Here is a 138,994-nt window from a genome sequence, read left to right on the forward strand (position 1 = left end):
CAGTACCGGTCGTCGCCGATGTGGCGCCCTAGGCGAGTATCACCGACGGCGCCCCCTTCTGAGGCAAAGTGAAATTGGTTGGTAAGTCGGTGCCCCCACAGACATTGGTGTCCTGGGCATCTATTGACTAGCCCTGTTTGAATGTTCTACCCATGTTGTGCAATGCATCGATGGCCTGCTTCATGGATGAGAAATATTTACCTTCATGCTCTATGCACTAGGTCTCTAAATATTCAACAGCCATGCGGTCTGTCCAATTATATCGTGTTCGTTCCGCTGTGCTGAGCTGTGATTGGTGCAAAGGTGGGCACTATTAAAGGGGCGGGACTCACCAACCACAGCTCTGGTCTGTGGTTTATTGTCCGTGCGATGGGTAGTACTATTGTGCAGCAATAAGCGATGGGAGAATAAATAATACTGGGCAGTATATTATGAAACAACAGCACCAATATTGAGAAAACGAAAAAATACGCAGGATAATAATCTGTCATTAAAATAAAATAAATGGTACAAAAAAGTAGTATGTCTAGGACGCCTTCAACCTCAACCCAAGAAATCCAGATGGACATTTTTGATAATTCTGGTTCACAGGTAAGGAAACCCGCGTACAAATTGTAGTTGCAACAAACCTAACGATTCGGTGAAGTGGTGGTCGTGTAATGCATAAAAAGATAACTCGTGAAAAGTGCTATTTAGGAAGACGTTTGCTTTCTATATATCAACATAAAATCATTTGCAGCGACTGTGATAGATCAAGTTTAAATGAATTTTCAGCGGTTATTTAACATTTTACCAGATCGCCACCTAATATAATACAAAATATCAGTAAATGTTTTCTTTTTAATCCATGTGGTTATTAATGAATTCACCACCATTGCGTCGCAGGTTGTCTTTCCGGCAGAAATGGGAACTAAAACTGCGTCCCTTTTAATTTACCATATTTTCCCCAAACCCTGTTAAACTGTTGCTTTGGTCTGAATTTTAACGTATGATGGCGTAGGCAGTGCGGAGCCGTAACAGTGAGTGATGCTCTTTTTATGTTTCAGGTTATCACCAATTAAGTACACACTGTTACTGTATAGGAGTGGCCAGGCAGTGTTCTATAGTTAGGACCTCAGATCTCCACCGAGGAAAGCTTTTTAGTGCAACCCTTGTCCCCCTGCGAGGAAAGACTTATTTAACCTTATATGTATACGCAGCTGTTGTATTTTACTTTGCAAGTGGGATTTTGATTGTGGAAAAACGGTTATGAATTAGAAGGCCATTATAGTAGTCAGCAGTAACGTCCTTAAACGTGGATTTAACGTGGATATACCGGGCTACCATTCTTTAAGGAAATTAATTATGCCATAATCTAAGACAGAATTACAAAGTATCTGTTCTGGAGTGGTGTCTGTTTTCACAAACATTGTTAGGTTTGCAAATACAAAATTGGCCTAAAAATAAGAAACCTCAGTTTACTTTTTATTTCCTATTTACATCACTGCCTACTGTTTTATGTTGCTTTCCATATACTTATGTGGGAACATTTTGGCGCAGTAGTTTTGGGTCGTTTGTTTTTATCCATTTATGCATATGTATATTCGATATATTAGTCTAGGTCGTATATCCACTTTACATCGTATTCCTCTCTAACCAGTCACATTTATGTTAGCCATACAACTATCTCATGTTCTTTATTAATATGTCTTTTGGGAAGTTATTTTTTAAAAGATTCCACCCTATACAAAGTGTGCGCTCATTTTAAAAGGAATCAAATGTAACCAGCTGTTTTGTGTTGTGTGATACTGACCATGACAGACTTGTTCTGTTAATTGTGAAATCTCCATGAATCATACATGAGCCCCCCCCGGGTGTTTGAACATAAGCTCCTGCGAACCGCCCCACTATTACTGTGGAATTGCTAGTGTCATATGCAGCATCGATCGAAAAAAGGCCTATGTAGTTCACAAGGCATGCTGTGGTGATTCATTGCCATGCTGGTTACTGGTCAAAGCGACTGCTATGATCATATGCCCACACGGTCTACTGACTGCTGGACTGACAGAATGAACCCACAGTCTGGAGACGCATACAGCATACCTTGCTCCACTCCCAGGCACAGTGAGGAAAGACTCGCCCAAATGTTAATTCCCCTAAATAACTGTAGTGTAGTTGTTACACTTTTCACTGTATTTTAAATATCCTGGGATCCATACATCATATTGTTTAAATGACATACCACTTTAAGTGCGTAAGTTGTCACACCCGATAATGCAATAAAAACACAATCAATTTATGTTTGATGCTTTTTACTGCAAAAAATGCCCAACTTTACTCAACTGAAAACTCAAAACACGCAAAAATAAAGACCTACTGAAACTTGTATGGATTGAGACATGTCTCCGATGGGCTGAAACAAAGGCAAACAGACCTACTGGGATGCTGATCCCTATGAATCACTCTCAGTCTTGCGGGTCCTCCCCACCCAGTTTGCCGTGTGAAAGCTGTGTTCCTGTGTTTGATGTGATTTTTTTTGTGCTGTATCTACAGTACATTTAGTAAATGTCGTAATCATGACCCCTAAGAAAGTAAGCTGTGATAGCAGCAAACCAAAGAGGAAAGTAATGAGAGGAACTGTAGAAACTATGAAATTATAGCAAGCAAGACTTGAAGGTGGTGCACTTTCGCTTCAGAGTATGGAATTGTCATTTATTTCACCTTTATTGCTTTTGTATGTGCGCTTTTTTATGTGTGTATTAGTTTTATGTTGATTGTTAATACGTTTTGTCATTAGGTAAGTAGATAAATTTAAATAGGCATCATGGGTGGTCTGGAATGGACGGAATTCATTTTCATTATTTCTTTTGGGGAAATATGACTTGGAGCTAAACCAAATCACAACTTGACCAGCCTTCTGGAATGAATTAAGTTTGTGTTCCAAGGTACCACTGTACTGCATTTGAAAACTTTTAAGCTTTACGGTTTCAGGACAGAGCAGCCACTCAGTTAGAAGCATTACGGCTTTTTTGTTGAGAGTGTTAGATTCGCTGTTGTTATTAACACTAATGGCACATCAGCCCAAACAAAGGGCTGCATAAGCTGAAGTACATCTTGTGGGTGTCTGTAACCAGGTTATTTTGTTTCATATGTATAATTACACAAAATCTGTTTATTTTGAATTTTTTTATTTGCTATCGTGATGCCCTGTCAGAGTGTGTAAGAGAAAAATCAACGAGAATAACATATTGTCACGGGACGGCTCGCGATCGCCTGGTGAGCGGGCAGAGAGGCGAGCGAGCGGAAGCAGGCACACAGGCAAGATTCGGGAAAACAGGATTTACTAGGACCAGGCACGGACAAACACTGGGTAACATCAATGACAGACACTGGATTAGTACACAACAGGAACTTAAATACAAGAAACAAGGCAGCAGGAAACAAGACATGACTGGGCACAATCAGGGAATCACATGTGGGTAATTAGAGGGCGTGGCACACACGAGGAACGGACGGAGCGGGCGTCACAGAACCCCCCCCCCCAAAGGCGCGCTGCACCGGGCGCGCCCCGGAGGAGGCGATGGACGGGACGAGACCAGGGAAGCAAGACCGGAAAGAAAGACAAGAGCAAAAAAATCAACAGGGAACAGGGAACAAGACAGACAGGCAAAACCGACAAAGGGGCAGGAGCCAAGACAGGACACCACAGAGGACAGGAAAAGCGGACAGACAGACCAGAAACGGGGATGCGGAGGGAACAGGCGGGACAAAAGTGACGGGAGGGAACACCGGGAAACCAGGAGCGGAGCGGGGCAGAACAAAGGGACCGGGAACAGAGGACAGCGGGACAAAAACGGGAGGAGGAGCGAAGGGACGAGGGACGGAGAAAGGAGGAGGAAAGGAAGAAGGAACAGAGGCAGGGAAGAAGGGAGAGAAGGAGGGGGAATAGAGGGGAGCCCGAGGGAGACCCAGCGGGCGACGGGAGGCAGCCGGAGGGGCTGCAGGCGGCCGGAGCCGGAGGGGACCCCGGAGGGGCCGAGGAGACCGGGCGAGGGACCGAGGCAGGGGCCGAGGAGGGAGCAGGAGGGGCCACCGGGGAAGGGGACGAGGAAGCAGGAGGGGCTCTCGGCGACGGTCCCAAGGAGGGGGGAGCCACCGCAGGCGGCGACGTCCGGGGAAGGGCCAGAGGTAGAGGCCCCGCAGGGGACCGAGGAGCCGCAGTCGGGGGACCCGCAGGGGCCCGACGAGACGCCGGACGAGGGACAGAGGCAGGGGGACGAGGCGTCGAAGGGGGACCGGCAGGCGACTGCCGACCCGGTGGGCCAGGACCCGCAGGCGCCAAGCGAGCCACACCGCCGGCGAAGGAGGGCGAGCCAGGGGGCCGGGCGGGAGGGACCCCCGTCCTGCGTCTATGCCCTCTCCCCCTACGGGACACAGACACCAGGCCCCTTGGTCGGGGTCGGGCACGTCGGGGCAAGGGTGAAAAAGTCAAAAGTAGGGTCCCCGAGGGGTCCCACTCAAGCTCCTCCACCTCCGAAGAGGGAGGAGCTTCGGTGGAGTCCTCTGGGACCACCTTGGGACCTTGGGTCGAAGGGGGTTCGGGAGCAGGAGTCTCAGGGGCCAAAGTCAGGGGAGACTCGGGGCGCACCACTGGGGCTGCAGCAGGCGGAGGGAGCGCCTCTGGGGCTGCAGCAGGCGGAGGGAGCGCCTCTGGGGCTGCAGCAGGCGGAGGGAGCGCCTCTGGGACTGGAACGCGGTCAGGGACTGGAACGCGGTCAGGGACGCAGTCAGGGACTGGAACACGGTCAGGGACTGGAACGCGGTCAGGGACTGGAGCTGCAGGCTGTGGGGGCGCCGGCCCGGGAGCTGCAAGCTGCTGCAGTGGGGGCGCCGGCCCGGGAGCTGCAGGCTGCTGCAGTGGGGGCGCCGGCCCGGGAGCTGCAGGCTGCTGCAGTGGTGGCAGCGCAGGCGAAGGTGGCCGTGCGGGCTGCACAGGCGGTAGCGGCGGCTGCACGGGCGCAGGGTCCGTGGGCGGTGGCGGCCGCACGGGAGCGGGGTCCGCGGGCAGCGGCGGCCGCACGGGAGCGGGGTCCGCGGGCAGCGGCGACAGCTCCGACGGCGTAGTCGGGACCGGTGCTCTCCGGACAGGAGAGGCTGCCTGGGGAGGCAGCTTAGCAGAGCTGGGGGCCATCCGGGTGATCGGGGAGCTCTCCCGATCCTCCTCCGGGAGGGCTGGCGGGATGAGGGCACATGCCCTCAAGGCAATCGTCGGGGCGATCGTTGGTCCCCTCCTTCTTCTCCTCTGGCTCTTGGCAGTGGCGGGAGGTGGAGCTAGAAGACGGGTCCCCGCTCGCTGGGAGCGGCAGAGCACTCGGTCCGGAGCTGAGCAATTTGACGGAGACCCTCGTGCAGCTCCTCGGCCAAGCGGACGTCCAGGTCGAGGGCTAGCTCTTCGAGGGTCTCCGTACACCGGCGGACGAGGCTCCACGCGGAAAGATCCTCCGTGATCCAGGGTTGGGATCTCCAATAAACCACTCGATCTCCGAGGCGGAAGTACTCCTCCTCGGAGATGTAAGCCGCTTTGTTTTGGTCTGTCATTCTTTCACGGGACGGCTCGCGATCGCCTGGTGAGCGGGCAGAGAGGCGAGCGAGCGGAAGCAGGCACACAGGCAAGATTCGGGAAAACAGGATTTACTAGGACCAGGCACGGACAAACACTGGGTAACATCAATGACAGACACTGGATTAGTACACAACTTAAATACAAGAAACAAGGTAGCAGGAAACAAGACATGACTGGGCACAATCAGGGAATCACACGTGGGTAATTAGAGGGCGTGGCACACACGAGGAACGGACGGAGCGGGCGTCACACATATATACTAACTGGTTACATATGTTATATAAGGACAAGTACTTAGGTTACAACTGAAGCTTTGAAGAAAATAAAATGCTTTATTTTTATTAATAGGCTGTTGTATAATTAGACTTTAGACTTCTGGTGTTTTATATAGTGCAAATCTATTTCATGGCACACAATCACACTGGTAATGACTATGACACCGATGTACTGTCCACCACTAACTGAAACATCAGGAAACACTAAAAACACAGGAAAAGCAACAGGACGGCCAGTGACATCTGCTGGCCAAATAGGGAAATGACAGGCAGGACAAGATAAGGCAGGGAGTATCCTGGCAAAAAAAGTTGATATAGACACCACATTCTTTCAAGCACAAATATATAACTCAGTGCATGCTTTACTAGAAGAAGAAAACTGCGTACAATTTAATGTTCAGGTTTTCGACTTTAGAGTGCAAAAAATAATAAATCTGTGCTCACCTCAGCTCACAGTATTGCTGGCCTGTCTCAGACAGAACATTACATCAGACTAAGTAGAAACACAAACCTTGTATTCAGCTTTTAAGCAGCACCCTCTGGTTTTGTAAATAAGACCAGTATGACAACTCACCTGTGTGACAACTAGCCCTATGCTCCCTCTGTTCCCTGCATGGGGAATGGTTGATCTTTTGGGACTGGTCTGCCACTGCTGTAGAGAGATCTCGTTGAAAAAGTATTTGACTTTGCAGAGTCATTATATGGTGAACTTTCTTGAGTTTTTGAGACAAATTGACCCAAAATTGAGTTAGTGCCACATAATGATAAAGCAAAGGGCAGTTTTTACAGTGGATCTTGGTAGAACGATAACTGAAAAAAGTATTTCAAGGTTTTTCCTCAAACTTTGTTGACACCTTGTAGAGGTGAGGAACTGGAAATGACTGAATTCTGAGACCAGTCGCCTTCAATTCCAGTATTGGCTTATGCAAGCTGGAATAGTGGGTGTATCGAAAGGAAAGTGGGAATACTGAAACATTTGTGGGCATGTTGAAAGGTTAATGGGTGTATCAAAAGGTGGGCATGTCAAGCAGAACAGAAGCCGTGGCCTCTCTGGCCTACTGATAATTTCCTATTTGCGTCACCAGCTGTTCCTGCCCTTACCCTTGAGTCCCGAAGCATCACTCCTATCACCTAGTCAGGACACACCATCTTTATCTCTGCACGATGAATCTTGGGATATATTGGGTTGCAATGCATCCACTGGGTGCATGCTTTGCGGAGTGGGAAAAGGAGGAGACTGCATTTGAAGGAGCCTTCAAAATGGGATGTCTTTGTCCACCTCTGTGGTGCATTACATCATCAAATTGAGGCAGTGGTAGCCTAATGGTTAGGGAAGTGCACTTGTGATTGAAAAATTGCTGGTTTGAATCCCTGACCAGCAAGGTACTACTTCCCAGGTACTGAATTAGCTGTCCCCTACTACACTGTAAAAAATTTTGCCATATATTTTACAGTAAATTACTGGCAGCACAGACGCCAGTACAGTACTGTAAATTTTACAGTAGGCCACTGTATATTTATTTTACAGTTCATTGCTGCGTTGTTTTTATTGTAATTTATTGTAATATCTTTAATCACAGTATAATACAGTATACCTAAACTACTGTAAATTACTGTAAAACTACAGAAACTTCTGTAATGTTTTCATGTACATTTAATTTACGGTTCATTACTGTATTCATTTTAATGTAATTTGCTGTAATATCTCAATATAACAATACAGTATATACAGTATGTGAATTAATGTAATACTAGAGTACACTTGATCCTTTTATTGTGAAAGTTTGCATGCCTTTATGTGCAGTTTATATTTACTATAGTTTTCTTATGTTAAGGCATATTAATGAAACAATGCATGCATGCATGCTATCTAACCTACAGTATATCTTGTGCCTTCCAGCTTAGTAGACAATGAGTGATTTAAATGACTTGTTATACGCTATAATTAAGCTTTTGATACACACACAGAAAATACACTGAAACCATAATTATGTTCTGTTATGTCTTTACTGTAAGTTTTTAGAAAAAACATATTTCATTTAGTTTACAAAAACATTAATTTTATATAAAGATGTTAATGGAAAATGTTCAACAATTCTTACATTTCCAATGTTTCACCATCATCCATCCATTTTCGAAACCGCTTATCCTACTGGGTCGGGGGTCCAGAGACTATCCCAATGGGCACGAGGCAGGGAACAACCCAGGATGGGGGGGCCAGCCCATCGTAGGGCACACTCACACACCATTCACTCACACATGCACACCAAAGGGCAATTTAGCAACTCCAATTTAGCCTCAGCATGTCTTTGGACTGTAGGGGGAAACCAGAGTACCTGGAGGAAACCCCATGACGACATGGGGAGAACATGCAAACTCCACACACATGTGACCCAGGCAGTGACTCGAACCCGGGTCCCAGAGGTGCGAGTCAACAGTGTTAACCACTGCACCACCATGCCGCCCCGTTTCACCAGCGTGTAATTTTAAAATCTTTTAAATTGTGATTTTCAAAAATGCAAAACTAATTGTCGAAATAAGGAATAAACAAACTACCATAAAGTTCACAGGAGCAATAGTATGTGAAGGGAACAGAAGCAGGTTGAAGTCTTAAAAAAAAAAAAAAAAAACTTCCTCATATTCCATCATTCCAGGTGGTCACGTTCGGCAGAATCCCTACAAACAGTGAAGTACACAAGCAATAAATAAACCCTGCTATCTACAGTATCATTACCATTTTAGTTTCACAGGTAAATTTCACATCACTTCTGACTCTAAGATTTCAACAAGTTATTGAAATCAGTTCAGACAGACACAAAACTATAAATGAATATAATACCCTAAAATAGTGCTTTATGTGCATGAATAAAATGCTTCAGGTACCTTATATGAAGTCCCATTCAAACTCAGTGAGCTTTCTAATTAGTGAGCAGACGTGTGGGTTGATGGCAACAGACTTCTTCTGGACTAACTTTCCTGTCTTCTTGCTCTTCATTTTTCCTTTGCTTACCTTTGACCCTCTCTCTGGGCTGATTTTGAAGAAATTTCTGAAAGAAAAAAAACATGCACAATCAATCTGTCTGTACAAGGAAAATTGTTTACCTTTGTGTTTATCTGAATGTATGTCCTGGTGTGTCTGTCTGTGGGTGTGAAGTGTTGTTCTATCTCTATATGCTATGATTGTGTCTGTATGTGGTATATTTGTGTCGGTCTGTGAATGTATTTCTTAGTATGTCTGTGTGTGTTAGTGTTTTTCTGTTTGTGAATGTGTGTGGTATATTTGTGTCGGTCTGGAAACGTGTGTGGTATATTTATGAAGGCCTTTGAATGTGTGTCTGTGTGTGTTGTTTTGTCTGAGTTTAGTGTGTCTGTGAGTATGAACATAGTGTTGTTGCTAATAAGGTTTATAACTAAGGATTTTCTAATGTAATTCACTTTTGAAAAGTCAATGTCACAAAATTTTACCTTTGTATAAATTCAAGAGTGCAAGCAGGTATTCAAGAGTGCATCTTGGTATTGGAGGTTGAAGTTGTAGTAACACACAAAGAGTGTTGCTAATCCAGACATGAAGGTTGGCTGCACCCCTTGGCGAATCACCTGGCCTTCAATTCCAATCATCCATTTCTGTGTACTAGAGCCGTCACCCTACAACCATCAAAATTTATTCAAACATGTTAACAAGTATTACCGAACAAGAAATTGAGCTGATGAAAAGTAAGATTAAACCAAGAATTATCAGCCTTGGACTCTCTGGCAGGCACCAGGTCCTCTCAATATCAGCTGCAGTGATTGTCTCCTGTAAAATAACAACACAGTGGACAAAAATTAGTCAGACACAAAAATCCATCCATCCATCCATTTTCTTAACCGCTTATCCTACTGGGTCGCGGGGGGTCCGGAGCCTATCCCGGAAGCAATGGGCACGAGGCAGGGAACAACCCAGGATGGGGCGCCAGCCCATCGCAGGGCACACTCACACACCATTCACCCACACATGCACACCTACGGGCAATTCAGTAACTCCAAATAGCCGCAGCATGTCTTTGGACTGTGGGGGGAAACCGGAGTACCCGGAGGAAACCCCACGACGACATGGGGAGAACATGCAAACTCCACACACATGTGACCCAGGCGGAGATTCGAACCCGGGTCCCAGAGGTGCTAACCACTGCACCACCATGCCGCCCCCAGACACAAAAATATTTTTTATTATTTTAAGTCTTTAAGTACAAAACAGAAAAATAAAACTCAATAAAGTAGAGGGTAACTACGTCCAGTTGTAAATGAATACATTTGCAATGTAATATACCATTAAAGAAAATACATATCTTTAAAACTGAAATGCTTACCTCTGTCTGGAATATGAGGTCCCGTTTTTCTTCTTTAAAATGTGCCATTAGCAACTCAACTACTATACTATATACTTAAAGGTAGTAATGCGACAATTTAACTGCTGGTATGAAAAATTCTCTGAAACTAACCGGTTCATGTATAAAGAAAGGTCAGAAGACACAATGCCCTCAAACAAATCATGCCTTATGCAAGGCGGTAACCCATGGCAGACATGAAAATGAATGAGATTATTAAAAACTGAATCAAACTTCACACTACAATCTGAATTCCCCTGAAATAATTTCGCATTTTGCTTGTATGCTTATAAGAAATAATGAGGCAAACTGAAACTCTTCGCGTTTTTAGCTGAATGTGTTAAAACAACTGTGAAGACAAAATCTGATGATCTGAAATCTTTTACACAAATATCACACGTTCTTTCTTCTGCGGTCACAGCTAGCTTCACCTAGCTAGCAAAACTAGCACACTAGCAAAAAACTAATTAAGCACCAATACCAAGTTAACGTAATACTGATAACAAGAGGACCAAAATATAATAATGTTAATTATATCATCTAACGATAACTATCAAATAACAATGAAGCTCCAATACCTTAAACCTTAAAATATATAATATCCACTACTTAGTTCTTAAAAATAACTGAGTGCCCACCACTTGAACAGACAAAAAAATAAATAAATCAAGAAACATGGTATACTCACCTTGACATCCAATTGTCGCTTTTCTCTGTGCCAGCAATGGCGAACTAAAGACAGCTCCTTCGCGCCTGTTTCAGTTCAAACAGCACAACGCCTTCTAACCGCCAAAATGACCTTACTTGACGATAATGCATCAAATATAGCTGATCACTAAGAAAATATTTGTATTTTAAAATATGTAAAACTGTTAAAACAGTTGAAATATTACGTTTCAAATATTTGTATTATTTCAAACTAAATAAAATAAGTGATGCAGAATTTAGCAAGAATACGTACGTATTTTGAAAAATACAGGTACTTGTCAATTTTTACAGTATAACTGATTTTACTGTAAGTGGACTCTGAATATCATTTATACCTACAATGCATTGTAAAATACTGTAAAATACCGTAAAACAATATTACAGTACCATACTGTTGAATATTTGCTGTAAATTTACAGTCATTTTTTACAGTGTATGTCACATGTGGGTTTAATTGCAGAGGGCACTTTTTGTTGTGGTGTGTCAACAATGATCACTGATCACCAAGTTACTAATTATCAAAATTTGAATGCAGCCTTAGAAGGTTGCAACCCTTGAACTCGAACACAGTGTGTGACAAGGAGAGTAGAACCATTCCCATAATTTGCTTTGCGCGTTTTGAAAGTATGACAGAAAGTGTAAACATACATAGGAAATGTCTTGCGCTACATGAACTAATATGAAACCGGCATTTAATTATATATATCTGTTAATCATAGTCATTGCTTGATATGCAATGACTTGATATTGATTGACATATGTTTGGTAAATGTCTGGTCTCTCTGAAATAATGTGTATTGACAGAATTGTTGGGCAATACAAATAACCTTTTGACACGCTTGCTTTATTGCACACGTCACCTTTCCCCCTGCCCAATTTTCAATACACTCACTACTCCATTCTGCAGAGACTTATTTCTCCCAAAGTTGAAGTAACACCTCTTAGTGGCAGCAAAGGGAAGGGTGAAAGCAGCCCGCATTTTATGAATCTTTTTACTGCTTCACATTTTATGGATGAAGATCTACACCGGGTTTTATTTCCAGACAAATTGCCCCAAAAGTGGAACTATACGGGAGGACAAACAGAGGGACCACAAGCAAAACCATCGACAAAAATCACATAGAAACACTGGCAGGTATCACATGCACTAAGTAACAAAGAACAGGGCAAAGGCAGGCACATATATACACAGGTAAGAGGACTAAACAAGAATCAGTGGCAGGCCATTGACAATAACCAAACACTGGGGCAAGGACTAACAAGACGCAGGTGGGGGTCATAATCACTAAATACTAAATCCTAGTTCATACTTTACTTTTCCATGTGCACTTTTGTGTGCTCTCTGCGCAGCCACTTGTGTTCATGCTGCATTTGGCTGTAGATGTGGATGGTTACAGTCAATGCATGCAGTAATATTCCACAAGACCAGGAGAGGGCAGATGTATTGCAACAAACTGAAATGCAAGCAGTGACACAGTTAATGTTTTATAAACAGTGTTAAAGTTATTAGCAGAGGTGGAGATTTCAGGTCCACAAAGTACAAATCCAGACCAAGATTTTGTTTCAACCAACCAGTTGAGTACTCTGTGACTGTGACTCTATACTCAACTGGTTGGTTGAAAAAATCCACACTGTTCCATTGGACTAGTGTGGTGCTAAAATATCACACAGCTGCACTCAGGTTCTCATCCCTGAGGTGGTTTGTTGTGTGATGAGTATAGCAACCTGCTGTAATCAGCACATGTTCCTTATCTCACCTCAGTGAGACGAGGCAACGTGGCTCCATTTTATACAGGTTACAATAATAAAGGTTCAGGTGAATAGAATGAAACATGCAAATAATTGTAATAAAAACTCTGTGACCCTGAATAGGACAAATGGCTACAGAAAATGGATGGACTCTAAACAAGAATTAACCAAAATCTATATGTACAATTGAGTACTGAGGATATTTTAACATTCACACGTTGTGTAAATATTGCATCAGCTGCCTCCATCAGCAGAGTGGAGTACAAATATAAGCTTAGTGCAGTGTAATTATGTTTTCATTTTCTGTGAGTACGGTCAGTAGCATTTCAATATAGTATACTGTACCTGTAGCATTGGTTGTAGACGCAGGAAAGGGCATACACACGTTGCAGAGGCGGCATCACCTGAGGTGACTGTGTCGAACAGGTTTCAGGTTCTTCCAGCTTTAGAGCCGGAACGGACTGGGGAGGCAGGTGGGCCCTTGGGCACTGAGGAGCCGCCTCCCCCCAGGAAGAGGGAGGTTGTGGTAGTGGGGGATTCCATTATTAGGGGAGTAGACAGTTATGTGTGCACGCGTGATAGAGGGTCCTGTACGGTGTCTTGCCTGCCTGGTGCCCAGGTAGGAGACCTTCCAGATCGTGTGGACAAGCTTTTGGCCCCAGCTGGGGTGGATCCAGTTGTCGTGGTGCATGTTGGCACCAACGACATAGGCAAGGGTAGAAGAGCTGTTCTGCAGGATAAATTTATAGAAGTCGCCAATAAGCTTAGAAGCAGAACGTCCACGGTGGTATTCTCCGAAATACTCCCCGTGCCACGTGCAAGTCAGGCTAAGTTAGCTGAGATAAAGAAATTAAATGCATGGCTAAAAGGATGGTGTAGGAAAGAGGGGTTTAGGTTTATGGGGCATTGGAGGACCTTCTGGAACAGGTGGGACCTGTTCAAGCCGGATGGGTTGCACCTGAACCAGAGGGGAACCAGTGTATTGGGGAGGCGTATATGTAGAGTAGTTGAGGAATGTTTAAACTAGGGACTGGGGGGGCAGGGAGGTTAGTTAACTATGTCAGTGGGGGGAAACGGAAAGCCCCAAATAATCATATTGTAAGTGGGCACCGTAATAGGCCTACCCTTTGTTGTCTGTATTTAAACGCCAGGAGTATTAGGAATAAAATTCATGATTTAGAGGCTTTTATCTCATCGGACTCTTATGATATTATAGGAATAACTGAAACGTGGTTGAGTGAAAAGGATGGACATGAATATAATATGGATGGTTACACATTGTTCCGTAAGGATCGTATAGGAAAAAAGGGGGGTGGTGTTGCAGTATATGTAAAGGAAAACTTGCAGGCAAGGGAACTTACTGATATAAATAAAACTACGGAAGCAATATGGGTAAAATTAGATGCTAAAAACTCAAATAGCCTAATTGTCAGTGTTTGTTACAGAACACCTAATATAGCTGCTGAGGAAAGCAGATTGTTATACAGTGATATTAGGACTATGAGCAATAAAAATTATGTGGTAGTTATGGGTGATTTTAATCTACCAGGAATGCAGTGGGACTTTGTCACTGGCTCTTCAGAAAATGAACTGGAGATGGTGGAATTAGTACAGGATTGTTTTTTTACTCAGTTTGTTAACACCCCTACCAGGGGAGATGCCATTCTTGATCTTGTTCTCTCTAATAACCAGGACAGGATTGGTAAATTAGACGTTTTAGAACCACTTGACGGTAGCGATCATAACATGGTCAAATTTGAGGTTCAGTTTAGTGTTCGAAGAGCTAAGTCCAAATCAAAAATATATAATGTTAGGAAGGCTGACTTTAAGTGTATGAGACTAAAACTAGAAACTGTGAACTGGATGGAGTTAAATAACAAAACTGTTGAAGAGGCCTGGGAATTTTTTAAAAGCACATTATTGCAATTGCAAGAGGACTTCATACCTGTTTCCAGCAAGAATAAATCTAGGAAATTGCAACCTAGGTGGTTTACTAGGGAAATAAAGTATAAAGTAAGGAGGAAAAGGGCTTTGTTCCAGCAATGGAAAATAACTGATGATGACAGAATTAAGCAGGAATATCTAAGTCTACAGGCTGAGTTAAAAAATTATATTAGACGAGCTAAAAGAAATGTCGAAAGGATGGTTGCATTGGAAGCTAAGGATGACGTTAAAAGTTTCTTCCAGTATTTTAACTCTAAAAGAGCTCTAAAACCTGAAATTACTAATCTGCAGGATAGTAAGGGTCTTATAATTGTAAACGACATTGATATAGTAAATGAATTCAATGATAGTTTTGCACGGGTATTCACTGTTGAGGACCTTAGTAATTTACCAGTTATTACCTATCCAGCATCGTCTATAGCTAATATATTTATAACTGAAGCAGATGTTTTGCAAAGCCTAGCTAAGCTCAAAATAAATAAATCACAGGGCCCTGATGGCATCTTACCTATAGTGTAAAAAGAGATGAGGGATATTATTTGCCGACCCTTAACTTTACTTTTTCAAAAATCCTTATCTGAAGGTGTGGTACCTTCTGATTGGAAGCACACCTTCATAATACCTATTTTCAAAAAAGGGGATAGAAGTAATTTGTCTAACTATAGGCCAATCAGTCTAACTTGTATAACTGGTAAAGTTATGGAGGCTATAATCAAAGAGAAAATGGTAGATTACCTGGACTCCAATAACATTTTGCGGGATAGCCAGCATGGATTTAGGAGAGGTAGATCCTGTTTAACGAATCTGTTGGAGTTTTTTGAGGAAGCTACTCAGGAAGTTGATGATAAGAAGGCCTATGATGTCATCTACTTAGATTTCCAAAAGGCTTTTGATGTTGTCCCCCACAAGAGGCTCCTACTTAAACTCAAAGCGACAGGTATTTTAGGTACCGTAGCGACCTGGATTGATAACTGGTTGACAGATAGGAAACAGCGAGTAGTTATAAGAGGCACAATGTCACAGTGGGCTTGCGTTCATAGTGGGGTACCGCAGGGTTCGATTTTAGGACCACTATTGTTCCTAATTTACATAAATGATATGGATACCAATATATACAGTAAACTGGTGAAATTTGCAGATGACACCAAGGTGGGTGGTTTAGCAGATACTGAATTAGTGGCTCAGCAGCTACAGCGGGATCTTGATTTAATTAGTGACTGGGCCGATACCTGGCAGATGAAATTTAACGTCGATAAATGTAAGGTACTCCATCTAGGGAGCAGAAATATAAAGTACAGGTATTTCATGGGTGTCACTGAAATAAAGGTAGCTGATCATGAGAAAGACCTTGGTGTGTATGTTGATGCTTCCATGTCCCATTCTCGCCAGTGTGGGGAAGCAATAAAAAAGGCCAATAGGATGTTGGGGTATATCTCCAGGTGTGTGGAGTTTAAGTCAAGGGAGGTAATGCTAAGATTATACAATTCCTTGGTGAGACCTCACCTAGAATATTGTGTGCAGGTTTGGTCACCATATCTTAAAAAGGACATTGTGGCCTTAGAAAAGGTGCAGCGTAGGGCCACAAAAATGATTCCTGGTCTTAGAGGAATGTCATACGAGGAACGGTTACTTGAGCTAAATCTGTTCAGTGTCAAGCAAAGGAGACTGAGGGGGGACATGATCCAGGTATATAAGATTCTAACAGGTTTGGATGCTGTTCAACCAAATAGTTACTTCAACATTAGTTTAAATACACGAACTCGTGGCCATAGGTGGAAATTAGCGGGAGAACATTTCAAGCTGGATTTAAGGAAGCACTTCTTTACACAGCACATAGTCAGAGTATGGAATAGCCTTCCTGATAATGTAGTGCAAGCTGAATCCTTGGGTTCCTTTAAATCAGAGCTAGATAAGATTTTAACGACTCTGAGCTATTAGTTTAGTTCTCCCCAAGCGAGCTTGATGGGCCGAATGGCCTCCTCTCGTTTGTATAGTTCTTATGTTCTTATGTTCTTATGGTGTGTTTTGTGCATGTAGCCCTGTAGCAGCATATAGACTCATGTGTAAAGTGCACAAACAAAGTCTATTGACAGTTCAGATGTGTGTGTGTGTGTGGGAGTAGGTGGGAAGGTAGTATGTTCAGGAGTCTGATGGCTTTTGGAAAAAAGCTCTCACAGCTGTTTTGACAATCCTCTGCAGTCTATTTTGGTCTGTAGCACTGGCACTGCTGTACCAAACGGAGATGCAGCTGGTCTGGAGTTGCAGCTGGTCAGATGCAGCTGGTCGGGATGCTCTCTATGGTGCCCCTGTAAGACAAAGTAAGGATGGGAAAAGGGAGGTTTGATCACTTCAGGCATCTTAAGACGCTGTTGTGCCTTGTAAAGATGAATAAATGCATAAGTGTAGTTTCACGGCTAGGACTAGGTAAAAACGGCTAGGTAAAAACACATTTATTGCCTTTCATATTTCCCATTGATGCATCCAGTGATTCTAGAAATTGTACAGGTTGGCAGGTATGGGGGGAGTGAGACTTAGAGGGGGGGCGGGGTGACAGTGCTGTCCAGGGAATACATTGTTGTAGTTCCGATAGCATCTTTTCTAATTTACACTTCACTTCAGTCAGTATCCTAATCCTTAAAATTTCTGTTGTGCTCAAGGAGCCCAAATTAATTCCAGATACATTTCTGTTTGTTATCTTTGAAGAAGTTTCCCTAAATCCAGGGGAACCAGCTCTCTGGCTGTAATTGATTTTTCAGTTGTGCCACTATATAACCGCAATGTAGCCATATCTGTCTTTGAGTTTCCATTTTTTTTCCTGAAGGCCACACCTGGCTGTCATATTTGATTTTGAAGAGCAGGTTTGCCTGCAGCCTCTGTTCGTAATGCTTTATATTTGCTTTTTTGGAATAACCACTTTGGAGATTCAAAATTGTCTCACCCTGAAGAGCACTTTCCTCATTCTTAGGGTTATAAAGTTTTGGATACCTGTTTTTTAAAAAACTTTCAATGCCTTATAAAAGATAACTCTAACCCAATCTGATGTTGTAAGAGGGATACTAAAGAATACCAGTGATGACTCCTGCACAGTCAAGTTATATTCAGTACCTTTCTACAGTATATACAGTGCCCTTTACTATGGTCTTCCCAGAGTCTTCATTGCAGAAGTGTGTTACATGCAGACTTTGAAAATGCAGAAGTTGATGGATGAGAAGAAAACAAGGAAGGAACGAGAGAAAAAAAATCCCTGGAGGTCTGAAATAATAGCAAAAGATCCTAGCCAAAGAATAAAAGATAGTTAATCCTGTTGTTGTTTCTGTTTGTTTCTTCTGCTTGCAAGGCTCACCGCTATTATGGAATGATTAAGACTAAGCTGGATAATGAAGACCTTTGTGCCTTTGCTAAACTTTCATTTTTTTGTGGGTGGGGTGTGGGGGGGTTGCATATTCCTAGATTCCTAGAAGTGATTTATTTTTGTATCAATTTTTTTTAATGAAGTCAACAACATTAGCAGCAATGTCTGCTATGTTACTTCAAAACTTCTAGCTCAGCTTGAACACACACAGAGCTCAGTTAGCAATATACCTACCAAAGTGACGTACTAAAAATCACTGAACTTGAAAATTAAACAAACTCCAAACTCAATGGTAATGACTTTATTTACAATATTTACAAATGCCAGTAGCACAAGATGATATACAAAAAATATCACTCTTTGTTGCAATGAAATCCTTATGTGCCACTTCATGTGACAGAATGAATAAATATTACGAATCAACACCTCTGACAGTCTGTGAAGCTTGTGAGTGTTAATGTTATCAGTAGTTGCGATGTCTCCCAAACACCATGCAGAGAAGCTTGGCTTCCAGGCGAGTCTAAAATATCTGGCTGTAAGTCTATCAGTCCAATCAACTTTGCCTAAGCAGAAACTACGTATGAAGCTGTCATAGACTCCCAGTGAAGTACAGCATCAGTGGGCATCTATGAGCAGTATATGTCATAGTTTTAAAAGGAAAGTTAACACATATGTTGTCAAAGGCCAAATGCAGCGGTTCAGTTAATAATAGATACACTTTTAATTGCAAAATAAAATTAATTTAGATTTACGCATTTGCTAATTCAGTTCTTTCGGCAATTTCATAGGGAAAGTCATGCTGCTTGTTAGTCTTAGAGCAGTGTTTGTCAACCAGATGGTCCATGTTTTTGCTTCCTGCCAAACAGACTGGCAGGGAAAAAATGTAGACTATCTGGGGGTTTCCAAGGATCGGGTTGAGAAACATTGCTTCGCAGCAATAACTTTGGGCTTCAGACCCTTGACCAACGTGCTGAAGAATGTGAGAGAACAGTCTGACTGAGTCTTTCTGAGCAACATGCCAGTTTTGTGTTCGAGTCAGCAATCTAGGCCAGAAATTGTGCACCTATTAGAAGAATATAGTCTTAATTATATGGTTCCAGATTAGCACAGAAAGTAATTAATGGGAAGTGTGTCTCTATGGCAATGTGGCCATAGTCAGGGCTTAATTTAATGGAGGTTCCTGTTTGAATCACAAAGGGAATTTTCCAGGATCTGAACATTTAAATCACACGATCCACAGGGGTTGTGCCCTTGTAATTGTACTTTTTAAGTTACAGAAATGGAGTCTGAGGAACAACCCGAAAGGTACAAACAGTATTAATGTACCATCAATAGTGTTCATTTCTGTGCCTTTAAAGGTACCATTACTAAAGCTAAGTGTTAAATTTGGTAGAACGTAGATGGTACGGCCCCAGGGAGAAGCAAAGGTACAAATTTTTAACTTTTTTTCTGAGAGTGTAGAAACATGCCTTCTGGTCTGCTGAGAGTTTTGGAAGCACCAGAGGTAGCAGTCCAGAAGCTCAACTTTCATTCTTTATATACTTATATTCTAGTTAAAGTTGTGTCATTTTTGGAGTAGAAGACATTTCCGATTTAAGGATTTATTTATTGATTGATGTTGTGTTTTGTGTGTGACTCGCGGGGATGTTAGTGATTAAGCTTTGAGATCATACTTGAAAGGCCCCAGGCCTGTTTTCTGAACCCTGCCCAGGTACCTGTCCTGGGGAACCCAGCATTCTGACCCCTGCCTCTGGGAAGACACCCAAGTGCCTATCCTGGGGAGCCCAGCTTTCTGACCCCTACCTTCTGGGAGATGCATAGGCGCCTGTCCTGAGGAGCCCAGCTTTTTTATCCCTGCCTCCTGGAGGATGCATAGGCACCTGTCCTGGGGAGCCCAGTTTTCTGACCTATGCCTCTTTTTCTTGCCAGGGCAAGTATGGCAAGCGGAAGGGCCGCTTCAAGCGCTCTGATGGCAGCACCTCTTCTGACACCACCTCCAATAGCTTTGTCCGACAGGTAGGCCCCACTCTGCTGACCCGGCTCAGCCCACTTACTCTTCCTACTCTTCATCTAATGTCATTTGGTCTGAGGTAGAGGAGTAACACTGACATGCCTGGTTTCTGAGGCTACAGTTTGATCATTTTGTACTGTTTTACCTTTTAAATACCTCACCCGGTCCGTGGTGTTTTAATAGGGACAATCTTTTAGAAATCATGTCATTCGATGACACAATATAGTTCAAATCATTATTTCTTTGCTTCAGTGCTCAACCTCAGCTTAAAATTATCTTAAACATCTTCAGAACATGAAAAAGATGACAAATTGAATGGACTTTTTCATCATAGAGCACAACACTGACAGGACAGTTTCTGGACTTTTCCTCTGACCGTCTCGCTGCTCATTTTAGGCCACCGGCTTGACAGTGCTGATGTCTGTGACAGTAAGTGCTTGCATTCTGTACAGTATGTCCTGGATTGCAGGACTAAAGGGAGTGAAAGAAGTTTCTAGTATTTCCAGTTTTAGATGGCACAAATTTTCGGCAGTTTACAATGCACAGTCTGCTGACTTTAAATATCCAAAGTACCAACACACCACCAATGTCTTTCTGCCTTGTTTATCCATGACATTTCCTTTTTCAAAAGATGTTGTGGCTGCTGCGTGGTCGTTTTCTTCACTGGCACTTGACGCTTGGCACTTGAGGATGCACTTATCTCTTCCAGGATATTACCAAAACAGTAGTACTTGGGGTGCTTCACTAACTCAGTCATCTTCGCTGTGTGTTTGTTGGATGTAAGTTGTCCATTCTTCTGTCCTGATGTGTGCTGTCAAACCATGTTCCTTATAGACAGTTAATTGAATTTTCTCATTTTCTTATCATTTCAATTTTATATGGTGTCAAGTGTATATATTGTTTATATAGTCCAGCCCTATTCATGGTAAAAATTGTTATTAGTGGTCTTTGCTAACAAGTGGCTTTCGTTGAAGTAAGTCTTTGTTTGTTAAGTGTTGCATTTGGGTTGTTCTGCTCAGCATTGTTTTATAAGTGGTTTCATTCAACGAGACATCACTTACCATAGTCGGAGCATACACTGAGACAACAAAGAAGACACCCAAGGAGTGCCTTAGCCTGAGTCTCATAATACGCTCGTTGAAACGAGTGTCATCAGACACCATTGGAAGGAGCTAATCCACTATAGCAACAGCTACTCCCGAAATATGGAGTTTACAGAGCTCCCCTGACAGCAGTGAAAGATGGACATCTTGCTGGAGAGACAAGACGTTCCATGCACCTACCAGTATGGGCTGCTTCAAACTGGGACCCAAGTACTGCCATGCAGCAGGTGATGGTTGAGCACCACACTAGCCCTGATCCCCAACAGATGTGGCCCTGTTAGCGCTCCAATGGTTTGAGTAGGCTGTAGGATTATTGTTTCACTTCCAGATATGGATTCATTAGGCAGCCAGTGGTGTGCACACCTGCCACAGAGATTTTCTTCTCCATAGCACCGTTTCCTTTTGTTACGGGGCCACGCTCAGCTGTGCGTGAGGTGCAGGGGGGCGGTGCTGGAACTCAGGGTCAGCAGGGAAGTACAGATTTTCAACTCAGCTGACAGAGATCACCAGAAGAACCATAGGGATTTACCTTCATTAGACTGAAGCATGTTGGATCTATGGGCAATATGGGAATGTATGTTAAATATAGTTCTCTCTTTAAAATATGCTATTTAAATGTATATTGGTCATTCGGAAGAGTTGGTAGTCATGATGGTCTGTGCATCCAAATGAATGCATAGGTATTGGCTGCCCGCTCAGCCAGGTGCAGTTTACAAATTACTCTGGATAAAAGCCCACAGCAAAAAATCACCTCAAAGAGAGAAGTAGCGACTATAATGACACTTAGTTTATAGTCATCAGAGAAGGTCATCCTTTGGCTTGGAGACCTCCTGTTGTCCTTTGGGCTAAAAAGCCCTGGTTAATTAAGACAGTACTTTGTTTTCTGAAATATATGTGTTTTTAAAGCAATATATTAAGGCAGATTAAAATGTATAGTCATGTTACAGGGGGAATGACCATGTATCTGTGGAGAAACATGGAGAAAACCATGGAAAAACATGTGAGTTTGCAGTCATATCTGCATAACCAGGACAGAAGAGCTGAGTGCACAGTAGCTACTGCCCTCCAGTTATGCAAATATTACACAACATTAATATGCCTACATTTGAAATGCATCATGCATTTAATTTGCATGAAATCTTTAGTTGTGTTACTGTCATTTAGCAATGGACTTTCCATCCAGTTTCAGCTGTGTCAGCTTCAATAGTAATTTGAGATTATTTGCCTTAAGAGACTCCATTATACTGATGTCCTTTCAAAGCTGTACCTCTGCCTTGTGTCCTATATTCCCAGCCTGCCATGACCGTGGCATGGATGGATGGGTAGATGGATGGATGGGTGGATGGACTCTAAGCTTTTGCTTTCCCTTTAAACTGTGCTGACACATGCAGGGTACTCTCTGGCTTTAAGGGCTTTGGCTTGGGGTCAGGGAAGCCTGCATTACCACCTGGATGCATCTGGTATTACCTGGCTTTGACTGTTCCCCTCTATATCTTTATGCTAATTTGGTTTTGGGGCGTAAATGTGACTCCCATGTGACATTATTGTCAAAAAAGTCCACGAGAGCTGACAGTATAGTGTTTTAGGGCAGTGTTTCTCAGTCCTTGGTGACCTGTAGACAGTCTGTCTGCTCCTTCTCATGTCTGCTCCTTCTCAGCTCCCTGTAGCAGGTATTTGGTGTTCTTGATTGACTAGGAACTCAGAGGAATCAAAATTTTTACCATATGGGGGATTCCGAGGCCTGGGTTGAGAAACACTGGTTCTGGAGCTAATCTGAAGGTTGTTTGGTTTGAATTCTGGAGGTACCACTGTAGTATTGAACTTATTCTTCTTCTTATTAAATGCTTGAACTTTGTTGTAACTGGCAAATGTAAATTAGAGGCCAAGTCTGTCAACTAGGGCTAGGCAATTCATCAAATTTTAATTTGAGTTATGTCTTTGGCTTCCAACAATTATCAAACCAAAATAATCAATATGAAACAATTATTGTGCCTATTTTATTTTGCAATGATGCTTCCATTTTGTCTTGTGTTACAAATCCAGGGCACCCCCTTCCAATCCCTTTTTATTTGCTTCTCATTTGAATTATATTTTGAGTTCAAGGAAAACCACTGTTAAATAGACTTTTTTTATTTCCAGAAATGCATGATGTTTCCAAAGCCAGTGAGTAATTGTGTTAAATAATTGTGATTTCAGTATTGGCCAAACTAGCTGCGTGATTAAGATTTTTGTCATAATCGAGCAGCCCTACTATCAGCCGTCTTTCAACCACTTAAACTAGTCAGGGTTGCAGGAGGCCTGAAGCTTATCCATCACAAAATACAGACATATTCCACTCTTGGCAGCTTAAAGATGCCAGTTAGCTTCACTGCCTGTTTTTGGCCTGTGGAAGAAAATGCAAACTCGAGAAACCCCCAACCCTGGAGGTGTGAGCCAACATCGCTGTCCACTGAGCCACTGTGCAACCCATAGATATTAAGTGATATTCACTCACTGGACTTCTGATCCATTATTCTTTAAATCAAATGATTACCCAAAGGTAACTATTATTCAGACTTGGTCTTTAATTTTTTTTTACATTAGGGCTGTCTGTATGGGTGCTGTATCATTAGCCTATTGACCGCTGTGCTGCATCCACTGCCCTGCTTGCCTTCTTGCATGAAATGGGCCGCATGGTGCACAGTCCCTGGCGGGCTGTGTGATTTGTCAGCCCCATCACCCCCATCCAATAGCTTCTCCAGGTAGCACTCATGGCTGAAGGGTCTTTCAGCCTGATTGAGGCTATGCTGTGTTTGATGAGGGGGGTGATTCCTGTAGCTTCTGTCTGGGCTTCATCCTGCAAGGGCTAAATATAATACACAACTTTGCAAATGTAGCACAACTTCTGCAACCTGACCTGCCTCCCACCACCGCCCACCCTCCCCCATTACCCTCTCTCCCGTTCTCCCTGTGGTTTGGTTTTGGAGATTTGGGATTTGGACTCCTTCGTCTTCTTGGGAGCTCTGTTAGGTGCCTCCTCTCGCACACACAAACGCGACCCTTCCAGGACACCTCATCCACACACACCTTGGCCTGAGCCGGCCGCTCCATCTGCCATCGTGCTGAGGTGTGCTGTGGAGTGTCGAATGCAGGACTTGAGCAATGGAGAAGCATGTGGTCACTGTGGTAAGCCTGGCTGCTGGGCCTTTATGCTGGGGGGTGTGTGTTTCCATCTTACATGCATGCCTGTTTGGGTCCAGTTCATTTGGTGGCAGTGAACACTTATGTTTGGTTTTTCCCCCCTTAGTTTCCTCTGACTGCAGTATCTTCATTTTTAGATGATCCACATTGCTAGTTTGTAAATCCTCTCCAGTTCTTCTTACTACCAGCTTATTGTGTTAGAAGGTTTTGGCCAACTAAGTCACTGGCCCTACCATAAGTGTGGACATGAAGGCCATTATATGTGTATGCTTTATATATTTTATCAATATATCCAAATCCATTTCCTTTTAGTAACCTTTGTCTTTTAATTTCACACAAATTTTTTTATTAAGATTTTTAAATTTCTTCAGAACAGGTATTTTGCACTGAGATTTAAAAGGTTCTTTCCATCTTCAGCTATTAAATGTCATGGAAATGTAATGCAGAAAGTATGCACCAGGTGTGTTTAATGTGACTTACGCTGGTGTATTTATACATATAGACAATGCCTGTACTTTCTGCCCACTGTGTTTGTAATTTTGTGTTTCAGCTTGTACCTATTTTAAATGTAAATTGTGTAGTCCTACACAATAGACTGGCTTGGATGTTCCTGATTCCAATGCTGCAGGTCAGCATGAGGGACCAGCGAACTGTGAAACAGGACTGTGAGACACCAAGGGACATAGTGACATAAATAGACAGAGGGACACCAAGGGACAGATGGGCAGTAATGTAAACAGGAACAGTAATGCAGACAGTAACTGTAGATGGACAGATTGCTTTGAGTCGCATTTGTTACTGATACTTGGCCGTCAATCAAAAGACTGCCCTGCTCTGTTCAGTGTTGTTGCTTTTGTACCTTTGAATAGACAGTTAATCATTTAGACTTTCAGCAGTTCATCAGATCTCTGAATCTCAAAAGGTTTATTGTCACTGGTATCACTACACGTACTAAGTGCAATGAGATGCTTACTTGTCTGTTTCCTGCAGACTGGGTAAATGAGCACAGGGTAACAAAACATAGAATAAACATTTGGGTAGAATTAATATCAGTATGAGTATGTAAAAATAAACATGGATATGGAGACATATATGTATCTGGAAGAACAAATATGGTATAGAGATGTACAATATACATGCATAGCAGCAGATAATAGTGCAAATATTGTGCGACACCAAAAATACAAACTATTCAGGGTTGTAATTCAGTCCAATTCTATTCAGTTTTATTTGTATAGCGTATTTGCACAACATTACATTGTCTCAAAGCGCTTTACAGCATCCCTGCCCAAAGCCTCCATTGAGGAAGCCAGAGACAACAGTGGCAAGGAAAAACTCCCAAGAAAGTAGAAACCTTGGGAGGAACCAGACTCAAAGGGGAAAGCCCATCCTCCAGAAGCTGGCAGAAAAAGTCAATTAAGCAAGATAGCGCAGTCCCAGTTTACACTGTCCCAATTTTAACATTTGAGTCTCAAAGCGGGGGGCAGGCAGGTGATGGTAGGCAGTTCCTGGTGCTGTTTCAGATGGCAGGACAAACAGTAGTACGGCAGCAATGCATACAGGGAAGACATTACAGGCAGAAGGGCAAGCAGGCTGGAAAGATGCCACAAATAGGGAGATGTTGCAGGCAGCACCTCAGGAGGAGTAGACAAAATAACATGCAATTAGCAAAAGTAGGGGAGACTAGAAGCAGTGCAAACCGTTAGGTGAGTGCAATATATAACCTCTGGCAGCGTAAGTTAGAGGGATAAGAAAGTGGCATCGCAGGTATGGGAAGTCCCTAAAATGTTAACACTTCAAGTCCACGATGAAGTGTGAAGCTAGAGTGACAGCACTGACAGTTCCGTTCATTCAAAGCCAATGGCACCGGCCCCACCCAGGTCTAACTGGGAGTGAGCAGTTAACTCACTAGAACTAGAGTCCCTACACACTAGACTACATAGGTGTGCTTTTAGTCTAGACTTGAATATTGAGAGTGAGTCTGAATCTCACACATTCAATGGAAGACTTCCACAGCTGAGGAGCTCTAAAAGGGAATTCTCTGCAGCCTGCTGTAGTTTTTTCTAGCCTAGGTAATAATAGATATCCTGCTCCTCGAGATCAAAGCAAACAAGGAGGGTTGTATGAGACCAGTAGATCTCTAAGGTATTTTGGTGCAAGGCCATTAGTGCTTTATAAGTTAATAGCAGTATTTCATAGTCAATCCCAGGCTTAACTGGAAGCCAGTGAATGGAGCATAGAACAGGGCTAATATGATACATTTTTTTAGTGTTTGTAAGAACTCTTGGCTGCTGCATTTTGTGCTAGCTGGAGTTTATATAAGGATTTGGATGGCCAAGCAGAAAGGAGGGCACCATAGTAGTCCAGTATGGAAGTTATAAAGGCATGTATAAGTTTTTCTGCATCATGAAAGGAGAACATCTTCCGAGGCTTGGCTATGTTCCATAGATAGTGGAACACAGTTTTAGTAATACTACTTATGTGAGCATCGAAACATAAATCTGAATCAACCAGAACACCAAGATCTCTGACCACTGTATTGTAGGAAGATCACTGAAGTTGAGGCTTACCTATTTCGAGTAGCCTTGGGATCAACTAACAGTACTTCCATTTTTTATTTTTTTTTGTTTTGGGGGGGGGGGGGTTAATATAAGGATTTTTTTTGCCATTTAGCACCAGATTTCCAGTACACAGTCTTCTAACAGAGAGAGAGCTGTGATGCATCATCTAGATGCGTCATCTATATATATAACTGTGTATCATCAGCATAACATTGAACCCAACACTGTTTAGGATTGTTTATGTTCTCTTCTATTAGTCTGGAGAGAGACACAGACCTAGCAGTTGCTAGTGCTTGTATATACTTAGAGAAGCTCTCTTTTCAGGCAGATCTGAAAACTTCTAATTTAGTTGAGCCCCATTTGTGCTCTACCTTGTGCAAAGCTGGTTTAAATTCATATGTATGATCAAAGTACTAGGGGGGAGGTTTTATCTTCTTAAGTGGAGCTACAAGATCTGCAAAACAATTTCACTATGTTCACGGTTTACTATTCAAGTTCATTTTCCTACAAGGCTTCAGATGTAAGTTTGAAGGACTGTGGAAGTCGGTTGAGAAACATTGTTGTAGTTAATGAGGCTATGGAACATCTGATACTGTACTTTTGAGATGCGGCCGTAGGGAGGCTATACTGTATTTCAAACATTAATAAGTAATGATCTGAAAGTAAAATATTGTGAGGGATAACAGATACATGTTCCACCAGGATACCATGGCTAAGAATCAGATCCAGGGTATGGTTACAGACATGAGTAGGCCTGGCTACATTTTGACATACACCTACAGAATCAAGAATAGCAGCAAATGTTGTTTAAGGATCACTGTCATTCTCCATGTGAATATTAAGATCACTAACAATCACAGGTTTCCCAGCAGTGACTACCAGGTTTGTTAAAAAAAACCTGCAAACTCCTTAAGAAAATTACTGTATGGATTAGGTGGTCTATACATAATAACAGTGGTGATTGGAGGTGAACTACAAGGAGATGAGCCAGTAAGACTAAGAACAAGAATTTCCAATGTGCTAAAGCTATAATCACTTTTCTCAGACACTCCTAGGTTAGACTGAAATATTGCAGCAACACTAACACCTTTGCGATTTGGTCGAGGGTTATGCTTATAACTGTAATCAGCTGGAGTAGATTCATTTAGTTCCATGAATTCATTTGGTTTACGCCAAGTTTCAGTAAGTAAATGCACCAAGACTAAAATCATTTCATTTATTAGTAGCACCTTAGGAGCCAGTGATCTTACATACAGAAATCCAAGGTTTAGTCTTTCATTACACCTATTATCTAATCATGGATTTGGTTTAATTTTTATCACGTTCCTATGTCATACACTACGGTAGAATAGACCTCCATGATTAAAAGTGCGGGGAACAGGCACAGTCTCAATAACATGAACCCTACGTGACGACTCAAAGCCACTAGCAGGCGGTCAATTATGCCATTTTGCCTACTGCCTGCACTTGGCTCTGGCTATTCAACAATTTGCCTCAAGGCTATGAGCTATGCTTTTGGGGTAAATACCGTCTCTCTTCAAAAGCACAGGCCTACCTCAAAACGTCCGCCAGTTCACGACATAACTGACACCTGTTGTAAGTTGTACCTGGAGCCGCTACCGCTGAATCTATAAAACTCTCACTCTCCTGAATCTCCCATGACAACCGGATATTTCCCTGGGCCATGATGTACTTCACCAAGGTGTGCATGACGTGACGTGCACACAATGCAAGGAGTGTCCTGACTGTCCGTTCATGTATAGTTTACGTCTGTCTGGTGGATTAAAGGTCATGTCAATTTTTTAATACTGCTGCATCCTCAGTAATCTAAAAACTTCTCCACTGCTCGTACTGCCACATACTGTATCACTTTACTACCCCATGTTGAATGTTGCATTGTGTGTTGTTAGATATTTCATAGTAGTTAGTATTTCATGAGTAGGCTGCATGACACTGGAAAATATCAATTTCTTCAAGTATTGCAGTATTTGTAAAGGAATTTGTAAAGGAAAAAAGTTCAAAATAAATAAATTTCCCATAAACATGTCTATTCTTAGGGGCGGCATGGTGGTGCAGTGGTTAGCACTGTCGCCTCACACCTCTGGGACCCGGGTTCGAGTCTCCGCCTGGGTCACATGTGTGCGGAGTTTGCATGTTCTCCCCATGTCGTCGTGGGGTTTCCTCCGGGTACTCCGGTTTCCCCCCACAGTCCAAAAACATGCTGAGGCTAATTGGAGTTGCTGAATTGCCCATAGGTGTGCATGTGTGAGTGAATGGTGTGTGAGTGTGCCCTGCGATGGGCTGGCCCCCCATCCTGGGTTGTTCCCTGCCTCGTGCCCATTGATTCCGGGATAGGCTCCGGACCCCCCGCGACCCAATAGGATCAGCGGTTTGGAAAATGGATGGATGGATGGATGTCTATTCTTGAGTGATTTAAACAGCAAGGATGGAAATGATTAGAAATGGCTTAAAGAGCACATGCAGAGCTCATGCAAAAATAGCAGCAGTAATCTTTAAACTAATGTAAATTTTTTTACATTATTGTATGTTTAAGACACCCATTACATATTTAGTACTTTATTAAGAAATTGTCATGTCCCGCTTGTCTACTCCTCCTGTGTGCCACGCCCCCTCGTTAACCTCGTGTGGAATCAGCTGATTTCAGTTGTTTTTATTAGTTTTGTGTATTTAACCCTCTGTGGTATAAGGGTAGGGAACACACTTTCACTGACTGGGGCATGGTCACTCATTTCATTCAATATCATAAACTTAATTCATGGCAAATAAATTATTTATATATTTGTTTTGCCATTACACTCATCTTTATTTTAATGTACTTTGTAAATATGTCAGATTTATGTGAAGCTTGTAATTTGACATCAAAGTATAGACACTGCAAAATGCAGTTTGGAACACTTGCAGAAACATTATAAAAGTACATAGTAAGTTTGTGGTGGAAGTTTGTTTTGATCTCAGATATCTGATCACCAAAGTCTTGGCTACATGAAGATGACTAAATGGTGTAGTTGACTAAATGGCAACATTCAGTTGGATAAATAAATAAGAAAAAGCTAACTCACTATTTCTGGTCTCCTGTCATTGAATATGTAGCAGCTTTCATGTTTATGCATGAAAGCCATTCACACCTGGCCACATCCCCCCCCCCCCTTTTATGATGCAGATAGGGCTGTATCTGGATCTCGTTTCACCGTTGCGTTGTTCATCAAATTACCATGCAAATGCGATTTGAATACGTGTAAATGCGGCTATTTAGAATGTGAATAGTGATCTTCAAGTGAAGGCGGCACTACATGCCCTCGATGCAGGTAAAACAAAGAAAGGTGACATGCTGTCAACCATCACTCCTCCTCCCTTAGTGGAGATGGAGGAGGAGCTCGAGTGGGACCCCTTGGGGACCACTCTGACTTCCCCAGTGACTTGTCCACCACCACCCCAGCATGTCAGATCCCGGCCAGGCCCACCCTCTCAGTCTCCCGGAAAGGGAGAGGATACCTGTGCCGGGGTCAGGTCCTGTCCACCCTACCCCCTTGCTCAGCTTTGGTCCCCCTGGTTGTGGCTCGGTGGTCACCTGCGGGTCCCCCTGGCTTCGGATCGGGGGTCACCTTCGGTTCTGCCTGCAGCGCCTCGTCAACCAGCTGCAGTCCTGCCTCCGACACCTCGTTGGTTGCCTGCGAGTCCTGCCTGGGGTGGTCGGGGATTACCCTGCCTGGCCGGACCGGCTCCCCGTTTGCCAGAGGGCCTGGGGTTGTTCCGTGCTTGAATGCTAGCTGGGGTCTCATCGGGCGTACTCTGCCATCTACCAGCGGTGGGGTGCCCCTGCCTCAATTTCTCACCGGTTTGTTGCACTTTACTTATATACACAGTCCATGCTACATTAGGGCCTTGGGATGCAGGGAGGGGGTTGGGGGACTCTGCCATCTGCCAGTGGTGGTGCCCTCATACCCGAACTGCACCCACTAATTTTAATGCATTGTAGACATATACACACAACTCTGTCACACATATACAGTACTGTGCAAAAGTCTTAGGCAGGCAAAGAAAATGATGTTTATATTATCCACACGTTGGTGTAAAGCTATGATATTATGCCTTTCAAAGTGTGTCAGCTTAGCCATTTCAGAACCTCTGCTAAAATCATACTAATATTTGCAGCGACCGTCCAGTGCAGCCATGTATTTTTTGACTTGGCCACTAGCACACCTCATACAGCTAGTACATCTTTCACTGACTTATTAAAGCAATATATTTAACAATTTAATTGAGCTGTTGGTGAATTTGAACAAAATCATGGAATGGTTGAGGTGCCCCTGAGGAGAAGTTTGGGAACTGAAGCGTTGTTCATCTAGCCATCCAACTAGATATCAGTAACTTTTTAGAACTTTTTAGGGCGGCCGGGGGGGACCAGGGCCTCCGACATGTGGGGGGCCATCCGCCTGGACCCGCTGTCCTCGGTGCGGGGGTTGCGGGCGGGACTGCGGGGCTCGCTGCCTGTGCTCCTTGTACGGGGGTTGGCACCTCGGTTGCCTGGTTCCCCCTGCCTACGCCTTGGCCCGGGGGTGGGTGGGGCGGGGGGGGCGCTCTCACGTCCCATGACGGCATCAAATGCCAGCACATCCAATGACAAATCAGTTCACACCTACACTTGCACATACAAGAATGTACACATAAGAGGTTGAGCTATCAGTATCATTATTATTTCTTTTTAGCGTATGTTATAGATATAGGAATTGAAATATACATGTATATGTGTAGGATCACGGGTGTGTGTATGCTGCATATATATAATACCTATTTGTAAGAAACAAATTCACATATTTAACAAAAAAAATTATCTAATATGCCAATTCCTACTGAGGAAAGAGTTAGGACACCCTATGCTCTAATACTTAGTATGTCCCCCCTTGGCTGAAATAACCTCAATAAGATGTTTCTGAAACCATCAATCTGTGAAATCGCTGACAGAAAGTTTTCCCCACTCTCGAATGCAGAATTCTTCAAGCTGTGTTTGTGTGCTTTAATTGTTTATGTGGGTGGCTGTTTTATTTCTACTTATTGTTCTAATTTCGGTCGACGTGAGTGCTTGTCTGTCCTGTCTGTTAATTAACAGTGCGATTGTTACGGACAGTGGGCAGCATTTTCTGTTCGCGTTTAACTCCGTAACAAACACCGGCGGGGCGATAACAGCTAATAATATCTAGCGTCGGTAACGTTACCCAGCGCCGGAAAAGGACAGTTGCTCCTGAGCTTTGCTCGGTCGCCAGTCGGGGCCGGGAGGACATTTTCCACTTTTTTCCCCGCTCCGGCAGTAGCCTGCTGTGAGGGGGTTTTTGTGGTTTTTCGACCTCCCAAGAGCAACTTCGATTTCGCTTTGTTTTTAGTTCATACTTGGTTCAGGCAGAAGTTCTTTTGGTAAGTAGTAGTAAATTTATCGGATTTAAAATTTTAATAATAATTAAGTTCCGTTTCAACACAAGTAACTTATTTTAGTGTACTCGGCACTTTATTGCATTTAACGTTAGGCTAATTAATCTTTAAAGTTAAATACACTATATAAATTTACTGGGCTGGGAATACGGGGTCATAGTGAGTTAGTTAATTATGGGACCGGCTCAGTGTTGCGTTTGCAACATGTTTGCCCTTCTGGACGTTAGTGTCCAGTCGGACTTCATCTGCGAGCGATGTGAGCTAGTGGACTCGCTCATGGTCAAGGTTCGCGGCCTTGAGGAGCAACTGGCTCTCATCCAATGCAACTGTGAGTTAGAGGAGCAAGTTAATACGCCTTTTAGGGAGAAGGTGTGTACGCCACTAGCGGGGAGGAGGGAGAATGAAGAGCAGAGAGGTCGAGAGAGCTGGGTGACCGTAGGTCGTAGACGCAGGAAGGGGCGTACACACGTTGCAGAGGCGGCATCACCTGAGGTGACTGTGTCGAACAGGTTTCAGGTTCTTCCAGCTTTAGAGCCGGAAGGGACTGGGGAGGCAGGTGGGCCCTTGGGCACTGAGGAGCCGCCTCCCCCCAGGAAGAGGGAGGTTGTGGTAGTGGGGGATTCCATTATTAGGGGAGTAGACAGTTATGTGTGCACGCGTGATAGAGGGTCCTGTACGGTGTCTTGCCTGCCTGGTGCCCAGGTAGGAGACCTTCCAGATCGTGTGGACAAGCTTTTGGCCCCAGCTGGGGTGGATCCAGTTGTCGTGGTGCATGTTGGCACCAAGGACATAGGCAAGGGTAGAAGGGCTGTTCTGCAGGATGAATTTCTAGATGTCGCAAATAAGCTTAGAAGCAGAACGTCCACGGTGGTATTCTCTGAAATACTCCCCGTGCCACGTGCAAGTCAGGCTAAGTTAGATGAGATAAAGAAATTAAATGCGTGGCTAAAAGGATGGTGTAGGAAAGAGGGGTTTAGGTTTATGGGGCATTGGAGGACCTTCTGGAACAGGTGGGACCTGTTCAAGCCGGATGGGTTGCACCTGAACCAGAGGGGAACCAGTGTATTGGGGAGGCGTATGTGTAGAGTAGTTGAGGAATGTTTAAACTAGGGACTGGGGGGGCAGGGAGGTTAGTTAACTATGTCAGTGGGGGGAAACGGAAAGCCCCAAATAATCATATTGTAAGTGGGCACCGTAATAGGCCTACCCTTTGTTGTCTGTATTTAAACGCCAGGAGTATTAGGAATAAAATTCATGATTTAGAGGCTTTTATCTCATCAGACTCTTATGATATTATTGGAATAACTGAAACGTGGTTGAGTGAAAAGGATGGACATGAATATAATATGGATGGTTACACGTTGTTCCGTAAGGATCGTATAGGAAAAAAGGGGGGTGGTGTTGCAGTATATGTAAAGGAAAACTTGCAGGCAAGGGAACTTACTGATATAAATAAAACTACGGAAGCAATATGGGTAAAATTAGATGCTAAAAACTCAAATAGCCTAATTGTCGGTGTTTGTTACAGAACACCTAATATAGCTGCTGAGGAAAGCAGATTGTTATACAGTGATATTAGGACTATGAGCAATAAAAATTATGTGGTAGTTATGGGTGATTTTAATCTACCAGGAATGCAGTGGGACTTTGTCACTGGCTCTTCAGAAAATGAACTGGAGATGGTGGAATTAGTACAGGATTGTTTTTTTACTCAGTTTGTTAACACCCCTACCAGGGGAGATGCCATTCTTGATCTTGTTCTCTCTAATAACCAGGACAGGATTGGTAAATTAGACGTTTTAGAACCACTTGACGGTAGCGATCATAACATGGTCAAATTTGAGGTTCAGTTTAGTGTTCGAAGAGCTAAGTCCAAATCAAAAATATATAATGTTAGGAAGGCTGACTTTAAGTGTATGAGACTAAAACTAGAAACTGTGAACTGGATGGAGTTAAATAACAAAACTGTTGAAGAGGCCTGGGAATTTTTTAAAAGCACATTATTGCAAGTGCAAGAGGACTTCATACCTGTTTCCAGCAAGAATAAATCTAGGAAATTGCAACCTAGGTGGTTTACTAGGGAAATAAAGTATAAAGTAAGGAGGAAATAAAGTATGAAGTTCTTTGGCTCAGAATCTGTCTTTGGTTGACACCAAACATGTCTTCCGTTGCAGTGTCCAAACAATGACATTTTATATTGATCTGTCCAAAGCACATTGCTCCAAAAGTCTTTGTCTAGGTAGTATCTTGCAGTTTGCTTTTTTTTAAATCTGTATTAGTAATTAGCGTGCTGTCACAGTGTTTACACTTTAACATACATTTACACACATAATCCGGCTCCAGTTCGAATACATTCAAATACAAAGAAATTTCTCCCTACCTGTAAATGTACAACACTCATGAGCTGTGTGTTCTGATTACCTCGCACTCCTAGCTCGCCTAACAAAGACAAAAGATCTCGAGTGGTGATTCTGTCTTCGCCTGCGAGCTAAACCAGCATGCTAGCGGTTAAAACACTAGCATACTTTCCCAAAAATAAAACCACAATTTAATGAGCCTAAACCCCAAAAAGATCAATTAAACCAAATTAAACATTACCCAGAACAAATTCCCAACTTAACTGTACCAAAATCTCATTTACAAACTTATACAAGAAAAACCTTTACCAGCAGAGTACCACAAACGATGAAATCCAAACTATTCGACCTCACCTGTTTACAAAACTGCTTTTTGAAGACACTTTTCCACATTTTCTCTCCACAGCTAGGTGACCATTTGGTTTAGTGCCATGGCTTTCAATTTGCGTCCCTTCTTTAACTGAATTATTTGCTTCTCCACTCGGGTTCCACAAACAAAGGCATCTCTCCAGGAGATGAATTTAAATGCTGTCATATTGTTGTGCTGCACAGATTAGGGAAAAAATAGCTGATGGGGTGGGGGATCTGTTGAAAATTGATGATGCCAACTTGTTCCCTGCCCCAAAATCCACAAGACACACAAACAGAAACACAGACACATTCCCATGCACACACACAACTCTCTTCCCCCCAACATGCACCCACACTCACTGCTGATTCTTTTAATAAGTATGCACCTGGCAGTTTTATGGAGATTTAGTGGCTGTGTGGTTGAAGGTGTGTCTTGTGGATGCTGAGACCAACTTTGGTGGATGTGGGACGGCGTACATGAGCATGTATCAGGACACCCTGAATTTGCGAGAGTTGTCTTTTTCCACTGTGTCATGGCGGCACAGTGCTTTGTAGTCACCCCATGCTGTCCAAGCCCTAGGCTGACCCCTGGCCAGTGTGCTGTTATGGACTGAGCTACTGTGGTGCTGTAGCAGGTGGCACATTCAGAAACAAAGCAATACTGGGATCAAGAACAGGGAAGGGAACAGGGCAACCAACACGCAGGAACATAGCACAAACCGAACTATGGAACATAAGAGAAATGACTACACTAGGAAGGACTAAGAACAAATAGAAGCAAACCCAAAATCAAATGGGACACAAGCAGGGCAAACCTAGCACAGTAAAAGTAATATGGAAAATTTTTATAAAACATTGGGGAACAGAAAACCAAATAAGTAATTGAACAGATGAGGTAGGTCTGGAGGTAGCCTTAAATCCATCACAGGAGGGTTACAGCCCATGTACTACACACTCAACCCATTGAACCACACAACAGCCCAGAAAGCAGCAAAAACACACAAGGGTCCAGCTTGAGGGAAAGTCAGATGCGGGAACAGGATGGCCAGCAACACCTGCTGGCCAAATGGGAAAGAGACATGAAGGGCAGGGAGGGATGGATGCGGACCGTAACACTTGGCTAATTCGTTCAGAATCAGCATTAATTTCTTGTAGTTCCTCTAACATTTTTTTATTTTTACAATACATTGCCATGGCTGCATGATGCAATAAAATCCATTGAATGCAACTTCAGTGGACTTCAATAGCATTTCAGTTTACAGTGCAGTAAAGCTAGACATTTATTGAACAAATGCTTTCAATCATCATTTCCAGGAAACTCAGCTTCCCTTGGAGTAAATGGAACCGCTGCATGACAATTGAAGGAACTGTGAAAATGGCTGCAGCTCTTTTTGATTGACAGAAATTATACTTTGGCATCAGAGAATTTCAAGTTCAATCCCATGTGGAGTTAAGTCTTCTCGTTTTTTCGGTTTTGGTTTAGTGCTGTATTGAATGTTTTCTCAGTCAAACCTTACTTGAAGTAGTAATAGAGGCACACCATCTAACTAGTATTTATGAGGGCCAACAGCATAGAACGACTGCTTTGAATGTCACAGTGGTTAATAACTTGAAGACCAAGCAAAATGAGGAAATACCAGTCTGTAACTGTGTGTAAATAATTTCAGTCTAGTTTAGAGGTGTAAATCCTCTTAGCCATTTTATACTATTTAAATTATATTTATCTTTAAAACCAAAGCTATTTTGACCAAAGAAGTTTATCTATGTTGAAATTGGAAATTTCAATATGTACCATTTTGGGTAAAATTCTGAAAATAATTATTGTGTTTAATCACTATGTTTTCTTAGCAGAGAATCTGAATTTTTCTTTCTGTGGGGTGGAAACAAAACTAAATGACATGAGGATAAAAAGATGGAATGTTGTAGCTAAAGGGCTACAACAGGAATCAGGGTCTGTGTGCATTTACTAGAGTACAGGGGAAGGAATTGTTTTTGGAAGCAGCCATATGTGCTGGTTTACACTTGTTTAATCTTTTGGTGTGTTTATGTACTCCCCTGCAGGACCGAGGTCATGCATAGTTTAAATCCCCGTGTGGACTCTTTTCATTTTATCACGATGGTTACTCGTATTTAATGTCACAGATCATCTTTTGCAGCCTGGGCACATCTGGTCAACCAACGTGACACTAGAACAGACCACCAGCCAGCACTAGGGGTATCTGTGTGCTTGGTCACCATACGTTAATTCTGTGGTTGTGCAGAAGATTACAGATCGCAAGCCACACCACAGAACAGCGTTGTGTGCAGTATTCCTTGAATGAGTTGTCAAGAAAAGCTGTGCGAGAAATATCATGCACACAATTCATGTATTCAGCCAGCCATATTAAGTATAGGTTACGGATAAAGGTTTTTGTTAATGATTTCCATTAACTGTAGCTTGTGGAAGAAATTTCTCGAAGTCAGATGTTTAAGTGTTTGACAAACTTTATTATCCGATGAGCTCAAATAGAACAGACACTCAGCAATCATGCGTCTTGTGTTCTGCTCCTTGAACAACAAGTGCATAACGTTAGTTCCTTCATAGAAAATAGAAATCCCTTACTTAAGCAAGTTTGCATTAGTACATTGTGCTCGATACATCAGACTGATTCGAGTGAGGTTATATTGTTTCAATCATTATAGGTAAATAAACAGCACCATTATAAGTTCCATTATTAATTACTGATTAGATATGTATATATATTTGCATAATCATGAATTTTCTATCACACTCAATTTTCTATCACAACCTTCAAAATGCCTTTTTAATATATTCATAGATCATTCATAAGCAGTGTGTAAGTATACCACAACATCCTAACATTATCACATAGAATTTCTGATTATACCGTAATAAAAAATATTAGATGGTAATAAATGATAATCACATAATACACACAAAATGTTTGCGATTAATATATATGTGACCCATCACCACGAAATGAGTCTTATGGGTGTACAGTATTTCTAACAGTGCGACTTAAGACTCATTTCGTGGTGATGGATCACATATTATAATAGTCTGGACATTTTAATCATCGCACAGGATGCTTTTGATGTGCAAAGTACATTTAATACCAGTACACATAGATTAGTCTACTGAGAACTCTGCTGGGCATATGTTTCCAGACTGTAAATGACTGTAAATGTGAAAAAATAGGGCTGTCTAGCTTGAATATTGGCTGTGTATGTTTATAGGGCCTCTCATAGTATGTACACAAATCAATAGAACAGCAGATTTTTCTGGATATTGCATAGCTCACCTTCATACATTTAGTGTTTGCTATAACAGAAAGCCTTCATGTTTTCTATCAGATCCCATTGGCTTTGAGTTTTTTTCCATGATCATATTTGTACATTTTCCCATTTAGGGAAGCAGCACACTCTGTTCTCCTCTGGCCATCAGGATTTCCCTCTGCAAGATGCAGTCACTTTTGATGTCAGTTCAATAATAATACTGTTTTTTGTAATTTGTTTTTAAACCCACTCAACAAAAATACCAAAACTAAACACATGATACATATTCCTTGACTGCTGAATTTGGATTGAAGTTAATGAAAGTTTAAAATATATTTGTTGTGCTGCAATAGTAAACCTTCATGTTTTGTGTTTTAGTATTTAATGTACACTGGGGGATGAATGGCATTTTTAACAATAGTAAAAACGTTTCAACTTTTTAAAATTGAAAAATTACTAATATCAGTTTTTCTCCCTGTTAAATTGCATTTTCTACACTGGCCCAAGTACACAGTATAATGGTAATGTCACATATGTAGATCAGCTGAGGTCTTCAACTGTACCTCCTCATAACAGGATTCCTTGTGTATTAGCTGACGGCGCATGGTAATTCCAGATATAATTTTTCTCTTTGACTTCATTGTTTCGAAACTGAAAAGATACTGAAAACTTGACACCTGTGACCTGCTGCCTCTTGGCTCATTTCTGGGGTCAACCAAACAGATGGTTTTTGGTCTGGTTTCACTTTACCTGGAGCAGTATGTTTTATTTCTTGACAAGGTATAGCCCTGATGTTTTCCACTGCTTTGCCGAGTGACAGGTTTTCCTTTATTGGGGCTTACAGTAGGTGCTCTTTTCTGTGAGGATCAGGTCTGTTTGCATTGACTGGCAGAGAGCAGAGATGCAGGTCTTCTTGTCTGGTTTGTAAAGTTTGCCTTCTGGCCTCAGATACCTCACAGGCTGATGTGAATAATGTAAAGTGTTGAGAGAGGCAAAAAATACCATTCACGCCACCTGGCTGGGATTTCTGTGGTGGCAGACGAAATAGGCGCCGTATGCAGGTTATGTAAGAGTCTGGTGCGGCATGGCACAGACAGCATCAGCAATATGGCCAAGCATATTCACCAGCACAGCAGCCGATCTGGACCTGCACCTCTTAGCTTGGTTCAGATTTGGTGAAAAATTTGCTTAGCAATATAAAAAGAACTTTCTTTTTTGTGAATAAATAAAACAGATGCTTTTTTATTTATTGCCTTCCAATTTATGCTGAAATTGGAGAATGACATGAATAGACAACAGGAAGTTATGATAACTCGGGGAGTAGCTGGATTTGAGGGACTAAATCCTCTACCCTGTTTGTGCTGGAACACAAGTCTCTTCCTGTAGCACAAAGCCTTGCAGTGAGACTGACTGGTATCTTTAAATTGCTCTGAGTGTATGTGTACTGCAATGGACTGCCTTTCTAGATAGTCCCATGCTTCCTGGCATAAGCACCAGGATCACTGTGGTATGAAAACAGGTGTATTCATGTGTCTGCATCATGATGGTTTGCATATTTAAAGTTTAAATTTGATCATACCATTCATAGCAATGGATAAAAAATATTACTGGGGGGTATTACATGAAGCAGGTTTATGGGAAAGTCTGACTTATTTCGACAAGTCTGGCTCATTTAAGTGGAGACTGAATAAAAGCAAGATGAGGAAACAGATAATAAAAACCATCTTTTCTGAAGTAATCCTCTGCGCGATATTTCCATAATATGGAGAACTAAGCTGTGATTGCAACATAATCAATATAATAAAGCCTATAAAAATCACATCTCACCATTCCAATTAATTTCAAAATAATTCAAATAAAAGCCTACGCATATTACAAAGGTCAAACATGACATTCAATGACTGAAATTGAAAAAAAAATCCATTAAATTAATATGAACAGTATTTTGTTTAGTCACAGTCTACTTTGAAAGTTTATTAGTAAATTGCAAAGACAAGATACGATTATTTGTGCAGAACATTTCACACAGATATGATTGAAAGTATTTTACGGAGATCAAATAATACAGAATAACATTTTACAGTAAGAATTACATGTGAACTCAACCCAGAAGGTTCTCCATTGGCTATGGGGATCGAACCAGGAACTTTCACAATGTAAGGCAACAGGACTGTACCACTGTGCCACATTTACATAACTTGCGCATTTAGTCTGTCTGCTATTGTTTGCCAAGCCAAGTCCCTGGTTTTATTTCTGGCCATAGTATTGCCTTTTTTCGCAAAAGATTTGTATTTTTCATAAAGCTCCATCAGCAGTGTTTGTTCTGCAGCGGGAAAAAAAACACCACTCTCGTTTTACATGCTTTCCGACTCATTTGTTCGATCTATCGGTCATCCATTCATATGGGTTTCTTAAATATCTTGCGTGTATGCACTAAGTGAGACTATGCGAGTCTGTCTTGTATGAGCCTTGATTAGTTACTGTGTTAGTGGAACGACATAATAATAATAATAATAATAATAATAATCGATACTTTATTGATCCCTGTAGGGAAATTGTCTTTACGCCTCCCACAACTTGCTCTTTTTTCATAGAGGAAGTTGTCTGCGAAGGGCTGCCACCCGTAGCTGGGAGCTGGGGGTTAAGGGCCTCGCTCAAGGACCCACCGGCTGAGGCTGGGTTTGAACCTGTGACCTTCTGATTACAGGCATACAGGCTGAGTTTAGAGATGGCGCTAGTTTGAGTCAGACTTTTTTTTGGAAAGTCTGGTTATCTTTAGCCACTTTCATGGGATATCCCCCTGTAGTGCTGAAATACATAAAATGGGACATTTCATTTCAAAAATTACTCCAGTGTCAAGAACGGCCTGTCCTTTTTATTTATAAATGGCAGTTTCCACAAGTCTGGTTTCTGGGACTTTGACCTCAGTGCCTTGATGCTCCTGCTACACACATGTTGACATGCATCAGTGGCGCAGGCTTCTGATCCACTGCCAGATTATGAAAGCTGAAAGAAATAAGGAAAGAAGATTCATGTTAGAAATGCCTTTTCCCAGGCCATCATCTTTTCTGCAAATTGATGGTGGGTATTTGCAGAAGTGGAGGCCTTTGCAGAGTTGTTGTTCCAGTAATGAGCGTTTATGTTCTCTTTGGAGTTCCTTGTCGCTCTAGGGCAGTGGACAGCCCTCACTGCAGATGGCACTGTGAACTGAGGAAAGCAATTGGCTGTCGGAGAACCTAATGACTCCTCCCACTCTGTTTTCCTGTTGGCTCTGCCTGTGGCCTCATGAACTAGGGAAGGCTCTCTTGCTGGCTTTGCTCCTATGCTTACTGCCCCGGCAGTGCTGATTTCAGTGCATGGTACATTTTAGCGTTATGTAATTGAACGAGTTCCTTTGGGGACAAATAAAATAATAATAGGCCGGGTAAACATAATGCAATTTATTTGCTGTTAAGCCACTGCTTCTGTCTAAGACAGTGTATTTCAACCTTTTTTGAGCCACGGCACATTTTTTACACTGAAAAAAATCCCACGGCACACCACCAACCAAAAATGTTACAAAATGACACTCTGTAGCCTAGTAATGAGAAAATAGTCTCTCAATTTATTTATACTCACTCAGTGTGAAACCTGAGCCTGTTTGGATTAACAGCTCTCAGTCTCTCTCTGTTTTTAGTTTTTATACGAGTCGAGCTTGAAAAGCTCAGTTCTCACAGATATGTTGTGGAAAATGGGAGTAATGTAGAAATAGCTTTGTTTGTTTAGAATACATCACTATTACAGCACAGACACTCGACAATGGCATATTATTTGCAAATGATAATTTTCAAAATAGCTTTTTAGACTAATTAAGTGAAATTGGATAATTTCCCACAGTACACTAGTGTGCCATGGCACAGTGGTTGAAAATCACTGGTCTAAGGCATTGTCCAGGGTCACAACAACATGGCAAGTTAAGGCAATATACTAGACCATAAGCAGCACATTACCTTAGTTATATGTATAATATATACAGTGCATATAAAAAATGTGCAAATAGTGACTTGTGGACAAGTGAGATTGGAAGTGCAGTTTTCATGTGCCCTATGACTAGCTTTTCGAAGCACTTCATGATGACCTGTGTTTAAGTGAGATGGAGTGATAGTCATTTAAGCAGTCGACTGTTGACTTCTTTGGCATAGGTATGATGGTGTGATTCTTGAAGCATTTGGGGATGACCACCTGGCTCAGGGAAATACTGAAATGTTGAAAGGCTCTTTCTGTTGCTGTCCTAAACAGACGCCTTCTGCAGCAGCTTATAACGGTTTTATTTGTTCTTTATGTACTATAAGTTAGCATTTTTCTAACATTTTTTAAATACTTATAATATAATGGACTTATCATATAATGGAGCAGGAATGTTCTCCTGCTTTTGTTAGCCCTTTGTATGCTGTGGTCACAGAACATGTGAGGAGAGACTGCTCTTCACCTACTGTGGAAATAAAAATTGTGCACACCTCTGTTAAAATGGCAGGTTTTTGTGAGGTAAAAAATAAGACCACAATAAACCATTTAAAAACTTTTCCCACCTTTAATGTGACCTATACTGTAGCTTGTGCAATTCAATTGTAAATCAAGATGGCAGCTTCATCACAAACAGCGTTTTTTTGTGTTCACTTTTACTTTTATTTTTTTGTCAGTTCTGTCTTTTATCTTATTATGTATGACCTGCAAACTCTACCGGACATATTAACGTGGGCCCCAGGAACTCGTAAACATCGACAAAAAGGCAAGAGGTCCGGCGTCCTGGTTTGGCAGTGCGTTAACAGACCACCGCTTCCGAGCATGCACCCGATCGAGTCCTTCTGCTCCCTAGACCTGGAGTATCTTATGCTTATGTGCCAGCCCATCTCGCTTCCAAGAGAATTTACAGTAGTCATTATTATGGCTCTTTACATTCCCCCACAAGCCAATACCGACCAGGCACTCAGGGAACTGTACAGTGTGATCAACAGGCAGGAAACCGTTCACCCAGTGGTGTTTATCACTGCTGGAGATTTCAACAATGCCAACCTTAGGACAGTTCTACCGAAACTCCATCAACACATTCAGCACAACACGATAGTAGGTTGGATCCTGGACCATTGTTACACCCCCTTCTGGGATGCATACAAAGCCATTTCTTGAGCTCCATTTGGCAAATCAGATCACAGCTCCATTCTGCTCCTGTCTACCTGCAGGCAGAAGCTGAAATGGGAAGCACCAACCCTCAGGACTGTGCATTGCTGGACGGGTCAATCTGAATCTGTGATTGTTTTGATCATACAGACTGGGACATATTTCAGACGGCCGCTGACAGAATCGATGAATATGCTGAATCAGTCTGCAGATATATCAATAAGTGCGTAAACAAAACTTATTGATATATAAGTGATATATGTTTCATCTATAACAATTAAAGTTTATCCAAACCAGAAACCATGGATCAACAGTGACATTCTCATGGCATTAGCAGCGCCGAGCTCCACTTTTGCTTCCGCAAACACATCAGACTTCAGACACGTCAGATACCAACTCTGGAAAACCATAAAAATAGCGAAATGTCAGTGCAAAGACCGAGTTGAATAACAATTTAACAACCCCAGGAGCATGTGGCATGGACTAAACACCATCACAGAGGAAAAGAGCACGCCGCAGATCAAAACCTCTCTGTGCAAAGAGCTAAACATGTTTTTTTGTTCAATTCGACACCGGTCAGCGTGCACACTGCAGATTACATCATCGCGTACACTATGTCCGAGGAGGATGTGCGTGAGAGCTTCAGGCGAGTGAACGTAAACCTGCTGGCCCTGATGGAATCCCCAACCGTGTCTTGCACATCTCATCTGGCTGGAGTGTTCATGAACATCTTCAGTCTCTCCCACTCCTAATCTGTGGTTTCTGCCTGCTTGAAATCAGCCACCATCGTCTCTGTACCTAGGTCTTCAACAATCACATCATTAAATGACACTTGCCCTGTCCATCATAAGAAAATTCTTTGAGAGGCTGGTCAGGCACTTCATCTGCTCTGCACACCTGGACTGACTGGATCCACTGCAATTTACATACTGCCACAACAGGTCCACCGATGACGCCATAGCCCCGACTCTCCACACTGTCCTATTAGATCCTGGAGAAAAGGGACACATACAGTATGTGAGAATGCTGTTTGTAGATTACAGCTCAGGGTTCAAAACAACTGTTCCCTCGAGGTTGGACAGGAAACTACGGGATCTGGGGCTGAGCAGCACCCTGTGCAGTTGGATCCTCAATTTCCTGTCGGAAAGATGCCAGGTACGTGGTCAGACTGGGTAGCAACACCTCACCCTCTGCTACACTGAACACTGGTGCTCCCCAAGGATGTGTACTGAACCCTCTCCTATACTCACTTTACACCCACGACTGCTCAGCCACTCACAGCTCCAACATCATCGTGAAGCTTGCAGAAAACACCACAGTGGTGGTCATCATCACCAACAGCAATGAAACAGCATACAGAGGAGGTCAGCATCCTGACGCACTGGTGCCAGGAGAACCACCTCACTCTCAGCGTCACTAGGACCAAGGAACTGAAAGTACACAGAAAGGAGCACACCCCCCCCTCACCATCACTGGCACTGCTGAGGAGATGGTGAGGGGCTTCTGTTTCCTCGGAGCAGTGTTAATTTCGTTGACGAAAAATTTTCGTCATAGTTATTGTCAACGACATTTATTTTCAGACTAAAACGAGAATATAACTAAATAAAAATGATTTTGCGAGGCTTAAGTCTATGACGAAGTGTATTGACGATTTCGTCAACGAATAAAGACGAGACGAAAATGTTTGAAAGAGACGAGACCCAATCAGAACTATGTGACACGTGATATATATTTAAGTAGCCTATTAGTTGTATCAATATTCCATGTAATCAATAACTGACTTTCAAACAAATTAATTCAGTACGATTAAAAATTTTTTGACAATATTTATTGTCACGTGACATAGACCTGAGCGCATATATATATATATATATATATATATATATATATATATATATATGACTCGGTAATAAAATTAAAGTCTCGTTTTAATATAAATACATACGAATTTATCACTTTAATCGCTGTTAGAGTAGGATATGGACGGTCGTATTATTTAGAAAAGCCATAAAACGTGACGTGTTTTTCTCACTCGTTCCATATTTGTCGGAGTAACAATGCAAATAGAATGACAAGCCGTCGCAAGCGAAAACAGTGCATTTTACTTTTTGTTTCAAATAAAACGCGGGGTTGCCAAGTTCGTCCAGCTGGCTGAAGTGAGATTTTTTTTATTCGAGATGTCTGCACACATTTGTAACAATTCTTACCTTGTAAATAGTCTCCTTCTATATTTAACCACTTTTGACGTAGCACATTTTAGGTTTATAATGGATATTCTGCTTAACCATATGAGCGTTTGTTTGTATTCAGCTCCCCCTAGTGGTGCCATCCCCACGGGATTTTTTGGGAGATTTCAATTTTGAATGAAGTGAAGGGTATGCTGACCGCGTGTCTCCCGTTGCAGACGTGTTATCGCTTAATCTAACATTATATTTGGTTTTGTGGGTGAGAAAACGTCGTCTGTGAGTAGCCTTCATATATTCTTGATATAACGGAAATGAAAAAATGTATGTGACGATGACACATTATAATCTTGTTAAATGCTTTAGTGTTCAGGGATGTTAGTATGTTAATCCTGGGGCCTAGCTGCTCTGTTCTTTTGCCGTGTAGCAGCTACCTAGCGCCATTAGGATGCTTTATTTTGTGATGACTTACGTGTAAAACAAGTTATACTTTATTCATAAAAATGTATACATTTTGATTTCATTCAGAATGTACAAGGGAACTATTTATATTTGGAATCGGAATTGATATATATTTCATTGTATTATTTTACAGTTTCACTTTTAATTCATGAATGCATCCTGGGATCTTATTAAAGCTAAAAAACCAGCGTGAGTCTGAAACCACGAGTGTCATGCCAGATTGGCAACCCTAAAAATGTACCTGAGTTAATTTATTTAACAAATAACATTACTTATTACAGTTGTTAAAAACCGGAAACTTCAACGAACATGAAATCACCAGTAAACTACATCTACAAATATTTATTTTAATATTTCTATTTTAATATTCAGAAAGAGCTGGCCTGGTGGCATTATAGCCTATGCACTTTGAAGTGATTTTATTTTTGCACTAATGGCAGAGCTACTCGTGTTTCCTGGTAAATAAACATATATGTATGTGTTTCACAGAAGAGTGAAATCTGTGTCTCTGTACTGCACATGTAGTCAGACCTTTCATTTAATCTTGGTGAACATAATGACTTTAAGAAATCAAAGGGAAACTTTAAACTTCACACTTTGCACTTTTAATTTTATTCAACTAAATCAACTGTAATTTTAGTCGACTGTAATCTTATGACATTTAGTCAACTAAAACTAGACTAAAACTAAAATTATTTAGACGACTAAATTATGACTGAAACTAAATTACATTTTAGTCAAAAGACTGACTAAAACTAAATTTGCTGTCAAAATTAACACTCCCTCTGAGTACACTTGGCGGAGGGCCTCATATAGACAGTTCACATAAAAACAGTGAAGAAGTCGCAGCAGTGTCTCTTCTTTCTCTGAAGAGGTTTGGAATGTGCCCACGCATCCTCAAGACTTTTTACAGCTGTGCCATTGAGAGCACCCTTACTGGATGCATCACTGCCTGGTACAACAACAGCTCCGCCTACAACCGCAAAGCTCTGCAGAGAGTGGTGTGGTGTTCTGTGAGTATTATAGGAGGTGAGCTTCCCTCCCTCCAGTACATCTATATCAAGAGGTGCCTTAGGAAAGCGGGAATATCATAAAAGACACCAGTCATCCCAGCTATCAACTGCTCAGGCTGCTACCGTCAGGCAGATGTCTTGCAGTATCCGGTCCCTGACCAGCAGACTGAGGGACAGTTTTTTCCACAAGGCCACCAGACTGCTGAACTCTGATCATTAACAACAGTTACCAACACTCTCCCATTTACCACACATTGCAAATGATGCTCTTCTGCACATTATTTAACTGTCCATTCTTATTGCACAACTGCATACACTTTTCTATATACTAGATTTGTGAAATGGTTTATTTGTTATATATTTATATACTTATATTTTGTTGGTTAATTTGTGTCATACTACAGCTGCTTCGAGAGGCATTTCACTCACATGTATAGTACCTGTGCCCTGCGATGGGCTGGCCCCCCATCCTGGGTTGTTCCCTGCCTGGTGCCCATTGCTTCCGGGATAGGCTCCGGACCCCCCGCGACCCAGTAGGATAAGCGGTTTGGAAAATGGATGGATCTATAGTACCTGTGTACTGGTGTAAAGTGGTGTGACAATAAAAGTGATTTGATTTGAAAAACAAACAAATCTGTTAGGTGGAAAATATTAATAAAAAATGTATAATAAGCTGGTTGCATAAGTGTGCACATTTGTAAACTAATACTTTGTTGGAGCACCTTTAACTTTAATTAGAGCATTCAGTCTTTTTGGGTAGGAGTTTATTAGCATGCCACTTCTTGCCTTAGCAATATTTCCCACTCTTCCTTGCAAAAATTCTCTAAATCTGTCAGATTCCGAGGGCATCTCTTGTACACAGCCCTCTTTAGGTCACCCCTGAGATTTTCAATTGGATTTAGATCAGGGCTCTGGCTGGGCCATTCCTAAACATTAATTTTCTTCTGGTGAAGCCATTCTTTTGTTGATTTGGATGTATGCCTGGGGACATTGTTATTCTGAAAGGTGAACTTCCTCTTTATATTCAGCTTTCTAGCAGACACCTGAAAATTTTGGACCAAAATTGACTGGTATTTGGAGTCATTCATAATTCCTTCCACCTTGACTAAGGTACCAGTTCCATCTGAAGAAAAACAACCCCAAAGCATCATGGTGCCACCAGCATGCTTCACTGTGGGTATTGTGTTCTTTTGGTGATGCACAGTGTTGCTTTTGTGCCAATCATACCTTTTGGAATTGTAGCCAAAAAGTTCAAGCTTGGTTTCATCAGTGCATGACACATGTTCCCATTTTGGAGACTTGAGACTTTGAGACTTTTTCTCCTCGCCTCTTGATGCCTGTCTTCACTGTGTCCATGGTATATCTGACTGAACTTTCAAGAATGAGATCGCTTTGATGCTTTGTAAGCTCTCTGCAAAGCATGGCTTATGCTGTAGGATGCCATCCATCCATTTTCCAAACGGCTTATCCTTCTGGATCGGGGGGGGGGGGGTCTGGAGCCTATCCTGGAAGCTATGGGCACAAGTCAGGGAACAACCCAGGATGGGAAGCCAGCCCATCATAGGGCACACACACACATACGCATGCACTCCTATGGGCAATTGGGACCATGGGGGGGAAACCGGAGTACCCAGAGGAAACCCCATGATGACATGGGGAGAACATGTAACCCAGGCGGAGATTCGAAGCTGGGTACCAGAGGTGTGAGGCAACAGTGCTAACCACTGCACCACCATGCCGCCCCGCTGTAGGATGCAACTGAGTAAATGTCAGGAACCTTCTACTAGGACAGCTTTATTTGGGGTTAATCAGACTCACTTTAATTGATGGCAGGTGTGTACCCAAAAAGACTGTATGCTGTAGTTAAATCAAAAGGTGTATCAACATAGCATTAGTTTAAGGGTGTGCACACTTATGCAAGCAGCTTATTGAAGGTTTTTCATTTTTACATTTCCCCCCTTTTCTTGTTGTTCAATTGAATTGTAAAGGTTATAAGTTACATTAAATGTAGGAAAATATTGTGGTTTTGTTTTTTTACATCACAATAACCTGGCATTTTAACAGGGGTATGTATATTTTTCATATCCACTGTATATGTCACAGAACCTGCTGGTCCTGCGTTCTGCTGGTGCAGCACCACAGGGGACAGAGCTTGGCTTTGAAACAAAGTGAAAAGGCATAAACCATACCTGCCTTCTTTGATTACGGGCAGCATAAGGTCACTGGCTAATGACACAGACAGGCTCTCAGCACTGAGCAGGAGCCATGCAAATGCAAACACTGTAGCCTCATGAGTTTCACAGAAAGCTGGCTACGAGCTGAAACTCCAGATTCCACGGTGCCTTTAGCTGTACAGTGCCCCCATAATGTTTGGGACCAAAGACACATGTTTTCCTTGATTTACCCATCTGCTCCACAGTTTAAAAATTCAACGAACCTTAGGATTGCAAAAAAAATCTAGAATATCATTAAGAAGAAAGAATGCACTGATGTGCTCAGTAATCGCAAAGGGACTGGTAGGCCAAGGAAGACCTCCACTGCTAATGAGAGAAGAATCCTAACTATGGTAAAGGAAAATCCCCAGATGCCTGTCTAATACATCAGAAGCAGTCGTCAGGAGGCAGGTGTGTCTTTGTCAGAGAATACTATCTGTAGAAGACTTCATGACTGGAAATAAAGAGGCTACACTACAAGATGCAAACCACTAGTTAACCACAAAAATAGGATGGCAAGGTTACAACTTAGGAAAAAGTGTTTAAAAGAGCCTGCAGAATTATGGAAAAAGGTTTTATCATTACAGATGAGACCAAGATTAAACTGTATTGGAGTGATGACAAGAGGAAAGAGTAATAGAAACTGCCCAAGGTCCAAAGCATACCAATGTGGTGGGGGTGTTACCGCTTGGGGTGTATGGCTGCCACAAGTACTGGCACACTTATCTTCATTGATGGTACAGTATAACTGCTGATGGCAGTTGCAAAATGAAGTATGAGGTGTACAAAAACATCTTATCTGCTCAAATTTCACTAAATGTAGTAAAGTGTATTAAATACTTCTTTTTTCCTCAAAATTTATCTTTTTTTCCAAATTCCGTTTTTTGGATTCTTCATCTGTTTTGGATGTTAAATTTTTTATAAGCTGCCAAACTGAAAAAAAGAGATTTAAGGAGACAAATGTCACATGATACATTGGACTTTGTCTCTGGTGCCTCCATCCACTTTTGACTCCTTAAAGGCTCCCCAGTCTGTGTGTGTGAGTTGGTGGAAGATTTGGACTCTACGGGCCATCTCACATCTTGAATAACTCCCAAAATATATTGCTATTTCTTGGCAGGTGGACAGACATCAGAAGTGGTGAAGGCAGTAGCAATTCACCTAAACTCTAGTCTTGGTGATTTAGAAGCAGCTAGAGTGACACTGATCTCTCTGCTACAGAGGTTCCATTGTCAAGGTGTGGGCTGCCATGTTTTTCCCATGATAGAAGACAGTAGGCTGAATAAAACTGCATTTTCTCAGTACTATGTCATCAAATGAGTAATTCTCAGTTGGCATCTTGCTGGCATTTTTCTGCTGGTAATTGTTCTTCAACACTGCTCAGTGCCCTCGTCACTTCCCAAAGTGGCTAATCTGTAACCACCATTTGCTCTTTATATTATTTATGGAAGTCAAGGTGGAGATTCCCAGTCCCACTTTAGATAGTAATGTGATGCTGAGTGGTACATGAAACTGAGATGTAAAAATTGCTTTGACCCTACTCAGCTGGCTCCTTGAGCAAGGCCCTTAACCTGCAATTGCTTTGTCCTGAGTATGAGATTTATCTACATCCAGCCTTCTAAGGAGGTCTTTCATCTTAAAGGGAAAAACTTGGCACTCCAGCCACCATAAGAAAACTCACACTGGTCCATTCGGACTAGTGTTGTGCAGAGTAACATCTGCCACATGGCTGGTTCTCATCCCTGAGGTGGTTTGTCGTGTGGTATGCTCCTTACCTCCTTATCTATCTCAGTTGCCCCCCCCCCCCCCTCCAGCAATTTAGATTATGGTGGACCCCAAAAGCCTGTGACCTCCTTTATTTCTTAAAATTGAAATTGACAACCTTCGTGAGGGTTGATAATTACATCAACAAAGGCATTGTCACGCTTCGCCTCGATCGCTGGAGAGCGGGTGATCACATGGGCGAGCAGGCGGGCAGAAAGGCAAGCAGGCAGTCAGGATCGGGACAAAACAAGGGTTTAATTGGGGAAAACGAGGTGCAGGGAACATTAGACGCAGACTGACATCAAACACCACACACTTCTCACAATGACCGACCAGGGTTACAGGCAAGACCAGGACTTTAAACAGGACAAGACTAATCAAAGTAATCAGACACAGGTGGCGACGATCGGGAAAGAACACGTGGGTAGTCAGGGGTAGTCAGTAATGTAGAGCAAAACAGCAAAGCTGTGTAACCTGCTCATCAAAATAAAAAGGCAAATTCATAAAAAAAATCTACCATATATATCTAAATGGTAACTAAATGATCACAAAGCGTAGTTAAGCTCTATTATAAAAAGTACAGGAGAATAAATTTGGAGCAGTAGGCATATGAAATGGAAATTCTTTATTTGCCATTTGCATGAAAACATACACTATATTGCCAAAAGTATTGGGACATGCCTCCAAATCATTGAATTTGGGTGTTCCAATCATTTCCATAGCCACAGGTGTATAACATCAAGCACATAGGCATGCAGACTGCTTCTGCAAAGATTTGCAAAGGAATGGGTTGCTCTCAGGAGCTTAATTAAAACGTGGTACCTTGATAGGATGCCACCTGTACAATAAGTCCATTCATGAAATCTCCTCGCTACTAAATATTCCATGGTCAACTATTAGTGGTGTTATAACAAAGTGGAAGCAATTGGAAATAACAGCAACTTAGTCACGAAGTGGTGGGGCACTTAAAATCACAGAGCGGAGATAACGCAAGCTGAGGCGCACAGAGAGTCGTCAACTGTCTGCAGACTCAACAGCTACAGACCTCCAAACTTCGTGTGGCCTTCAGATTAGCTCAAGAACAGCGTGGAATGGGTCTCCATGGCCGAACAGCTGCATCCAAGCCTTACATCACCAAGTACAATGCAAAGTGCCGGATACAGTGGTGTAAAGCATGCCGCCATCTAGACTCCAGAGCAGTGTAGAAGTGTTCTCTGGAGTGACGAATCATGATCCTCGGTCTGGCAAACCCATGGACAAGTCTGGGTTTGGTGGTTTCCAGGAGAACAGTACTTGCCTGACGGCATTGTGCCAAATATAAAGTTTGGTGGATGAGGAATTATGGTGTGGGGTTGTTTTTCAGGGGTTGGGCTTGGCCCCGTAGTTCCAGTGAAAGGAACCTTTAATGCTGCAACATTCAAAGTCATTTTGGATAATTTCATGCTCCCAACTTTGTGGGAACAGTTTGGGGATGGCCCCTCCCTGTTCCAACATGACTGCGCACCAATGCACAAAGCAAGGTTCATAAGGACATGGATGACAGTGTTTCCCCTAGCTTTTGATTGGGGGGGGGGGGCAGACAGACACCGACAGGATTCATGGTGTTCATGTGTTCATGTGAATGACAGCCGTCAATATAACAACCGAACTAAACATCAGAACATTTCTTTTTATGACAATTATCTACAAAGTATGCAGCTTTTGTCACTGCAGTGTATTTTTCTGGGCTACTGGAAGGACATTTCTACATCTTCTTGATATGGGAAATCAGAAACGTCTGGCCCATTTATTGAGATCCGCATGCAGGCTGCAAGATGGTTTCCCATTGTGAAATGTATTTATTACCCTGTTCATGGTTGAGAAGTCCCTCTCACAGTTTACACTGCTGACTGGGTGGTTGACGCGACATATTTTCCGACGCGTGCTCTCTGTCGGCTGGTGGGAGTGTGCGTGCACGTGTCTGTGCGTGTGCATCAGGGTGGAAGTCCGCAATGCGCGATACAGAGGAGAATTGTAAACGCGCGACCGTGTAAAGACAAAAATGACAAGCTGTTGTGTAAATAAGATAAATACTGTAACATAAGGCTGTTTAGTTTGTTTAATAAAAGGACAATGTATAGACCTGTTCTATAGGAAAGGTAACCTTAAATGACTTCTGTTGTTATCTGGTGCTATATAGAAAATAAAATTAAATAAAATTAACTTGACCTCCAAGGGGAGGTGGGAGGTGCTGTTAGGGGGGCAGGGCACCCCCCCCCCCCCAATATAAAGGTAGGGTAAACACTGGATCAGCGAGTCTGGTGTGAAAGAACTTGACTGGCCTGCACAGAGCCCTGACCCCAACCCGATAGAACACCTTTGGAATTAATTAGAGCAGAGACTGTGAGCCAGGGTTTCTTGTCCAACATCAGTGCCTGACCTCACAAATGCTCTCCTGGATGAATGGTCAAAAATTCCTATAAACACTCCTAAACCTTGTGGACAGCCTTCCCAGAAGAGTTGAAGCCGTTGTAGCTGCAAAGGGTGGGCCAACTCCATATTAAGGCGTATGTATTAAGAATAGGATGTCATTAAAGTTCTTGTGTGTGTAAAGGCAGGTGTCCCAATACTTTTGACAATATTGTGTATATTTACTACCCTACAACCTATAGTATCTGTGCACTTTGCTCCAACTTCTGGCTTTGCAGTCATGTTTTTTTCATACAACAATACAAATAGCCAAAACTTTAATGTTAGATTTAATACATCATGTCAACAAGAAAAAAACGGGCTCTGTCTATACCATTAGTGTATCTGTTACAATTCTTACTGTAACGTCACATAAAATGTTGGTCATGGTGCAAATGAGAAATAAATAGAATATAAGTACATAGAAATTTTTTAAATATGAATAATATGAATATCGCTTTAAAACATGGACATTAAGATATACACAATGAAATACAGTTAACCACTTATTGGTGGGGATAATAATAATAATAGATACTTTATTAGATTGACCTCCCTGAAGTTTGTAGGGTGATCTGTCTGTGAAGGGCGTCCAGGATGCTGGGGGTTAAGGGCCTTGCTCAAGGAGCTGCTGCAAGTTGGCTTGTCTGTAGTATGAGTAATAAATTAGTGTCAGAAATGTAGTGTCAGAGTTACGTGTCACAACTGGGACTCAGAGCATTCAGGTAAAAACACATTTATTTGCTTTCACATTTCCAGCTGATCTTTCCAGTATTTTTTAAAATTGTACAGGTTGGTTGTTGTGTGAGGGGTATGGATTTCATGGGTTGTGCAGGTGACAGGGCTGTCCCAGGAAGACAATGCTGTCAAAAGCCCCCCTTTCTTGTCATACATATTCATTCAACCATGGGACATGAGGGGAATAATTGTAGTAAATATCAATCACCGGGAACTTATTAGGCTAAATCGAGGGGGAGATACAAAATACACAGTAAACAACTAACTGTTCTGAGCTCGAACTGGAGATGCAAATTTACTCAATTTACAATATATCGCTTAGTCACTGTTCCGCTGTTGTTTTGCAAATGATTTTAAAAACATTTTTTTAATTTGAACAGTTTTACAACAGGTCTCATCCATTCATAAATGTAGTTGTGTTTTTAATTAATCACAGCCAGAGCCCTAATTTATGCAAATATGTGCAGTCATTATGCATTAACATCAAATCATCTACATATAAACCGTGAATAACTGTGGCTTATTTTGGTAGTCTTAATACCTATTGCTCTTGTATTTGATAAGGTAAAACATTTGCAGCCAATTATTATCAATAATTTGCATTATATCCAGGAAGTATCCATCTTTGAGCTGACTATAACCTTCAAAGCATTTCATGGACCATGCAACATCTGGGTGCACAAACTGGTGTTTGGTGGCATCATTTCCAGATTGACTACTGGCAGTGCTGTAGTGAGCAGGCTCCGTCTAATGCACAGGAGAGTGAGTGGTATGGTGGGTGCATCTCCTTTGTGATTTCGGGAGTAGAACCAATGTGGCCTCAAGTAAACCTAAGAGCCAGAATGCTTGGTATAATTCTTAAAAGGAGCCGGAAATTTTATAATGGTTTTGGAGCTTTTCGGCGGCCTTCCCAGGATATATAATTTGATCTCCTGCATCTGGTGATTTTTTTCTGATCTGAGACTGGTACAGGCTGATGTGTGCAAGCTCACAGCCACTTCCATGGCATGGTGACATAGGACATTATAAGGTGCTTTAGGTAAAGGTGCCTGAAATGGCACCTCATTATAAACACACAATTGCATAAGCACCTTACAGTGAGGTAGCCATCTTTTCTGGAGATTTAAATGTTACTGAGCATGTTCAGGACTGGCAAACTGCCAGCACCCTCCCCAACCTCCCCACTAGTCCATAACACACCATTTGAGGGAAGGATTATGCTTCCTGGGCACCAAGGACTCACATGGGCTTCCATTGGCCCTGATGAAAGTGGTACTAACAGTGTCACATATAACCGTTGCAAAAGCTCCTTCCTTCCATGGTGCATCACATTCCTGCTGCTCTGCTGCCACATGGTGGCCCACCAGCAGTCATTATTTGCCTTTTCTGTATTAGCAGCTGTACTGGACAACCGTAATCTTCAGTCAGTATCTCAGCTCAGAGGTCAAAGCTTATGAGACCTCAAGGTGCTATTCCAGTTCCTCTTGGGTATTCTGCTGAAGCCAACAACATTGACAGTGTAAGTGAAGACTACAGTTTATCAAAGCCAGACAGCATTTCAATGGTTTTGGTTCCGTTATCAAAGAGTGAAAAACCGAGTTTTCCATATAGTCCATTGATCCTTGACCTCACAAGTTCCCTCCTGCCTTTTCTTTCTTACGAGTTCTTGATAAAACAAGCTCCTCAAAGGATTTTGATTTTAACCAGTATTAGAGGACTGCGTGTTTGTCTCTGAATCTTATTTGCATGACACCTCCTCACCACATCCCCCCCACCCTACTCCACACGCACACTTTTTTCTGTTTGTACTAGGACTCGTTACTGTGACACACTTGCCTGGGTCTCTCACGCAGGCCCAGCCAATAGCTGAGTAGCGGTGGTGTCAGCTGGTAGGGAGCTATTTTCAACAAGCAGCTAAATTAGAGCCAGATCCCATTGACATATAGAGAGAGAGACAGAGAGAGAGAGAGTATGTGTGTGTATGCGTGTGTCTGAGAGAGAGAGAGAGAGATAGCAAGTGAGGGAGGGAAAGAAAGAAAGAGAGAGCGAGAGAGACATCTTTCTAAGCCATGTCGGCTGCTTCCCAGATTGCTTCTTGCTGTCCTCACCAGTGGGATGCAATTGGAGCATCTCCTGCCTGTCTCCACCGCTTGGCGTCTCTCTGACAAATCCTCTGTGCATTTGATGTTCTTATTTCCACATTTTGTAAACTCTCGATCTTCTTTCCTTCTCATTTTGTTACAGAGAAGCTTGAGTGACTCAGAGCTCTTTGTTTCTCCTACATTACAGACTTGTTGCAGGCCCTTTTTAATTTTGAAATAGTTATTTACCTTCATCTGTGCTCCTGGCTTGGTCCCCTGTTCTGAATCCCTTCCCACTGCTTGCTGCTGTGCCCGCCGCTGGCCATCCATGTTGGGATGTACCTGTATGGTTTAGATGACTCAGAGCCGGTAAGTGGCCGTCGTTATCGTGGCACCATCCAGCCCACTGATGCTTGGAGGGGAGTGGAAATTGGCGGTTGAGACAATTACAGCTGATATTATTATGCTGGCTGTGTTTGTGAGTTGCATTTTTGTTTTTGTTTTTTTTTTTGTATTTGTGACTGGATTGACTAATTGTCCCTGTGAGTGACAAGAGTACTTTCCAGGGGTGGGTAGGGGACATGGTGATGGAGGTGGGGGGATTAGCTGTGCACATAATGGGGGGGCTGGACAGAAATGTGGTGGGGATCTGAAGCACGAACAGAGCAACACATATGTTGTTCCTCGCTGTCCATTCCGCTGGTTCTGGCCTGCCATAGTGATGTCACGGAGCAGTGTTGCTGGATGAGTCTCAGGTGTTTAACCTGTACTGAGCTCTCTTCCTGTGTACCGGCACAATGGGAACGGGTGGTGACGCACAGTAGAAAGATGAACAAGAGGGCCTTGAGTTTGCCAGCAGCAATGTGGGACCATGTGGGTGGCAGACACTCTAAGGCTTTGAAATGTTTTCCATCCACATTTCAGTTTTAGTTAAACATTTTAGCCTGGTTTCATGGTGAGTCACTGAGAGAGCTGACCCTCACCTCTGACCTCTAGTGGGGGTGTGTTAAACCAGGGTGGGTGGATGTGTGTGTGTGTGTGTGTGTGTGTGTGTGTGTGTGTGTGTGTGTGTGTGTGTGTGTGTGTGTGTGTGTGTGTGTGTGTGGATTATGTTTATATTCCATTAGGGGGACCAAATTTATGGCCCCCACAATGTGATAAAAACCTGTTATTTTGACTTTTTTCAGGTCCCCACAAAGATCTGTGAATGTAAACAAAACACAAAAAATTGCAAAAGTCTTGTATTTTGTTTAGTTACTTATGGATAAGGTTAGGGCTGGGTAGGGGTTAAGTTTGTCATATTAGGAGTTTTCCTCATAGAAATGAATGGAGAGTCCATACAATGATATAATTACAAACCTGTGTGTGTGTGTGCGTGAGAGAGATTTGATTCGCTCCATGACCATAGTTTGAAAACTAGTGCTCTCTGTTAATATAAAATGTATATCTCATATATTGAAGCTACAGTTCACAGGAACAGTGTGACTCCAATACCACTCTGGTAAAGAGGGCCTTGGCTCTCAGTATTTTTTTGGTATAAAGTGACCATTTAAACCCGATGGGACTTTCCTTGATACATACTGTTCTCTGACACTAGCTGAGCATTTGTGATGTTATGTTTTCATAGACATGTTTTACTTCTCTCTCAATGCTCATGTGTTGTGCTCTTGGTCCCCTTGTGGGAATGAAATGTAGTATTTAAATGCGATGTGTGGCATGCCAACTCAATGCTCAGCACCATAGCTGCAAATCTCCTGGGTTTATCGGTTACGTTCCCAGCCCTAACTGAGTGTGCCTTGTTCTCTTGCAGTTTGTGATTGTGTGAGTGTCTGTCCTGTGGTGGGACGTAGAGGCTGCCCTATGCTTACGCCATACACTATTTTGGGAAGGGCTCTAGGCTGATTGTGATTTTGCACTGCAAAATTGGTTTGAAAATGTGTGCATTTAAATATAACCTTGAGGGAAAAGACAGGGTCCGATTTAGCATTAAAGGCGCTGTATTCCTATGACACAGTAGGTGGTGGAGTGTTCTGCTATTTTTGTGCGTGACATGTTCAATGTCTCGCAGCAAATCAAGAGACTTTGGGTAGCAAGTCGCGTGGCACCTTCAGGACAGCTGGCCAAAGTTTTAAAAAGCCAGACTTACAGCTCACATGTTCTGTTTTGCGCTCTTCAAATAAGTGTGAAACTTTGAAAATATAAAAAAAGCAGATGGAGGGTTACATAAATCCCCTTTTATAAGCCTTACAGCTGATAGAAGAATGTAAGTTATTAACACTCAGGATGCGTCAGTCCAAAATGCTGTGAACTCAAGTGTAATCTAAGGATGTTGTATTTACAATAAGGATTTAAGATGGAATATCGTGAGTAGTAGTGTGAAGAAACAGCCAGCATACTGGAGTGGTGCACCATTTAACCACTATAAACTGAATGTAAAACAGCACCTTCAGATGTTCTCAAACTTCACCTATATTCCGTTTCCTTAATTTCTATATACCTCACTTTATACTGCTATTTTTTAGGTAAACCACTGCCCCAGAATACAAATCTAAATGAATGTATTAGCTATATTGTTCTAGAAAATGTAGATGAGTCGCTGCTTTTAGCTGAACTACTTCAATGCGTTTTAGCTGTAGTGTACCACTTATGATTGAATCAAGTGGAACGCCCCCTGACAGGGAGGTAAACTAACTCCACTAGTGGTGGCTTTGTTTTATGTAATGATTCAGAAGCAGAATGTCGGGGGGCAGAGGTTGTGTTACAGTATGATGAAATGTTTGCTCCAGGCTTAGAGGGAATGGGTTTGCGGGTTTGGTCACATCAGGATGGGCTGGGATAGATAATGTCACCAACTGCTGTGATAATTCCTACATGTGTCTGGTATCACTGCCAAATTCACCATGTGATGTGCCTGTTACAGCTCAATACTCAGTGGAAGACTGAATCATGTGAAGTGAGGGTCAAACAGACAAACAGGAAGGTGGAGTGTTTCGGAGATGAGAGCGAGAGACTGCAGTCCTTTGGTTGGTGTCAGTTGATGTCTAGAGCACACCAGTAAGGAACAGGACGGACTAATCATCTGGAATAGCCACAGTTTACCTAAACTGCTTATCCTACTGGGTCGCGGGGGGTCCGGAGCCTATCCCGGAAGCAATCGGCACAAGGCTAGGAACAACCCAGGATGGGGGGACCAGCCCATCACAGGGCACACTCACACACCATTCACACACACATGCACTCCTACGGTCAATTTAGCAAGTCCAATTAGCCTCTTTGGACTGTGAGGGGAAATCAGAGTACCTGGAGGAAACCCACAACAACATGGGGAGAACATGCAAACTCCACACACGTGACTCAGGCGGAGATTCAAACCTGGGTCCCAGAGGTGTGAGGCAACAGTGCTAACCACTGCACCACCATGTCACCCTCGGATGATCATCATAACCATTTTTTCTTTCTTCATGTTTCAGTCTAACGCCAGCCACAAATTTGAATGAATAAGACTCCCCTTTGTATTCGTGGATGTAAGACAAGGCAAATATCTTAAAGCCCTTCTCTAATTTATTCGTTGGTACTTTGGAGAAGGATTTACAAAAGCGATATACGTCGTTGATCATAAGTTTGGGCAAGTCCTGTAAACGGCATGTATAAACCAATGCCATTTTTCACAGTCCGGAAATGAGTGAGCCGCATTTCCATGAACGCGGAAGCTGACATGCAAAAAGCCCACTGACACGAGAGTTCACGCCTCATTACTATTGATGTGTCGTTCGCGAACAAGATGGCTCTTTGAGCCGACTCTTTTTAGTGAACGATGGGAGCCGACTCCTGTTCAAGACCCGTTTTATTAATGTTTATAGAATTGTCTGAGTTTTTGAGCTGCTTAAACATTAAGGATGATAGTGGCTGGAACACGTTGTCTTCCAAAAAAGCCCGCCCACGACACGCCGTCTTATTTTTAACAAGCTCAAATCAGGTCATGCTAGTCAGCATCATGTTAAATGAAGAGAGGTGCGGCTCTTCTTGGTGAGCTGAGCCAAATGAGCTGGTTTGCTAAAAAAGAGCAGATATTCCCATTTGGTAGAGAGAGACACGAGGAAAACAAACAAGCATGCAAATGAAAATTATCATGGTTGGAAAAATTATCGACCTCATTTTAATTATCGTGCAATTAATTGATTTATCGCTTATCGTGACAGGCCTAGCTCCAGGACAGTACAGTCATGAGATCCAATGCATCAGCACCAGAGTGCCCTTTCCGCACTGCTCCACCAGCCACTCACACTAGGCAGAGACTCCCAACTTTTAATAGGACTTCAGGATTCCAGTCTCATTGGCCAAGAGAAAACAGCCAGTTGTTGTGGGCAGTGGATGAGAAAAAGGGGCTGTTTTTCACCACTTGGCACTTAGTGCAGCTTCACATAATTTGAAGGATAGAATCCTGCTGGCTGGGCCCGTCTGTCACCCCCAAGGGCAGAAGCTCACTCAGATGTGCACATACAGCCACACACACATACAGAAGCATGCAAAAACCGAGAAATTCAGACGAATTGCACATGCATTAATGACAGTAACCCCAGCTCTAATGAGACCCCCTGAGTTAGGATTCCTTTCTGAGGCAGTTCAGTGTCATCTCCCCTTTGTCCCAGGGCTCTGCAGATTCCTACACCAGCAGGCCGTCAGACTCAGATGTGTCCTTGGAGGAAGACCATGAGGCGCTGAGGAAGGAGGCAGACAGACAAGCCCTCGCCACACTCGAGAAAGCCAAGGTGATCACTGCTTGTGTCTTTGTCCCCTCTGAGGTCTACAGTAGACAGTGATTATCTTTGCCTTTGATTCTCTCTTATTCTTGTTATGGCTTCAGTCAATGTCCTTTGGTTTCATGGTATGTAGACACTGAAGTTTTGAGGAACCTCACTCCCCTCCTGTTTCCTGCTACAGACCAAGCCAGTGGCCTTTGCCGTGCGGACAAATGTGAGCTATAACCCGGGCCCCGACGATGATGTCCCAGTTCAGGGTATGGCAGTCTCTTTTGAGGCTAAGGACTTCCTGCACATCAAAGAGGTCAGTGTCCATAGCTTTCCTGCTGGTCTATTTATTTAACAAAGGATGGTCACTCACCTGTAGGCTTTTATGACAACTATTGCATCATGGGAAATTACAGTTCCCTGCAGGGCTGAACTGGGATTATAATTCAACCCTTTTGCTGGCCCACAAACCCGTTGGCCTCCCAGAAAAATGCCCAATGTGCCAGACCGGCAATCCAGCCCTGGATCCCTATGGGAAAATACCAGGGAGTAGAGAATGCTGTCTCCATCCAAGGGCCGGGGCACCTACTGGCTCTCTCTCCATAGAAGTACAACAATGACTGGTGGATCGGGAGGCTGGTGAAGGAGGGCTGCGAGGTGGGTTTCATCCCAAGCCCGGTCAAACTTGAAAACGCCCGCCTATTGCTGGAGCAGCACATGAGGCAGAACCGGCTCAGCTCCAGGCAAGAGCCACCCCGTGGCTGGCCCACATGTTGAAATGCTCACCATTATTGTTAAGGTTCTGGTGCTCATGTTTGCGTTTACCATCCTGTCCTCCTTTCAGTAAGTCGGGGGGGAACTCCAGCTCCAGCCTGGGTGACAGTGCTGTCGGCACACGGCGGCCCACCCCTCCTGGCCCAGGTGAGCACAAGAAACCCCATAGGTCTGCCTGCAGTGTTAGATTCTCTGTGTTTTGCCCAAGCAGCAGCATAGTAGTTAAGGACCTAATTTTAAAATGGCAAAGTTTCTGGTTCAAGTCCTTTTGGGGCTTATGGTGTTTTTGAGGAGCCTGCTGTAGATTCTGCCATTGCTCAAAAAAGATATTCAGTCCTTTTATCTGTGTTGATCTTGTCATAATTTGTGGAATATTCGTGTTTCTAAGCAGAGCTACCCTGCAGAGATGAAGATGATAATATTTTGGAAAATGCACGTGGATGTGGCAAATGAATGTCAGATCCTTTCCAAAAAAAATTTTATTTTGCAAATTCTGGCTGATATATTTTATCACATAAACAGATTAAGGTAATGAAAACAACAGTTCAATCATTCTGTCTGAAACCACAGTGTTATAAATCTGTTTGCTGCTGCTGATGCTACAATTCACCCCACCCCAGCCCAATGGCCTCATCCTGGTCTGCAGATCAGCTAGCCATCATAGTCACAGCAGTGACAGGAAATATTGCGTTTCGGACCCACAGGTGGGATGCTTGTCATGGGCTGTTATTTATGACGGGTGGGAATTTTGGTTAAACCAGCCAGTAAGTCATTGCGCTCCGGGGGTTTGAAGCTGTTCTCCCATCTGCTCCCAGTGTTTGTCCTGCTCTTCCATGTCCCATCTTTATTGTGGGCACCATGAAAGATGCAGCATATGACTGGTTGTCATATTTCCTCTCTTTCTCACCTGCTTTATGTTTCTCTCATCTCTTTTCCTGCCTGTACACTCTCTCTCTCTTTTCTTCTCACCCCTTCTCTTCTGCATCTGCATCCATGCCTTCTTTTACTTCTTCCCCCATCGTCAACACCCCCCCCACATACAGCTGGGCAGCTCCCTGCCAGTACTGCCCCCCGCCCCCGCACCACCACCCCTCTGCCATTGCTGTCTCCTGGGGTGGTGCCCAGGGTGCCGCTAGAGGATGACACCTTTGAGCTGGACGTGGAGGAGCCTGCCGAATCGCAGGCAGAGCCTCCCTCCTCCAAGCCCAGCAGCAGCTCCCCCCTGGCACAAATCCTGCCTTTCTTAAAGAAGGTAACCCTGGAGCCTCCCATGCTGCTGCAGCCCAGCCCTCTTCATAGCCCCCGCTATAATGCTGTCCCACTCTCTAACTCCCTTGCTGCCATCCTGCCACAGTCAGAGCCAGATCTGTGCTGAGCCTGCTGGGAGGAGGAAGCTGGCTGGCGGCTGTTGCATGGGCCTGGAGTGTGACTCTGGGGAACCCCACCCCCAGCTCCCTGCCCATGGTCCGTAATTGGCACTAACACTTGTGCTCTGTGTTCTTGTTCTTTTCTTTATTTGCCCTCCCCCCCCCCCTTTGCTGGGGCTGTATTTGTTGAATGGTAGGTGGTCCAGCCAAACAGAAACAGAAATTGGTGAGTGTCTCCAGTTTGCTTTCTTTGGGGTTTAAAGCCATCATGTCCATTGTCACCAAGGCCCCCCCCCTCACCCCAGCTGTTGCCTTACCCCCCATGTGCAGAGAGCCCACATTTATCTGAGCAGCCTCACATGTGAGCATTACACCCAACTGTTCTCATAGCCACACCTCATTTTTTGTCTCTTGGGAGTAAGAACTAGGCTCCCAGTTTATGAATTCAGCTCATATATAACAAAATCCTCAAAGATTAAAATAAAAAACCTGGGCCCAGCATCCATCACATGTGAGGGGGCTCTTTAGATGGAGGCCCATAGGAAGTCTGCGTGTGCCGTATTCGATTGGTGCGCTTTCACATCTAATGGGGAAGGGGTTGAGGACCTTCCTCCTTTGATTGGTCCTCCACATTATTTTGCATGGTTGTTAACATAAACATATATGAACAGTTATTCTTAGCTTATAAAGCTGTGATAAATAGCTGATGAAGGGGGTGTGAAGTTCTCATGAAGTGTTACCACAGGGAAGATGAACAACTATATAAAAAAAGAACATATTGTCAGATTCTCAATTATCTGTATCCCACTGTAGAATTTGATTGTAGCACTCCACAGAAATTTATAGAACTGGGTGTATAAGCCCTTGAGGACGGATAGCACCTAGGGACCCAGCCAGAGTTAGAAACAGGAGTGTCAATGCACTCTACAGCTTTTCCTTGGTAAGTTAGCATCAAGCAGCAAACAGGGAGCTCCTTGGCAGTGTGTCATCGCATTACTATTTTGTTTTACTACAGTGTGTGCAGGAATGCATTTTTGGAAGGTTTATCAGACAATAAGACATCTTGCTCACAGAAGTGCATTCACTCTCATATTTGCAATGTGTCTGATTGTGCCTTTGCAAGGGATCTGAACATAGGCCATAGCTCCTGATGTTAAAACAGCCTTCTGGCTGTAGTGGCCTTTTCCGGGCAGCAACTACAGTAGCGTGAATACTCGCCCCCCACCTCACACACACACACACACACACTGGCCATGAGCTTAAAGGGCTGTTCGTGTTTTATAAGGAATTTATTCCAGTTTTTAATGCTTGGGCATGCAGTGTCACAGCTAGTCCCTTGGGTTAAGGACATATTAAAACAGTGGGTCATCTTTACCCTCTACCACCTGTCCTATGCCCAGATGGAGCACGTTCCTCCCTACGATGTCGTCCCCTCCATGAGGCCCATCATCCTAGTGGGGCCTTCGCTGAAGGGTTATGAGGTAAAATCACGCAGCCGTGTTTCTGTGTAGCTTACTAATACAATCACAAAACACCTGATATTGCCCTTTGGGAGACATGTGAGAGGGTGTGGAATCTGCTATTTTATTGGATGAAATTTCCCCTCTTCCAAGTTCTATCCAGAAAATATGTTCAATAGGGGTGGGAATTGGCAGAGATCTCTCAAATCAATATTATATTGATATTGGCTGATTTGATATGTATCATGATTAAATCGTCTTTGCTAAAGAGCAATTCAGGTCTAAATTAAGGTAAAGTCAAGGGCTGTAGTGGCACATATATTTGTTGTGTGCTGTTTAGTCACAACATTTTCAGTTCGGTATGCACAATGAAACTAATGAATACATTTCTTGACATGGGTGAAACCTTAATTCACAAATAGATGTTTAACAGGAAAACATTATGTTAATTTTGGCTGTGAGTTTTCTACAGTTAGTGCTAGAGAGCTCAAAGACTCTCCCATGCTACTTAAATTAGTAGTTTGTGAATGTTTTGGTTTCCCAATAAAGGAGAGTTGTTGATAAGACCAAAACTTTCGGCCTGTTATACTGAATTTGGATATGTTGCTGGAAATACATCCAACATGCTAACTCATTTGAGGCAACATCATCCGAGTGTGTGCATGACCAGAGAAATCAGAAATCAGCCTCTTCAAGTTAGTCTCTGTGTGGCATCTAAGATGCTTTTCTTAAGATATTTAGACTGGTTTAAAGAATAACTAAGGGTAAAGGGCTGTTTATCGCTGCAGATATGCAACCAAATTCGGTATTAGAGACCACAGGATTTAGCTCATTATAACCATTATGATGTGCTGCTTTATTTTTACAGATTTATTTTTACTTTTCAATTGAGCCTTTCTTAGGTTTTGCTATTCAGACACATCTACACATCGCCATATGTTTGGGTTACAACTGTTCCTTTATTGTTTGTGGTTTTAAAAATAAATGATTTCAAACTGTGTTTCTCTGCTGTACTGGAATTGCACTGAACCGTGAACTCAACCAGATTGCAGTACTCATGCCTAGGTGTCCATTTACTTAATAAAGTTTGCCCAAACTTTCAGCTTAAATTAAGAGGGTACTGGGAAAGTCTCCCTACACACTTGCACATTCATGGTAGCAGTGTGTCAGACTTACGTATGTCAATCGCTTAACAACTGTGAAACTTGGCAAATATATTATAAGTAACATATGTGACCAACATAATTATAGTAAGCTACATTTAAATAGATATTTAGAAATCAGTTTTTAACTGTGGTAGCGATCAAAGAATCACCACCTCAAAGAGTCTCGATTTTGTAAGTAAATCGATTCCTCCACCCCCACCCCTAGTGCTCATGCTGAAAGGGCACAAGTGTTAGTGCCAAGCTGGGGAATTCTTTTTTGTTAATTCAGTTGTTAATATTGTCAAAATTCGTTGCATATATGCAAGTAATGGAAAGTTACTTAATTAACTGGGTAATATCAAAGATGAACGTAATAGAAAGCAGAGCAGAGTCTAGAGCAGAGAGTGCCTGAGATGGGGGTGGTGCGGTGACTCAGTGGGCAGCACTGTGTCCTCACACCTCCAGCGCTGGCGGTGGATGTTCTCCTGTGGTGCGGGTGACCCTATACTCTCTGAGTGTTGGGAAAAGGGAAGGATGATTATATTATTGTTTCTAATGTAGTTATTTATGTCATTTCCTTCAGGTGACTGATATGATGCAAAAGGCACTCTTTGATTTCCTTAAACACAAGTTTGAAGGCAGGTAAGGTGCATGTTTCAGAAGCCACATTTATACTTAGCTAGTGGGACACTCCATCCATCCATCCATCCATCATCTCCCGCTTAATCCGGGGTCGGGTCGCGGGGGCAGCAGCCTCAGCAGGGAGACCCAGACTTCCCTCTCCCCGGCCACTTCATCTAGCTCCTCTGGGGGGACCCCGAGGCGTTCCCAGGCCAGCCGAGAGACATAGTCTCTCCAGCGTGTCCTGGGTCTTCCCCGGGGCCTCCTCCCAGTGGGACATGCCCGGAATACCTCCCCAGGGAGGCGTCCCGGAGGCATCCTGATCAGATGCCCGAGCCACCTCATCTGGCTCCTCTCGATGCGGAGGAGCAGCGGCTCTACTCTGAGTCCCTCCTGAATGACTGAGCTCCTCACCCTATCTCTAAGGGAGAGCCCAGCCACCCTGCGGAGGAAACTCATTTCGGCCGCTTGTACCCGCGATCTCGTTCTTTCGGTCACTACCCAAAGCTCATGACCATAGGTGAGGGTAGGAACGTAGATCGACTGGTAAATCGAGAGCTTCGCCTTTTGGCTCAGCTCTCTCTTCACCATGACAGACCGATGCAGCGCCCGCATGACTGCCGACGCCGCACCGATCCGCCTGTCGATCTCCCGCTCCATCGTTCCCCCACTCGTGAACAAGATCCCGAGATACTTAAACTCCTCCACTTGGGGGAGGACCCCATCCCCAACCCGGAGAGAGCACTCTACCCTTTTCCGGCTGAGAACCATGGTCTCGGATTTGGAGGTGCTGATTCTCATCCCAGCCGCTTCGCACTCGGCTGCAAACTGCTCCAGCGAGAGCTGAAGGTCACGGCTCGATGAGGCCAACAGAGCCACATCATCCGCAAAAAGCAGAGACCTAATCCTGAGGTCACCGAACCGGACGCCCTCAACGCCCTGGCTGCGCCTAGAAATTCTGTCCATAAAAACTATGAACAGAATCGGTGACAAAGGGCAGCCCTGACGGAGTCCAACCCTCACCGGAAACGAGTCCGACTTATTGCCGCCCATGCGGACCAAACTCTGGCACCGGTCATACAGGGACCGAACCGCCCTTAAAAGGGAGCCCGGTACCCCATACTCCCGGAGCACTCCCCACAGGACCCCACGAGGGACACGGTCGAATGCCTTTTCCAAGTCCACAAAACACATGTAGACTGGTCGGGCAAACTCCCATGAACCCTCCAGAACCCTGCTGAGAGTATAGAGCTGGTCCACTGTTCCACGGCCAGGGCGAAAACCACACTGCTCCTCCTGAATCCGAGGTTCGACAATCCGGCGGACCCTCCTTTCCAGGACCCCCGAATAGACCTTACCAGGGAGGCTGAGGAGTGTGATCCCCCTGTAGTTGGAGCACACCCTCCGGTCCCCCTTCTTAAAGAGGGGGACCACCACCCCGGTCTGCCAGTCCAGAGGTACTGCCCCCGATGTCCACGCGATGCTGCAGATGCGTGTTAACCAGGACAGCCCCGCAGCATCCAGAGCCTTGAGGAACTCTGGGCGAATCTCATCCACCCCCGGGGCCCGGCCACCGAGGAGCTTTTTGACCCCCTCAGCGACCTCCACCCCCGAGATAGGCGAGTCCACCCCCAAGTCCCCACACTCTGCTTCCATATTGGAAGGCGTGTCGGTGGGATTGAGGAGGTCTTCGAAGTACTCCCTCCACCGACCCAAAACGTCCCGAGCTGAGGTCAGCAGCGCACCATCCCTACCATAAATAGTGTTGATGCTGCACCGCTTTCCCGCCCGGAGCCGCCGGATGGTGGACCAGAATCTCCTCGAAGCCGTCCGGAAGTCGTTCTCCATGGCCTCACCAAACTCCTCCCACACCCGAGTTTTTGCCTCAGCGACCGCCAAAGCCGCATTCCGCTTGGCCTGCCGGTAGCCGTCAGCTGCGTCTGGAGTCCCACAGGCCAGAAAGGCCCGATAAGACTCCTTCTTCAGCTTGACGGCATCCCTTACCACCGGTGTCCACCAGCGGGTTCGGGGATTACCGCCGCGACAGGCACCGACCACCTTGCGGCCGCAGCTCCGGTCAGCCGCCTCCACAATGGAGGCACGGAACATGGCCCATTCGGACTCAATGTCCCCCGCCTCCCCCGGGATATGGGAGAAGTTCTGCTGGAGGTAGGAGTTGAAACTCTCCCTGACAGGGGATTCCGCCAGACGTTCCCAGCAGACCCTCACTATACGCTTGGGCCTGCCAGGCCTGGCCGGCTTCCTCCCCCACCAGCGGAGCCAACCCACCACCAGGTAGTGATCGGTTGACAGCTCCGCCCCTCTCTTCACCCGAGTGTCCAAAACATGCGGCCGCAAGTCCGACGACACGACTACAAAGTCGATCATCGAACTGCGGCCTAGGGTGTCCTGGTGCCAAGTGCACATATGGACACCCTTATGCTTGAACATGGTGTTCATTATGGACAGTCCGTGACGAGCACAGAAGTCCAATAACAAAACACCGCTCGGGTTCAGATCGGGGGGGCCGTTCCTCCCAATCACGCCCCTCCAGGTCTCACTGTCGCCGCCCACGTGAGCATTGAAGTCCCCCAGCAGAACAAGGGAGTCCCCAGGAGGAGCGCTCTCCAACACCCCTTCCAAGGACTCCAAAAAGGGTGGGTATTCCGAACTGCTGTTTGGCGCATAAGCGCAAACAACAGTCAGGACCCGTCCCCCCACCCGAAGGCGGAGGGAGGCTACCCTCTCGTCCACTGCGGTAAACCCCAATGTACAGGCACCCAGCCTGGGGGCAATAAGTATGCCCACGCCCGCTCGGCGCCTCTCCCCGCGGGCAACTCCAGAGTGGAAAAGGGTCCAACCCCCCTCAAGGAGACTGGTTCCAGAGCCCAAGCCGTGCGTCGAGGTGAGTCTGACTATATCTAGCCGGAACTTCACAACCTCGCGCACCAGCTCAGGCTCTTTCCCCATCAGAGAGGTGACATTCCATGTCCCTAGAGCTAGCTTCTGCAGCCGAGGATCGGACCACCAAGGTCCCCGCCTTTGGCCGCCGCACAAGACAATAAACCCACGGCAGTATCTGTTGTTAATTTCTCATTTGCTAGATGTCATGACAGAAAATGTGCCCTTGAGAGATAAAGTGGGCTATCCCACAAAAAACAAAGTTTTGAGAAAATGTGCTCCATAGTTGAAAAAAAAAAATAAATCAGTGTGCCTATAGCCGACAATTGATATATATATATATGATATATATATATATATCATAGGTAGCACAGAGGTATGACTTAGACAATAACAACTTATCCAATTGAAAATATTCGATAAAAAGGGGGTAGGGCTCAAAAGTGTGGGATAGCCCACTTTACCTCTAAAGGGCACAAATTAAAATGGTTCTAAAAAATTCTCCATCGCATGGCTTCCATTGCTGAGTGATTGCTCCAGCTCCAAGCTGGTGTTGGCCTTGTCTGCTCAGCTGTTGAGGTTCCTTTCTGGTGGTCTCTGCTGCTGCTCTGGAAGATACAGGCTTGCTTGTTATGCAAGTTGTTAGTGGTTCTGTCCACCTCTCACTAGGCAGCTCTGAAATCTTAACAAAACATGTAGGGTTTACCCCTTATGGCACCCAATTAATGTAAAGCAAATTAGAAATTCATCATCACTCTCTGGTTATTAGCTTACAATGCTGTGTAATTAATTATTAACACATCTGCCTGGCTGGATGAGATCAGGTTCAGGTGCCCCTGCTGGGACAGTAGAGAAGGCTGTGGCCACAGCAGCTGTGAGTCCCAGCAAGGTTTGTGTTACATCTGAAATGGGTTAGCATGTGTCTGTGGAAACCTGCACAGTAGTCTGTTCCTGTGTGTGTGATTTTGCCTGGTGTTTGTGGACAAGTGCAGAGGTCTGCTCTGGGCCAGCAGTCTGTTCCTGTGTGTGTGTGATGGTGCGCGGTGTCTGTGGACAGGCATAGAGGCCTGGTCTTGGCTGGCAGTCTGTTCCTGTGTGTATGTGATGGTGCATGGTGTCTGCGGACAGGCATAGAGGCCTGCTCTTGGTTGGCAGTCTGTTCCTGTGTGTGTGTGATGGTGCGCAGTGTCTGTGGACAGGCATAGAGGCCTGCTCTTGGTTGGCAGTCTGTTCCTGTGTGTGTGCTGCAGAGTTTTCTGCACTTCTAAGGAAGAAACCCAATTATAGCATCAGGTGAACACCTGAGAACCAGCCATCCAGTTAAGCAGTCACTGTTTCTAGGATATCTATCACTCGGGTGACGGCGGACATCTCCCTGGCCAAACGCTCTGTGCTCAACAACCCCAGCAAGCATACCATCATCGAACGCTCAAACACGCGATCCAGCCTGGGTAAGACTGGCCATGTCTACTCCCGCTTACCTGTGTCCTCTCTTTACTGTGTGCCATGTGAGATTGTGCTGCAGATAATTACGAATAATGCAAAACAGTATTTTGTTTCTTTTTAAATAGAAATTCAAGAGCTTGAAAATAAACCTATTTTCATGCTGTTGAAGGAAATAAATGCATCCCCTATCATTTCTCATCCATTAAAATGCAGCCAAAGATGACTGTAATACATTTTTATTGGTTAGAAATAGTAATACTGTGTACATATTCTTTCCTTTAAAGAATGTCATTGACTGCTCATTAATTTCTTCCCTCGTGCATTAGGGAATATTTCTCCATCCATATCTTATATACATAAGTACTGTTGAAAGTGGTCTTTAAAAGGCCTGCGTGGATGTGCATTCTGACCGCTTGTCAGGGTAACACGTGGCTTTCCCTGGGCCTTCTGGCATTTTCTGATGGAACATTTAGATCGTAATAACTGATATGGCAGCCCCCCCCCCCCCCCCCACCACCACCCTGAGTGCTCATGCCTGTCAGCGTTCATCACAGGGCTCCTCAGTAGCCCAGCACAGTGACAGGGCAGCTTTGCCTTGTGTCGCCTGTGAGGATAAGACCCCAGAGTAACCCCCCCCCCCCCCATTCACTAGCCTCTCTCCTGAGTGTCTTACATGGCTTCTTCTCTTGTTTCTCATTCTGTCTCTGTCCTGCACCATCCCGCTCCTCCCTGCCTTCCTCTCTTCCCTTACTCAGATGTTTTGGGTACGTATCTCCCACTGCACCCTGTGTCTCCTCATCCTGTTCTCTAAACATCCTGCCCACCTGCCCGTCTGCTTGTCTACTCTGTGCTCTCCATCCACACACTTGACTGAAAGCTCTAATATGCCTGCTGCTTGTACAAAATGAATGATTATGGTGCATGGTGGCTCCATGTAAAGCGGAGGAGAGCTGCAGGTCCTTCTGCTGCCTCCTGGTGAAGAGGGTCAGCAGAGTTCTTACCAAAACTGCTCTTCCTGTCAGTACCAAGTCCTATACCACTTCTTAGTAATGATACAAGAATTCACATGTTCTTTTCATTCTCTGAATTAATAGTTAACACTGGCACTGCAATTTATGCATATTTGTACACAGATGCTTCTAAAATAATGCCTAATTGATTAATATTCAGAAAACACAGAGTTCCCATGGTGTCCAGAGTGAAATATATGGATTAGATGAGAATCAGATCTGCAAGTATATTATTTATACACATTTTACATATAAAGACATCCTTAAACAAACTGGAGATTCCAGGAAATACTGTAAAAGTTTTGATATCAACAGGATAATACAGCATACTTTGTTTAACCACTAAGAGGTTACCAAAGGTACAGTGATGTTATTTATATAATATGTTGGTTTTCTGGTTTTGGGCTAGAATTTTTGCTCATTGCCTTTCCTATGGCTGGTTTTCAGAAAACCTACATATCAGAGTTTGTATGCTAATACTTAAAAGAAGCATTGAGCAAAAGGCTACACACACCTGCTAGGGAGAATGTGCTGTGAGCTGTATAGCCTGAGGAACACGGTAGAGACAGTGACTATGGGAAGAGCTCCAGCAGGGGGCAGCAGAGTGTGGGAGTGGCAGAGTGGGCTTGTGTGCTGCCTGAGGTGAGATTCCTCACTCGAGCAGTGTTCTCCTACATGTGTGCCTATTTTGCTACATTCAAGATGTAGGAGCAGGTGTTGAAAAATATGAAAACTTGTCTAGTTGTTTTTGAAAATTTCAAATAAATCTGGAAGCGATTTTAAAGTATATTCAGCATATGCCAATGCAGATATTACTGCTGATTATGTCCTAACTTTTGAGCATCTTTTAGTGTAACAAAGGAGGAATTATAGAGCAGTTGGGGATTCTGCACAGTGGTATAGGTATCTGCTATGTTCTATGGCTCTCTTTGGGGATGTATATGTGTATTCGGCTGAAATGAGAGGTAAGTGATTTGATCTTTAACTATGGAGCTATTCTGGCATTTCTGCGAGGTGCGTGTGTGTGTGTGTATGTGTCTGCTCCAGTGTGAGCTCCATCACATGCACTCTGTCTGCCGCCGTCATCATTTTGCGGCCCCATCTTGCCGTGGGCCCGCTTTTATCACCTTGCTTCTCTCTTGTCTGGATCATTTTTTGCCTGGTCACAGTTGGTCCCAAGCGGTCCAGCCTGGCTTAGCCCTCAGTACTGCAGCCTAAGCCCACCAACTGCAGCTGTCCTTTTAATCTCAGATGGAGAGTAGCATGGCTGACTGGTGCAGGCACATCATTGCTGCAAAAAAAAAAAACCCTGAAAACCTCGAAATACAGAAATGAAGATGGACTGTGAGGCCTGGAAATGTTTCACAATTTTAAAATATTTAAAAATGATCATTTAACAAAACTGGTACTCATTTTAAATTGTGCCAGAAGTTTTAGGGACTATTTTTAAATCCATTCAGAAACAGAAAATTGAGAATCTTTTTCAAAATAAGAATAACAATTTGACATTACCCCTTGCTTTAATAATATGTATATTAATATTTAAATTAAGATTATTTATTAAATTGAGATTTATTTTATCCGTCAATGTTATTCATAGTATTCATAGTGACATAGCTCTGCTGAATGAATATTTTGAAAGTATAAACTGGTAAAGTTATAAAATGATAATATCCTATACTGAAGTTTTTTTTATTGAAAATAAGAAAAAAAAAAATTTTTTAAGTCATAATCCTTTTCCATCATCTATCCATCCAACCTTGCACATTTCAACCTCTCTTCCTGAGCAGGGTCACGTGTGGGTCTGGAACCTGTTATAGACAGCACAGGGTACAAGGCAGGGGCGCCCCCTGGACAGGAGGCCACCTTTTCAGTTATTTTCTAAGCAATCTAAATGATGTCAGTAGTTCAGGTTCATCCATTACAGAACGTTGTTTACAACTAATATTTTGTATATGTCTGTGTAGAGGTGGTAAACTCATAGAGGCATTGCAAACTTTTTTGCCAATTGTTTTTTACAGCTTGACCCTCATTCTTATATTGCACAGCAGTTTCCTTTTTTTAATACAGTAGTAATAATAATCACCATCATCATCACTGTCGTGGACAGAGAGGGAAGCAAGCTGTGTGTCCAGAACACGCAGTCCCAGCTGCATTCTGGCAAGCTTCCGCAGTACCACTGCATGCTGGAATTGGAGTAACTGAAGGTCTCAGTGAATCCTGTGAAGCTGCACCCCCACACTGACCACCCCCCCCCCCCACACACACACACACAGCTGAGGTACAGAGTGAGATCGAGCGCATCTTTGAGCTGGCCCGCACACTGCAGCTGGTGGCCCTAGATGCTGACACCATCAACCACCCATCCCAGCTGGCCAAGACCTCTCTGGCCCCCATTGTGGTCTACATCAAGATCTCCTCCCCCAAGGTACGACTCGCGCCTCCTGCCCCTTACCTAAATGCAATTCTGTAGGAGGTGGACAGGTCCCTAACATGAAAACGCTCTGTGATAGCATCATGCTAAATGTTCTCATAGACTTGCTGTTCTGAGCTGACAGTAAGCAACCAAACCATTTACAGAGGCAAAGCATACTTTATTGATGGTAAAATCATCTTTATCGAGTGCTATTGACTTGATCAACTTTGGTGCACATTATTCCAATTAGAAGCATCTAAGAGTTTTTGAGATTAGAAAAAATAAAACAGCCTTTATCCAAAGTGGAGCAAATCTAAAAGCAATTTTTCGGTCCCCCAGCTGATATTCCTGGAAAACATACCAAAATATACTAGCTCCTCCTTCTACAGCAGTTAGAGAAAACATTTGTTGTAATGAAGTGAATCTTAAGGATGTTGCCCATCCCTCCCCCACCCAGGTCCTGCAGCGGCTAATCAAGTCCAGGGGCAAGTCTCAGGCCAAACACCTCAACGTGCAGATGGTGGCAGCGGACAAGCTGGCCCAGTGTCCCCCTGTGAGTATCTACCCAGAACGAAATGGGAGCAAGTTTACTATATGAAATAAAAGTTAATATCAGAGGAGTACCATCCTTGCTGAGCCCCAGGTACACAGAGCAGGTACAACAGAGCTACATTAATGAATAAGAGTAATTGTGCACTCAGGTAACTTAATGGCTCTGGTCGGAAAAGGGCACGGTGCTGACAGGGGTGAGTAATTAACCATGAGATAATAATGAGGGTCTGTAAGACTGGGAGTGCATGCTTGTTGTGAATGAGCTACCGGCTCGGTCTGGGGCAGAAAAGGCCCTCATCAGTAGTTCAGAGACAAGCGGCACCTCCATTATCTAACAGAATGAACTCCAGCAGAGCAGGACCAGATGTGATTTATGTGGGATAGCAGCCTTAAATAGACCTCCATGTAGAGCTTCTCCAGACAGGTGCTGTATGTACCAAGCAGAGGAGGTAACTTTGCCTCCCCCCGACCCCAACTAATCTTGTAGGAGTTGTTTGACATCATTCTGGACGAGAACCAGCTGGAGGAGGCCTGTGAGCACTTGGCCGAATACCTGGAGGCCTACTGGAAGGCCACACACCCCCCCAGCAGCAACCCTCCCAACCCGCTGCTGAACCGCACCATGGTCACTGCTGCGCTGGCTGCCTCACCCGAGCCCGTCTCCAACCTGCAGGTACAGGTGCTCACCTCGCTGCGCCGCAACCTGGACAAGTGGCCGGGCCTCGAGGCTCCAGAGGGGGAGCACACCCTGTAACGGGAAGGGCAGGAGGCCTGGTGCAGGGGAGGGGGCAGGAGGGAAAGGCGGAGGGACAGCACTGTGCAATTGACATTGTCTGCTTATACAGTCCCCACACTCACACACACACACACAGAACAATAACTGGAGCACAAACACAAGTGCCAGTGTGACCGCAGCATGGCAGTGACAGACAGAGACAAAACCAATAATGCCTGAGTGGCCTTTGCTTACTGTTTTGATTGTTTGGAGAGACTATTATCTCTAGAAATAGGAGGCCCTCTAAAACAGCCATGAATATTGAATAACAGGAAAAAATACAATCTGCAAGGGATTAACCTGGTGACCATCAAGTGAGGGGCCTGGTATTAAGAAATCGAATTCAAAAAAATCATGATAAATTGAATTTAAAAAGCAGAACTTTATACGTTCAGCTAAATATATTTGCTTACATAAGATACATTGTTTCCGATTAGCACATTATGCAGACCTGCATAATGTAGGGCTTGCACTACAAATATTAATCTTCATCAATAATCATCAGTATTCCCATCTTCAATAATCCACAATACCTCCTTTTTAGGTTTTATCAAGGGATTTTTAAAAAAACAGGTTTAAAAACACAATGGTAACAAAAAGTCTACACAAAGGTTTTTACTGATAAATATATAGTACCATACAAAAGTCATTAGCAGACAAAGAAAATGATGCTTAAATGATCTTTGTGTTGGACTGTGATATTATGTCTGTCAAAGTGTCAGGTTAGCATTTCAAAACTCTGCTTAAGTCAGTCCAATATTTGCAACAACTGATGTATTTCCACTAACATACTGTGTTTGGCTAATCAATATCTCATTGAGTTATTTAGAAAAAATAATTAGATAGCTGGTTAGTTAATTAACTGAATACTTGAAATGGTTGAGGTGCCTCTGAGGAAAGGTTTGTGAACCAAAGAGGTGCTCTTTAAGCCATCTAACAAGATATCAGTAACTTTTTGGAGAAAAGAAGAAATTTTTGTTTGTTTTTATTGTATTACCCTTAATTTGCATATGTATCTAATGATAAATGATGCTTTTTTTCTGAGCAATTATAAACTTACTATGCAGATAAATGCACTATATGGACAAAAGCATTAGGACACATCTCTTAATCATTGAATTCAGGTGTTTCATTCACACCCACTGCCACAGGTGTATAAAATGAAGCACCTAGCCATGCAGACAGGCTAACAAACATGTGTGAAAGAAGAAGAGTTGTTCTGAAGAACTCAGTGAATTCAGGCATGATACTGTCATAGGAATCTGCCTTTGCAGTAAGTCAGTTTGTGAATTTTTTTCCCTGAGGCACATAAGTATGTAAGAGACTTTGAGTATATAAAAGTCGCCAACGCTCTATTGATTCCGTAACTGCGGAGTTCCGAACTTCCTCTGGCATTTAACCCAGCACAAAAACTGTGTGCCAGGAGCTTCATGAAATGAGCTTCCATGGCTGAGCAGCTGCGTGCAAACCTTACATCATCAAGTGCATTGCCAAGCGTCAGATGGAGTGGTATAAAGCACACCGCCACTGGACTCGGGAGCAGTGGAATTGTGTTCTGTGGAGTGATGACTCGTGGTTATGTCTGGCAGTCTGATGGATGAGTCTGGGTTTGACAGATGCCAGAACAATGTTACCTGCTTGACTACACTGTGCCAACTGTAAAGTTTGTTGGAGAAGGGATAATGGTATGGGGTTGTTTTTCAGGAATTAGACCCCTTAGTTCCAATGAAGGGAACCCGTAAAGCCTCAGCATACCAAGACATGTTGAACAATTCTATGCTTCTTTGTGGGAATAGTTTGGTGGAGGCCCTTTTCTGTTCCAGCCTGACTGTGCCCTAGTGCACAAAGCAAGGTTCACAAAGACATAGCTGGGTGAGATTGACTGACTGGCCCACACAGAGCTCTGACCTCAATCCCATCAATGAGAATGGAGATTGCAAGCCAGGCATTCATGTCCAATATCAGTGCCTGAGCTCACAAATGCTGTTTTGGATGAATGGGCAAATATTCCCAAAGAAACACTCTAAAATTTTATGGAAAGCCTTCCCAGAAGAGTAGCAGCTGATATAGCTGCAAAGGAGCAATCACTACAGTGTGCTTGTGTGTGTCACATGCAGGGTGTACACCTGCCTTACGCCTGTGCTATGCTGGTCAGGATAGGCTCTACACCTCCAGTGACCCTGTATGGGATGAGCACGGGGAAGGATGGAAGCGTAGCAAGATGTTTGTTTACAGAATTATTTACCAATGCTTGTGTGAGAGCAGGATAATGTCTAAAATCAACTGATAAACTGGTAGCAACCCACAGCTAGACATTTCACAAATAACAAAGATAAATTAAATGTGTTCTAGATGTGAATTGCAGTTTTGTCTATTTTACATGCATTTAAGGATGGCAGGATTTATAGGAAAACATGTCACTTTTATAATGTCCTGAGATTATCCAAATTGTTCCTCTCTGTAATCAGTCACTTAGTATCTTTCCAACATTGTTTTGAAATGGCTCTGAATTTGTGCCCCACACACATTGTCTAGTTGAATAGTCATAGGAGACAAAATCCATCTTTAACTGTAGCTCAGAATTTATGGCTTTCATGAACCCACAGCAGAGTCACAGGAGATCTGCATTACTGAGCTCTGGCTACAAAAGATGAAGCCACACATCGGTTTCTATCATGAAGGGTTTGCTGTGGTTTTTCTGCAGAAGTAGAATCAGACTTAACTCGCTTGAAGACTTCATTTGACATAATATTATGATATTAATAGATGCATTAGCAGACATCATTTACATCAGAGATGCTGCTCTCCTACAGTAGGTTTAACACCTAGCAAAGCTGTTTCCTCTTGTTGCATGTTATCTCTGACTCAGGCCAAGGGTCTGGATTTAACTGCAAGGTCAGAATAAATATTATAGGCCCCGGAAGAAATGCACCACCTGTCTTTCTCATCCTTGTATGTAGAAGGAGAACCACTCTGGGTCTGGTTAATAACTATAGATTCTTGCATAAAATTACGAGTGTCAGATGGGTGCTGTGCTTTGCTGTCTTTGGTGTGTTGATAGTGTCACTAACACCACACTTGCCTGTGCATCCGTGTGCTGCATGTCTCCCGCATGACTCGTGCGGCACCTTGACACCTGGCTGGCAGCAGGGACAGTACCTGGTATGTGGAGAGCAGGACGGGACGCTGCTGGATCGCGGGCAGCTGGAGGAGCTTCGGGGAGAGCCAAGTGGGAAGCAGCAGCAGCAGCAGTCTCAGTACATGCAGGCCCAGCTGCGCTCACGCTCCCAGCTCAAGGGGGGACGCAGTCTGTCTCGACAGGACACCTTTGACTCGGAGACACAGGGCAGCCGGGACTCGGCCTACACAGAGGCCGGCGACTCCTGCATGGATGTGGAGACAGACCCCTATGAGGAGCCAGAGCCCTACCACAGCAGGGATGGCAGCCTGCAGCCAGGGAGGCCCCAGACCCACCAGGGCTCCTGGGAGGATGAGGGCGCAGAGCCAGACCAGGAGAACATGAACCCAGCCCCACTGCAGGAACAGCACGGCCGGGTCCGGCAGAGGGAGAGATACTGCCAGGACCAGGGAGGTGACAACGTTATAATGGGTCGCAACCAAACCCAGGAGGACTGGCCTAGGGATGCCTATATCCATTAAGGATTTCAGAGTGAGGGCTTTCTGACCGGTTGGACAATTATAAGAATATAGGAAAAGAAGCTTTAATCCTTATCTCAAACTTAACTGGTACTGTCATATACCAACTATATATGGATATTTTGGGCTGTAGTATTAGTACCATCTGAAGCCGTTAATCATCTAGTACTGCATGCTTCGCCTGCATGAGTGCTTTGAGTAGAGTAGTGGAAGAAATTCTTTGCCCGTGTGATATCTGCTCAGTGAAACACTATTTTCACAAAGCAGAAAGCGATTGATTTGTTCTCTGTAGAGCATTTGATAGCAGCAAACATGTGTAGTTTCACGATCTGTCAGGTATTATTTCTTCCTCAACAATATTTCCTATAATTATTATATTGATCTGTAATGACCAGTTTTGTCTTGAATTACAAAACTCCAAGCCTCTGAGCTTTCCAGTGGTGCACAAGCAAACACTAATATGGTGAACTCACTAAAGGTTCAGAATTTTGTCAAACTGGAGTCTCCTCCTTGGCTTCTGTAATACAGGCACTGGAACCTTAGTTTAACTGGTTTCCCTGCTTTTTGGACCTGACTTATTCACTGAATTGCTTCTCTCATTACACCCTGGATTGTCTCACCATCCCCCAGAGCATGTATCCCTTCACCACTACACGTGCCTAATGTTCCTGACCACAGGTGCCAACTGGATTCTCTTCAGTTGTGCTACGGCTTCTTGAAATTTTATGCAGATTACTGCTGCTGACAAGGGTATAGGTTTGGTTTCCACATTTGTTGGGACCAAGTCCACCCTGAACCCAACACCCCCCCCCCAAAAAAAACATGCACTGTACTCCCACGGTATTGAAAGGGTCTCTACCAGCCATACCCAAATTTATAACTCTTACTGCTGACATTTGTACTGACTTCACGGTCAGAGATCTAGGCTTCTCTTTACTAGTGTCCTTCGTCTTGTACAGAGTGAGTGAATGTATATAAGTAGGTGACATGACTTTCCAGATCGTTTCCACATGTAAATGTATTGCTTAAAAAGTCCATACGCACATACAGGTATCTCAGTGTTTCCATCATCTCTTATGTGTGGTTTGGTTATTTTGTCCTTTAATGACAATCATGCTGAGATTCCGTGGAGTAATAAGAAAGCCATGAGGAGGAGAACTGAAAGGCAGCTGTTGTATTTGGACGCTCTGGTGACAGTAGAGCGAGTACCTCGGATTAGAAAGGATCACGCCATATTGCAGGATACAGGGTAGAGGGGTTGATGGGTACAAACCATCTTATCAGTCTCCTCCTGTTACTGTGCCTGAAATCCCCGTCCCTGCATTTGAGAGATATCTTCCTCAATGTCCCAACAGCACAGTGCATATGCATCGTTGGCAACTCGTTTCACAGCAGTTGCCCTGTCATTATGTAAATAGGGGGTTCTGCTTATGAGAATAATGAGATATGTGAAGTGTGGAGACTGGAGTTATGTCTTTGTTGGAATCTCCCACCGTAATACCCCAAATAATCTAATGTTATTACAGAATGTACACTTAAAATACAGATAGTGAGGACTTCACAAACAGTTAAAGGGTGCTTTTAAAATAACTTCAACAGCAAAACATAAAAAGGCTGTTTTAATATTTATTTTACAATATGATTGGCAATGTATCCCTCTCCGATCTGGATAGATGAAACTTGTCATCATGAGAAGATTGGAGCTGGCCTTCTCTCCCAGTCACATTGTCAGGCTTTCCTCATGTTGACTCACTGTTAATTTAGCCTGCCAGTTAGTTCCAAGTAGCTGTAATTGATGGCCAATGAAAGGCGGTGGCGGCAGTATGTGGGTGTACAGCTGACAGAAAGCCACAGCAGACAGAAAGCTTCCCCAACAGGCTCCGGAAGAACGTGTGGTGGGGAACTGCATATCAGCCTCCACCATTATGTCAAGAAGGAGACAATGTAAGTTACAGCAGATAAGTCAGGCTTCAAGATGTGGATTCCAAATTCAGTAGGGCACAGGTGTCTGTTACTGCATGGCTTGGTCCAAGAATTCTGTGGTTGGGGCATCTTAGTGTGCTTTGTGGTTGTGGCTGTGGTTGATGAGGTTATTTGAGTGTTTATGCAGCCTTTTTATTTTTCTTCAAAATAATGAAATCATAGATCAGTCCATGTTGTGTGTAGCACGCTGCTGTTTTAACACAGCATTGATTAGCCATTAGCCCGATGCTGTGTGCCGTCTATCCCATAAGTGCCTGCTTACTGTGCCCATGGGTTGCTGGTTTGAATGTTTACTAACTGCAGAAAAGTGAACACCGAGGGGGTGTGTGCTAATCCTAGGCATTAAAACGGCAGGATATCACCGTTTTGTCACTCAGCAGATCAGCTTAATTTTGAGTTTTTATGCTAATATCTCTTACAGCATTTGTTGGATTTCCTGAGGTCTGCCGCCTTCCTTTCATGATAGCCCCCTTTCTTATCAGCCTCCCAAACAATCTCTTGTCCCTGTTTCCTGAGCTAGTGTCTCTTGTGGCAGCTTCCCAGTGCAAAAACCAATGTTTCATTCACTAATTCTTTTTTTTATCTTTATTCTATTCTTCTGCATGAAGATGGTAAAAACCGTGCTGCAGTAAATTTCACTTTCCAAGGACAAGGTGAAAGAGTGAAGCACGAACCAAACTGTATAGCAGGATTGTGATTTACTAGACCAGTTACGAATGTGTTCTCACTTCACATTTTGTTTACAGCCGTTATATTTTATTTCACTGTATTTTCTACTTTATTCAATGCATGTTTGGCTGTTTAAATGCCTGAGATATAAACAGTATATATTTATATATTTTTTGTATGTATATATATATTGTGTGGATGCTTATGGCTCTGTTGTGATGTAGATAAATTCAGGTAAATGTACATTGTGCAAAGTGTGCCGGCTGTGCCACACAGCTTTATGCTGTCACACTGCCACTCCTGGTCCTGGGGTGCAGGCTTATATGCCTCACCTACCTGTGCCATGCCCCCACCCACCCAGCCCAACTTTGTACTGCCTTCTCTCGTTTTGCACACACCCCTCTAACGCCTGCAGTATTGTCTTAGATTGTGTTTCTTGTGCATTGTCACCACAGTGCCACAATACGCCACTGTCATTATGATATTTTGCTATCCATTCTCATGTGTCTTGCAATTTATTCAACTGTAAAAGTCCCTCCCCTACATCATAAAATGTGTACTTTTTTTACTAGTTTGAAAGCAGATATTAAGCAGAGCTTGAGTTGGAGGCTTCCTGGTTTGTGTGATGCATTTTTGAGTCTTTTACCTAATGAAATACCACTATATTTTTTGTGGTGTAGAGTACCAGGTGCAATATACTTTTTGTGGAAGAATGAATCAGAAATTAAGTGAATCTTTTATATTTATTGATCTCAAATGTTTGTACATCATCTCATTTGTAAATCAGTCAGCAAATAGTATTGTTTCTAGGAAATAAGTATTTTCTTGTGCGATACCATTGTAGATGTACTGGATTTTTTTTTCCAGAGTTTTCATATAAATAATAAAATTAGGTTATATTCAGGGTTCTCTAAACTCCAAATTACATTTGTGTGTTTCCACTGGACTTTTAAAACCTTATTGTAAAGTTACTGTCATCCACGTGAAGCTGTTAATTAACTTCTAGTTTTGTCAAACAAACGGGTGTTTTTTATTGAAAGAAACAGCATTTGGAGTCCTTGTTGTTTACAGCTCAAGCTACCTAACTCTGTCTTTTTCCTAAACAAGCCATTGAATGTTTATTAGCGCCTTTGTTTGCTGCTGTAACTTTGCACACTGAAGAAAAGACACACTTTAGCTGTCGCTGAGGGGCTGATTGGGTCACAGAACAGTCTCCACTATGGGGGGGGGGGTTCACATCTCAGCAGAAATTACACCTGACATCTGCTCTCTGCTGAATGTGTTTGCTTATTTCCTACCTGTGACCTCAATCTCTGACTTTTGCTTGTAATTGTCACTTCATATAAGGGCTTGTGCTGTGCCATCTAGGATATCTCATACTTGCTTCCACTTATTTATATTTTTGTAATTCTTTACCACCTCCCTGCCATTTTTTTCTCAATAAACAGTTACAGGTGCTGTATGTTAGAGACATAAAGACTGTTCTGAGGTCAAAAATCAGTCCCCAGCCCTTTACTAAATGCTCTCGGACAGGATTTTACTGAACATTTATGCTTTAAAACTTGTTTATATTACTGAGGGTGTAAACTACCTAGCTACCTATGTAATTATGAATATATAAATATTCATATGGATTTTATTTGAATGATGATAAATATGAATGATTGCCTTTTAATGCTGTTTTCTTTGGGAATGTTAGAAAAACTTAAGTGTTTGTACAACAATCATTTATCTGAAACAGTAAATGTATAAAGCTGATATTTGGCATTTTCCAGCTGTATAAACAAAATGCATGTTTTCACTCTTACAGGTATGTTAAGGAACAAATCATGCTATTTATATCAATGCCTCTTTCTGGAAAAGTCCTAAATGGAGATGTCAGTATACCTGATCTTGTGGTCTTTTAAAAAACAATGTGACATTTTTAGTAAATCTGCCCTTGCTTACAGACTGTTCCACTTGGACTCTGTTTGTGTCTTCAGCCAAATGTTATTTTTGTTCCAAGTCAGCTGTAATCTATGTTTAATCTGGTACAGGGCATAAGATAAAGGCTGAATCTGTTAAAAGCTAAAAGCAACAGATTTTTAGAGGCATTGGCTAATGAGAGGGTCAAATGTTTCCTTTAATATTGCAGAACATAATCGTTTTAATACAAAGATATCTCCACTGCATTAGCAGTTTGTCTATGTACTATATAATTCAAATATAAATTAATCACTCAGCATGTATTATCTATGGAGGGAAAAACAAATCTGTCTTGCACACCATTAAAATGAACATAACCCATTAACAAAAATAGTAATACCTGTAAGTATTTTAAGGTACATTAAGGATTTAGTACATGTATACATGTTATAAAAACACATTTTGCAGAATGATAAACTAACGATCATTTTGTTAGAGGTGCCCCCATGTGGAAATTTTGATCAATAACCGATATATTTTTGTCCACTGTCTGGGGGTTGAGAATTGTGAGGCTTGCCGGAGCAGATTAATAGGATGACATTACATTGATTTTTCATTTTCCGCAGAATAAAAAAACAATCTGCTGACCAAACTTAATATTGTGTTACGAGCAGAGGTGGATTGTTCAAGTCCAGAAAGTAAAAATCCAGGTCAAGAATTTGTTTCAACGAACCAGCTGAGCACTCTGTGCCAATAGCTCTTTATACTCAACTGGTGGGTTGAAATAAAATCTTAGTCTGGATTTTTACTTTCTAGACCTGCACAATCCACCAGTGATCACGAGTATGTTGCTTGCCAGTAAATGACAGCTTGGTGAATGAGCTGAGTCCCTTGTCCTCCAATACAGAAATTCTTCATGAAGACAGTATGTAATCTGAAATAATAATAATAATAATGAGAGTAACGTATTGCTCAGTAGTTGTGACAGAAAACCACAATCTTGATACTGGTTGAACAAACCATTATTTGTATTTTACTCAGAATCGTGCGGTAAGTCCTACTGGATTGCATCTAGTGTCTACCCTTGGCCAGCTCAGTCAGTATTTAAATAGACTATTGAAAATGGCATATTACTTCATTTATTTTCACGTTATTGTACTGCCAGGCCCATTTTTCCCCATTTTATACCATACAGCTGGCCCAGACTGAAATACACTGCAAGGTTTGCATATTAACACAATGAGACATGGTAATTGCTATCATTTCATATCAACTCAGTCAAAACACATTCATTACAGGACAGTTTGGATTAAAACCCGGCAGTGTTGGTGGGTGGAGGGGTTTGTTCAATATCCTATAAAAAGTCAATTTGGTCAGCGGTAAAATAGAAAAAAGCGGTAAAAAAAAAATAGATCAGGTCACATAAAACAAATATATTTTGATTTAAAACCAACTAGCTCTGTAATCCCATGAGTCATCTCTAAGCACAGAACATTCTGAGTATCCATCAATTTGCACTTGATAACTTATTCAGACAGGATGGTGGATAAGATCCACGAGCATAAAGCTGATGTGTGACTCAGCAGAGGGGGATGGGTCAATGGGACTCACCTGCCTACATCAAACGACAGAAATACACACATTTTTGCATTGCAGTAGCTATTAATTACTTTTGTATTACACTGCCCTCAAGCTGGAATCAGGGAATCTTTTACAGGTTTTCCGCCTAATTAGCTAATGAGTTGTCCTATGCCTGTTATCTCTAGTAAGTCCCTCTGCAGCGTGTTTAAAACCTCTTCCGGTGCCATTAATTTACAACTAGAGAAAAGCAATGCAGGCCGCTACCCACTGACAGGTACATAGCAGATAAGACAGTGAGACATTTCAGGAGAGCACAAAGATTACATAAGGGCTGGTAATAAACTGACAATTTGAGGTTTTGATGGGCTGTTTATCTGATATTGTACTGAATACTGAGGTATTGTTATCATTTTATTTTATAGGATTTTTATTATGTAGAAGTTTATCACACTCCCATCAGTTTGGCAACCACTTTGAGAAAATCTCCAGCAGGCCATTTCACTTTTTCTAATCTGCTGCCTTGGAGACCAGGAGAGCTCAAGATAAACCTGGAAATAATTATTTGCCCAGACCTGTTTTTTGAGGTCTGACTGGTTCTTGGTGTGCTTGTGTAATTTTGTGCCAGTTTTCTAGGTCGATTATATTTGAGTCTATTGCTATCCCTGCCAACAGCAACACTTACCTGTGTATCTCTGTGGAGAGAGCACAGACTCTACCATTAACATCCACCTCAGTTCTTGAAAGCTAACCTTTTCTCTGTGCTGACAATAGGTGTCTGCAAAATAGCCAGCTAGCTAGCACGTGTCACTGGCCTTACAGTGTCTCATATAGCCTAAAACACACTGGGTTTCTAGCACTATAAACAGGCTGTTCTTAAGTGAGCGAATAAAAAAAGAACGTGGGATTACAGTAGCACTGCATATGCACCTGATTCCAAGGTTGTCAAGGTGATAAAACTATTACTGCGGCTCACTGTGAAGCCCGCAGAGCACTTATCCAGGAACAATTACAAGCATTCATAATCACGTCTACAGAGAGAGACATTCTTATGTCTGGACACTTTTGAGTTCATCAATAGGGCAGCAGAGACCTGTGACTTTCAAAAGACACTACACTTGCTTTAAGTACATATCTTTGTCTGATATTCTTAAGTTTTCATGACAACACAGTACCAATACTGATTATCATATTAGTAAAGAGCGTACATATTCAGTTGATTTGTAAAATGTGTGCAGTTATAGGATGCTTAAAGGATAATTAATTAAAGGATACTTTTAATGGATGTTTCCATGGTTTGCTACCAATAGGAATCTGTGGTGTAATTTAATATTTTGAATTCCATTTTCTGGAAATAGAATACATTTTCAGCTTATTTAGGAGTGTCTGCATCATGTCACTCCGGGGCGCTTGCTTTCAAGCCACCCTATTATTGGTATTCCTCATTTCACTCCACTCCAACTACGCTACAGCATTTTCACCATATAAAATAACCAATGGGACTCACAGGATGCAAATAATCATGTTAAATATTGAACTGCAGTTTCTCTTCCGTAAAATACCTGGCATCTTCCCGGTATGCACTGGTCACTACAAAACTGATCTGAGGATGCCCAACCTATGAACCAGCAATAGTTTCATGGCTGATGCCGAGATTCACTGATGCATGTGGGGGAGCAAAGGCTAGCCCATCTAGTCCAATCCCACCGGAGAGGCACTGTAGCACAAACTGCTGAAAAACGTAATGCTGACTATGGTATAAAGCTGTCAATGCACACAGTGCATCACTGCTTGCTGAGTATTGGGCTGCACAACTGCAGACCAGTTAGAGTGCCCATGCTGACCCCTGTCCACTGCTATAACCATTGGACATAACCATAAGAGTTGGACAATGAAGCAATGGAAGAAGGTGACCTGGGGCCTCATGTATAACAACTTCCATAGAATTCATACTAAAACATAGCGTATGGACAAAACTAGGAATGTGGGTAAGCAAGAAAAAACCCAGATGCATAAAACTGTGAGTAAGCACAGATCGACGCACATTCTCTTTATAAATCCCAATGAGCATGAAATTTTACATACATGAACGAGCCCACAGCCACGCCCCGCCCGCCCATAATTATGTATATTTGCATATGTAAATCTGTATAAATGCCTGCTTTGTTCTGTTTTTCTTAAACAACAATGGATAAACTGTCACGATCAGGGCGGGCAGACAGGTGATCGTGCGGGTAGGCAGGTAAGGACAGGGACGGATTATGGACCGGGCCAGCAGGGTCGCTGCCCAGGGGCCCTTGGGGTGCAGGGGGCCCGTGGGGCCCCTAGCCCAAATCAGTTTGCAACGCTTATCAACAATGTATTTTCGTTTGTCTATTTTAGAGGGCCTACATTCTTTGATCCTCTGTCTACAAGGGCCCCTGACCCTATAGGGAGGGCGTTTGGCTGCCAAGGGCCCTTGAATTGTGGTGGTGGTGGTGGTGGTGGGGGGGGGCTCTCGCAAACGTTTTGCCCAGGGGCCCACACAACCCATAATCCGTCCCTGGGTAAGGAGCAGGTAAGGAGCAGGCAAACAGGCAGAAATCGGGGCGAAACTCGGGGTTTATTATGGAATAGGGAACAGGACACACTTAACCACACCATTACCACAATGACGGACAAGGGAGACAAGCAAAACCAGGACTTAAATGGACGAGACTGATCAAAATAATCGGAGACAGCTGGAGACGATCAGGGAAGCACACACGGGTAATCAGGGGGCGTGGCACACACGAGGAGCGGACGAGCCGGGCATGACATAAACCACGTGGAAAAAATAAATACTTTAGCGAGTGCAAAGTGGAGGTCATGTTAACAGAAATCGAGAAAAGAAAAGTCATATTATTTGGTGGTTTAAGTAGTGGCATCAGCACTAAAGTTGATGGAGCGGCAGAACGTGGCAGAGTCAGTTAAAAGTGATTTTATTTATTCGCACGGTGGCCGAAATTAAAAAGAAGTGGTTGGACATTAAAGTCAACGTGAAAAAATGGCTGCTCACCATTAGAGTCTTAACAGCACAGGCGGAGGAAGCAGAATGCCTGGTCTCACACTTCATCGGGTGAGGGGGACGCCGATATCAGCGCAGGTGAGTTTTTCTCGTAGCATACTTGTTTGAATTACTTGCATGTGTATGAATAACAAGTAGGGCGCAGATGTTGTTTATTCTGTTTGTTTATTCTTACAGACAATAGTACAAGAGGTGCCCCCAGTGCCGAGGACGACACAGGCGGTGATGGTGCTGCTTACCGAGCACATCTTTGGGTGCTGGCTGCACGCATTCTCGTGCCTCGGAAACTGATGGGTGACCAACCGGCTGTGTGCTGACTGAAGCTGTGCTGCGGTCACAAAATGCAATAGCACATGCTGTAAGACATGTTACCAATGAATTAAAACATCTAAATGATACGCTGTGTGACATTAACAACACATTAAAAGAATTAGTTAAATAAATGTGGTGTTTGGTAACTTGTTTTACATTCTTGCTATTACATTCAAACGAAGTTGTAACGCTATTCCATTTGGCGGAAAATTTGGTGCCTCAGGTTCATCCTGCATAAACTCTTCAGATACCAGGAAGCCACGATTTTGTGCAAGATTATGCAGCATGCTACATGCGTGTACAATGTGACACTTTTTGAGGACTGTATAGCGGCACCCCACTGGTTTTGTCCAGGCAGCGGCAGCGGCCTTGAAGCTGCCCTACAGTACGCTCTGCCACCGCCTGAGCCCGACAAAGGGGGGCATCATTATTTCAACGCTGCTCCTGTTCATTCTGGGGGTTTGTGAGCGGCGTGAGAAGCCATGGCTTCAGTGGGCACCCACTGTCCCCTAAGGAACTGTCAAATGGTTAAATCAAACAAAGCTTACAATATTGGGCCAAATTATAAAATGGGAGAAATCAGCCTGCCATTACATACCACCCCATTTTCAAGTTTGTTTCCATCACTACTGTTTCTGAGAATAAATGAATCATGGGTTGAGCCAGGCCATCTAGTCACAACATTAATGCAGGGGCGTTAGAAGCATTTTGAATGTGGGGGGGGACATACTGGCATAAAACTAATATTTTATGTTAAATGTGGGGGGATCCAAACGAATAATTATGAAATGTGAGGGGGACACGTCCTCCTCAGATTTAATGGCGGCGACACCCATGCATTAATGAGATGCATGTTCGAGTTGCACATAATTTGTAGATTAATAGAGTGAAAGTACTTTCTATTTACATAAGAAAATTTGTTCTCTGAAGGTGCCTTTATAGCAATGTGAGTGCAGCCAATGGCTCCGATTACATTGGGAAAACCGGACATCGCTGAAAATTGCGCTTTAATGTTTGCCTGTTCAACCACAGTGTATGAAAATTTTATATATCTGGGTGACAAGCGGATTATGCCTTCCCATACAGCTAGCTTGGTGTTGACTAAATTACTATGATCCCTGAATATGCACTCTCTTCCAATTCTTCCATAAGCTACGTCTTCCAGTAACGCAAGAGCTGCCATGGTAGTAATAGTTGTTGGTGCATTGGATAAAGTCCGCATCATGATTGTGAGTTTAAAAAGGGAAACTACAGTAGCAATGACTTACCACTGAGAGCCGTCCGTGTACAAAACCGAGCAGAAACGTGCATACGCCATGTGTGGAGCTGCCGTGAGAAAGTGCGTAGTGGTACGCCAAGTGTCGTTTTTATATATCTTGATGTGAGCATGGAAACATTTTCATGCATACGCACCGTTTATACATGAAGCCCCTGGTCTGATGAACCACCTTTTCTGTTACATCACATGGATGGCTCAGTGTGTGTGCATCATTTACCTGGGGCAGAGATGGGACCAGGATACACTATGGGAAGAAGGTAAGCTGTTGGAGGCAGAGTGATGCTCTGGGCAATATTCTGCTGGGAAGCCTTGGGTCCTGGCATTCATGTGAATGTTACTTTGACGTGTACCATCAACCTAAATATTGTTGCAAACCATATACTCCCTATTTCCCAATGGCAGTGGCCTCATTCAGCAAGATAATGCACCCTGTCATACTGGAAAAATTGTTCAACAATGGTTTGAGGAACATGAAAAGAGTTCAAGGTGTTGACTTGGCCTCCAAATTCCCCAGATCTCAATCTGATCAAGTATCTCTGGGATGTGATGATAACAAGTCCAAACCATGGAAGCCCCACCTCACAACTTAAAGAATCTGCTGCTAATTTATTGGTGCCAGATACCACAGGACACTTTGAGAGGTCTTATGGAGTCCATGTCTTGATGAGTCAGAGCTGTGTTGGTGGCACAATGGGTGTCGCAACATTACTTAAACAATATTAAGTAAGTGTTTTAATGTTATGGCTGATCAATAAGCATTATCAACCCTCACATAAGCCTAAGGGAACGGTGCAGATCTAACAAAAACACTGGTACGTTTTTTTTGTCTCCTGATCCCCATATATGCTGAACACATAGTCCATACACAGGTGCTTCTCTGGCCACAGGAAAACCAGCCTGTGACTGTGACAGCTGATTGTCAAAGTCACCCTGTCACATGGCTTCCTGAAAACTCACTTCTTCCAAAGCAATTGCAAAACTACTTTCTAAAGAATTCAAGGAGATACATGTGAAAGTTAAACAATATTTCTGGCAAAGTTTCACATTGTAAAATGTGTGCAGCACAGACAAAGACAAAATTCTCAATAGATCAGTCAAAGCCAAAAAATGATGAAAACATCTGCACATCCATAACACAGTCCTGGACATACAAAAACTTAAATTAATTCCCCCAATACAACTTCAGTAGGGAAATTAAACATAGGGTTACACACTCTTTATTAATTAGGCAGTCGAATGGTACGCAGGTAAACACAAGAACATAAGAAATTTACAAACAAGAGGAGGCCATTTGACCCATCAAGCTCGTTTGGGGAGAATTTAACTAATAGTTCAGAGTTGTTAAAATGTATCTAGCTCTGATTTAAAGGAACCCAGGGTTTTACCTTTTGCTACACTAGCAGGAAGACTATTCCATACTCTAACTACACGCTGTGTAAAGAAGTGTTCCCTCAAATTCATTTAAAAATATTTTCCTGCTAATTTCCACTTATAGACATGAGTTCTAGTATTTAAACTAATATTGAAATAGCCATTTGGCTGAACAGCATCCAGACCTGTTAGAATCTTATATACCTGGATCATGTCTCCCCTTAGTCTCCTTTGCTTGAGGCTAAACAGATTCAGCTCAGCTAACCTCTCCTCAAAAGATATTCCTCTAAGACCAGGAATCATTCTCATTGCCCTATGTTGCATCTTTTCCAAGGAAACAATGTCTTTCTTAAAGTATAGTGACCACACCTGCACACAATATTCTAGGTGGGGTCTTACCAAGGAATTATATAACTGTAGCATCACTTCCCTTGTCTTAAACTCCACACACCTAGAGATGTAACCCAACATTCTATTGGCCTTTTTTATTGCTTTCCCACACTGGCGAGAGTAGGACATGGAAGCATCAACATACACACCGAGATCATTCTTGTAATCAGCTACCTTTATTTCAGTGGAACCCATAAAATATCTGTACTTTATATTTCTGCTCCCTGCATGGATTACCTTACATTTATCTATGTAAAATTTCATCTGCCCGGTATCAGCCCAGTTGCTAATTAATTCCAGATCCCGTTGTAGCCTCTCCGCTGCTAGATCAGTATCTGCTACACCACCCGCCTTGGTGCCGTCTGCAAATTTAACCAATTTATTGAATGTGTTGTTGTCAATATCATTAATGTAAATTAGGAAAAATAGTGGTCCTAAAATCGAACCCTGCTACCCCCACTATGAACGCAGGCCCACTGTGACATTGTGTCTCTAAAAACTACTCGCTACTCCCTGTCGGTTAACCAGTTTTCAATCCAAGCTGCTACAGTTCCTAAAATCCCTGCAGCTTTGAGCTTAAGCAAGAGCCGTTTGTGGGGGACAACATCAAAGGCCTTCTGGAAATCTAAGGTGATCACATCGTAAGCTTTTTTGTGATCAATTTCTCTTTTACTGTAGCTTCCTCAAAGAACTCAAGTAAATTAGTTAAACAGGATCTACCTCTCCTAAATCCATGTTGGCTATCCCTCAGAATGTTATTTGCATTAAAGTAATCTACCATTTTCACTTGGATTATACCTTCCATTATTTTTCCATTTGGCTTATAGTTTGCTGTGTTACTTCGATCCCCTTTTTTGAATACAGGCATTATATTAGCACGGTTCCAATCAGAAGGTACCACACCAGCAGATAACGATTTCTGGAATAGTAAAGTTAAAGGTTGGCTAATAATATCCCTCATCTCTTTTAAAACTATAGGTAAGATGCCATCAGGGCTTTGTACCACATCAGCCTCAGTTATACATATATTGGTTAAAGACGACGCTGTAGTCGTACTAAAAGGTGGTAAGTTACTCATGCTCTCTTCTGTAAAATAATTCATCATCATCAACTCATTTACTATATCAACTTCATTTTCAATTATAAGGCCCTTAATATCCTGCAAATTAGTGAGTTCAGCTTTTAGAGCTATTCTGGAGTTAAGATATTGGAAGAAACTTTTATTGTCATCCTTAGCCTCCAATGCTATTTTTCTTTCGATATTCCTCTTTGAGAGTCTAATGTTTTTTTTTTTTAACTCAGCCTGCATACTTAAACACTCCTGCTTAGTTTTTAAATCATTAGTTAATTTCCATTTGTGGAAGAGAGCCCTTTTCCTCCTGACTTTATTCTTAATTTCCTTAGCAAACCACCTTGGCTGCAGTTTCCTAGATGTAGTTTTGCTGGAAGGGCGGCATGGTGGTGGAGTGGTTAGCACTGTTGCCTCACACCTCTGGGACCCGGGTTCGAGTCTGCGCCTGGGTCACATGTGTGTGGAGTTTGCATGTTTTCCCCATGTCGTCGTGGGGTTTCCTACAGGTACTTCGGTTTCCCCCCACAATGCAAAAACATGCTGAGGCTAATTGGACTTGCTAAATTGCCTATATGTGAAAGTGAATGGTGTGTGAGTGTGCCCTGTGATGGGCTGGCCCCCCATCCTGGGTTTTTCCCAGCCTCATGCTCATTGCTTCCGGGATAGGCTCTGGACCCCCTGCGACCCAGTAGGATAAGCAGTTTGGAAAATGGATGGATGGATAGTTTTGCTGGAAACAGGCATGAAATCCTCTTGCACTTGCAACAATGTGCTTTTAAAAGATTCCCATGCCTCTTAAACAGGTTTGCTATTTAACTCCATCCAATTTACAGTTTCTAGTTTCAGTCTCATACCATTAAAGTTAGCCTTCCTAACATTGTATACTTTTGTTTTGGACTTTGCTCTTCGGACAAAATTAACCTCGAATTTAACCATGCTATGATCACTACCGTCCAGTGGTTCTAAAACCTCAAATTTTCCAATCCTATCCTGGTTATTAGAGAAAACAAGATCAAGAAGGGCTTCTCCCCTGGTAGGGGTATTAACAAACTGAGTAAAAAAACAATCCCGTACTAATTCCACCATATCAAGTTCATTTATGGAAGAGTCAGAGACTGTGTCCTACTGAATCCCAGGTAAATTAAAATCACCCATAACCACCACATAATTTTTGTTACTCATAATCCTGATATCGTCATATAACATTCTGCTTTCCTCTGCAGCTACATTAGGTGCTCTATAACAAACCCTGACAATTAGGCCATTTGAGTTTTTAGCATATAGTTTTACCCATACAGCTTCTGTACTTTTATTTTTATCAGTGAGCTCTCTTGCCTGCAAGTTTTCTTTTAACACCACCTCGCTTCTTACCTATCTGGTCTCTACGGAACAACGTATAACCATCCATGTTATATTCTTCACCATCATTGTTACTCATCCATGCTTCAGTTATTCCTATAATGTCATAAGTGTCTGATGATATTAAACCCTCTAAATCATGAATTTTGTTTCTGATACTCCTAGTGTTTAAGTACAGACCACAAAGGGTAGGCCTTTTACAGTGCCCACTATAACAACAAAATCTGAAGTTGCTTCCCAGCACCCTCTGGTGGCCATGTTGGAACAAGGTAGTAAGAGAGGAGATGAGGAGTTAAAGTTGAAGTACCCCTCTTCATAAAAGTAGAAAATTTGCTAAAATTTACCCTCCTGTACCCCTGCCACATGCAACTCATCAGGTTTGCAGTGGGACAGAGGAGGGTTCTCACAGCAGGGGGAAGCTTGGGATAATTTGCTAACCCAGGTTATATATAGTATTGCTGCAAATTGTGCGTGATCATCTGTTATTGGGAAGGGGGGTGGGTAGCTTGGTAAATTTGGCAGTGAACTTCCTGCTGTTAATGGGTCCAACTCCAACCCCACCTCCTCTACTACTGGTCTGTACATCATCTTAGAGGATAATTCACGATATAATCCTTCTTCCATAACTTCCAAGCAGTAGTATGAGATTATACTGCTCCCCACTGAGTCACTCTTGCAATGATTTTCCATTCATTCATCCATTGATTTATCTATCAATAATTCATCCAGGACAAAGTTTGTGGAGGCGGCCTATTTAATGATATTATAGATGTTGTTTCCTGGATGCTCTGTAGGCTTCATGTTTCTGTGCCTATTAAGGAGTTGATGCGTAATGAGTGGGGTTCCTCTGCCATCCACCAATAACTGTCAGCTTGTACTGGGTTGTATAAAGAGCAAATAGAATGAATGTTACAAACATACACCTAATTGCATTTTACTGATCACAACCAATGCAGACATCCAAGCAAACAATTAATAATTAAATCAACAACAATATATTCATGGTGGGGTGCAGTTAATACATTAACTGAACTAATTTCAAATTCTAGTACAACAAATTGCACAAGTAATTATAAAAACCTTGTAAGAAATTGCTATTAATTATAATATGTCTTTGTAAAGAGTAATTCATCATGTTTATATCGAATTTCACTTTTCTCTGCCGACCCCAGGTGCTGAAAAGGATCCCATCCACAGAAACATCAACTGCCACTTTTTTCATTTTTTGTAAAGGACTTGTCATGACCCGGCTCGTCGGCTTCTCATGTGTGCCATGCCCCCTCATTACCCACGTGTGCTTCCCTGATCGTCTCCAGCTTTGTCCATTTACTTTGATTGGTCCTGTCTTATTTAAGTCCTGATCTCCCCTGTTGCCGGTGTCTGTCATTGATGTTACGTGATGTTCGTCTACGACCGATGTTTCCTGTCCGTAGATCCCCTAATAAATCCCTGTTCACCCTGCTCTTGCCTGCTCGCCTGCTTCTCTGCCCGTCGCCCTGTCCGTGCGCCTCACCCGCTATCGCCGATCATGACATGACTGTTCTTCTGAAATCATTTTTTACATAAAGACATTAAAACCTTTTTTTTCTAACAAACAAATTCCTTACTAGGGCTGTAGCTATCGATTATTTTAGTGATCAAGTATTCTATCGATTATTCCATCGATTAATCGGATAAGAAATACTTTTGTCTTATTAAAGAGCAATAGTAACTATTCAAAAAAGCTAAAATAGACAGGTCTCTTAAAATGAACAACTCATGGGTTTCCTTTTTAGGAACATTTTTAATGATTGAACTCCATACAATAACTGACAAAAGAACAAAACCCTTTTAGTGCATTTATGTACATATTTGTTTTTTTTTATTTTTTTTTAAAGAAAACACTTTCTTAAATGCAAAAATAGAATAATGTCAAATAAAATTACTGAAAAAAGGAATACATATATCTTAAACTAAGGCATAATTTAAAATGACCTTTACTCTCTGTATTCTTCTATATTTATACGGGGCATAAAAAAGTTCTGACAGGATTGTATCTACTGGTTGAGGTAGGAATGTTGTGTGCATGTTCATGTGTGTATAAGTTAATGTGAGTGAGAGTGTGTGTGTTTAAGTGTGTTAGAGAATGAGTGTGTGTGTATGTAAGCCTTTAAAGGAGCATGTGACGGTTGCAATGAAGAAAAGTGAGCATATCAACATGCTCAGAACTAAGGCTTGCCCTCCACTTTGACGCAATGTTTCCTGCTGCAGAAAATAGATGTTCTGATGGTGTAAAAGTTGCCAGAACACACAGAAAGCACTTTCCTATTTATATTATTAATATTATAATAATTGTGTAATATTATTCATATCAATATAAATCTGTAAAATAATATTACTAAAGCCTTGAAATAGATCTAGCTCAGTACACCCCATGCTCCCCTTTAGACTCACCCCTGCATGCTGCAGGTATCACTGCGACAAAGTGTGACGGCTGCTGTCAGGCTGCTGCAAATTGCCAAATTTAAATATTGTGTCAAACTAAGCTAACAGTTTATCTGCATACAAACAGCTTCTATTTTAACTAGTACAGCTTTACTGTAGCTTTGCTGCTGTGGAAGACAAACGGTGGTGAATGGGAGCAGCTGAAGACATCGCTTTCCTTCACCTTTCAGCTTGTTGAACAGCTGGTTTGGTTAAGGACTCTCGCCAGCTCTTTACCAGTAAAGGTTTAGTAGTGATTACAAGCACTGCTGTTGTTTTCCGTCACTCCACCTGAGTTCACCATCTCTGTAATGGAACCGTCTCTTTGCTATTAGTGTATAGACAGGCTCCAGCTCCATGTTATAGCTATGTTACAAAAAAAAATCAAATATTAATGATTTTATTAATTTTTAATTTGTGAAAAATAGCCATTGATTCGGTAATTGAAAAACAATAGGAACTAGTACTTGACTTTGTGATCTGATTCTTGGACACTTCACTTCAAAATGCTGTAACTTGCTTAATTTTTATCCAAATTGCACAACTGAGGTACCATTTGGGAAGCTTATGAATAGGACAAGATAATTAGAGTATTTTCACATTAACCCAAATTAACCCCTTCCTTTCTAATGACAGTATGATTTGAGAGAATCTTCAAGGTTGATGAGGCATTGAGTGGATGGCTACCACACAAGGATACTACTCTATATCCATGGAATTCCATGCTTCTTTGTTAATGTAAGTGTTATATCTCATTTCTAAGCTGGAAAAGAGAATAATTAAAGCTTGAAAAGTACTCATTAACCTTTAAAGAGTGGAAAGAAATTAAATTTTAGAAATTTAATCGAGAAATTATGATTCTGGGTGAGGTAAATAATGTTGCGATTAAACTAATATTAAATGTCCTTGGGGTGCTTTATTTCTGCCTTGATGGTTGGCCTTTTTCTAGGATTTTCGTCTGCCATGATGGATTCGCTGATCGGACCACCAGTCCTTTCGGTTCCTAAAAAAGTACCTTCTGGACATGTATTTTTCATGAAACTTCACTGTCAGTGTATAGTTTAAACATAGTATAAAATGTCAACGTACCTTAGGATAGTCTCATAAACACCATTCGAGAGAACAATAGAAATTGTTGACAGATGTGAAAAATGCGAAAACCATGTTGTAGACAGGCATTTCCTCTACGCTATAGCAGGGGTTCCCTGGGAAATTGGCCTCAAACAACTAATAGAAAGCGCGCTTTCTCGGAGACATTCATAGGCAAGACCCAACCTCGTTAGCAGGCTACCTGGACGCGGTGATATGTAACATAGCTACATGTTAAACTACGACAGCATCATTTTCACTGCTGTTGTGTTATCAGTGTTTCTTTGAGGCAAAATTATGGGCTGCTTGGGTTGAGTCTTGTTATGCTTTTTTTCTCACACATGCCCATAAATACGTTTCTATCGCAGGCCTATTTTAGCCGCAAATGCGAGTGAAGCGCTCGCGTTTACCTTGCACTGGTTCTGCTCTGTGGACTAGATGCATATACTGGATGCTTTCTGTTGAGATGTTGATTCATTGATGTTGTGCTTGTGGAATTAAAATTGGACATCGGTAGGCCCGGGAGGTAGGCATATTGGGTCTGTGTGTGTCTTTAGGCCTTAGGCAAGAAGAGATTGTTTTGAATACTGTGTGACCTCGCTTTGAGATAGCTGCCTGCAGTAAGTTCTGCAGACCCTGAGGAAAGCTCGGGCCTTGGAGAGGCAGACAGCGGAACAAAGGGGGGGGGAGAAACCACTTGCAGGGAGAGATTCGAAGCTGCCCCAACTGGTGCACAGCGAGTTATAGCTTTATAGAATAGTTGTGGCGAACAATATATAGCAAGCTATGCGGTAGTGCAAATGTATAAGTAATTGTTAATCATACTAATCATATGTTAACCATGTATTGGCAGTGATTCAATGACAATACGTCAATACGTTAATCATTAATCAAAGGACAACTGAGTATTTACAGTGATTCAATGTCATGTAATCAATATCTATATTCATATCTCCAGTAGGAGCCTAGCAGTCGAGAGAGAGATAGAGAATACCGGTTCCATCAAATTGACAGGTCGGGTCAAAAGGTCACTTGTGGGTGGGGCTTGGTTGTGGTGGTACGATGTGACGTCACGGGAGTTGGATTTATTTAATAATTTATTTAATTATTTATTATTATTATTTATTATTATTTTTTATTATTATTTTAAATTATTATTATTTTAACTTATTATTTTAACTTATTATTATTTTTAATTATTTATGTATTATTTTAAATGATATTGAGGAGAGTGGTTATGAGTGTGTATTAATTTACTTTTATTATTTAAGTTATTATTTAAAAAATTATATATATATATTTTTATATTGAGGAGAGTGCTTACTAGTGTGAGGGGGGGTTTTTGGTCGGACGCCGCCGCCGGGGGCTGAGCGGGGGGTGGGTTACCTGATGGAGCGTGAGCGTACGGTGTGTCTGGTGTTGCGGTACCGCGGTAAGGTCCCAGGCTTTGGAGAATCCGCAAAGGACTTAGAACGCTGTGTCTGTTGCGGTACTGCGGTAAGGTCCCCACGGCCTTGGATAATCCACGGAGAGAGCGATGCCGGTGAGCTGAGAGCCGTGCTGCTGCGCGAGTCTGTGAGAAACTCTGAGAGACTGAGACTCTGGGAGAAAATGATAAAGTTGGAGCAAAGAATGAGAGGAGGCGGAGGGTCTGACGTGCAATAAAACCGCCCGCATAGTTTTCCTCCTTTGGTAAAGAAGGTAGTCCAATAAAAGCGCTTGGCGGTTTTATTGAACGTGTATGTGTTTTTTTCCTCACGCAAGAGTGTGTATTACATCAGCGTAGGTCAAGTGTATGGGGCCGCACTTTTGTTCACCCCCGCTAGGTGATCCGCGTGGCCCACACATCAAGTTGGGCACGTTGGCTCCCAGTAAAATTCCGCCTTTCATGTATGACCGTTATCTGCACAAGTACATATATGGGTTAAAAAGAGAAACGAGGCGACGAACATAAAAACCATCCGCAGATTTTTTTTAATTATTAGGTCCAGCGGGGGTTTTCCTCTTTTGGTAAAGAAGGTATCATCATCGACCCCTAGAGCCGCAAGTTTCATAATTGTCTTACCCTATGTGCAACGCTTGCATAGTTTTCCTCTTTAGGTAAAAGAAGGTAGTCCAAGAAAACCGCCAAGCGGTTTTATCACCATCGAGCCCTAGAGGCGCTCAATACCTTACCCTACGTGCCAGCCAAAGAGCCACAAGTTTCATCGAGGCCTTACCTGGTGAGTATATTATTTCTTTTATTCGTGTGATATAAAGGCTATTCAATTAAAAAATAACATTCTAATAATAGGTTTTCTCTTTTTTTCTATGTACAAGAGAGACTGCGCTGACCGAAAATCTACAAGAGACCTGAATCAGCAGGTATGGACGGAGCATCACCACCACCGGCTATACCCGAAGCCTTATTAAATGAAATAGACATTATCAACAATGCTAATAATGAAAATGATGAGGATTACTCTGCTCAACACGACTCGCCACCCGCGGCGTCTGATGAAACAGTGGCCCAAGAGCCCTGTTTTCTTCCATCCCTAGAGACATTGAGAAGTATGTTAAATGAAAGGGGCTCTGAAACAGAAGCGGGGCTCCCCCCCATCGACCAGGTCGTATGGTCACCCCCGGATTCTGAATTGTGGGAGGCCTTGTCAGACGCGGAATTTCTTCTCGATTCTGAGGAGATTGAAAATGAATTGGGGCTGGGACAATTTGAAAATGTTGAACAGGAAGGTGGCGGTGCTGTCGGTGACGTGGATCCCCAGCCTGACGGGGTCGGTGACGTGGATCCCCAGCCTGACGGGGTCGGTGACGTGGATCCCCAGCCTGACGGGGTCGGTGACGTGGACCCCCAGCCTGACGGGGTCGGTGACGTGGATCCCCAGCCTGACGGGGTCGGTGACGTAGATCCCCAGCCTGACGGGGTCGTTCATCGGCGCAGATTCAATAACGTACAGATTAGGCGAATTCTAAATATCCCGCATCCTAGAAACGAAGGCAATTTCCGCGAGTACTATGAAAATGTAATCGAGGGGTTTCAAAATATTGTGAATGAGGCGATACCTTACGCCGCATGGGGAGCTTATATACAGGTCACCCTGCGCGCTGACTTTTTAAACGACGAGCTGTCGCAAATTGTACGGTATGGGGAGGGGGAGCTGACAGACTTGCAGCAACTGCTGGATCGCCTGGTGCAGTCTAATCAAGAGATTTTAGAACCTAGAAGTAATCGTAGACGTAATAAATATCCCACGCGGCGGGGGCGTTGGAAACAAACGTAAACTACAGACCATGTTAGCTTCAGAAATAATTTCTAAAAAAGCCAGACACATGTTTATCATTAATAACAACACTAACGCGTGTTTCGCCATAAACTTGGCGCATCTGCTGCAGGAAAACTTCACTGACGCCGAGGGTGAAAAGCTCGGCCTGGAGTTACAGGAGAAAGCGGGATTCAACCCAGACCACACAGTCGCTTTGAATGACATTATCAATTTCGAGAAAATCATTGATTGCAAAGCAGTGGTGTATTATCAACAACCTTATTCAAACAATATCCAAATTTACCAGACACCCACACCTACCGACGGTAGACGGCTGGTGTATTTCTTTTTACACAATCAGCATTTTTACGGCATTAAAAGCGTAAAGGGGTTCTTAGGGGTGGGCTACGTTTGCACGAGCTGTTTCAAAGGGTACAATTCGCCTCAATCTCATCGGTGCGAAAAATTCTGTAGCGTCTGTCAGACTAATTGCAGAGAAGGTGGAAGCACATCGCCGATACTGTGTGAGCGCTGTAATTTCAGATGCTCGAATGACACGTGCTTTGAGCGTCACCGTACGCCGAGGGTCTGCCCAGTTAGGGGGGAGCTTGCTAGCCCCTGTGACAAGTTCAGAAGATGCAAAGCTTGCGGGCTCAGATACTACCTCAGTCCCCAGAACCCAAAACCGCACTCGTGTACAGCAGTAAAATGTAATATCTGCGACGCTAAACTCCACACAGCCGAATCAGACATATCCACCCCACATCTCTGCTATCTAAATCCACCCGAGAGAAGCCTAACAGAGGGGAACGGGCCTCCAAAAGGGGGTGAGGGGAGTAAAAAGCCCCCCGAATATGTGTTTTTTGAAACATCTCAGAGGTCAGGTACCCATATCCCGGTTTACGTGTGTGCCATCTCCGATCAGAACGAGACAATGACCGCCGAGGGGCCCGACTGCGCGCTACAGTTTCTCAGACATTTCAGGGCGCCCTTCTATAGAGGCGTCTGTTTCATTAGTCACTACGGAAAGGCATTCGATAATTACATCATACTGAACGCGATGGTGAAGGAAGGCGTGGAACCACGTGTGGTATCGCAGGGTAATAAAATCATCCTCATCCTGGACAGCGTGTTTGAGCAAAGGTACATCGACAGTCACTCCTTTCTAAGCATGCCATTGAGAAAAATCCCCGATGCGATGGGATGCTCGACTCAGATGCGAAAAGGCTATTTTCCGCATCATTTCACAGACATGGAAAACTTTAGTTTCGTGGGGCCCTACCCACCTCCCGATCAATTTGGCCCCGATCAAATGCCCACCAAAGAACGCGACAAGTTTTATCAATGGTACGACGGTGTAAAGCACCAGACCTTTAATTTTCACAAAGAGATGATCGCTTACTGTAAAAACGACGTGGAGATTCTGAGAGAGGGCTGCTTGCGCTTCCTGCGGGAGTTTAAAACGCTCACGGGTTGTGATCCCTTCTCAGCGGCCACCATCGCTTCGGCCGCGTTGATGGTTTACAGGACAAATTTCCTCCCCAGAGATACGATCGCGATCCCGGATGTATGGGATTACAGGAGGCAATACAAAAGTTATTCGAACGTGTCCATCCAGTGGCTGGAATTCATAGGGCGCACGCGCGGCATCGAAATTCGACACGCGCTGCGCGGGGGTGAAGTGCGTGTGGGGCGCTTTCACCTAGACGGATACGGCAAGATAGAGGGAGAGAAATGGTCTTTCGAGTTTCTAGGCTGTCAGTTTCACGGCTGTCCTACCTGCAACAACGAACACGATATCTGCCCCCTGACCCGTGAGAGCTTCGGTGCCCTGTACGTTAAAACAAGGGAAAAACTCCAGGCGTTGCACCAAGAGTTTAATATGAACGTGGAATCCATCTGGGAACACGAATGGGCTCACGCTAAAACTCACGACCCACAGGTACAGCGTTTCCTGTCAGACTTTGAGCCCCCGGAGCCCCTAAGGCCACGAGAAGAGCTGTTTGGGGGTCGGACGTCGGCGATTCGCCTGCGTTACGACGTCACGGGGCAAGAGTGCGTCCACTACGTGGATTTCACATCGCTGTACCCGTACACTCTGGCTAAATGTGAATTCCCCGTGGGGCACCCGGAAATCATTCATTCAAATTTTAAGCCTCTGAATGAATACTTTGGCCTGATCAAAGCGACGGTGAACACCCCGCGCGAGCTGTTTTTCCCCGTCCTACCCAGCAGACTGTCAAATGGGAAACTCGTGTTTACCCTCTGCAGGACGTGCGCGATCGAGAACAGACAGGAGGGGGCGTGCGGGCATTCCGACGCAGAGCGGGAGCTGACAGGCGTCTGGATCTCAGCAGAGCTCAATCTGGCTTTAGACAGGGGCTATTCGGTCGTGAAGGTGCACGAAGTGTGGCATTTTCCCCAGACCAGCGGTGAGCTGTTTAGAGATTACATTAAAACCTTTCTCAAAGTGAAGCAGCAGGCTTCGGGCTATCCCGACGACGCGACCGATGACAAGGGTCGCAGGGAGTATATAAACAACTGTCTCGAGCGTGAGGGGATCGAATTGGAGCCCGATAAGATAGTGTCTAACGAGGGGAAGAGGCAGGTGTCCAAACTTCTGCTTAACTCCCTGTGGGGTAAACTGGCGCAGAGGAGCAACATGCTCCAGACATGTATAGTGTCTGACCCGGGGGAGTTTTTAAATTTTTTCTGCTCGGACCTGTACGAGATTTCCAGCTTCGCGTTTGTCAACGACGAGGTCACCCTCATCCGCTGGCGTTACAAGTCTTCCTACAAAGTGCCGCCGGGAAAGACTAACATATTCATAGCGTGTCAAACTACCGCGTGGGGCCGGTTGACGCTTTACAAAGAACTTGAAAAATTGGGGCGGAGGGTGCTGTATCACGACACTGACAGCATCGTGTACATAAGCAGGCCTGGTGAATATGAACCGACCTTAGGCAATTACCTGGGCGAGCTGACGTCCGAATTAGCCCCCGACGAATACATTGTTTCTTGGGGTGCGCTGGGACCAAAAAGTTACTGTTACCGACTCAACAACGGGAAAACACAAATGAAATGTAAGGGTATAACTCTAAATTACGAAACCTGTCAAAAGGTAAACTTTGACAGTATGATCGGATTGATTGAAAACTACATCGGAGGCTGTAGGAATAACCCCACTATAATGACGCACTACAACAAAATCGAACGCGACATGAAAAGTTTTCGCCTGTTTAATAGGCCTCTAGATAAAAAGGTCAGGGTCGTCTACGACAAACGCAGATTGCTGACTAGCGGGGAAACTCTGCCTTTTGGTTACTGAAATGTAAAACTGCGCGTCTTTTAAAAGTTTTTTCCAAAGATGTTTTTTAAAATCAAAGATGTACAAATGTTTTAAAATGAAAAATGTTCATAGTAAGATGTTTTTTAAAATGAAAAGTTTTTCCAAAGATGTTTTTAAAAATCAAAGATGTACAAATGTTCATAGTAAGATGTTTTTTAAAATGAAAAGTTTTTTTAAATCAAAGTAAGATGTTCATTTGTTTTAAAATGTAACTTGTGTGTTTTATTTTTCAGACTTGTGTACTGAAATGTTTTGTACATTTATCACAAGAGTTTTTATAAAAAACGTTTACCCACGCACTCTGTGTCTGTGAAAGCTGACACCCCTGCAGCACCAGTTTGCACGTGTGTGTGTGTGTGTGTGTGTGTGTGTGTGTGTGTGTGCGCGCGGAAAGATTTAAAAGATTAGGGCAGTATTTCCCGTTTCATCAGTGTTTTTTTTTTTGCAAGATGATGGGTAGCGGCGTGAGAGAGGTCGACTTTGATCACCGTTTAGAATTGCCGTTTACGGCTATAATCGCAGGGGCGAGTTCTTCGGGGAAAACCTATTTCACTAAAGAAATGCTTTTAAATCAGAGTCACTGTTTCATAGGGGCCCCCGTAAAAAAATTTGTGTGGTGTTTCGCTTCCCATCAGCCGCTTTATGATGAACTGCGCGTTCGGATCACCGAAATTGAATTTATACAAGGGCTTCCTAAAAGCTGGGAGGACGAGGAACGCTTCCCCTCAGGCTCCTTGATAATCATCGATGATTTGATGGACAGCGCGTCCGAAAACAAACTCATGGCAGAAGCTTTCACGAGGTTCAGACATCACCGTCAAATCTCAGTCATCTACCTGGTGCAGAACGTATTTCACCAGGGCAAGTACAGCAGGACTATAGCCCTAAATACTACTTATTATTGTCTGTTTAAGAATGTGCGAGACAGAATGCAAATCAAAGTTTTAGCTCAGCAAATGTTTCCTTGGCAGAAAAAGTTTTTTCTCGACGCTTATCAAGAGGCCACAGGGCCACCGCACGGTTTTTTATTGGTCGATTTGAGAGCCACATGCCCAGAAGAGTTCCGACTCAGGACCGGATTATTACCGGGGTCTCTACCCGTCGTCTTTCTACCGGCGAGCCATTGATTTATCACTACTACTAAGCTATGTCCGAACATCTCAGGAAACACCTGCCGACCCTTAAAGTTTTACAGAGGACGAGGGGGATGAAACGTAAAAAGATTCTTACGGCTGACCCATCTAATGACATAATTTTGGCTCTCTCCGAAATCTGTCTCAATCTCATAAGAGGCCGTATACCTTCAACCGTAGCTCAATTTAAAAAGCTGAAGAAACAGAAAAGACTGATTAAACTTTTCGCCTGAAAGAAAAACAGCGTCGCTAGGAAACGCAAGGCAGTGCTTCAAAGAGGAGGATTCTTATTGCCGCTCTTATCAGTGGCTCTGCCATTCATCACAAGCCTGTTTGCCGGTAAGACGGCTAATTAGCTATTTCCACCATGAGCGACGTGAAAAAAATGTTTATGCTGAACCCCCAACAACTCCGTACGCTGACCCAGAGGGTGACCCCGCATACCATCGGCGAATCGGCCCAGGGCGAACTTGAAAACCAGATGCACGGTTTAATAAATCAGCCGGGTATGAATTTGCATGAAAAAGTAAAGAGATACAATCAATTGCTACAGAGGTATCTGAATCTAGTCCGAAAAGAGGAAAATCAGGGGCGAGAAATTGTCCTTACCGAGCGGAAAGAAAAAATGGACGAGGAGGAGGAGGAGGAGGAGGGGAGACGGCCTGACAGCGGCGGCGCGACTAGGGACAAATCTGTACAGGAAGTTGTCCAGCAAGTGGCGCCCAGGGCTAGAAAGAACGTGGGGTACATCATGCAGGAACTGCTGGATTCCGACGGGGCGGTACGTTGGCCTCAGTCGGGTGAACTCATCATCAGAGATAGACCCATTAAAGGTTCCCATATTTTAGATTTGATGAAAACTTTATCGCAGCCTAAATCCCAGACCGTCGAATATCCTAAAGGCTGGGAACCCTTTTTAAACGTGATATCCGAATTAAACATACCCCTCACGAGCGTGGGTAACATCCAAGCTAGGAAAGCCCTAAGCCATCTTAAAGATTACGGCGGAAGGGGTCCCCCGCCACCGTCCTCCCCTTTCTAGCTCGGGAGACGTAGAAAACGTATTGCGGACGACTCACCACCTCCGCTCGCGGGAACCCCTCACACGCCGCGCGATTCCTCCCCCGAATATCGTTTATGGCCTATAAAGGGTACTCCTTATGCTCCGTGGATTGATTACAGCGATTAAGTGTTTTATATATGTGTGGGGAAAAAATTAAAACGCCTGTAACGCGCTGGTTAATAAAATGATAAATTTATTGAATAAAAGGTGTCACGTTTTTATTTTTTCCCCAACATTAATCAAACATTTTTTTTTTTTTTTTACCCCAACATTAATCTAACATAACAATTTTTTTTTTACCCCAACATTAGTCTAACAACCATAATTATTTTTTTATTTTATTATTACCCCAACATTAATCTAACAACCATAACAATCTTTAAATAGTTTTAAGGAACATACATTTTGCGGCTTTGAAAGTTTATTGACGTTAACACGGCTAATACACTTGTAATATTTCTTGATAAACTCGGATACTAGAGCATCGTTTTTCCTCAAGTCGTCAGAGTACAACATCATAGTCTCTTGAAATGAAAGTCCCTTGAAACGGTGGTAGAAGAAAAAGGTGACGTGGGCCCCGCACGTGGAAGAAAAGTCGTATTGAACTTGACGCGTGTTATACCTTATTTCGGTAGCGTGCCTCCCCAAGAAGCGCATGAATCCTGCATGAATCTCTATCCTGGTGGGTAATAAATCGCTAGGCCACACGCCTCCAAAAGCTTCCCCCACCAGGGAGCGTAAAAGGCATTCCAGCTGGTGAGTGTTCATGATGGTGACGACGATTAAAAGTCCACTAAAACCTGTCTCTTGGCGTTTACTTCAATCACGCTGTCGAAGCAGGCGTAGACGATGAGACTCATGGTTCGAGGTAGCGGGGCTCTGAACCTTAAATCCAGACGGCACGTGCCGCTGACGACGGGTGACAGGGCACCGTCGTCCAGCTCGTCGTCTCGGGAGAGATTGAGAGCAAATAGCGAGTATCTGTTTTCAAAATCCTCACGGTTAATGCCTGAGGGCGAATCCCTTAAATGCCTGTTTGTAGCCAGGAAAAGGTTGTAAAACTCTCTGACCGACTGCCTCGCGTTAAAATCGGGCTGGAACGGTTTGCTGGGTATGTGACGGCCGTTGACGGAGAGGCTCAGAAATTCCAGGTCACAATGCTGAAACCTGAACGGGTTTCTGTTTCGCGTGCCCACAAACGCGGCGTGGTCCACAATCCCCAAAACGATGTAGCGCGGTAAGTTGCCCAGGAAGAGGTTGTCCTGCGGGCAGACCCGCGATTGTACGGGGAGCGTATAATTTTTAACGACTACCCTGCTTATAGGGTACAGGGCGTTTGCTTTCATGAGAGCGGCCGAGTGACCCAGTGACACCGCCGGGGAGACCTCCACTTTTTTCACAAACAGGCTGGCCCTCAGTATTTTCAGCTCATAATCGGTGTCATTTCTACACATGAGACTAAAGTCGCTTTTAGCCTTTACAAACTTTAAGCGTATATCCACGTTGTTTAACAGCATTCGTTCGCTGAAAAAAATATCAGCGTGTATCGGTCCCATCAGAGAGAATTCCCGAGAGTTTCTACAGAAGGCGGCTTGCTTCTGCAACCCCACGTTAGGGCCCTGCGCGGAGACGTCCACGCTATCCAAGTCGACTCCGACGTCTTTGTACCAGAGCCCTGCCGAAAACTGACTCTCTAGCGTATCCGTAGAAAAATTGAGCAGGGTCTCTATGAATGACCTATAGGGGTGCGTGGCCGAGGAAGAACTGATCAGGACGTCGTTCAGACTCACATCCAGCTGGGAGAATATGCAGTTTAGCGGGTACTGTATAATACCACAGGGGTCGACGTCAACCAGGGGGGCTCCATCGGCCCTAACGATCCTGAGCCTTAGATATAGCAGTGTAGAGTTGTGGTCCAGATAGAAATTGCCCGACCCCGGTATTAGGAAATCCAAAACATCCTGATCGGTAATGGAATTTAAACGGATTGATTTCTACATAATTGGTCTGATCTATGGATAATTGCATCATAGGGGCCGTAAACAAATCCAATTCAGATTTGGTGCATTCGGCCGAGAGGTGGTGAGCTAGAGCCATTCTTGATTATGCGGCGTTTTCTCTCTCTCTCTTAAAATATGTCCCCGGGGGGTTTCTTGTTTCTCTTAGCTGGTCGAGACTTGGGAATCCTGATGGCTCTGCCAGGTTTTTTTTTTTTTACGACTTTCCTGAAGGGCTCTCGTTCTACTCCCCCTCCTCCGAGACAGGAATAGCAGACCCAACCCTTCCTGCTTGGGGTCAGCTGTGTTTGTAAAACGGCCACTGACTACAGAGCTGGCGAGATCCGAACCTATTCCTTTGACCGCCGATTTCAATTGAGGTTTCGCTTTATCGACCCCACGCTTAAAAAAGGGTAAAACAAATCTAAAAGCCCTACTGAGCATGGAGCCCAACCCACGCCCGTACATCACGGGGCTCCCCGCAAAACCGGGGAGCCCATGTCCCGCCTGACTGGTGTAATACGTAATAAATCTCTGAGGATTGTGGTACGCCATTGTTTTCTTTTTTTTTTTAAACGGGGCGAAAGTGTAGCTTGATGATCGTTTTTCCGTAGGAGAAATTAATCAGAGTATTCTGATCGTTCTTTATCTCAATATGCAAATTCTGTAGGCTCTGCTTGTTCACAGGTACGTAGTGCAGCTTGTGGAACGGCAAAGTGACTACGTGGCCGAACACACCGTCTATTTTAACGGTTCTGAAAAGCGGGACTACAAATTCCCCCACGTGCTGCGGTTCCACGATGTTACAGTAGACGTACATATTGTAGAATCCCGCGTGAATGTCGACCGGGTAGGGTGAGGTCGACCAGCTAGCTCCTACTCCTAGGTTTTACCACTGACCCGGCTCAAAGCCCAGCATGTAGGCCAGAGTAGGTTTAAATTGGATCTTGTATTTCTGGTTTCCCGTTATATTAACCCTTCGCGTAATCTCGCTGTATTAGAAGGAAACTTCGGTACCTAATTTTTTTAACGTAGCGTTGATTTCTGTCACAATCTGTTTCACAGATTCATAATAGCCGACTTTAATTTTCCGAGGAAAAAGGAAAGGCAGATCCACTAAAGGATCGGCCTCTCTCTTTGCCTCCACCTCCGTATCCCGCAATTCAAAACTATTTTCCGGGTATGCGATATTTCGCCACGTGTAACAATACATGATTTCAGCCAGCGCTACCTCGTAAGGCCCCCGTAGCTCTATAGGTCGCGATAACATCACAGTGTAATTGGAACTCTGGTTATCGGGGAAGATGGAGAGACAAGAGTTTCACGGCAGCGTGAGGTAAAAAGAGGGGCGATCCTCCATTTTTTTTCTTCCTCTTTTCTTTTAAAAAATTAAACCTGTATCAAGTCCGACCGCGGTATCCACGAATCGAACCTCGAGGGCCAACCCTGCCAATGTACTAAGATCCACTTTTTCCCCTTCTTGTCGGTCTTTGAGCCTATAACCTTCTCGACCTTGAACGTGCGTCTCGGAGATATTTTGATTTTCTGCAGCTCCGCTTCGTAGAATGTCCCCTCGAGTATTTCACCGCGCACGTCCCTCAATTTATACACCGGCGGGGATCTGGGTACACGTTCGCATATGACAAAGTACTTGTCCGTAAATGTCTGCTCGTACTTTTTGTCAAATATCTGACTGTGCTTGGAGACTCTCACAGTGTCCCCTATGTTAAACTTAAAACGTGGGCGTGTGCTTTGTTTTTTCAGAGGACCGTACAGATTATCAAATACTAGATGAGCATTATTGGGCGTGACCTCGGAAGGTTTCATTTTAATAGCGCTGTGAAATGACTGATTGTACCCCTTTATTAGATCGTCCAACACGTCCACATATCGCCGAGTGTTTTTAGCCGTAAAGTACCTGTACATCCTCTCTTTTAACGTTCGATTAAATCTCTCTACGACGGAAGCTTTAAGTTCACTAGCCGTAGTGAAATGGGTGATTTTATGAGTTTTTAAAAGTTTCTGAAAAGTCCGATTTAAAAACTCCTTACCTGTAGCTTGAGGGGGACGCCCCCCTCGGTTAAAATAGAATCAAAGGCCTCGGTTACAGCTACCCCAGTCTTGTTTCTTATAGGACGCGCGTATGCTCTTTTAGAGAAGACATCAATCACCGTAAGGAGGTATTTTAACCCGTCGTTGTACTCGGCCAGGCCTTGCATGTTGCATAAATCGGCCTGCCACTGATACATGGCTCTCGGTACAAACACTCTGTTCCTGGGGAAATTCTTTTTAACCGGTTTATGTAAAGTATAACTGTCTTGCATAGACAGCCAGTCTCTGATGTCATCAGTACCCACTCTTTCTCCAGTAGCTAGCCGAAGGGCTCTCTGTAGTCTGGAGACGCCCCCATATGACCCCGGCTGGCTGGGGTCATAGTACGAACGGCTCAAGACGCGAGCTGTAGTCTTGGCAACAGACATGCTTTTCACACAGACTGAGTGGGAGGAGAGCGGGGATGCGGCGTTTTATAGCTCTCTGTGGAGGGGGGCTTTTTTTTTTTTTTTATTGTCATTCTTGACAGACCGAGTGAACATCAATGAAATTGTGTGTGTGTGTTTTTCTGCATTTAACCCATATTTTACAAAAGAGTTTAGCTGGGGTGGGGATCGAACCCACGCGGACATACGTCCATTGGATCTTAAGTCCAACGCCTTAACCACTCGGCCACCCTGCTCAACATTTTTGTCGATTCTTTACAAAAGACAACGGTATTCAAGTTTTTTTTAAATTTTATTTTTTTTTATTGCAATGCCATACAATTAGTGAAGGATATATATATTTATTTTTTTTCAAAATGCAGTTGTACAATTCGTGAAAGATACATTTTCAAAATGCAGGCATACAATTCGTGAAAGATACATTTTCAAAATGCAGGCATACAATTTGTGAAAGATATACATTTTCAAAATGCAGGCATACAATTCGTGAAAGATATACATTTTCAAAATGCAGGCATACAATTAGTTACACCTGTGACAGTTGTTGAGGTAGATTAGTGATGTCACATGCAGTAAGGTGGATATAGTGGCTTTTTCAACGATACATGTATGCAGAGTAGAAAGCATCTGATTAACATCGAAAGGCTGCTCATCATGAAATTTAAAGGCAACTACGTCTACGATTAAAGCATAAAATACAAAAATGTGATTACAGTCAAATTCATTGTCGGGAATACAAGATAGACAGGCGCGTATGAGACTTTCAGGGGATTCCCCTTCTCCCTCTGCCATCAGCCGAGTAAGTAAATCCACCCCACGCTGATAATTTTCTCCGACTTGAGCAATCTCAATTAACACTCTATGAAAGCAGCAACAAGCATAATCATCCCTATCCCGACAATCGCTTTTTTTATCAATAGCATGCAACAACAGTGGACTAACTTTTTATAAAAAAACATTTAACATAAACCGCCGTAAGGGCCCGCCGATACCGTTCCCCATCACAAGATGCTTTTGTTTTAGTCTAGGGCCTCCCAACGAGTCAGAAATTCTTCTTCCAGGATCTGCTTAAGCGCGGGGTTCTGTTCAAACAGATCTCGTTCCAGTCGATTGATTTCCAGCATGCCGTTGCGGGCTTCACGTAGATCGTACAGGATAGCTTCCACTGCCCCCTCCAACCTGCCGACGGCCGCTTGGATGCCCAGGGTCGATAGAACGTGGGTCAAGGCGGGTATCAGCCGGTCGGTCCAGAGGTCACGCAACACAGAGTCAAAGTGTATGTAAAAGTAATTTCTGCCTGGAGGAAACAGACAAGGGTGCTGCCTCTGGCTGGGATGTTCGACCTCGCAGCCGAAGCAGTTTTTCTGCTGGTGTTTCCTGATGACTGAGGGTAAAAGCCCCACTATCATGGCTTTTATACAATTCAGCATTCCTCGGCATAGAGCGGGTCTGGAGAGAAGCGTGCAGATCTCAGGCGTCGGAGGGAGCTCCCCAGGATCAGAGGCCTGTGTTGGTGGGAGCTCCCCAGGATCAGAGGCTTGTGTTGGTTGGAGGTCCCCAGGATCAGCGGCCTGTGTTGCTGCTGGAGCCTCATTGTCCCCGCTTTCGTCGTCATCGGAGAACACTTTGGTGCTATAATTTGCAGCTGCCATGATGTTTGTGAAAAGGGGGTGTAACGGAGTACATTTTATATAGCGACGGTGGGTGAGGGGGTGAGAGGTGGGGGCTGATCCTTACGGCTTAGGTTTTTTCAACTCTTGCATCTCCTTACGCCCCCGACTCTCCTTAAACAGCGCTTGGAAGTAACCGGACTTTTCTTCAATCAGCCGCATCCAAATCACAAACGGTATTCTCAGCCCAAAACAGTCGCATTTAGGCCGTTGCCATATATTCAGGATTCTCTTGTCCAGCTCCCCGGTCGCTTCCCACTTCATAAAGGTGCTACGTTGTTTAGCAGCATCTCTATAGTGCATCTCCATTCTACCACTGTTCGCCTGAAAGTCGGGGTCGGGGTCGGTGCTCTCCTCCATCACCAGGGTAACGACAGTCTTCAAGTTTCCCCATTCCGTTTCAGAAAAAGTCACCAGATACGGGTCGTCTTTCATGGGGTCTGGGCCGTCTCCGCTGACCTGAAAGACGCGCAGTTCCTCCGCAGCGTTGTCAAAGAGGCAGACCAGTTTATCCCCGTTGGGCAGCTCTCAGGTAGCCCTCGGGTTTTCCGACGGTCGCATCATAGGTACCCGTCTAAATGCTGCACGAATCTTCCTGGGAGCCCCCGGAGGCCGCATAACAGCCTCCTGCTCCTGCTGAGTCTTAGAAGGTGAGGTTGAATCTTTCATTTCAGGAGTGGCAGACATGTCTGTATTTTAAAAAAAATTAGTGTTCCCACTACAGCGCAAAGCTCCCTGTATTCTCCAACTGTTGGTGGGGGGAGGGGGGCGTGGCACGCATGGTAAGGCGATGATGCCTTCTTTTACCAAAAGAGGAAAACTATGCAAGCGTTGCACATAGGATAAGGCAATTATGAAACTTGCGGGTCTAGGGGTCGATGATGATACCTTCTTTACCAAAAGAGGAAAACCCCCGCTGGACCTAATAATTAAAAAAAAAAAAAAATCTGCGGATGGTTTTTATGTTTGTCGCCTCGTTTCTCTTTTTAACCCATATATGTACTTGTGCAGATAACGGTCATACATGAAAAGCAGAATTTTACTGGGAGCCAACGTGCCCAACTTGATGTGTGGGCCACACGGATCACCTAGCGGGGGTGAACAAAAGTGCGACCCCATACACTTGACCTACGCTGATGTAATACACACTCTTGCGTGAGGAAAAAAACACATACACGTTCAATAAAACCGCCAAGCGCTTTTATTGGACTACCTTCTTTACCAAAGGAGGAAAACTATGCGGGCGGTTTTATTGCACGTCAGACCCTCCGCCTCCTCTCATTCTTTGCTCCAACTTTATCATTTTCTCCCAGAGTCTCAGTCTCTTAGAGTTTCTCACAGACTCGCGCAGCAGCACGGCTCTCAGCTCACCGGCATCGCTCTCTCCGCGGATTATCCAAGGCCGTGGGGACCTTACCGCAGTACCGCAACAGACACAGCGTTCTAAGTCCTTTGCGGATTCTCCAAAGCCCGGGACCTTACCGCGGTACCGCAACACCAGACACACCGTACGCTCACGCTCCATCAGGTAACCCACCCCCGCTCAGCCCCCGGCGGCGGCGTCCGACCAAAAACCCCCCCTCACACTAGTAAGCACTCTCCTCAATATAAATATATATATATAATTCTTAAAATAATAACTTAGTAAATTAATACACACTCATAACCACTCTCCTCAATATCATTTAAAATAATACATAAATAATTTAAAATAATAAGTTAAAGTAATAATTAATAATTAAAAATTATAAATAATAAATAATAATTTTAAATAAATTATTAAATAAATCCAACTCCCGTGACGTCACATCGTACCACCACAACCAAGCCCCGCCCCCCAAGTGAACTTTTCCCCAGTGACCTTTTGACCCGACCTGTCAATTTGATGGAACCGGTATTCTCTATCTCTCTCTCAGTCGAGACATGTTCTGGTAGACTGAGCAGAATGGGTGGACTTTACCTTGCCACCAAGGTGAACCAATAGAATTCGAGAATTGTGTTTGTTATACATTTAAGCTTGGTTCATTGGTGTGTTGTGACCAATCAGGATTTAGACACCCTTACTGTGAAGTGGGAGTTATGGTATATCAACTGGTTGCTCGGAGAGCTCTAAAAGATCTTGGTACCGAATGCCAGAGTGTGATGAGAGCGCTTTGCTGAGTTGCTGAAATAAAAGAGATTTCCTTTACCTCATCAAACTGAGAGGTCCGACTTTTATTCTGTTATATTCTAAATTTTTCTACCACATGCTATTGTTGTAAGCTAATTTGGTTTTCCAATGGACACACTGTACAGTATTTTCACTTTTCTTATGTTTGAAATGGTCCCAAACTCTAGACATTTTTCTTTTTCTTTGACTTTCCTCCCTTTTTTCCCTGTCTTCCTCCATTGCGCCATCAAATCAAACCTGCTACACGTAATGCAGTGTAAGCACACTGTGCGACAGTAATAAAGAGTGAAAGAGTGAAACACTGTGATCACTAAGTAGTACATAGTCATGCGGATTACACGAAGCATCGAAGCAAAGAATTTGCATCAAGGATTTTTTGTAATCGAGTTATTCGAGTTACTCGATGAATCGTTGCAGCCCTATTCCTTACTGTACTTAACCCCACATTTATACATACACACACATATATTATTTTTAAGACCTCAATGGCAGAAAAGTACCTAGTTTTATCTCTGTTTAATCCCAATATGTTGCATTACGAAAGAAATTTTGTAATATAAATATGTTTTGGTACTTTTAATAAACTGTGAATGGACTCAAATGGAACTGATTACACTTGAAGGAACAGAAAATGATTTATGTAAAGAGATTATTTTCCTTAGCTTTACTAATGTACAAACAAGTGAAAACAGTACAGTGTAGGTGGTGCCATTATAAGCACTGGTATGTAGTAATAAGGAGACCTATTGCAGAGCCAACAAAGTGATAGTAATTCATTACTAGCTTTTTGTGTTTATTTTCAGAAATTATTGTCCATGTTTTTATTGTTACTGGGAAATTACAAGCTTCCTGCCATATTTTTCCACATAGTTTATTACAATAAACTGGAACTTATGCTCTGGAAGTTTCCACAAGCACAAAATCTGAAGTCAGTCACGATTATACCAAAATATATATGCAAATGAAAAATGTTACATATTTACAAATTTAATATGAAAACTGTATATACATCTTGCTCATGGGACATATAGACAAATATAACCTTTACAAAATTTACGCTACCATTTTTACTGAGATATTTTCAAATGTACATCCTATTTACAAAATAAAGAATAAGCAACTTTTTATGGCTGGCATGTCCATCTTGTGGGGTTTTGATGGTATGCAAACTTCTTCCTAAAACAACATGGAGAAGTTAGTAATATAGTCAAACACAAATACTTTATGGATGATACAAGCCAGACATAAACACTCATCATGTGACGTTGTAGGTAAATGTCAAGAAGGTATGAATGCTTCTGAATTGTTTATGTTCATTACACGCTATATTCTACATTTTGCATTTCAGTGTTTGTAGACCCTTATGATCATACCAACATTAAAATGCAAAAGTTATGGTCCAATAAGACCTACATTTTACAATTTAACATGAAACATGAAGTTCTACATTTTGCATTTTAACCCTGATATGATCATGAAGGTCTACATTGACCATGGAGGTCTACATGGTTCCTGAAGGTCTGTCTCTTTCCTCAAGGTAGTAAGGTAATGGAGTCACTCACTGTCTGTGCTGTTGGCTGGCATCACTGCGGCACAGCAGTCCCTCTTCACAGGGGCAGATCTCGTTGATGCTGAAGGCCAGGCCCCCATCGGGGACGAAGCAGAGCTCTCCCTCTGCCAGGCGACGCTTGCAGACATGCTCGCCATGGTGACGCGCACAGCACATGGAGAGGTTGCAGTCCCTCTCTGCCCTGCACCTGGCACCTGCAGGCGGACAGGCCACACATGAATTGCTCAACTTGCTTAGTATCAAACGTTCCGGCACCTGAAGGAAGTCTGATCATAAACTCAGTATTGCTCTAATAAAGTGTAAAGACTATAAGATATAAGTTATAAAGTATTAAATATCTTTAAAAAGAGTTACACTTTCCCATGCAAAGGTGTTTGATTTTTTAACTCATCCCTCTTCTACAGAGGTAGTGAATGCCAGCACCGCAGGGGCTCCGACAGGCCTCTTTACCTTCCTGTCCCTGGGGGGCCCTGTGGTGACACTTCCCAAACATGCAGCTGAGGCCGTGTATACACTGGGCGTCCTGCCGGCAGTACTGGCCAAGCTGCCTGAGGGGCACACACAGCCCGAAGTGCTGGTCACAGGAGAATCCCTCTGCACAGGCGCCGTTATGGGCACATGCCATCTGGGTTCAGGAAAGACAAGGCCCACGTCAGCTGTGGCACATTCCATTTCACTGGCATTATCTCCAGGCTGCCACACCCCCTTAATTTTTGGTGACACAGAGCTCAAGGGTGCACTGCCTGCTGGAGTCACTGGGGCAGACAAATGGCCACAGTTAATCCTGCACTGTTTATTCTGTGTAATGTCTTACACTTTTAGTGTTTATCTCCTCTGCTTGGCTGTTGATTATGGAGATGGTCAAATTTGCAACTTGATCTGAGTAAACAAAAGTTTATAAACCCGTTTCCTAAGAAAACTGTTTTCTTACTGTTTTTACTGGGTCAAACCCTTGCAGTAATTAGCAACTTAACTAAACTATAACTTAAGAGTGTGAGAGGTGTGAGCAGATATACACGATATTGTAATCTGAGTCATCATTAACTTGATAAACTGACTGCCTTATTTCAAATCTGGACAACGTTAACTCTGGGTAGCAGGCAGAATGGTGGCACTGGCTGTGGACTGTTACCAGTTCAGTTTCCTGGAGATACTTTTTAAAGTATACACTTATTCAAGCTGATTAAATAGTGATGCATGACTTTAGATTAAGGGGTCAAACTATGCAGTGAGATAAGTGAAGATGTTAACAATACCATAAATCGGAACTGGAGGATCAAGTAAGTAAATTCAAGTAAATTTAATATGCAAATAAAGGAATGTGAAGTTGGTTTCTTGCATAATGTATTAATAAACACAGAAGGAGTATTATTAACAGAGCTAGAGTATTAATAAACTCACCTTGGATCCTGGTGCTTTGTCAGGGGCTGCTGTGTTTCGATGCTCCATGGTGCCCTCTTCAGATGAACTATAAGGAATAGAGAGCATCCAGGCCCAGATATGGGCCTGTGCATGTGGCAGAGCCAGACCCAGACAGAACAGTGCCAGGGGCCTACTCATTCTGGACAATTCCATACACAAATCTAAAGAAGAAATCTGCAAGAGGTGAGGGGATTCTACCCAGAAGAATGTGGCCAGAGCTCAATCAAATGCAGCCCTGAACAGAAATCGAAGAAAGTGTGCAAGGAAACCTAGAACAGGAAAGCTGATGAGGGAAGAAAACTGGCCGCAGGAAGTTCTGGCCGAAGAAGATGGCTCATGTGAAGGTCTCTTCGCATATCCTGTGCTTTTATATATGGGCTTGGCTTCTCCCTTTTCCACAGTGCTGTTTGCCCAAGCTGTGGTGTAGGAGGAGACAATTAGTTGTTAATGGATTATCTTAATTGGACGTTCTACCCCCTGGGAGAAAATCCAACATATCTGAAAAGGGGGGGGGGGGGGGTTGGGGAGGACCTAGGCTTACGTAAGTTGGGGGCAAACAAGACACTGTCTTAATGAGAAACAAAGGCAGGGTAACAGGTTGCTTGTATTGGCAGGTAAGGAGCATTCATGGTCCAAGGTGGCTGACCCACCAACTTTCATGAAAGAATTGTCATGATTCATTTCTTTGCCTTCCTTGTTTTCAAATTTTTGTGTGTGATGGATGTACTGATGGTATTACACCCATATATAGCACCTAGGGGTGACTGTTGTGAAAGGCACTATATTAAAATTAATTGAATTGTACAAAATTGAATCCTGCCTCATATTGCTCCCTGTGTGATTGTAGGCTCTCGCTAAACATACTATAGTTATCATGAATAATTATCTCCCAGTGGATGCAGACAAATGGAGGGGGGCAGTGATACTGACAGACAGTTATGAGGTAATGGATGAGTCCTTTTTACCCATCTGCTGAAACTGAGTAAACGTCTTTCAAGACATTATTGCATATGTGAGATATTGTTCCACTGGACCAATTTCACTGGACAACATGTGAACATGTGAAAAATAACCAGTGACATCAAAGACAACCCATTAGTCCTTACTGAGTTTGTGTCTTTAAAGTAGAATTCTATTTCAGGAATTAATCACGCTGATAAGAATTAATGCCTGCGCAGGTCACATTATTAACCGTAAGTCTCTTAAATCTCGTAGTTTAAAAATCATGCCAATGATTTGCTTAATAACAAGATCTCCTGTGCAATCAAATGCGAAATGTACAAAATAAAAAAAAAGATTAAGTTATGTGCCTCACAGCTTTGGATCGAGACATTTTCTTTTATATCTAAAGCAGCTGAGAGACAGATGAATGGAAGCCATTTAGAATTTGCTACATAATGGTTTCATTGTTGGTATCTTCAATAAAGTATGACAAAAAAGCCCTGATGTGTGAGAAAGGCCAGGCTGGCAGCTCCTGAGGCGGGCATCTCATGGGTTTGTGTCTCACCAGGTGAGAACCTCTGCTTGTCAGCTTCCTTCAGCAACTAGAAGGGATCAGACTACATCAGTCTACATACAATGGACCAGCTCTTGGCATGAACATCTATTTGTACTGTACTGTACTCTCTCTTTTAAGAGAAGGCTAATTTATCAGTTACAATAATTTGTTATCAGTTGTGTCCAACCTGCTTGGCACACTGTCACCATCACTCTCACCAGAAGAAGTAGTGTGTAGATGAGATGCGATGAGCTGTGGAGTAAAGCCACCCTTATTTAGGTTGTCTGTTGTACTGACACACGAAAAAAGGTTAATCTTGTGACAGTGAACATTTAACATACTGGTCTACTAACCACATAGAGATACATTACTGGAAAAAGATGCCAATACCTTAAAATACATGGTAAATAATCAAAGTATAAATTAATAAAAGTATAATATAAAATTATTTGCAAAGAATGTTCCTTAAAAATGAGCTCATTGGAAGTAAAGATATTTGGTGCAATCTCACAGTGTAATCTTTTTAGGAGGTGACAACTCTAATGGACTGGCCTTGTTTGGGGTTGTTAATTAAGCCGACGGTAATTACACCAGAATTCGTAACATCTGCAGATCTTTGCCACTGTTTCTTCACAGAGATAACATGACAAAGATAATGCTAATGTAACATCCATTCATTATCTGCACTTGCTTATCTTGTGCGGAGTAAGCCTATCCCGGAAGCTACAGGCGCAAGGCAGGGAATAAGCCAGCCAACCCATTGGAGGGCAAATGCACACAATTCACTTGTAAACTCCAATTTCACCTTAGCATGTTAGACTGTAAGGGGGCCCAGAGAATCCAAAGAAAAGTCTGTGCACATGGAGCCAGGTCAGAGACCTAGTCTTAAAGGCATGAGTCAACAGGGCTAAACACTGCACTATCACACCGCCCCCCTAATGTAACATCTATGTAGTAAATAACAAATATCCAGGAGCCCGCCCTCCTCCCTCTTTTCACGAAACTGTATACAGTAAGACTCTGGAAGCACCTTCATCATGAACAACTGATCTCGAGGCCTTCCACTGTAAGCAGACAGCGTTTTGAGATTACTTGCAGCTAAGTGCAAGGTATCAGCTCTGAGATGCTTCCTGTATAGTAGAGAGAAGTGGCATAGGACAGCCCACATCACCACTGTCTGTCGCCTGTCCCCATCGAGATTCAATTAAGCCCAAAATCTGTTGCCAGAACAGAGATGATAATAGGGTGAGAGAAAGGGGGCAGAGAGGATAAAAAAAAACTTTTGGGAGCTGCTAGGCCAATACCGCAAGCGCACTACTGCTCCCCTGGATGCCTCATCTTTTAATGACTTGGTCACCCATGTTCCCCACTTTTCAAACTATGGAAGGTCACCCAGTTTCAGCTCTCATAGGAGTTTCACAAGAAAACAGGATTTACAAGAATTTGTTGCTGCTTTGGGGAAATCTAGATGTGTATGCCCACCGGTTTATTCATTTGCAGAGCAGGGGTGGCACAGTGGCTTTGCTGCATTGCACCACCGGAGCTGTACACTTGAATCTTTTCTATGGACCCTCTAGTTCTGCTTCCCCTTAATCCAAAGACATATGGTGAATATGTGTTTCTAAACTGCTTTGTTTACCTGTGATGATTTGATAGCCTGTGCCAGGTGTGTCCTATGCTACCTGGAATTTGGAATTTGTATTTTTTTGGGTGCTTCTGCATTCTAGCCACTGTCTTTATCACTTTGTTTGGGAATTTAATGATCCTTAAATAACATGCAAAAAATCCTTAGCACAAATCATTGTAAACACTAACAAGCATAAATCTGGTTATTAATAATTATCTGTGTTTCTCCTGACAACACTATGGCACCCACTGTTGCTATTAATGGTAAGAAAACACATTGTCCTACCATTGTTGATTCAACCGAACAGCACCCCTTGAGGCAATGTATAAACTTTCCAACAGAGTACAAATTGAAGTGACTGTGTCGTGATAACAGACACTGCCACACCCCTGACATGCCCCCCCTCCTCCCAGTATAATGGCTTGTCTACATAGTGAGATAGGAGAGTCACATCCACAGTTGAAGCTTCTAGTTAAGTATCTGTAAATTACATTTTTTGGAGCTGAGAACAATCTGGTTTAAAATAGGAACAACCTTAAGCAAAGAGTTACTGATATCAGGCCTGTATGTGTGTCAGATATACATTATATTGTGGGGACCAAATGCCCCCAGAGTGTGGCAAAAACCTGTTATCTTGACATTGTGGGGACCAATTTTTCAGTCCCTGGAAGGGGAAATTCAATTTCATAAAAATCTGTGACTGCAGTCAAAAACCTAAAAATGCCAAAAGACTTGTATTTGTTTTGGTTACTTATGGTTAAGGTTAAGACTGGGTAGGGGTTAATGTCGTCATAGCTGGGGTTAGGGTTTTGCCCATAAAGATGAAAGTGTGTGTGTGTGTGTGTGTGTGTAATAACAGATAATTATTAATGACCATAATATACATATATATATATATATGACATATACAGTGGGTATAGAAAAGAATCAAATTTTCGAAATATTCCCATTTTTTTTGCTTTACAGCCTGAAAAAACAAAAACAATAATTTTTCCAGCTTTATTTACTCAATGCAACCATTAACATCCAAATGAAAGACATCACAGCTACAGTTCAGAAGAATTGTAAAAAATAAAAAAGAAGAAATACTGAGATTAACAAAGGATCACCCCCCTCCTAAACAATATTTGTAACTCAATCAGGTGTAAGTAACCACTATTTCCATTGCAGACCATGGTTACTGGCTTCTACCTGACTATGGGTTGCAAGCTCTCAGGGATTGTGGACAGACAAAAGGCAGGAGATGGATACAAAAAAAAATCTCAAAGGCTTTATCAATCCTAAGGAGCACAGTAAAGTCCATAATAAAGAAGTGGCAAGTGTTTGGTATTATTGGGAACCTCCCTGGATCCAGCCATCCATCCAAACTGGATGGAAGATCAAGGAGGAAACAGGTAAGAGAGGCTACCATGAGGCCAATGGCCACTTTGAAGGAGTTACAGGGTTTTATGGCAAAGAGTGGTCATTGTGTGCATGTAACAACAATTTCACAAACGCTGCACAATTGTGGCTTGTTGGGAGAGTCACAAGGAAAAAGCAACTTCTCAAGAAAGGTCACATTAAGGCTTGTTTGAGCTTTGCCAGAATGTACCATGAAGACTCTAATGCCAAGTGAAAAAGGTCTTATGGTCAGATGAGACCACAATCAAACTATTTGGCCTCAATACCAAACGGTACACCTGGTGGAAATCCAATGCAGCTCACCATTCACAACACATCATACCTACAGTAAAGCATGGGGGTGGCAGTATCCTTCTGTGGACGTGTTTCTCTGCTGCAGGGCCTGGGGCTCTGGTTGAGGTAGAAGGAAAAATGCATGGGGCAAAATACCGTCAAATTCTTGAGGCAAACCTGCTACCCTCTGCCAGGAAGCTGAAGATGGGCAGAATGTTCACCTTTCAATATGACAACGACCCAGATTGTTCTCAACATGAAAACTGTTTTTTGAACTTAAATGTGCTTACCTCTCATGCAATTAGGCTCTCTTTGCAGGATGAGTAAAATGGCTGACGCTTCAAAAATGTGTGGTCGCATGGCCAATTTCTTCTATGGTTCCCACATGGCACAACTTCCCCCCAGCACAAATCACCCCGCTTTCCCCTATATAAATATATATATATCTCCTTTTGATAATAACAGCAATCAGGTTAACCCAACTATAATCCGTCAGTTTCTTTGTTAGTGGGGATGTGTGTTTATTTCTCTACATATATTACAAATAAATTGTGGGATTGCTGATTGTACGGAACTCCTGTTATTGCGCCACACATTGGGATTATTGCATTAGAATTGAGTCATGGGTTAAACTTTTAAATTACAACGGTCAACAATTTTTTACTTCCTTTTTGCCACACAAACCAAAACAGGTGAATCTTATTGTATTTTTAATGAATTCAAATATCTAATTAGAATATTCTTATTATGCAAGCATTTTGAGCGACATACAATTAATCTTTATGCTGTACATATTTTCAGTATATGTGCATGATGACAACGACTCATCTAAAAGATATAAAAGTATGATTTTCTGCTGTAGTTGACCTCATCATTACTCTTAAGGGTCAAGTTATATGTACAAACATGTTACAGCATGTAAATTCTGGCTTACAGTATTATGAATCCTTCTGTAAAGTCTTACAAATGTTCCCAAACAGAAATAAAACCCCTCCATCCATTTTCCAAACCGCTTATCCTATTGGGTCGCAGGGGGTCCGGAGCCTATCCCGGAAGCAATGGGCACGAGGCAGGGAACAACCCAGGATGGGGGGCCAGCCCATCGCAGGGCACACTCACACACCAGTCACTCACACATGCACACCTATGGGTAATTTAGCGACGCCAATTAGCCTCAGCATGTTTTTGGATTGTGGGGGGAAACTGGAGTGCCCGGAGGAATCCCCACGACGACATGGGGAGAACATGCAAACTCCACACACATGTGACGCAGGCGGAGACTCAAACCCGGGTCCCAGAGGTGTGAGGCAACAGTGCTAACCACTGCACCACCATGCCACCCCCAGAAATAAAATCAGTTTTCCTAAATTAAACATCAATATACTCATGCATTCTTATTAAAGTATCAATATAGCCGAAAAATTACTTCTCTCAAATATTTTGGGTGGTAGCAAATTCTGAGTGCATTTCTGAAATCATAGTTTAATAGTACATGACAGACTGATCTGTGACAAAATGATTGTTGACCACTGTTATGTTAGCTTTAAAATAAAGGAACAGACATAGAGCATCCAGAGATGGTATGCCATAACTCACAATATGGTTTCCATTGCTTAAGTAGTTTTACCAAGCATTATGTCAGTGGCTTCTTAATTTGCACTTACAGTAGAAGCAGCCTGATATGTGTTATCACTTCCAAGGTAGATCCACATATACAGTCAAATTGATTAGTTGATTGTTGGCTATTCTATGTTGTTTAGGTTAATATAATGAATTGTTAGAAAAACAATGAATGCATTTACCCATTGTTAAACATAGGGCTCCCTGGTGTGCCTTCTAGCACTTTATATTTAACAATGTGCACATTTGCATTGACCATTATTTACTGAGGTGAGAAAAGGCCATTGTTGACATTGTGGTCTGAGTTATAATCTCAATTTGTAGGCATTCATCCATTGAAAGTCATACTCACTTTACATTATCATCACCATAGAACCAGTCCAGCTTCCAAGGCGGGGACATTCCAGGAAAAGTTAAAGAATTATTATCTTTGTCATCGTTATTTAATGTTTCAATACTGCAGCTAATGGGATCTGTGCTATAAATCACTTATTTTGCATTGTATGATAATGTGTCCAAGGTGTACCTCAGCAACATCCATTCATCCATCCATTTTCGAAACCGTTTATCCTACTGGGTCGTGGGGGGTCCGGAGCCTATCCCGGAAGCAATGGGTACGAGGCAGGGAACAACCCATCACAGGGCACACTCACACATGCACTCCTATGGGCAATTTAGTAACTTCAATTAGCCTCCGCATGTCTTTGGACTGTGGGGGGAAACCGGAGAAGCCAGAGAGAACCCCACGATGACATGGGGAGAACATGCAAGTTCCACACACGTATGACCCAGGCAGAGACTCGAACCCAACTCCCAGAGGTGTGAGGCAACAGTGGTATTCACTGCACCAACATGCCTCCCCACCTCGGCAACAATGGAAATGAATCCATAGAGAAAACTGAATAGCACTTAAGCTTGTATAAAAAGACTAATATTCTCCCATTTTTTGATTGAAACAAATATTGTCTGTTCTTCCGATACAAAATATTATGATGCTAATTCCTCACTGTGTTGTGTCTTACAGTTCATTCAGTTTGCTCACATCAGTTTATTTCAACAAATTCCGATTATACTACAACTATGAACACAATTCCAAAACCACACCAGCGAACACAAATCTGATGTCCATGGCAAAATTAGATATATGCATCCACATTCCAAATCATTAATTGTTCCATATTAATCAGACTTTGCCTCCATGTAACACATGCAGGAACTCAAAGTCACAGACAATGATGATTAACCCGATGATGACCCGTTCGAAAGAAAAATGCAGAACAGTACAACAAAATCATCTGAGACCAGTGATTTACAGTCGTGGCCAAAAGTTTTGAGAATGACACACGTATTGGTTTTCACAATGTTTGCCACTTCAGTGTTTGTATATCTTTTTGTCAGATGTTTCTATGTTATACAGAAGTATAATTACAAGCATTTCATACCTGTAAAAGGCTTTTATTGATGATGTAGGAATTATTAGCTCAGGTAAATTTTTATATCTCCACCAATATGTTTTGAAATTAATTAACTTTTAATTAATTATTATTTAATGCTGATTATTAACCAATTGTTATGCCGAATGGTCGGCTCCTCCAAACTCAATTGCGAATCCCCGATATCTGTTAATGTGAGACTTAAATGGGATTCATTAATGACCAGTATCGCTTAATAACCTGGGTTAGTAGGCTCGTCCAGTGAGCTGCGTCACCAGGTAATGTAAACGATCGGTAGCAAAGCTCCCCTCACGGCCGATGAGAGAGAGTCTCGCAATATTTCAGGCGAGTTTAGAGGTTTCAGAGCGTAGTAGCCAGATCGCACAGAGGCAGGGACTATTGTGAGCACTCAATGACGGAAACTGAAGTTGTGTAAAAGACATGCATTTATTCCTACAACTAACATAAGACAGACATTACACCTAACAAACAATAAACATGAAATAACGGAATAGACACAAACAATGTAATCATGAAAATGCAATAACCAGATTTAAAAGGAGTAACCTAAAAGGGGAAAACTGTTCTGCAAAGCAAGCAGTTTGTGGAAATATGAACCTAAAGGAATATAGCAGGTGAATAGGACAGTTTAGGTTATTAGAAATGAAAGGAAGTTGGTTTACTTGGATGCAGGAAAGGGGGAGGTCTTTGCAGTTGGTTGCAGAGGCTGATGAGCTGATGGGTGATGGCACTCAGGGAGGCGCGGTGTTTGCAGCAGTTGTTGGAGTGGAGCCCTCTGATTCTCTCTCCTGGTGAAGCTTGGGCTGAGTTTCAGTTCTTTGTCCAGGTGGGTCTAAACTGATAGGCTTCAGGAGGGCTGCTTGTGGGCTTCTCTTCTCCTGGGCTGATGGTCTTTGTTTCCTCTCCTCCGCTCTCCTCTGCTCCGCTGATGTTCTATACCTTTCTCTCTCCTTTTCTCCGCTGCTTTGTTCTGAGGTGCCAGGTTTTATAGCATAAGGTTCATGATTAGGAGTGACCAGGAATTCGAGTCCTGGACCAATGGCTGACCAACCATTTGGCGGGCTTTCGGAAGGGGGTCGGTATCAGTCCTTTTGGGATTTATGACCAGACTGACTTCTCTGGTAATGGTGATTTTCATTAGGCTGGTGTAACTTTTGATATATACACTTTTGTGGTAACCACTGACCAGATTTGGAAACTGGAGTGATTTTCCTTCAGTTTGATACCAAACATGCCATACCAGCCTAGCGGTTCACACCGAATACCATCTGTAATGATTAATTAATGATTACTTATATTATGTCATTATGTTATGTTCCATCACTCACACCAGTATATGGTACAGGTGGTTTAGGTTGTACCTCAACAGATATTACCCTTTATACAGACATTATATGACATTCTCTTGTCATCAGCACATCTTACCCTTAGATAGGCATGGTGAAATACAAAGATCAGATAAGGGTTGCCGAGGAATGTGGCAAAGAAAAGGGGGGGGGAGGTTTGTCAGACAAAGGAAAAGAATCTTCGAAAGTTAGGGCACACTAAGATCCCTGGTTAGACTATTAAATTTCCAAGATTATTCTGGTATAACATATATGCAGTGGTAGCTATACCTATTTATTTATTCAAATTTATACAAGTGTTTAAGTGTGAGGGGTAAAATAATTGATACTCTGTGAACATGGTTATAAGGGTGGCACACAAAACTGAGACTGTCTAAGGACACACACACAAACATGATTTGCATATTGAGACATAAGCATCATACTACACAGGGTATACAAAACCAAACTTAACAGAAACTTTCTGTGGGGTGCTGGGTGATTGGTATGTAAGGCAGGATGTCAGGGAATGGGGTTGTGTGCCAAGTCGAGGGGCCCCTGTCCCTGGGGATCCACTCTGCTATCTGTAGGTCGTTAAAACTTTGAGCAATAAAAGTTGGAGTGCTGGCCTCCCTTGTTATCTGTGTGTGTGGGGTCACGAACCCCCCCTTTTGAGGGCTAGGCCGATGTGTGCCTTCTCGTACCAGGGTAGGCCTTGTCTCAGGCCACCTGGAATTTAAGCTTTGTGATATGTGCATGTGTGATCCTACAATGATTACATTAAATATATGGAAAGAGTAAATATTTTCAATGTTGGCCATTTTTTCAAGACCTCTGCAATTCACCCTGGCATGCTGTCAATCAACTTATTGGCCAAATCAAACTGATGGCAGGTGGTTTTTACATAATCAAGGCTTGGAGTTTGTCAGAATTAGTGGGTTTTCTTTTGTCCATCTGCCTCTTGAGGATTGACCACAAGTTCTCAATGGGATTAAGGTCTGGGGAGTTTCCTGGCCATGGACCCAAGATGTCGATGTTTTGTTCCCTGAGCCACTTAGTTATCACTTTTGCCTTATGGCATAGTGCTCCATCATGTTCCATCGTCACTAAACTCCGCTTGGATTGTTAGGAGAAGTTGCTCTTAGGGGATGTTTTGGTACCATCTCTTATCCATGGCTGTGTTCTTAGACAAACTTGTGAGTGAGCCCACTCCCTTGACTGAGAAGCAACCCCACACATGAATGGTCTCAGGATGCTTTACTGATAGCATGACACAGGACTGATGATAGCACTCAGTTTTTGTTCTCCAGACAATCTTTCTTCTGGATGCCCCAAACAATCGAAAAGGGGATGCATCAGAGAAACTGACTTCACCCTAGTCCTCAGCAGTCCAATCCCTGTACTTTATGAAGAATATCAGTCTGCCTGATGCTTTTCTTGGAAAGAAGAAGCTTCTTTGCTGCCCTTCTTGACACCAGGCCATCCTCCAAAAGTCTGCACTTCACTGTGCGTGCAGATGCACTCACACCTGCCTGCTGCTATTCCTGAGCAAGCTCTGCACTGGTGGTGCTCTGATCCCACAACTGAGTCAACTTTAGGAGATGGTCTTGGTGCTTGGTGGACTTTCTTGGGAGCCCCGAAGCCTTCATCACAACAACTGAACCTGTCTCCTCAAAGTTCTTGACGATCCAAAAAATGGTTGATTTAGGTGCAATCTTACTAGAAGCAATATCTTTGCCTGTGAAGCTGTTTTTGTGCAAAGCAATGATAACTCTGTTTTCTTGCAGTTAACTATGGTTAACAGAGGAAGAGCAATGATTTCAAGCACCACCCTCCTTTTAAAGCATCCAGTCTGCTTTTCTAACTCAATTAGCATGACAGAGTGATTTCCAGCTTGGTCCTCTTCAACACACTAAGTTAATGAGAGAATCACTGAAATGTGATGTCATTAGGTCCTTTTGTGGCAGGGGTGAAATGCAGTGGAAATGGGTTTTTTGGGATTAAGTTCATATACAACAAAAACCACACAAATGTCATCTGCATCACATAAAACATTTGCCCTTACTAGACAGCATAACACACTTTGCTGGAAGCTTCACCCTCAAGAAGAATAAAACAGATGGCAGCAGCATTGGCAGTACTCAAAGTTGTAGTTTAATCGTTCAGTAATCAAGCATCTGGCATACATACATGTAATACTTAAATGTTGGATAATTCAGGGACTAGCTTAGTCTGTAGTGTCACTGTGAATGGAGTGGTTAAAATAGCGTGTTACATACAAAGTGTACAACCCATAAAACTTACTTGTTCACTTTGGCACGTGTGCCTTTTCCAACTCCCACTTCTTCTCTTACAGTTTTTTAGAAGTACTAAAACAAATCTGTAATTACATTAGTTTTTGAACACCTTGAACATTAATCTAAAACCTTGATTTTCTCCAAAATGCATCTCTGGACAAGATGAAAAAATGTATCTTAGGACAACTGGGAACAACAGCAACTCAGCCACAAAGTGGTAGACCACGTAATATCACAAAGCGGGGACAACGCATGAGGCGTAAAGAGTGCAGAAGTCACCAACTATCTGCAGAGTCAATAGCTACAGACCTTCATGTGGCCTTCAGATTGGCTGAAGAACAGTGTGTAGAGAACTTCATGGAATGGGTTTCCATGGCTGAGCAGCTGCATCCAAGCCTTACATCACCAAGTGTGATGCAAAGCTTCGGATGCAGTGGTGTGAAGTATGCCACCACTGGATTCTAGAGCAGTGGAGACGTGTTCTCTTGAGTGAGAAATCATGCTTCTCTGTCTGCAAATCTGATGGTCGAGGCTGGGTTTGGCAGTTGCCAGAAGGGTACTTGCCTGACTGCATTGTGCCAAGTGTAAAGTTTGGTGGAGGGAAGATTATGGTGTGGGGTTGTTTTTCAAGGGTTGGGCTTGGCCCCTTAGTTCCAGTGAAAGCGACTCTTAATGCGGCAGCATTCGAAGCCATTTTGGACATTTTCATGCTCCCAAATTTGTGGGAACAGTTTGGGGATGGCCCCTTCCTGTTCCAGCATGACTGCGAACCAGTGCACAATGCAAGGTACATAAGGACATGGATGAGCGAGTCTGGTCTGGAGGAACTTGAGCCAAAACTACTCATTCAACATCAGTGCACACATACATCAGTGCACACATACATCAGTGCACACATCTTGAACACATACAGAACTTCCCAAAAAAACACACATATAATAAAACAAAGACAGTGAAATTGTCATGACCTGCGCATTCAGTCCTCGTGTGTACCACGCCCTGCCCCCTGATAATCCACATGTGCTTCCCTGATTGTGCCCAGCTGTTTCCTGTGATTTCGGCTTGTATGGTGTATTTAGTCCAGGTCTAAGTCTGTATTCCCCAGATCTGTCATTGACGTTTGTCTTGTGCTGCTCCCCGTTTACCCCAAATAAAACCCCGTCCTTTGGATTTATTCTCCTGGATTTTCTTCCCTGCTTGTTCGCTCATGCATCGGACATTACAGAAATGGTTATACATTTACTACTACATAATAATAGCACAGAAAATTCAGCCTACATCCTGTTGCTCGGCTTGCTCAGGCCAAAGGGCTTCATCAACATCATATGCTATGCCTGCCAATCTAGATGTCAGATGCCTTATTGTCATTCTTGTTTCCACAGCAACAAAATTTAAAAGTGCTTCCTCTGCAGTGTCACAACATCAAAACAATAGACAAATTAATAACAATAAAACAAAATAAATCCAATAATAAATAATAAATAAACAGACCAGCACAATAAAGTAGTCATATCCCAGAGTTTCAACATATTGCAAATTTCACCTATTGCACCTGTAAATAGTAGAGTTAAAATTAAGCAATGGTCCAACTTGAAGTTGTAAACATGAGACTCTATTGTAAACATGAAGGTGCACTAAATCAGATTGTCAGCTTAGCAGCATTTATCATGGTGATTACTGAAGGATATAAACTGTTTTTTAGTTTGTTTTAGTCTTTATGGATCTGTAACGTCTGCCTGATGGCAGGCATTCAAACAGTACATGTCCAAGGTGTAATGGGTCCTGAAACATTTTCTTGATGTTCCTGAGACAATGATTAGTTCTATTTATTTTAATTTTTTTTTTAACAATTTTATCATCATTTTGGTAAAACAAAATACTCTCCTCTACTTACGAACAAATTTCGTTCCAAATGGCCGTTTGTAACTTTAAATGTTTGTAAGTTGTTATTCAACATAATTTTTAGAGTATACGCAAGTACAAAGAACAAGTATGCTGGGAGTATGCATGCTACATTGCTGCACAGCAGGAGTAGCAGCCAGAAGTCGTACTAGGCAGAATTGGTGTGGAGACAAAAAAAAATTGAAATTGAAATTGAAAAATTGATTGATTTATATCTCCTTTTGATAATAACAGCAATCAGGTTAACCCAACTATAATCCGGCTGTTTGTATGTCTGAAAGTTCATAAGTTGAAAGTACATAAGTAGAGGAGCGGCTGTACAAACAACAACAGCTCCTCCAACCCACCCCAACCCACCCCTGGCAGCCCCAAGATCCCGCACCTCAGACCATCCCCCCCCCAAAGTAGTCCCATAAGCAAATATCTATGAACTATGAGTTATATCCAGAGAAAAATAACTAAGACCAGTTCACAAATTTAGATAGCAGTTAAATAGTTGACAGCAGCGGCAGCCTCTTCCCAATTGTGAATAGTTGTTGTCTTAGCCTTATTTAGTCTAGCAATGGATAATTCCAGCATAACAACACCCTGAAAATACCACTGCCATGTTGTTGTAGATAAATTGTGTGGTGTGATCCATCTGAGACCCTGAACCAGCCTCCCCCTGAAAGCACCTTCACCCTCGACCCCCCCCCCCCCGGCCCAATCAATGACATCAATGACTTGGATGTGAGGACAGATGGCATAACTACAGCAGAAACTGCAGTCACGATTAGACTCCAGCGCCAGGTCTGGACATGGTGTTGGCAGAAATGCTAAAGCACGGTGGACCTCTTCAATGAAATGACGGAAATGACTCCTGCTGGTCAACAGTTCGAGTGCCAGAGGAGTGGCGAAGAGGAGTCATCGTGAAGCTTCCAAAGAAAGGCAACATGGCGGACTGCAACAACTGGCTAGGAATAACACTCCTATCAGTCCCAGGTAAGGTATTCAGCATCGTCCTCCTCCGAAGACTTCAACAAGTTATAGATCAGAAGCTCCCAGAAGAGCAAGCCGGATTTTGTAGTGGCAGATTGTGCACCGAGCAAATCTTCATCCTAAGAACCATCATCGAACAGAGCATAGAACACCAGCAATGACCCTCGATCTATTTTGTCGATTTCACCAAGGCCATTAACAGCGTCCACTGAAATTCACTTTGGAGCATAGCTCTGAGCAGTTTGTCGAGACCTTACAATTGCTTTACCTTGGATGTAGTTGCTGCGTCCGAACGGAAGATGGCAACAAAGATTTCTTCACCATTGAGACTTGGGCAAGGCAGGGGTGCTTCCTCTCCCCCTTCCTCTTCCTTTTAACTATTAACTTCACTATGTGGATCACAATGGATCAAGAAGGGTTTGGAATACCCTGTTGCCTGACGGATCTCGATTTTGCCGATGACATCGCTCTCCTCGCCGATAGCAAGAAAAACATGAGCTTGGAGCAAGAAGAGGCCAAGGTTGGGCTCAGGATAAGTGGAACTAAGACCAAGAACATGAGGATTGGATATGTGGCAGCAAATGACCCCATCATGGTGGGACAACAATCTCTCAAAGAAGTGGGCAGCTTCACGCATTTGGGTAGCGTTCTCACGTATGACGGAGAAGCCGTAGACGGAGTGGCTATGGCCTATCTGGTTGACCCAGATGATTGGCATGCTGATGAAGATCCATCTGCTTAATTCCATAGTCATCCCCACAGCAATCTACGCCTGTTAAGCATGGAAGGTGTCAGCTACAACCACAAGAAGACTCAACATCGCACAACAGTGGTGGCTACAACGAATCCTGCAGGTCTCATACCGGGACCGCGTTACCAATGAAGAAATTCATCGCCAAACTGCCAGCCGCCCCCTCAACAACATCGTGACTGAGCGACGCATGCGCTTCGGAGGACACTTCCCCCGCCAACAAACACTACGCCTGCCCAAATCCACCATCACCTGGACACCCCCAAGAGGAAGATGCAACCAAGGCCGCCCCTGAACAACATGACGTTGGACTTTCATTGACGATCTGCGTGCCCTAAACATCTCATGGGAAGAGGCCGAAGCAGCTGATCGAACACGCTAGAGACAGCTTGCCGCCCAATGCACCAAATGGCAGAGGAGGATCTATTGTAAGTAAGTGATCCATCTTTGAACAGTCAGTTTTTTGGGCGCTGTCATGTCCATCAACAACAACCGACACTGTGCTCTGTTCGGTGTTACATCCACATCACCCAACAACAATAGCAACTTAGGATGTTAAAGGAATCTTTGCCCCAGTCAATTTGGACAAAACACCTACTATCTTATTCCGAAACAAACAGACAGAAGGAATTTCCCACAACATATGTTTATAAGTGTCCAGTCCCTTGCCAGCAAATTAGCACTTGAAATTAAGCCCGCCCTATACCTCAGTGACAGAGTCCAGTAAAATCTATGACACAATTTATAGCAAATCAACTTATGATTCGGTTTCTTAGATAAGTTGTATATATTCTCCCATACCCTGTCCCAATTATTTTGCCTTCTGATAATAAATCTCTCCCCCACAGTTTAGTAGTACCAAGTTCCATTTGATTAACAGAATTAACCCCTAAGTACATAGCTGATACAAAGCCTCTAAAAGGTCATTTTAAAATATGACGTATAACAGGGTGTAGTTCTATCATAAGCACGAATAGCAAACTTAAGCTGCAGATATAAGAAGAATGATGTACCAGGTATATGAAAGCATTGACATAGCTGCTGAAAGCTTGCAATACCATTAGGACACCAAATGTCACCCAGTGTAAAGATACCTTTAGAGGTTAATTTATTGATTATGCCATAGACGTACATGAATATGCCCGGGCTGCTTGTATTTAATATTCTTAAATTAGTCAGAGTGTAGTAAATAATTGGACCAAACCTGAGCCTGCATTTACTGATAGAAATATTAGAAAATAATAAATCCTGTATTCTCATTGGAGTTAAAATACCTTCTTCTATCTCTCGCCAAAAAGTGTGCCATTCAGTTCATCCATGTTGAAAGAGACCGAAGTTGGAAACATTGATGGTATAATATAAAATTTGGCAGTGAAAGTCCTCTATGTATCCTAGACCTTTGTAATACCGAAAACCGTATTTTTGGAAGTTTCCCAAATATATCTTCTAAGCAATTTGTCCATTCTTTTCCAAAAACCAATAGGAGGACGAAGTGGGATCATCATACTGATAAAATTGATCTCCTCAGCCCCTCCATCTGTCCCTCGCCCTGCCTCCTCAGCCCCTCCGAGGTCCCCTCCTGCTCCGGCCTCCCGGCCACCTGCGGCCCCTCCAGCCGCTACCTGTCGCCCGCTGGGGCTTCCTCGGGCTCCCCTTTATTCCCCCTCCTTCTCGCCCTGGTCTCCTGTCTTTGTCCCTCCTTTGTTTGCTCCTTGTCCCTTTGTTCCTCCCGCTTCTGCTCCTCGTTCCCCAGTGTTCCCTCCATTCACTTCTGGCCCTTTTGTTCCACCTGTTCCCTCGGTGTCTCCCTTCCTCATTTGTCTGTCCGTGGTCCCTGTCCTGTGTCAGGTCCTGTCCTGGTTCCTTCCCTTGTACCAGTTTTGCCTGTCTGTTCTGTTCCCTGTGTCCCGTTAATGGTTTTGTTCTTCTTTTCCAGGTCCCGTATCCCTCGTCTAGTCCATTGCCTCCCCGGAGAGCGTGCCTTTGGGGGGGGGGGGGGGGGGGGGGGGTTCTGTGATGCCCGGCTCGTCCGATTCTCGTGTGTGCCACGCCCCCTGATTACCCACGTGTGCTTCCCTGATCTTGCCCAGCTGTGTCCACTTATTTTCGCCCAGTCTCGTCTATTTGAGTCCATGTCTTGCCTTAGTTCTTGGTCCGTCATTGATGTTTGTTAGTGTCAGTGGATGTTTCCCGTACCTGATCCCCATAATAAAACCCTAGTTTCCCAGTCTTCTGCCTGCCTGCCTCATATTTCGCCTGCCTGCCTGCTTCCTGCTCGCTTGTCAGCCCGTGCGCTACCTCACTTTAACCAGCGATCGTGACACTCCATGGATGAGGACATGCTTTCCTCCTCAGTAGATCATTCAATTTCCATCTTGCCGCAATTAATTCATTTTTAGTCAAAGGATTTCTTCAAGTCATGTTCTAGCATCTGACATTTATTTTTTAATTCAGTAATTCTTCCCTTCCTACTCTTGTTTAGATGGGAAGCAAATGAACATGTGAGACCTCTAATGAATCCCTTTATAGCCATTAGGGATGTGAAGATTCACTCAACTCACGAATCTGAGTTCACGATATGATTTTCTAACGATTTTTTAACAGAATGAGCTGCAGACAAAATTATAAAAAATATTCCTTGTTTTATCTTTCTGAACTGTGCGAAATGTGTCCTCTTCTTAACAGTGCAACTGAAATTGAATAAAATACTGTTTAAAAAACGAAACAAAATTAAAATAAAATCTTCAAATAAATGGTAATTGTGATGATCGCTTAGCGGGCAGGAAAGCAGCGAAGCCGTGCAGTCAGGAATGGGTGGTTTATTCAGGAAGACAGGGCAGGGTACAGCACAATGGACAACATCAATAACTTGGGGAATACGGACTCAGACGAGGACTGTATACACCAGACAAGCCGAAATAACAGGAAACAGTTGGGCACAATCGGGAAAGCACACGTGGATGATGAGGGGGCGTGGCACGCACGAGGACTGGACACGCAGGTCATGACAGTAACGCTTTACATTAGCTGTACCTTCATCAAGGTCTTATATTGCATTTATAAAATGCTCAGTACACCTTCAAAATGTATTCATTAAGTATTCAGAAATCATTCATAAACATCATGCATGTATACCTTTACATCTGAACATCCTTTAACAGCTGTAATTTACATTAATAACAAAGATTATATAACAAACATTATAATTGTATAATCATGTAATGTTTGTTATTAATGTTTATACTACGGGACCGTTGAATGCTTGAATCTGATTGGCTGACGAACGTTCTGAGGTGTGCAATACTTTTCAGGTAAACGCACGGCGAACGTAGTTCCAGGTAGCTCTCTTGACCGCATTACAGTTCCATATCACTTCGCATAGTTAACTGTAATAACGGAAATTAGCATACAGTACCTATACAGCACACAGGACTAACAAAAACAACAACATGACTGACGATTTTCCGAAAGTAAATTTTAATATTTACGGTGAATATGAAACTTTCAACAACTGGGCTGCAGCAGTATTAGTTAGCCTAGTGTACCAACTTAAAGGCTACACATGACATTTCTCACTAGCGAGGTAATAACAGCGCTGCATCTTAAAGCAGACTTACAGTTTAGAGACGGTGCTTCAGAACACTGTTGAGGGACACACAGAGGTAGCCTAATTCATACAAGCTCTCTCTCTCTCTGTTTCTCTCGCTCTCTTTCTAATAACTTCATTATTAACTGTATTAGTCTGCTATCAACGGCTCAAGCCTCCATTGCCAGCTTTAAAATGACGTTTTGGAACTAGCAAAAGAGTCGTTGGATGAGATGCGGAAGAAATAATCCTACTCACAATAGCGATTTAAGTAGAAAAACCGGACGAATCCCTTGAAATATATCATCTGATCGATGTCTTGAGGTGTGGCAACCGTAGTATAAGCGGAATAATTGACTCCGGACCGTTGAATTATTAGAAAATAATGCACACCCGAGGTGGTAAAGCGTTACTAAATAAAGTAAGGCTTGCATGTGCAGCTTTTTAGCGCGGTTTGCCATTTTAATAATCTTCGCTCTGGCGGTGGTGAATTGAGCTGACTGTGGTGCCGGTGGACATGCTGAAGCATGTTTGTTGTGCTATTTGCGTATGTCATCAGTCTTTTAAAATGTTTGCAAGCAGTTTTTGTCTTGTCTGCGCTTTTCTCGCCGTTTTCATTTGTGATTTCCGGAAATCTAAAATGCCGCCATACCACCGATATACGATCAGGGGCTATGTCCTCAATTTCAAATTCACTTGCCATCTCACGTTCGAGTCAAAACCAAAAACTAAAATTCAACATCGATGTGAATATGCAGTGACATCTGACGTCGAACTGGCGTCGTGAAATATTACAGTTAACAGTTTTTCTGTTTAGGAATACTTCACGGTACTTTACTTAAGTAGTGATTCATTTTCCACATCAGCCGGTTTAAATCGTTATACATTTACATCGATTTTTAACCGATTCGGGATTCATCTTTACATACCTAATAGCCATCCAAACAAAAATAGGATCTTCGACCGAAGCACAATGAACTGCAATGAATTCTTGTACTTTCTCCCTAGATCTTCAATGTGGTGATTTTTTAACCTTGTGGCCCTATTGTGTCTGTGCAAAAATGATCAAATAATACAGCAGGCAGAATAGAGCACATATGAACAATATGAACAGGTGATCTTGAGGAGCAACTGGCTGTCATGTGACACAAAACAGAGTTTGAGGTGATATTTAAGACGCCTTTTAGGGAGACAGTGTGTAAGCAGGGAGGGAATGAAGAACAGAGAGGTTGAGAGAGCTGGGTTGAACGTAGGTCGTAGATGTAGAAAAAGGTGTACACAGGTCACAGAGGCGGCATCACCTGAAGTGACAGTGTCTAACCGCTTTCAGGTGCTTCCAGATTTAGAACCAGAAGAGACTGGGGAGGCAGGTGGGCCCTTGGGCACCGAGGAGCCCCCTCCCCCTAGGTAGAGGGCCTTCCAAATTGTGTGTACAGGCTTTTGGCCCCAGCTGGGGTGGATCCAGTGGTCATGGTGCATGTTGGAATCAACGACATAGGCAAGGGCAGGAGGGCTGTTCTGCAAGATGAATTTACAGAAGTCACAGATAAGCTTAGAAGCAGAACATCTATGGTGGTATTTTCTGGAATATTTCCCGTGCCACGTGCAAGCCCAGCTAACTTAGCTGAGATAAGGAGATTAAACATGTGGCCAAAAGGGTGGTGTAGGGAAGAGGGGTTTAGGTTTATGGGGCACTGGAAGACCTTCTGGAACAGGTGGGACCTGTTCAAGCCAGACGGGTTGCATCTGAACCAGAGGGGAACCAGTGGATTGTGGAGGCGTATGTGTAGAATAATTGAGGAATGTTTAAACTAGGGACTCGGGGCAGGGAGGATAGTTAAGAATATGTGGGGGGAGACGGAAAACCCCAAATAATATTAAAAATAGGCACTGTGAAAAGTCTATCCTTTGCTGTTTGAACTTAAACGCTAGGAGTATTAGAAACAAAATTCACAATTTAGAGGCTTTTATTTCATCAGACTCTTACAAAATTATAGGAATAACAGAAACAGGGATGAGTGACAATGATGGAGAAGAATATAATATGTGTCACGTCCACATTGAAGACAGCTGAAACCAACTAACGCCAATTAACAGGCTGTACTTAAGTCTCGCACTGGCAACAGCACAGTGCAAAGTATTGTTCCTATGCACGTGCTGAGCGATCTAACTCTGTGTCTCCTCCTCAGTTGCCTGGCCTCATGCCCTTCAACCCATTCCGCCTCTTGTGGATTCCCCTGTGTTAGTCGTTTGCGTTTGCCGCTGTTTGTTACAGAGCACCTGATGTAGCTGCAGAGGAAAACAGAATGTTATACAACGATATCAGGCTTAAAAATAAAAACGATGTATTAGTTATGGGTGATTTTAATTTACCTGGGATACAGTCTCTGGCTCTTCTGTAAATGAACATGAGATGGTGGAA

At 43.2% G+C, this 138,994-nt stretch overlaps 2 protein-coding genes and 1 non-coding gene across 6 annotated transcripts; 1 reads left to right on the forward strand and 2 right to left on the reverse strand.

The window, feature by feature from the left end:
- The first annotated feature begins 332 nt into the window (after window positions 1–332).
- LOC125724114 (voltage-dependent L-type calcium channel subunit beta-1-like) lies at window positions 333–83,812 on the forward strand. Of its 4 annotated transcripts, none has more exons than XM_049001062.1 (15): window positions 333–591; window positions 19,927–20,013; window positions 60,990–61,109; window positions 61,282–61,404; window positions 61,695–61,831; window positions 61,933–62,009; window positions 62,906–63,114; window positions 64,630–64,710; window positions 66,418–66,476; window positions 70,698–70,807; window positions 71,558–71,566; window positions 74,089–74,240; window positions 74,686–74,781; window positions 75,268–75,453; window positions 78,706–83,812. In XM_049001062.1, the coding sequence occupies exons 1-15, from the start codon at window positions 505–507 to the stop codon at window positions 79,213–79,215; spliced, it is 2,043 nt and encodes a 680-aa protein (XP_048857019.1). In that variant the 5' UTR covers window positions 333–504; the 3' UTR covers window positions 79,216–83,812. The 4 variants fall into 4 exon arrangements, with proteins under 4 accessions (XP_048857019.1, XP_048857020.1, XP_048857021.1 ...); XM_049001063.1 differs by lacking the exon at window positions 62,906–63,114 and adding an exon at window positions 63,427–63,455; XM_049001064.1 differs by lacking the exons at window positions 62,906–63,114; window positions 71,558–71,566 and adding an exon at window positions 63,427–63,455 and having other exon boundaries at window positions 78,703–83,812.
- A 27,369-nt stretch (window positions 83,813–111,181) lies between these two features.
- On the reverse strand, window positions 111,182–111,264 carry trnal-uaa (transfer RNA leucine (anticodon UAA)). The gene has a single exon. It is a non-coding gene; the product is annotated as a tRNA-Leu (tRNA).
- Window positions 111,265–116,426: 5,162 nt separating this feature from the next.
- LOC125724107 (dickkopf-related protein 3-like) lies at window positions 116,427–117,887 on the reverse strand. Its single transcript, XM_049001045.1, has 3 exons — window positions 117,840–117,887; window positions 116,889–117,063; window positions 116,427–116,632 (listed from the first exon to the last, which is right to left on the reverse strand). Exons 1-3 carry the CDS (start codon window positions 117,885–117,887, stop codon window positions 116,427–116,429), a joined length of 429 nt encoding a protein of 142 aa, XP_048857002.1.
- Between the last annotated feature and the right edge of the window lie 21,107 nt (window positions 117,888–138,994).

The sequence above is a fragment of the Brienomyrus brachyistius genome, unplaced genomic scaffold, assembly GCF_023856365.1.
Source record: "Brienomyrus brachyistius isolate T26 unplaced genomic scaffold, BBRACH_0.4 scaffold55, whole genome shotgun sequence".
Classification (NCBI taxonomy): domain Eukaryota; kingdom Metazoa; phylum Chordata; class Actinopteri; order Osteoglossiformes; family Mormyridae; genus Brienomyrus; species Brienomyrus brachyistius.

Excerpts from the sequence above, each read along its gene's own strand:
- LOC125724114 (XM_049001062.1), top strand. The coding sequence starts at position 505 with ATGGTACAAAAAAGTAGTATGTCTAGGACGCCTTCAACCTCAACCCAA. Across the intron at positions 61,832-61,932 it reads CAGAACCGGCTCAGCTCCAG|TAAGTCGGGGGGGAACTCCA; the intron begins GCAAGAGCCACC and ends TCCTCCTTTCAG. Across the intron at positions 74,241-74,685 it reads TCAAGATCTCCTCCCCCAAG|GTCCTGCAGCGGCTAATCAA; the intron begins GTACGACTCGCG and ends TCCCCCACCCAG.
- LOC125724107 (XM_049001045.1), bottom strand. The coding sequence starts at position 117,887 with ATGGAGCATCGAAACACAGCAGCCCCTGACAAAGCACCAGGATCCAAG. Across the intron at positions 117,064-117,839 it reads ACAAAGCACCAGGATCCAAG|ATGGCATGTGCCCATAACGG; the intron begins GTGAGTTTATTA and ends TCCTGAACCCAG. Across the intron at positions 116,633-116,888 it reads GGCCCCCCAGGGACAGGAAG|GTGCCAGGTGCAGGGCAGAG; the intron begins GTAAAGAGGCCT and ends GTCCGCCTGCAG.